Source organism: Chionomys nivalis, chromosome 20 (genome assembly GCF_950005125.1).
Source record: "Chionomys nivalis chromosome 20, mChiNiv1.1, whole genome shotgun sequence".
In the NCBI taxonomy this organism is placed as follows: domain Eukaryota; kingdom Metazoa; phylum Chordata; class Mammalia; order Rodentia; family Cricetidae; genus Chionomys; species Chionomys nivalis.
The window spans coordinates 9,131,683-9,275,861 of NC_080105.1; the positions used below are offsets into that span (position 1 = coordinate 9,131,683).

The following is a 144,179-nucleotide window of genomic DNA, read 5'->3' on the forward strand; positions in this document are numbered from 1 at the left end:
ATGCTGGATAAATGTGCACTCCTTAGGCCCATCTGCAGCTCTATCCTACCCTAATGATAATTGCTTTAATGTTAGTTATTGAACTGTGAACCATGAATCCCTTTAGTCTGCTTTGCTCTTTCCCATGGCTGTTCCTGTATTCTAAAGGCCTTGCAATTCCATTGATTTCTGAAGCAATTTTCAAATCTGATGAGGTTGGCCACTTGGGTTCCTTAAATATGATCTTGAGTGTATAGATCATATAAATTTATTATCGGATTACTAATAGGTTTGTAACCCATTAACACGAGGTGATTTTTATTTTACTTAAAACTTTAGCTTTTTGTAGTGCAAGATACCTCAGTTGGTGGGGGTGCTTTCTGCCAGTCATGGAGACCTAGATGTGAGCCCGTGAAATTCAGGCGGTGGAAGAAGAGAAACGAGCTTCATAAGTTGTTTTTTTGTTCTCCTGTCTTTTGATTGCTATTAGTGACCATGGGACTGGTATGGACACATAAATATACAAACAGAAATAAGAAAAAATAGATGATGATAGATAGATAGATAGATAGATAGATGATAGATAGATAATCAGGCTCTTTTAAACAAGCTTTTATTGTTTTCAGCTATAACTTATTCTATTTTGTTTAATTTAGTTTTATGTATTTATTTTGGGGGGATAAATGGATTTGTTTTCTTAATTGGATTTTCAAGTATTATATCGTGGGTGTATAGAAGTGTAATTGAGTTTTGTACATTTTGTTTCTCAATATTGGTCCTCGTCCTGGTTGCCTTGATGTTAAATTCCTACCATCTGTGCTCATGGGATGCATTTTCAGTTCCTTTGCTTCAAATCACCATTTGGAATTATTTGGAGTCCAAAACACTACTTTGATGCATGAGGAAGGAAAGAGGCAGACATTTTCAAGTACCTCACACGAGCGTCTGTGGGTACCAGTGACCCATGGAGGTGGGCCTTGCAGCTTGATTGCACTTGAAGCTGTGGTCTATTTGATTTTATAAAGGAAAGTGACTTTCATTCTATGGGAAGGTTTTCAGGTAGACTCAGTCTCATGGATTAGTACAAGGAGATGAGCCCAAAGCTGAGTTGGGCTTTGGCCTGGCAGTCAGTGATGCACTTGATGGTCTGCCCTAGTGGTACAGCACTGAGAGCACGGAACAAGCCTTTGAATCTCACAAGAGTGTGCACAGAGCAAGGATACATCTCAGAGGACTGAACAAGGTTGATACAAGTTATAATTTTGTGAGTGATATGGAATTTATTTAGTAATTTTTTTAAAAAATAAAATATAAGATAAAACAAAACCCATCAGATGAAGGTCAATCAAGGCAGTGTTGTCAAGGATTCTCCAGCTTAGGTTTTGGCAGAAAGGTGGCAGGCAAGATTTAAAATTTGAAAAGTTTTTGTTTTAGATTTATTTGTTTCGAATTCCTTTTATTTTAATTTTTTTATGTTGACAAGAAGGAATAAAATCATCTTTATTGAGAGATTATATGTAGAAAATGAAATTATCAGCAAAAACCATTCTAAACTAATAAATGGTGATAAGCAAGACTGCAGGACAAAAGTTAATACTTTAAGACTAAGTTGCTTCCCTATACACTGGCACTTAAAAAGTAGAACTTGTAATTGAAAAATGCGTATTACTATTAATATTAGCAGCTACTAAAAATGAAATATTTGAGTATAATTCTACTATACACACACACACACAGGACAGTGATGGCAAAAATCATTGAAGCAAATTCAATAATCTGATCAGCTAAGACCATGAGGCCATCAGAAATGTAAACTGTTGGAAGAATGGAAATTTGAATGCCTCCAGATGGATAGTGGATTTAAACAAACATTTTCTGCTTTTCATAATGATTACTTAAGATAAGTCAGTGGTTTTAAAATACTGAAAGTTGTATTAGAGTCTAAAGTTAGCACTTTGAGTTGTTAACTCTCAGACACCTTGTAATAAAATATATTTTATTATGTGACAATGTTAAATGACTTTCTGATAATGTTTACTAATTTTTTTAGCAAGCTTTGGATAACAGGCTTGTTGTTCTGGTGAAGAAAATCGACACCTCCCCTAGGCAGCACAGTGGAGTTGACCCTGTTGGTGGGGATGACATTCAACAAGCCCTGAGAAGACGAGTGTGGGAGAACTGGCCTTCCTACCTGTCCGTCATGCTGTGGCATGGCTGGGGGAGAGATGCCCCCTTGCCTCTTCCCACCTGCAGCAGATGGGAGACCTGATGTGGGCAGAGAGTGGGGAGACGGTCCTGCCCCTCCCTGGCTGTGACACTTAGACGAGCAGGCCCTGAACCTTGCCAGGGAAGCACAACAGAGCTGGCCCTGCTGGTGTCTGGGCGTGGAGGAGCCGGTCCTGAGGGCATGAATGCAGAACTAGCCTTGTTCCTTGCTGCCTGTGGCATTGGGTGAGCTAGTTTGGATGAAACCTGGTGGTGAGAAAGAGGGAGAGCTAGTGGGTTGACCAATCCAGTTACCACTCAGGCCCAGAACCAGGTGTATGAGTTGGCTCACCCCAACATCCACCCAACCTGTGAACTTCCGGGACATATGTAGGGGCTGTTCCTGCAGATACAAAACTGTAGGATATTCATGGCACAGAGCACCAACAAACTATCTAAGAGGAGTCCCAATGAGGGCTAGTATTGATAATGTATCAGAAACCAGAGACCTTGAGCCAGACCAAAGACTCGTTGCAATGAACACTTGCAAGTAAAGATGCCTGGAATAAAGGGTAGACTCACTGGGTCACACTGCAGCTTCCATGATGACATTTTTTTCCTTTTAAGTTCTATTTTATTTTATTTGTGGGGGAGGTTCCCAGGGCAGAGCTCTAATATGAAGGAATGGGGAGATAAGTGGGAGAGGGAAGCATGTTGTGAAATCCACAAAGAATCAATGAAAAGTTAAGAAAAGAAAAGAAAATTGACACCGCCAAAAATAATGAACCTTAATTTTCCTCCTTCTGTCCCTCCAGTTGTTTCTCTTTGACAGTCAGATTGTCCTTCCTTTCTCTGGAGAGTCGGGGGTCTGCGGTGAGAACTCTGTGGAGCTGGGATGTTGGCTGTTGAGCCCATGGCCCTCTGTCTCATCATCTGTCTGTGCCATTTCCTAATCTCTTTACAGCAAGATTCCTGCTCCCAGGTTTAGCAATAATGCACAGGGAAGAGCAGCTTGTGCTAGAGGAAGGGTCAGTTCACATCTGTGTGACAGTCACAAGGAGGGTCTGTCTTCTTCATGTGACAGCAAACCCACAGTCACAAGGAGTGAGAGGCTGTCTTCTTCATGTGACAGCCAACTCGTAATCACCAGCAGCCAGGGTCTGTCTTCTTCTCTCAAAAGAGGGTCCAGTTCACAGCCTCACACAACTTCAAACCCATAGTCACATGGACCAAGGGCCTGTCTTACACCTTCCAGGACTTCTTTTCTCCTTCAAGATTGCCCAAGACGAGAATCTTTACTCTAGTTTTGAAAATTACCTTTAGAAGATAGTGTGGTGGTTTGAATTAGAATGGCCCCCATAGGCTCCTATGTTTGAATGCTTGTCTTCATTTGGTGGAACTGTTTGGAAAAGATTAGAATGTGTAGCCTTGCTGGAGGAGGTGTGTTACTGGGAGTGGGCTTTGGGGTTTCAAAAGCCCATACTATTCCCAGCTCTAATCTCCTCTCCATCTCTGCCTTGGGCTTGAGGATCAGACATAAGCTCTCAGCTATTGCTCAAGCACTGTTTGCCTGTCTGTTGCCGTGTTCCCTGCCATGACGGTGATGGACTCTAACCATGGAAACCTGTGACCTACCAAATTAAATATTTTCTTTTATAAATTGACTTGGTCATGGTGTTTTGTCAGAGAAATAAAGTAGTAACTAAGGAAGACAGGAAGTATTTATTTTAAGACATTTGAATCCACAAGTAAAACAAGCTGTGTATTTTATCTCTCCACATGTGCACACATGTGGATGCATGTGTATGTGCGTGTTTCCTTGAAACAAATGACTCCAGAACTGAGTTTCCCAAAACAATATATACTTATAATGATCTCATAGTTCAAGTGCCTCAGACTTGGGGTCTCTTATAAGATGCTATCAAAGTTTGTGACTCGATTGAAAGATATTCCTTGGCTTTGGAAGGACTCAGAAATCCTTTTCCATTTTCAACCATGAGGTTTGAATTCTCAGTGACTGTTGACCAGAGATGTCTGTTTCTTGCCTCTGGGCCTCTTCCACAGAAGCACAGTGTTTCTACCAGAAGCTGGGCTATATAGGAATTAAGAGATGGATGAGAAACAGCAGGATGGAAGCCATGGCTCCCCTATCTAATCTCAGAAGTGACATTCAATCACTTTGCCATGCTTTATTTAAAAGAAATGAATTAAAAGATCCAGCACACATCCAAGGAGAAGAGATTGCACAAGGGCCTGAAAACCAGAGACAGAGAAGTGTGTGTGTGTGTGTGATCACACGCATGTGCGCAGACACACATGCATGCACTCACACCTTCTTCTTTTACTGGAGAGGAACAATGTATCAATTCTTTTATAGAATCTTGCATACTGAGTGGTCTCTTTAGTTTAGAAAAATCTCTTCCTGCTGTTTTTATACATTTTTTACGTTTCTTGGAAGTTATCTGACTCATGTAGCTCTCAGGGTAATTTTGATCAATGCTTTGTATAGCAGAAGCAACCCCAAGTCACTGTGTTTTCCTAAATTCTATTTGTATTTAAATTGAGTGGTTTACTCTCCAATCCCAGCTGAGCCCTGTGTCTATTAACACAGCATATCATGCAAACACTTAGCTGTGTCTCCCAGATTGTCCTACTCAAACAATATCCTCAATGTCCTGATCATCAGTTGATAATCTTGTCTGTAGAAAGGCTCAGAGGGCTAGTGCTGGTCTCTGGGGTAAAGTCTAGGTGTCCAGCTCTGTCCCTGCCTGGGCACAGCAGGGAACTTAACTTTCAGATCTTAGCAGTACACTTAAGCAAAGACTTGCTCTTTCAGCCAGCGCCTGCAGAAGTCTACAGTGCCGCCTGCTGGAAGAAAATTTTATTTCATAATACTTGCAAACTCAAAAAAAAAAAAAAGAAAAGAAAAAGAAAAAAAGAAAGAAAGAAAGAAAGACAATCAGTTTCTTGATTTTTTTCCAATATACTGTCGATAAGTAGAGCCCGGTCTTCTAAGATGAGTTATTCAAAAGGGGGATATGGAATGCAGAGATGGAAATAAAAAAGTAGAAATGAGGAAAAAAGAGATTGGTGTCTGGTAATCACAACTGTGTCCTGTATGTACTGTTTCTAAAGCCAGAGAATAGCCAGGCTGTTGTAAGAACTCCATGAAATAGGAACACCAATATTATATATAAAAACATAAGTTCATTAAGCAAAAACAGCAAAGGCAAAATATCAGAGCCTGTGGGCTTGGCCCACAAGGAATAAATACTGTATTATGTACCAACACCTGGCTGGAAACCAGTGGAAACAGCTCTCAACTCAGTAATCCTTGCTTAAAATAACTGCCAGGAAATTATTTATGCCCACAAATAACTTCATCTGCAGGCAAAATGGAAGGGCTGTGACAGGTTTAGGGGGGCAAAGGCACAGCTTCAAGGAGCGAAGAACGCAGGTGTTTTCCATTGGGAGAATCTGAATGTCGAAACAAACTAGAAACCTTACACAAATCATAAACAGAGATCCTAAGAGTTTTAGTCTTCAGATTCGAGGTTCTGAGACCTCAGGCCACTAGGCACCAGCATCAACACAGCAGTGAGAATATTACACTGGTGGTCCTATGTGTAGGTGTAGACATGGGAGTGTTCACCTTGAAGCACCTTTCCAGTCCCTATCTTCTCCATTTCACTTTCAGATGCGAAAAATAAAAATAAATAAATAAAAAAACCAAAGAACTCAAGAACTCTAAGTGGTTACTTGGGGAACTATGAAATCGAAGGACTCACTAACTTTTTATGTTTATAATCTCTGTGTTAGCTTCATTTCAAGCTACTTAACTAACTAATTTAATTTATAGATCTTCTCACTATATAGTCCATGCTGGGCTAGAGTCCACTCAGGAAACTCAACTCTGTAGTCCATGCTTCCTTGCTGGGCTAGAACTCACTTTGTAGCATGCTCCTGTCTCAGCCTCCTTATTGCTAGGGTGACAGCTATGTGCCGTCTTGTCCAGTTCAAATCATTTTCTTAAGTCCAAATTCAAATGTTTATTGCTACCAACATTGAGAACATTAAAAACCTGTGCCTTCATTATATGGAAACCACATTAAGCAAATCACACATTTACTCCCTGATCAGGGGTATAGAGATGTGCCCTCATGGTTAAGGGTCAGGAATGTCAGGGAAAACCCAGATACTAGTCAACTTTGAATTTCAAGTAAATAGTATTTTTAAAAACATGTTTCAACAATGCCCCTCAACCAAAGAATGGATAAAGAAAATGTGGTACATTTATGCAATGGAGTACTACTCAGCAGTAAAAAACACAAAACGATACCTTGAAATTTGCTTGCAAATGGATAGAACTAGAAAAAAAAATCATCCCGAGTGAGGTAACCCAGATCCAGAAGAACAAATATGTTTTGTACTCACTCATAAGTGGACATTAGATGTAAAGCAAAGAATAAAGAGCCTATATCCTGCAACCCCAGAGAAGCTAGGTAACAAGAATCCGAAGAAAGACAGACATGGACGCCCCTGGGAAGAGGGTAGACAAGATCTCCCGATAAAATTGGGAGCATAGAGGGAGGAGGAAATGGAGGGCAAAAGAGGAGGGGGAGGGGAGAAGGATAGGAAGAGAACCTCATCTTGACAGACAGGATGGTCGAGATGTGGATGGACAGAGAGGGAGAACAAGGAAATAGATATCTTGCTTGTGAGAGCCATTATGGGGCTGGTGTAAAACCTGGCACCAAGAAAATTCCCAGGGATCCACAAGGATGACCCCAGCTAAGACCCTAAGCAACAGTGGAGAGGGTGCCTGAACTGGCCTACCCCATTAATCAGATTGATGACTACCTTAATTGCCATTATAGAACCTTCATCCAGCAACTGGTGGAAGCAGATGCAGAGATCCACAGCTAAGCACTGGGATAAGCTTCCAGGGACCAGTCCAAGTGAGGGAAGAGCAATCATATGAGCAAAGGGGTCAAGACCCTGATGGTCTTGACAACTATTAAAACACTTGGGTTAAGTTCGGTATATTAACAAAATACACTGCGATTTCTAAAGCACTTTCTCAGGTCTGTCATTTAATGGGATCCTGGCAACGGCTCTCTGAATAAACTAATGTAGACAGCCACTCTGTAAATAAGCATCCTTTGTGACAGGCTCACCCACAGCCAAGGGTCTCCAGAGGGCAGAGCTAGATCCAGCCACCCGGTCCCATATTCCTGAAGCTCAAGCCGTTTTTCTCTGGATCCCTTCGTTTCCATGATGGTTCTGCAGCAGTGTAACCCAGATCCTTTTACTGTGTTTTTCTTGACTATTGTGTCGTATCTGTGCAAAAGCTAAGGATTGGATTGGCTGAATTTGCCATGCGCCAGTCCTGGACCCAAGTGCAGTCGCTCGGTCCGTCATTCATTCATGCAGGGGCGCATACTGTATCTCCCGACTCTTGCCGCGGTTGAGACCAGCTTGAGCTACGTAATGAAATTCTGCTTAAACATATTTAAAAGGTGAGTTCTGGGGGAGTGAGGGGTGGCTTAGTTGCTTTTTTGTTGTTGTTGTTGTTGTTATGTTTTGCTGAGCAAACACACATCTAATTTTCAGGGAGACAGTGCTTCAGAGAAAACTCTGCCTGAGCCAGAGATCAAGGAATCCCATGGTTCCTCTAGTACAAGAGACGACACTAAAGTACCGCTGTGAAGGGACCCAGAAATGATGCTCAAAGGCCCCGTGATCCCCTGCCTTTCAAAAAGGAGCAGAAATGTCTCAAATCCAGCTGTATCACCAATTCTCCCTCAGCATGGCTGACCGTTCTTGAACATAGGAAACCCAGAGCATACAGGCAGACAGCTTAACGAGTTACAGGGGCTCCTTTCTAGGTAGCTCAGTTGATCTGCGTCTCTTCCAAGCAGGTCTCTGATTTCTTGAGGCTGCTTGTTTTTGCTTCTTCCCGGCGGTCTGATTGACCTCTTGTTTCTTCTGGATATCTTGGCTGGTCTCTACTTCATATGGACTGTTTGGTCCATCTGAGAGCCCCATCTGGGCAGCTCAGCTTCGCTGAGGGTCAGTCTCCGTTTTTGTTCGTTTCTGTCACAAGACACCATTACGAATTCTTATGAAGACTGGAATGTTCATCACATCTTTTGTCTTAATAATGGATGAGCAAACTTAGGTCTTGCAAGAGCGAGGTCATCCAGAAATACATAGAGATCCAGGTCTCCTGCTCCCCACAGCAGTGAACGGTTAACTTTGTCAGAATAAACACAGCACTGAAGGCAACAGGACCTCCCGTGGCTCAATTTTTAAGAGCTCCTGCTGCCCTCCCAGGGAACTTGGGTTCAATTCTCGGCACCTGCATGGCAGCTCACAGCTGTCTGTAACTCCATTTCCTGGCACTCCAACACCATTTCTATTCTCTGTGAGCATCAGGCATGTACATGGTACACAGAAATCCACGCAGACAAAACGTGTAAAATAAAACACTCAGATAGATAAAAAGATGCCCCACAGTCTCCATCATGAACTATGGGACTAGGAATCTACAGCGCTGTCCATCTACTTCCAGGGTGGTGTGTGCCCATCAGTGGTCTGGGAGCAAGTGAGTCAGGACTGGATGCGGGAAAGTAGGAGGCAGGGAAGTACGAAAGGGCAGCACTGAAGCATCGTGAGCTCCTTCCTCATTCGGCCCTGGAGTACCAAAGTATCATCCTCTAACCTTTTCACAGCATGCCCGCAAGAGCAGAGTGCAGCCGAAGAACCGGCCCCATGCAGTTATCACTTTTGCGGACACTCAGTAATACCCTCATCAAGTTCCTCATGTCAAGTGCAGTAGGGCAACCTTGAACTCCCGCTGCCTGGGATGCTGAGGCAGGAGAATTGAATAATTGAAGCCAGCTTGAGCTACACAATGAGATCCGATTTTAAATAATTTAAAGAAAACTCCACTATTGGAATAAGAGTCTACCATATTATCTATCTACTTCTAAGGTGGCATGAGCCAATCAGCACACAGGGGACTCCAGTTACTGGCCTCTCCCATAGAGCATTCGTCTTGTTTCAAGAACCTGTAAACCTCTGTCAGTCAACAACTGTGTTTGGGCTGCGAAGTGCTCAATTGCTCTGTGCGTGGACTGTGACTTGTATGGGATTTGGGGAAGACAGAAGAAAGAGAACAGGAAAATGCCTCCTTGCTGTTTACATCTATGCATTATTTGTGTGTGTATGTGTGTGTGCTTGTGTGTGTGTGTGTGTGTGTATCTGATCCATATAACTCAAAATAGCAGCAGCAACAACTGGAGCAATGATATGTTTCTTAACCACAACTCTGAGTAAAAATACTTTTCTTGAAAGTGGTGCAAGGCCTTAATCCCAGCCCTTGGGAGGCAGAGAAAGATGCATTTATGAGTTCCCGATCAGGCTGATCCACAGAATCAGTTCCAGCACACCCAGGGCTACACGGAGAAACCTTGTCTCAAAAATCTTTGTTATTTTGTTATTGTGCAGACTTAATACATCTAGGAGTTTGCAGGGATGCTAGGTAGCATGCTTTGTTAACCAGTATGACTTTCTGGCAAGAAAGTTGGAGAAATGCACAAAGAATCATAGAAATATTAAAGCCATTTGACCTGTAATTGTAGCTCTGGGAATTTATCCCAAAGAAATAATTGAAAATATAAGGAAGACTCTGTGCTCATAGTTGCTCACTGCAGTGCACACTGAGCCAAGAGCTCGATGGAAACAATTTAAATGCTAACTAATAGAGAATGGTTATGGAAATCATAGAAGAAATATTATACAAATATTAAAATTACCACATAGAAAATGATGGGAGAATAATGTTACGGAGTAAAGTACATGAGTTCTATTGTTACAACTATTAAAGTGCTTAGAAGCAAATGTTTTAAAATTCTACTTTATGAACTAGGATAATGGATGACTTCCCCCCCCCCCGCCCCATGCCTTCTTGAAAGTCTGCAATTCTCAGGTTAGAAAAGAAAAAAAAGAAAAAGGCCATAACTGAGCTGGATTTCACTGTTGAACCGGAAGCTCCTTTTCTTAATAACAGACATGGAGCAAAGAAAGATTCTAGGTTCATTTTAGAAATCAAACATGTAACAGCAAACATTGCCACTAAAAACAGCCACTGTTGAGCAGGGCAGGTCACACTGCCCCTTGTGTGAAGTCAAGCCACCCGCCTACACTCCAGCCCCTGGGTTGTATCATTGGAGGGCAGGATCCTGAGTGTTCATGACATCATGGGACTGGACTGCCTGAGAAGGAATAGTGAAGAAGAATAAATGAGATGAAGACAGCATTTTCAATCATTAATACAGCATCTCTGATGGGAGAGGGTTAGTATTTCTAGAAGCTCTCTTGGCTCCCTCTGAAACAAGATTTTACCTACATAAAGAAAACACCCATATTATACCAACAATAAGAATCTACCCTATGTCCTGCACTGTCAAAGGCTTTCTTGGACAGGGCAGGTTGTTTAAAATCAAACATGGTGCTCTCTTGGGATCAAACAAATATCAGGGGAGATTTGAGGAGAATGGGGATAAGGCAGCAGTATTATGAAGAGCATTGATGCTAAACTCACCTCAAATGGAAGAAAATGTGGTTTATTCTGGGTCAAATGCCAGTGACTATGGTCAGACATGAGTCGTCTCTGATAGCCATTGTACACGTGGATACATAGATTTTATTAGTTACAGAGCAAAGGAAGTCATGAATGAAAGCATGTGTTGAGTACGCTGTTGACACCCCAGGTCAGAGGGTCACAGCAAAGCGCAGAAGCCACCGCTGTCATTTTCAAATATTGCCTGATGTCTTCCTAGGAAGCAGCTAGAAACAGTCCAAGACAATCTGACACTGCCTGCACAACAATCCACCTCACTACAATCTCTAAGGCTTTTGTTGTTGTTTTGTTTTTCAAGACAGGGTTTCTCCGTGTTTCCCTAACTGTCCTGGAACTATCTCTTGTAGACCATGCTGGCCTCAAACTTACAGAGATCCACCTGCCTCTGCATCTGGAGTGCTGGAATTAAAGGTGTGCCCTGCCACCGCCCCCCACCCCATCACTAAATTTTAATCAGTCCTTCAGCCTGGAACAAGTCTTAATGCAGGCACAGCTTGTTTTCCTGGGAAATAAAACAAGAGAAATCAAGAGATTTCAACCAAGAAATGAAGCAGATAGAGGGGAAGAAACGGTGAGGAGGGAGAAGGAGCTGCCGGCCTGGGAGGGACACCAAAGTACAAAACAGCCATCTGAAGAAGGCTGGCTGCATCACAACAGAGAAGCAACCTGAAGAAGGCGGGCTGCCTCTCTAACAGAACATGCAAGTCCAAACCACAGCACTGCATAATGGAGTTGGATTTCTCTGCATAGGCCTGCTTTCTCTTTGGGGTACAGAAAACCCCATTTTCAATATGTGCACACACCTGTCTTGTGCATTCTGATTTGTTTGAGAAATTTTAATAAAGTCTCTTTGCATAGCCCAGTCCTCAGTTTGTCATTTCTTTGGAAGCCTGTATGAGTGTGGCTGTCTCACAGTCTTCTGATGCTGAACTCTGCAGCCGCCCCACCCACTGTACGACACCAACCTCTGCTCAGTGTGCAGCTCTATTGTGAGGTAGCTGAATCCGGCTTAGTCCCCAATGGTTTACAATGCTAGGATGGGGACATTGCTGAATTTCTTTGTGGGATATTGCTGACTTTTTGGTAGAACGTGTTGGAGAACATGTGGGAATTTCTAAATCAATAATCAATAGTTGTTCATGATCAAATGAATGTGAGCCATTTTTTAGATAACACAAATTAAAATGATGCATGATGGGATTTCTGCTGTCAACATGCGGAGAATGAGCATCTCCGGGACTGACCAGACCATTTTCGTAAGAACCAGCTTTAAATAACCAGCAGATGCTGTGACCTTCAGGCTGCATAATACAAGCCATCCATGTGTAAGTGTCTGCAAGCCTTACCCGACCCCATCCTGCTCCCATGGACTGCTCTCTGGTCTCTGCTCCAGTCTTCCCTCTGTTCCATCCACTCTGGTCACCTCCATGAAATGTAGTATATTGTCAGGCATGTGTCCATCTACAGAATTCCGCAGTCTGAATTTCTCCTCTCCATCCACATGGCTTACTCACTCACTTCCTTTAGCCTCCCCCCCCATGTCATGTCCTGGTGCACAGTGGTGGACGATGGACCTCCTCTACCACCCTCCCCATCTGTATTTCTGACTTGCTTCCAAGGGCTACTCTTTGCTTAATTTTTTTTTTAAACCAAACAATCCTTTAATAAAATTAGCCCATTGAAACTCCCCACTACCTAAGGGATAGCTGCAAAATTCCAGTTCAGAAACCAAGAGAGGCTCAGTCCATACAGGGTTTCATTGACATGTGCTGGTATCTAGGTGTTCGGGTCGTGAGGTGAGTCGCCGGGGAGAAAAGGGAATGGCTAGGCCCGGCTGCCAGTCTCCTGCGGCAGGAACACAGGTCTTCTGTCCATAGGCCTGTAAGCGTCTCCCAGTCCCGTTCCAGGAAGCATCCTGGAGAAAATCGGTTCCTATTCGTGATTTTGTCCCAGCCACACCACACACCGGCCTATGAATGAAGATGGAGGAGAATGGTCAGAGGCCAGCAAGGGGGACAGAGGACCAAGCAGCATGATCCATTTCTCTTCACCAAAGCCCGGTAACCAAGTCACTTCCGAAGGTCCAGGCGAGGGCTAAGCACCAAGCTGAAGAGACGCCTCGGCTGCAGCTGCGGAGAGACTCACCTTCAGGCCCATTTCGGCTGTCCGCCACAGCAAAAGGCCGAGACTTCTGGAAGGTGTCGCAGCCTCTCCGCGCCGCCCATCGAAGACCGAGACGAGACCGGCGAAGCTCCGGGGTGGGCAGGCGCCGTGGCGCCAGTGTCCTCCGTGGTTGACCCAGAGGCCGTGCAGGGAAGGGGAGGCAGAAAACGCGCGAGGGCAGAGAAAGGGGGTAGGACGGGGACGCGGCGGCCCGGCCCTCAGTGGCTCAGCTCTTTCTGTGAGGGAGGTGGTGGCCCTGAAAAGGGCCTTTGTGGAGGTGTGGGGAGGGCTGGGCGGCCACGGCGCGGGCTCCCTCAGTACTCCTGGGAGGCCTGGGTGGCCTTCTTGCCGCCCGCCGGCGCCTTGGGGCCCACGGTGGCGCTGGTCTTCTTGGGCAGCAGCACGGCCTGGATGTTGGGCAGGACGCCGCCCTGCGCGATCGTCACGCCGCCCAGCAGCTTGCTGAGCTCCTCGTCGTTGCGGATGGCCAGCTGCAGGTGGCGCGGGATGATGCGCGTCTTCTTGTTGTCGCGGGCCGCGTTGCCCGCCAGCTCCAGGATCTCGGAGGTGAGGTACTCCAGCACGGCCGGCTGCGCCCACGCGCTCGGCATAGTGGCCTTTCCGCAGCAGCCGGTGCACACGGCCTACCGGGAACTGCAGGCCGGCGCGCGACGAGCGGGACTTGGCCTTGGCGCGGGCCTTGCCTCCGGTCTTGCCGCGTCCCGACATCGTGTTCTAGGTAGAAGGGCAGAGCGTGAAGCCAATGAAGTCAAACACCACCAACCGCCGCAGTCAACTGTCCTTTGCTTAATTTTTGAATGCAATATAGACTCATTTCTAGCAGGATTTACCAACCTGTATTTTTTATCGCTGTGCCCACCTCCACTAGGATATAGACTCTCTGAGGGCCGGACATCGTGTCTGGTTTGCCGCTGTCACATCCCAAAAGCCTGGAGCAATGCCTGGTCCGTGACAGATATTCTAGTTTGTTTTTCTCTTGCCGTGATAAAACGCAGAGCAAAATCAACTCTGAGGAGGAAGGACTTACTTGACTTAGTGGCCACTGCTCACCGCGAAGGGAAGCCAAGGCAAGGACTCAAAGCAGAAACCACGGAGGAACACTACTTTCATTCTCTTGATTTCCCTGACTGCTCAGGTCCTTTTCTTCTGCAGCCCGGGCCCACCTGCTCAGGGATTGTAGCACGCATAGTAGAATAGACCCTCCCACATCCTTTAGCAACCAAGGAAATGCTCCACAGATGTACCCACATGGCCAATCTGATGGAGGTAGTTCCTCAACTGAGATTCTGTCTTCCCAGTTATGTCTAGGTTTTTGTCAAGTCGACAAACACTAATTAGTGCAACAGGTCTTCTCAACGGTTGTCAAGAGATGAACAAATGGTCTTCCATATTCGCTGCACTGTCCTAGATGTTTCAAGGAAATCATGGCAATGAAGAGTGTGTGCTGCTATTTCCTCAGAATTGTAACATTCACTCTAGGAGAAGGAGGAAAGCTCAAGAGACTTGGAAAGACACTGCGGGAAAAACCCAGAAAGTTGCAAGACTTACAAAGCCCCTGCCCCGACGGGGTTGAGGAATATAAAAGCAGAGAACAGGGTCGGCTGAGGAGATTCTTCATCAGAGCGGACTACAAGTTAGACAGGGAGCTCAGAGATGCAGCTCCATCACCATGGTGGGGTGGGCTTCTCCGTGCTCCCGCTGCCTTTGAGTCACCCATATTCCTCTAACTAATTGGGTAGACTCAACTTCACCAATCTAGACTGGGTGGAACCGTTTCTCTGGTCTGTCATTGGTGCCCCATTTGGGGTGAATAAATATTTGGTCACACCTCTCCAGGAACAGTCATATAATAAACAGTCACAGGTCCATGAGGCAGATAGGAGTGAAAACTGTTTGTTCTCAAGGCCATGACTATGTTTCCGAATCCTTACTAGGGTAAGACCAATTAGATGCACTCCAAGGCTTTCTTGGAAAATTGGCCTACATCAAGCGTTATGGGTTTTGGTCTTGCAAGCTCAGAACTTCTTTTTGAAGTTGCCAGTTTATTGATTTACATGGCAGAGTAAAATACTCCATGAAGAAATAAGCCTAGCAGATGCTGAGTGGGTCGTGTGTGTGTGTGTGTGTGTGTGTGTGTGCATGTGTGTGTAAGCTGACACATCTGGGAAGTCAAACCTTGGATATGAGCCTTAGACACCTATATTTGCATCAACTCTGTCTTACTCAAAGCTCCCGCAACACTTGACCAGTCGGATCTTCCTCTGCCCTAGACACCGGCTGGGCAGATAAAGCTGATTCTTTGTCTTTGTCCTTCTTTCCTTTCTCCAGCATGGTCTTATCTGCTCTTGCCCCAAAGCATGGTTTATAGCCCACATGCCAGTTTCACTGCAGCTGACCGATGTTCTAGCAGGAGATTTTCCGGACAGTGTGGTGGTTTGAATGAGAATGTGCTGTGAAATATTATTTTAAGAAGTGTTACATCCCTTTATGCTGTGGAGTATTTTTAATGATGCAAATATATGCTGTATTCTTTTATGTTGCATGTGTTTAACTCTGTAAATCTGTGTTACTTTGTCTGCCTAAAACATCAGATTGATCTACTAAAGAGCTGAATGTCCAATAGCTAGGCAGGAGAGGAAAGTAGGAAGGACTGGTGGGCAGAGAGAATAAATAAGGAGAAATCTAGAGAAGAGAGAGAAAAAGGGGAGAAGAGGGGGAGAAGAGGACACCAGGGGCCAGCCATGGAGTAACAAGGTAAGAAGGATATATAAGAAAGGTAAAAAGCCCAGAGGCAAAATGTGTCTCAAGAGAAACAGTATAATTTAAGTTAGAAAGCTACACGTGATTTTGCCCTGCCTCTTCCTGTCAGCTACTTGCTGACTCAGTCACCTGATCCCAGGTTAAGTTTCTTTAATCAAACGAATGTAGCACATTTTTGCATTGTTAGCAAAGGCAGCAGGAAAAAAAAATCTAACACACCTTTAAACAGTTAAAATAATATTCCATAATAAGAATGCCCCCCATAGGTTCATATATTTGAATATCTGGCTCCTATTTTGTGAAACTGTTTAGAAAGAATTAAAAGGTGTGGCCATCTGGAAGAGGCATGTCACTGGGGAGGGCAGAGAGGTTTCAGACAATTCCTGCTTTTCTCCATGCTCTCTCTCTGACCTTGTGGTTGTGGATCAAGATAAGAACTCTGTTCCTTCACTCCACCATCATGAACTTTAAGCATCTGAGACCATAAGTCAAATCAAATGCTTTCTTTAATATGGTCATGGTCATCACAGTAATAGTAAAGTAACTAAAGTAGATAAGAATGTCTGGCTGTTTCTCCAAGCCTCCTCCCTCAGAGCTATCGGTTTGCCAGTGGCTAATTTTCTCTGCAGACCACCTCCTTTCAGGTCCCATGTTGTGTGTCCTCACTCTATAGCTAGGCTTCCCACAGTGTGACATCCCTGGAAGCTTCATTGCATCCTGCCTATTTTCTTAGCTCTGTAGCACCTTTGGAAACAGTCTCCACTAAGCTCTTTTTAGTTATGTGTGTCATCTGATTTCTACTAGGATGCAAACTAATATAAATATCACAGTCAAAGTTTGGCTTGAGGGCTCTCTCCTCTCTGTGTGTAATGACACAGCCAAGTCATCTAGTCATTACGTTGCAATCACTGCTACCCAGTCAGCCTTTCATAGCGATGGAAAGGTCTTGGATTTCCAATCCGGTAGCTGTCAGTTCCATTGTGCTAGTAAGCTCATGAAATATGATTAGAAAGATGGAAATTAAATTTTAGTTTATTTCAATTAACTTAAGTTTAAATAGTTACATAGCCATCCCATTGAATGACACACATCTAGCCACTTATGTGTTCTGGGTTTGGTAGTTATGGCTCACTTTAGAATACATGTCTGGGTCTCACCTCTTATCTCTAACTTTCAAAGTGTAGCCATGAGAGAAGCGAGGAATGAAACTGTGGACTTCCGGGAGTCATTGCTTGAGAGTGTTACATGGGAGATTTTCCCCCTGGAATTCCTATTTCTATTGGGGTGGGGGGTAGACACAGAAATTCCCTCTTCATCCCTCTCCTCAGGTTGCCTCACAAGTCTACATCTGTGACAAATATCTCACCTCTTGTCCAGCTTACCCCAATGCTCTTTAATCTCCAAACTAAACTTGGGCTATCTGTGCAAAATAGTTGTGCTTTCTCAAACAGGACTTCCTCGCTTTGAACTTTTTATTTTAATTACTTTTTTTTGCAAATAAAGTGTTCTGATCATCCTTTCCCTTCTCCCAGTGTATCCCAGATCCTCCCATCTCCCTACCTGTTTAACATTTGTACATATTCTTCCTACCCTCTGGAACCAGTTGTGCCTTTAAATTTCCATTCAATATTTCTTGCCTGTAGGAAGCCTTTCTCTCAAAGTCATTCAGCTTTAATTGTAGCATTAAAAATATCAATTTTACCTGCTTACATAAATACTCTTGTGAATGGTACTATTTTAAGTAAAATTTGATGTAAAATTGAAGTTTTCTGGCATGGCACCCAGCCCTCTGCTGTTTGCCTTCTATGGAACCCAATGCATTTGGGCTCCACTTACACTCACAGCACAGGGCGGGTGCAGGGTTATGTTTATGAGACCCAACTTACAAGGTCTCAGGGACTATCGTGGGTGTGAGCCTTGTCCTAACCTTATAAATATCCCCATCCCACTTCTGACTTCTCGCTTTCTTTTTGAAAGCTACAAACCTCCAGTTTCCTTCTAGTGCATTCCTCCTTTTGAATCGCTAGCTAATGTCAGTCTCAGTGGCTGCTTTTCAAATGAAGACATACTCCACGCTGTGCATTTGAAGCTAGGGGGTCTCCAGCTGGTGTGCTCAGAGTAGCTTTCTTTAGGCAGTTGATGCCGTGTCTGTTCTTTCCTCCACTCGTAATATCTGTGTTTCTCTCCTTGCCTGTGTCCACATATTCTTGTGTTTACTTTCTGTGGAGAATGCTATCCTCATCGGGAAACCGCTCTGCATGTCCCATCCACCCTTGGTCTTCAGGATCTTTCTGCAGCTCTGAATGTTCATTCCACCCTTCGTTAGGATCTCTCTTCCAATCTGCATGCCCATCTCACCCTTCATCTTCAGGATCTCTCTTCCGATCTGCATGCCCATCCCACTCTTCATCTTCAGGATCTCTCTTCCCATCTGCATGCCCATCCCACCCTTCATCTTCAGGATCTCTCTGCAGCTCTGCATGTCCATCCACACTTTGTCAGGATCTCTCTTCCGATCTGCATGCCCATCCCACTCTTCATCTTTAGGGTCTCTCTTCTGCTCTGTATGTCCCATCCACCCTTTGTTTTCATTGCTTTTGCATCATTCTGTCCCAATTGCTTGACATGAAAAATTTAGGGTAAAAAATTATTTTGGCTTACTGTTTCAGAGGGTTCAGCCCATGATTGGTTGGCTCTGTGCATTTGGGGGGACCATTGTGAAGGTGGGGGTGAACTGCTGAGGCTCCACTCTTTGGGAAGTGGGAAAAGATGAATGCTGATGCACAACCAGCTTTCTCTACAGTCCACTTTCATTCTGTCTGCACCCCAGTCCACAGGAGGGTACCACCAGCATTCAGGATGAGCCTTTCTCCCATAATTAACATTCTCTGATCAGGACACTCATAATGTGCTTCACCATTTGCCTCAGTGAGTCTAAATCTAGCTAAGTTGAGAAAGAAGATCAGCCCTAGGACTTTTGATCTTGTTCTCTTCTCAGCTGCCCATCTCTGGTTAGTCAATACTAACTGCTGATGTCTGTATGAGTTTTACCATACACAAACTGAAGGAGTGAAACTTATGCGCTGCTTCAACACTGGAAAGTGATGTAAGAAAACTCAGCCTACCGTGGGTGGCACCATTTCACGGGCTGAACCCTGAATGGTATAAATGCAGAGAAAGTCAGTTGAGTAGTAAAAAAAAAAAAAAATCTATGCATCTCTTTCTTCTTGGCTGTGGATATGAGTTCCTGCCTCAACTTCCCCATAATGATGGGCTATAACCTGGAATTTTAGCCGTGGAAGCCATTTTTCCCTAAGTTAATTTCGATGAGAGTATTTCATCACTACGACAGGACTGAAGCTAGCACAAATAGAAACCTTGAGTTTTCATTTTAATTCCTACTTTGAGAAAAGTTAGAACGTTGGCTCATGGGGTTTTCTACCTTTTGTAAATGATGTTATTTAGGGTTTGATGCAGTTTTCAGACGACCCTGAAAAGTAAGAACTTCATTGTAATCACAAAGATTTAATTTAATGTAATTTTACCTTATAAACAGAAACTTTCTTTTCCTTGGAGAATAGGGTTTTCTTTTTCATTCAAAGTAATGAAGTTTTTTCACCACCTCACACCTGAATTTTAGCACCCAGTGAGAATTTACTCTCTGTACAGTTTTCATCCACTTTAGCAAGCATATTGATTGGGCTTTGCTGTGCATATGTCTTTAAGTATCTTAAAATACTGACGTCAACACAAGATTTAAACATGTAAAGTAAATTATTTACCTTTCTGTTGCTGTGTTAAAACACCACGACCAAGGCAACTTCTACTTTGGTTGTGGTTGGTACTCAGAGTCCATGACGCAAGGGAGGTATGGCAGCGAGTGACAGGCATAATGGCCAGAGCAGGAAGCTGAGAGATCACATTGTTAGCCAAAACCATGAAGCAGAACAGACTGGTAAAATGGCAGGGCTATGAGCTCTCAAAGCTAGCTCCCAGTGATGAACCTCCTCCAGCAAGCCTGCATCATCTCCCTGAACAGCACAACCCACTGGAAACCAAGTGTTCAAAGACCTGAGCCTATGAGGGACATTCTCATGTAAATTTCCCCATGAAGCAATCAAACAACAGATCAAAGCAGAATAGATTTCCATCAAGAAGGTCAAGAGATGGGAGATTATCCTAGAGATATGTTTCTGATGTTCTGAGAATGGTGCTCCTCGCATAAACTCTACACTGTCTGTATTCAACAACACGGATTACAAAGTAATCTTAATGTAAGCAACACCACATTCAGCATGTTTTAAAAATCAACATACTTCATTAATTAGATAGCTAAGTATTTAAATAAAAGAATATTTATCGGGAAGCATTTCATAAGCTCTGGAATAACAGCATTGTCAAAGCAGTTACAAAAAGACAAGGACACCTAAAACCTTCATTCCTGTTTGATGGAAGTGGAAAATCCAGTTAGACAGCTTGCCTTCCAGACCTGCACCCTAGCTGAGAAGGAGTCAGCTACAGCCAGATTCTCAAACCAGGAGTGATTCATTGCTCAGTGAGAGACAAGCCAGCAGTGCAGATGGGAGATTCTGTGGATGCCAAGCATACCTCAGCTCTGCAACTGGCTCATTACAAATTCTAGGGAATGTGAAATGAGGCCTAGATGGCTTCCAATCAGTTTTCACGCCAATAAGGCAGAACGTGAAAGGTGCAAACTTGTGGCCCAATGACCTGTATTGGTGGTGTCTGTGTGATCTCAAGCAAAGGACTTCCCGGCCGGCCTGTTTCCTTATCCAAAATACAAATATGGCAAAAGATTATATGATTTTTAAGCCAGAATAAGTTCCTAAGACCCTAAGACTCTGGTACATAGAAAAGAATCACTGTAAATTGATTTCTCAAACAACTCCTAGAATTGTTTACTTTTTTTTAAGAGCTGAGGACCAAACTTGGGGCCTTTGCTTGTTAGACATGTGCTCTACCTCTGAGCTACCACAAGTCCTCGAACCCTGAATTATTTCTTAAAGGATACATGAGTCCACACAAAGCAGTAGTCTTCAGATGAACACACCCAGTTGTCTCAAGGAGCCAGAGAAAAGAATGGCCAAGGAACAACACAGTGTAGTACACCCACTGTGTGATTATTTCAGCCTGCATGTAAACCTATGTTCTTCTGTCTGTTCAGGTAAGCAGAATCAACCAAGTCTCAGCCTAAACAACCTCCAGGAGAGAAGTGATCAACTGTGGTCAACAGTCCTTGTTTGTAAAGTTTACAGTGGCCAGAGAGAAAGAAAAAAACCCAGAGACATGCTTCTCGAAGATGAGGAGATAAACTGACTGCGAAACAATATCGTGGCTCATGGATCCTTTGACCTCCTGTGAATTCCCAGACAACCACATGGGGCAGTCGGTGGAGGACTGTCTTTTGAACTTTGGCTGAATGTTTTTCCTAAATCTCGCTGTCTTCTGTGCTAGAATCCTGTGAAAAAAACCACTAAACATCTTTGCTGGGTCATATGGGGAAATCTACTTGTTGCGTAAAAACCAGAGAGCACAATCTTACAAGCCATAGCTTTTTCCCGACTCTCTGCTGAGCACTGTGTTTACAGAATAGCACCTTGCTGGTTTTACACTGCAGAGATGGGTTCTGAGAACCCGCCACTGGGATATTCCCATAGTTCAGCTCCTCACAGGGCCCACGCATCTCTCCCACCTACAGAAGTGCTGGAGGACAAGCTGCAAGTGCACAGTGAATTTGGGAAGACCATCCAGATGTTGGCATCCTATCTGCAAAACCTCCTATAACCCTGAAGCCTCATGGATCAACGCTGTATAATGGAAGTGTGGCTGACCTCACTTGATTTGACCTTCAGCAGATAGCAGAGTAGTTTCACAGTTCAGCAAGAGAAACACCAGTGGCACCTTAGGCTTAAGTGAGGTGCCTACAAAACATGCTGTCACTGTGTCTTAGTCTGTTATTTTGATAAAATAACATGAAAGCTGAAAAGATGATTCAAAAACTGATTACCATAAAAGCTTGAGGAACTGGGTTCAATTCACAGAACCCATGTTGAAAAGAAAAAAAAAGTGTAGTTGGTGCACATGTAATCCCAGTGCTTGGGATGTGAAGTAGGCAAATCCCAGGAGCTCACTGGTCAGCCAGGCTACCTTAATCAGGGAGCATCAGGTCAATACAAAAACAAGGAAAATGGAACCGGAAGAACAAAATCTGAGGCTAGGCTGCTGAGACAGTTCTGTGGGTGAAGGTACTTGCTGCAAAGCCTGGTGACCTGAATTTGATTCCAAGACCCAAATGGTAGAAAGAATGGATTCTACCAAGGTGCCCTCTAACTTCAACACATGCTTTGTAGTGTGCACACACACAAACACGCGCACGCACACACACACACACAGGATACATACATAATAAATAAATAAATAAATAAATAAATAAATAAATAAATAAATGGATAAAAATATAACAGCTAAGGACAGCCTTTTGCCTCCTTACACACACACACACACACACACACACACACACACACATACACACACACATGTCCTGACAGGCACTCACACATAGGATGGGTACCCTGTGAAGTAATGAAGTTTATTTGGCTCTCTCCTCTGGTAGCCGGAAGGATCCTAGAAGTTAGCGTTGGCTCCTGGTGATATGATGGCTGTGATCCAGGGCTGTGTCTCAGCATAGCAGAGGAACAGAAAGGGGATAGGTACACGCAGGGAGGGCTCAGTGTATAGAATGACTTCCCTCTGTTACACCTCAGTTTCAAGAGAACCACTTCAGAGAGGCCTGAGCCATCAAAGACAGTGTCAGCCCATCACGGAGGGTGGAGCCCTCAGGACCTAGTTGCCTGTTGCTCTACTTCTTAAAGCTGCAGGTGCCTCAGTATTGCTGCACTGGGAATGCAGCTCCCATCACACAGAATTGTAGGGCAACGAAGTACATCTAAACCAGAGCAATGGCTAAATACGACTGGCCTGATCTGTGATTTCAGGTTAACTTTAAGGAAGGAAAAACAAAAAGTTAAATGATTATAGAAACACTCCTAGCCCTACTGATACAACCAGAATTTCAAGTCTTTCTCGGTCCACACTAAAATGTTAAGCTGCGAGGTGCCTGAAAAAGAAACAGACTGACTCTTGAAAAAATCTTGCTATAGACTAGGAGAACTGGGCTGTTGGCATTTTGAGATTTACCCAGTTTATTATAAGCATACACAGACTGTTGAAATTGAGGAAATTATTTGGATGTTTTTCTATTTTTCAGGCTTTGAGGAACTGTAGAATTTGGGACTTTTGGATCATTTCCTTACAAGTCTTTCATTGTATAAATAAGGAAACTCGAGTAGAAATGGGTTATTTTTAGTCTATGACTTTATGCAGCAAGACGAAATGATGACTTGCTATAGAGCCATGACCACACCATAGCTTTACAACCGGGAGAATCCTTGGGTGTCTTTCCTGTGTACAAATATACAGACATGGTTTGAGTGTGGATTGCGTCTCATAAGGCTCCCGTCTTTGAAACTCTTGATCCCCAGCACGGGTGGCTATTCTGGAAGGCTATGAAGACTTCAGGAAGTGAGGTCTCACTGAAGGAAGTGAGTTCCTGTCTGTAACGATCTGAAAAAGTCTCCAGGTAGCCTCACTCTTTCTTTTGTTGAAATGGATAAATAATTTAGCCTGGCAAGAACTAAATAAACAAGCAAACAAATAAATAAAATAGTTAACTAATTAATTTTGGCTTGCTACTGCATATTAGCTTTTCCTAATCATATATGACTCAAATGATTAGTTCTGGGGACATACCTAATCTAACTCAAAGAGTTCTTGACATGGTGCCCACACTAACACTTCCTATTAACTCCACGAAACGTGGATTCTCTTTCTTGATAGAGGACTCATTTCTCAGTTATCACTCACTCAATAATCTAAAACCAATATAGAAAAGGAGAAGCGATAGGCTCAAAATATATTATGTGGAAAAAATTAATGAATTTAAAAATGGACTATCAAAAAGTGCTCTGTTTTAAAAATATCCCGAGTTCACTCTGTGCCTGTTTGTGTGTGGGTGTGGGACCAGGGCACACTCCTGAAGAAAATTTACTCTCTCCCCTCTGAGAGCTGTCAGTTGTCAACAGCTTCTCAGCTAAGAGGGAGACCTCGTAACCACTGGCCCCATCACGGCCGAGATACTTGTGACTGACTTGATCTTCTGTTGGTCCCGTGCAAGCAGTCGCAGCCTTGTCTTCTCTTGGCCTTTATTTTGGCCCAAGCTGTTATCATATTGTTCAATCTTTCAACTGTGAGACATCTCTCAAAAAACTGCTTCCAGGGTCCCATTTCCAAAACCACAGGTGTATGGTAGCTAATGACTTACTTGTTTCTTCCAGAAGTGCAATTGTGAAAAGTTCTTTTGTACTCTAGTGGGAAAAGAATTCCAGTCCGGACGCCGGAAAGGGGCTGTCTCTGTGATGGCTGTCATCACACAGAGACACTCTTGGGGGAGGAGAGGTAGCAGTGTTCCCTAGCCGAGATGAGTGCAGTGTTGCAGCACTTGGCAATAGGGAAGTGCATTCTGACAGTGTAAACAAGAGAGCATAGAGCTCAGATAGCGGCAGCCATGTCTCAGCCACGTCTCAGGCAAGGAAGGACCAAAGTTCTGCAGGCTTCTACTCAGTTTAACAAAAGAGCAGGAACTGGAGTTACATTGTGACATGGGATGTTTGTATTAATTACTTTTCTTATTGCTAAGATAAGAAATGTAACAGAAACACATTTAAGAGGGAAGGATTTGCTTTGGCTCACACTTTAAGGAAATATAATCTATCATTGCAGGAAAGGCATAATAGTAAGAACAGCTCTTGGTGGAATAAGAGGTAGCAGGTGACAGCCCAGCCATGTTCATGAAGCAGAGGGTGAAGCAGGGCCAGTACCAGCATCCAGAAAGTCTACTCCCCTACCCAGAGAGCCACTTCTCCAGTGAGGCTCCACCCCGTAAAGATTCCACAGGCCCCAGTACAGCATCATCCAGTGGGAACTAAGTGTTTTAAACACGAGAGTCCATGGGGGAACATTTCGCATCCAAACCATTATAATGCAGTAAAAGAGAACCAGCCTTTCTCTCAGTCAGGACTGATAGATACAGGTATGACTCTGACTGAGAGTGTTCATGCTTAGAGATACAGCTCATAGACTGAAAAAGAACCTGCCGATCCTTCATGTCTCAATAATGGCCAATTTCATGCATGTAGTTTATAGCTAACATTTATATCCAAAAGATTTCTCTTTCTGCACTATAACACATTCTTCATCTATATTATGCTGCTGTTTACAAAGCCATTCAGCCTCCTTGAGATGGCATTAATTAGCTCTTACTAGCCAAGAAATCATTTTTGGCATCTTTATAACTAACATTCTTTACACATGTCATATTTTCTTCTGATTTCACCTTTAAAAACAAACAAAAATTTTGATACACAGTGAAACCGTCTTGAAAAACAAACAAAAAAACCCAACAAAAACAAACAGCACCATTTAAAAATAACACAAATGAAACAAAAACAAAAGTCTTTGTACCCTATGACATTTGTTCTGAGAATTCAGATTCCGTAAATGAAAGCATTTGCCCCTGGGACCCACATGTTTGTCTAAGTAGAGAGTTAAAATGTCAGCATTAATTAATTAAGCAAATAACTTTCTGTAATTTCTGGCCCGATGTTCAGGAATCCTGTTGGTATTTTGTTTAGTGGTAGAGAGGAATGGAACATGAGTGTCCTTGAGACTCTCACTTAGTCAACTGACTTCTGGTGACGTAGGTGGTGGCCTTTAGATCTTTGAAGAAGATCATAAAATAGTCCTTCAACTAAATGTTAGACCATGCAAAGACAGAACATGCAGGACTCTGCTCCCTAATCTTTTTAAGGTGTTTGTTTGGGGTTGCAGGCACTGGAGAGTCTTTATCGCTTTTCACACCCAAGGAAAGCACACTTTCTAGGCGGTATTGTCAGCCCCATTTCCCCTTCCCACCTGCCCCTGAACAACTGATACTTGCACCACCCGGCAGCTCCAATTTCAAAGATTACAACACATTGGATATTTGCCTTCCCCTTGGCAGCCCTTTCTTCTTTTGCTTTTCAACCTTGGACTTGTTCTGATTACACAGTGAAGCCCCTAGGCTTTGTTACAGTTGCTTTTAGTTGTAGTCAAAAGGTAGTCTTTCTTTTCTCTAACAGCTTCTGATGCTGACAGCAAAGCTCTGTAAGCAGCTTTCTTGCCAGAAGAAATGGGTTCTGGGGGGTCTTACAAATCTAGTGACAGAGCTCTGAGGGAGGAGGACAATGAGGTCAGCATCTGACCTGATTCCAGGCTTGGAAATGACGAGCTGCTGCTTTATTGGTCAGTCAGATATTAACAATGTGTCTTCTGTTAGATACGTCACCAGACAGGAAGTCCTTCAAAGCCTACACAAGAACTAAACACTACTTTATAGGAAGGAGAAAAAGACCAAGAAAGGATTTTGTTTTTTTTTTGTTTTGTTTTGTTTTGTTTTCAAGCCGGAATTAAGTAGTTAAGAATCAAAGGGGGTTAGGAGGCAGAGGCAGGTGAATCTCTGTGAGTTCGAGACCAGCCTGGTCTACAAGAGCTAGTTCCAGGACAGGCTCCAAAGCCACAGAGAAACCCTGTCTAGAAAAAAAAAAGAATCAAAGGGGGCATTAGCTAGTATTATTTATTAGGTTGTGTGTGTGTGTGTGGGGGGGTAACAATACAGAAAAGAAAAAGGAAAGAACATTCTAGGCAAAAGAAATGGTGTGTATAAAGAGAAGACAAACTATCACAGAAGTACAAAGATCAAATAAGTTACTGTTTTTGAGCCAAAACTGTGAATGTGAAATGGTGTAGGAGCTAGTAAATGAAAGGGGCAGTAGCTTCTCTTGGGAATATAGGCTTTATTCAGTTTCTTAGCGATGGACTTGGGACAACACACACTCACACACAGTTTGATTATTCTCAGACAGAATCTCATTGCTTACCCCAAACTAGTCTCCAACTTTGAAACCTCTTGCCTTGATTTCCTGGGTGCTAGGATTACACATGTGTACCTGGCCACGATGGGTTCTGAGATGCCATGATACTGTTGACTTGATATTACTAATGTACTTATTTGTACAAAAGAAGAAGATGAAAGTGAAGGAGCAAAGATAAAAATAAGAGAGAGCAGTTAGGAGACAAAGGAATAAAAATTCAAAACGCAGTACTGAGACCCTGAACCAAAGCATCAAAGTTGAAGGAAGAATTAAAAAAAAAAATACTGGAGCTATTAGCTAAAATAGACACAAGCTGAGTGGACAAAGACTTCTTAAAATCAGCATGGATGAGAAGGATAACAGGACAAGGAGCAGTGAATATAACACAGGAATGAGCTGCTGTAAACAACCACAGGGCTAGAAGACAAAAAGACAACACAGACTGCATTGACCTCATCCTCAGGTCTACTTAGGCATGTCTGATAATTCAGAGAGTGTTATTGTAATGATCTGTCCTGTCTCTTTAAAGACAAGCCATTCCAACTCCCTCCCCCATCTGCCTAGGCAAGCTGATTTTCAGTTTCTAGCCAGAGTCTTTCCTTTTTCATCTCCCTCTCAGAGAGGCAGCTCCTGTCTCTCCCTTCTCTCTCTCTCTCTCTCTCTCTCTCTCTCTCTCTCTCTCTCTCTTTCTTCTTCTCCCCTTCCCTTCCATAACCCACTAAACAAATATCCAACCTCACTCTGCATGGTGTGCCTATCCATGTCTCTGTTTCTTGCCTGCTACATGACTTCCTGCCTGCGACCAGCTTCCTTCAGAGACCTGTGGCATGGTCTCATTTCCTGCTGCCCGCTACAGCCAATAGGAAACCTGCAACATTTTTATTTAATCCATTACACGCAACCTAGGCTAAGGGTAATGAGATAAAGAAGAAAATGGTAAGAATCCTTGTTGGTCTTCATTTGGTGGAAAGTAATTGCCACAGCAGACTTGATCCTGAATTTCTGATGCCCTTACTTTGCCTAGGGTATTTCTAGAACTGAAAGTACAACTCTGGGAGACTCTTTCAGATTGTAAACCTTGATTTGTTCAGTTTACTTCACTTAGTTATCTTCCTATGATCAATATTGTTATGGTTTAAGTAAAAATGCTGCAGATCCCCAAGTGGCTGCAGTGGGTCTCGGGCCATGAGACCACAATGCAGGTCCCTGAGCAGTGACAGGCAGCCAGTCCCAAGTAGGGATGGCACAGTTCCTGGAGTGGCTACAACAGGCCACGAGTCCCAGGCAGGGAGGTGCACAGTGGGTGAGAGACCTTGATGGGGCAGCCAATCTGGGAGAGACAGACAGATGTGCATGAAGGTGGCTGGTCCCAGGCAGGGAGACATGCAACAGGTGAGAGATAGAGACATGGATAGGAACACCATGCAGAGTGAGGTTGGATGTTTATTTAGTGGGTTATGGAGGGGAAGGGAGAAGGGAGAAGAACAGAGAGAGGAGCAGAGAGAGAGAAAAAAAAATGGGAGTGGGGGTGGGAGGAGAGGAGCCATAGCAGCAGCTACCTCTCTGGAGAGAGACAGAAAAAGGAGGGACTCAGAATGGAAGTTGAAGATTAGCTTGCCTCTGAGAAGGGAGAGGGAGTGGGCATAGCTTATTTCTTAAAGGGACAAGACAGATCATTACAAATGTTATCTTAAAGCATGCCCTCAATATAAAATGCAAGGGCTAAAGACAAACATAGCATAGGAAAATAAGGTGGAATATCTTCCATACATTCTGAATTGTTTTAGATGAGATTGTTGACTCTCTTTACAAGCTCCTCCTTTCTCTGCATCTCCTCACTATGTACTTGTCCACAGATAAAAATGTGGGTTGTGATGACAAGGACAATAGCATGGACAGTGATGATGATGGTGACTGTGGTGATTTGAATGAAAATACCCCCATCAACCCACAGGGAGTGGCACTACAACACGTGTGTCTTGTTAGAGAAGTGTGTCACTGGTGGTGGCTTTGAGTTTCAGATGCTCAAGCCAGGCCCAGTGTCACCTTTCTTCCAGCTGCCTGACCATCAGAGGTAGAACTCTCAACTACCTCACTAGTACTGTCTGCCTGTAGGCCACCATGTTTCCTGCCATGATGATAATAGACTAAACCTCTGAACTGTAAGCCAGCACCAATGAAATGTTTTCCTTTATAAGAGTTGTTGTGGTCATGGTGTCTCTTCAAAGTGGTAGAAACCCTAAGACAGTGATGAAACTCAGAGCAAACTCTAGGTGACAAGTGTCTGGCTTTCTTGAGTTACAGAATGAATAGGTAAGAAATCTCCTTGAGTTTTATTTCAACTGTTAGTCCAACACAAATCTTATAAACAAAACAGAGACTAAATGACTGACTTAGTGACCTATTATCCTAATGCCGAAACTACTTCCTTGTTTAAGTCAGATGGCCCAGGCTAAGAATGTTAATGTGGATTTCAGAGATGCCTAAGTTATTTGCACATAGGGCTAACATGCCAGAAGATTCTGAATCATTGAAAACAACAACACTCAGTATCCTGGAATTCTGCATTCTATTTTTTATTAAATTATGCCATTAGATTTAATGAAAATTAAAATCTCTTTAAAATAAAGATATTTTGAGGTGGCTGGGGAAATAGATTAGACTGTAAAGTGCTTGCCATGAAAGCATAGGGAAGTAAGTACACCCAGGTAAAAGCCAGACTTGGTGATCTGTATCTGTAACCCCAATTACCAGGAAGAGGAAGAAGTGAAGATCGATGGAGCTTATTGGCCAGAGTCTCACCAATTAGTGAGCACCAGGTTCAAGGACAAATCTTGTGTCAAAACGTAAGTTGGAGAGTAATGAGGAGGACATGCAGCACCAGCTCTGTAAAAACATAATGTAAGTGCAGAAGCACACAAGTGCACTACACCACACTTACACAACCAGAAGAATTACACATCTGATGTTTAATTGTAGATGTTGGGGATCAAACTCAAGTCCTCATTCTTGTACAGCAACGATGGTTCCCCATCGAGATGTCTCCTCAGCCCTGAAAAATAAAATTTTCTAAAACCCTAGAGCCTTAAAATGTAATGTCTTTCAGCATCACACACAACAGTAGACACCTTTGTGAAGGACAACACCAGACACCTCCATCACAGACAACAGCAGACACCTCTATCACAGACAACACCAGACACCTCCTTGACTTGGCTTTATAAGTTCCAACTATTCTCTAGCTAATAATATGTAGGACAAAAGGAACTTAAAGGATATAAAAATTATAAAGTAACTGCATTAACCACTGAGATTTACCTTATATAATAAACGTGACAAACATTAATTGGTGTTCAGGGCAAATTTCCTTTCAGAACACACTCTATTGGGAGTCTAGTGAGCAGGGTGGGTTATTCCTAGACTCTAAGGTAAAATCAAACAGGTCCATCATATAGCCAAACTGAAGGCCAAGAACTGCTGAGTCTGGAATGTTTGCTGTTGGTCTCCTAGTGTAACAGCCTCTGCAATGTTTGAGTTCTTTGAAACATCTGAACCTGGGATTTTCTCGGATTTACAAGGCTGCTTCATGATTGGGCTGTTGATATGACTGAGCAAGATGACAATGAAGTCAATACTGATTCACAAACTCCGCAGCAGATTTGAGCCAGGTCATCCAGCTTGGTATGAATCTGCGGAAGGAAATGATTTTACAAACCAACAAAGTCAGAATGTCATGCAGTGAAAAGGAGAAATTCTTACAGCTGGTCACTGGCCACTTCTTGCATTGTGCCTTCAATGGCTCCTTGAGGTCCAATAGTTGGAAACTAAGGTAGTTGTAGAATGCTGTTCTAATGTGTTAACTCAGGACATGAGCTGAAAGCTTGTCTGCAGGCTTTTTCCTACTGACTCTCTTTCCAATTTGTAACTCTCATTGAAGCCCACACTTCCATGCGTCTTCCACATGTGTGTTTGCCTCTCCATTCCCGCTGTCTTAATTCACACTCACATCGCTACTGACGTTGCAAGCTCATCCTGCCTTCAGCTTCACTCTGTGCCCATACACTGGCATATTAACTGACCCAAAACTCAGCACTCTCTGCTTACCGTCATCAAAGGTTGATTTAAAAAGCACAACACAACAAACAAGATCTTATCTTGGGTCTTCCATTCTTGGTTCATGGCAGTCTAGTCCCAAAGTCTCCACATCTGCCCTAACCCTATTGCACTTGAACATAAATTCTCTAGAGAACTGTCTTTCTTACTTCAAGCCTTGCGTTTAGAATTTTTTTTGCTGCTGGGCAGTGGTGGCGCATGCTTCTAATCTCAGCACTTGGGAGGAGGAGGCAGCACTGTGAGTTCGAGGCCTTCCTGGTCTACCAAGTGAGTTCCAGGACAGCCAGAGCTACACAGAGAAACCCTGTCTCAGAAAACAAACAAACTAACTAAAAAGAAAGTCTTTTTGCCTTCCTTCCTATTTCTGCCCCAATCAGTCACATTCTTTCTCAAGAACAATCTGAAATATTCCCTGTAATACACACAGCTTTGACACTGTAGCCTATGCAGCATGCACACGTCCTGCTTCTTATTAAAAATCATTGTAATGATTTTCACTTGTGACACTTCCTCCTTTTGAGTCATCTAGCCATGGTCATCATGGACTGACTCACTATTCCCACCCAAAGATAAAGGCAGGCACTATGTTCATTTCCCTTTTACTTTATCAATGGAAGCTGCACACCCATAGGTTGTATGTTAAGTAGGAGGAGAAAACTGGAAATAGTGATCTCAGTTTTGTCTGGGTTTTTTTTTCTGTCCTACTAGTAAAAACATGTAAGTTAAAAAAAAAAGAACTATATTTCTTAAGAAGAAGTAGGAGGCATTAGATAAAACAGAACTGCAATCAATACTGTTGTTGGATCACGAGAGAGTAAGGGAAGTTCTCAGATCAGACCCACACTGGGAGCAGCACCAGAGGCGGCTGCCTTCTCTGCCGAGTTAAACGCTGGAACTCACCTTCTCTCCATGTGCCCTCCGATGGTCATGAGAAGGGTAGAAAACAAACACAATGCGCAAACGGTGTAATTTACAATCAGCTGGGGAGCCCTGAAGAGTGAAACTGTTGAATAACAGCTTAGGAGGCTATATAATTAAAATCATAACACTAACCATAGAAAGGACAACTGTTCGATGCTGGTGTTCTACAAAGGCTGTATTTCAAAACAGTATTTTTACTCAAAATTGTGTCACTCACATCATGCAGATAAAAGATTTTTGTCATGCTTGGGATGGATGGCAATATGAAAAGTTGTTAAACGTCCAAATACATAAAACACTCTACACCCAAATTTACCAGACTCAAAGACTCTGCAGCTTCATGAACTCATATGCAGTTAGACTTGACAGTCAATAAATACATTTATTTTATTTATTCATAATTTTTATAATAAAGTATAATTTAAAAACCAGCAGAAAGTAAAACAGGAAGTGTGAAACTGCGGTGAGCTGCTGGTCTGCTTTTCAGGGGTCCCTCGCTATTCCCACACAATGCACCCCATTTCAGCACATTAAAGCTGCAGAAACATTCCTTCGTTTAAGAGAATTCCACAAAGAGTTTTGATAATCTTTACAGGTCCAAGGATTTAATCTTTAGAAGTTGAGCCTGCCTAGCCCATCCCAGGAGGCAGAGTTTCTCTAGGACTAGGCCGAGTTAGAATAATTAATTAAATCAACAAACACGACTAACAGCTTTGCAAATGACTAGCTTGAAGTTAGACTCTGGTGACACAAACCTCCGAGACCAACCCCTGCCCCCGTCTGAGTGTTTGTATTGCTGTGGCCTGAACGCAGGGCCTTGTGTACACTAGGCAAACACTCGCTACTGAACTATGTACCCAGCCAACATTACTTTGAGACAGGCACTCACGGTGTAGCCCAGGCTGGCCTCCAGATGCCATCATCTTGTTTCCAACACCACAGTGCTTAAACTGCAGGTGTACACATCCTGTCTTGTATCCCCTCTTCTTGGAATGTTTTCCTCGGAAGGAATGATGGAGTTTTGTGGACAGTGTTGGGCATGGGAATGAGCCTGAATAGGTGTTAGAAGTCTTGAGACCTGTCATGATCCGAATTATTGTACTAACCCAGGCAAATTCTTGAGTTCCTCTGTACATGTTCTCTTATCAATTAAAAGCAAAAGTCCAAACTTCAAAGTACATTGAAATCTCCTCCACCCTCTTTAACCTTCTGTTTCTCATCGTCTTCTCCTCTCTTCTGCTTTCCTCATAGTTCTTCTCTTGTTTAGAGTTGGCCTTGGGAAATGCTTGGGATTGATAGATTGCTTTGCTTGTTTATCATACCGAGAAGCCACGGCCAGGGCCTTGTCTTTTTCCAGAAAGAGCTCCAAAGCTTGCTGTCTGACCCGCAGGTCTGCATTTGGGGGCCTAGATAGAGTTCAGCCTACACACCATCAGCCATCCCGGAAGCTCAGGATGTGATTCCCAACGGCCTTATCAAGAGATGAGGTAGAACTGGGCATGGTGGTACAAGCCTTTAATATCATAGCACTCTGAGAATGAGGTAAGAAGATGATGAGTTTGAGTGCACCCTAGGCTACACTGGGCCATTCTGTCTCAAAGGAAGTGGAGGAAGGAAAAGGGGGACAGAGCATGTGCAGGGATGCTCTGTGTGAAAGTGAGATGGGAGGGTGTTAGTCTTCAGTCCACCCCTGGGTTTAATGAAGGAATGAACAGTCTAAAGAGTGACAACTTTGTTAAAGCCGGGCACTAGGGAGCCCAAATTTTGCCATTTGTGTACAAGCTACCAACCAACTTCATGGCATTTAATCTCTTTTTTCCTTTGTATTTCTTCCCACCTGTAAAAGAAGTCTAGACAATGTCTAGATTCTTCCCAGCCCTGAAGCTTATAAAACATCTCCTCTATGAATATCTCAGCAAGGCATGGGAGGTGTTTTTCCTTATTTAGGGTTGAGAAGTTTGACTGCATAAATTCTATATGGGGATAGATTCCTTTCTCCCAAGGGCTCAAGGGTCTATATTTCTCTCTTTCTGGAACATGATCTGACATTTACTGGTTAGGTCCTCTTACCAGAAGCCTATGTGTGTGGCGTGAACATGCCCTTGTCATTGAAATACCAACATGCCAGTAAAACTCAACTCTGGTGCAGCCTTAACTAAACAATGATTCTTACCACAGAGGCCATAGGCGGCTCTCTCTACTTGAACACACATTCAAAGTCAGGTACAAATCGTCTTTGCTCATAGGCAGAGTTTGCAGGCAGAAATGAGAGCAAATGAATATCATTTAAAGAAATGGTTGGTTGGGAACCCCTGATGTCCTGGAAGACAGATTGTCAGATACCTTGAGGAGGAAGTGAGGACATGGAGCTGTGGCCTCAGGAAATGCTGTCCTCAGTTACAGAAACAGAGGGAACATTGAAGTTTCATCACCAGAAAGTAAAAGAAGATCAGCACGTACACAAGCGGGTGTCTGTGAAGAGCCAGACACTGAATTCAGGTGTCATTTGATTCCTACCTTCCTCCATGTTAGGCCGGATGGAGGGGCATCTATCCCAGATGGAGCTGAGAAAAGTATCTGAAGACCAGAACCAAGAAGATGACCAAGATAGAGAAGGTTGTTACTATTTAATTTAAAATACTTAAAACTCCTTATTGTTGCTGTGTTTGTGTACATATGTGTATGTATGACTGGGGTGCCCTTGAGGCACAGTGTGCCTGTGGGGGGTCAGAAGACAGCATTGCAGAACCAGTTCTCTGGGTTTGGGGGATCAGTCTCAGGTCGCCATGCTTGTGTGGTAAGTGCCTTTACCCACAGATCCATCTTCTGGTTCTGAATTTTACTGGTTCTCAGCCTTGGCCAGACTGGAGTTTTCATGGATAATCTGAGAAAATCATGATGTCTGTGTTTGAAGCAGCCAAATAAATGGGGTGCAGGGTAACGGGGTGCAAAGAGATAAGTTTTAAGAAAGATATCACTGAGTTGTTTAAAACATTGCTTAATAATCACTTTTAAGTATTCATTTGCATAAATACCAGCACAAAACTAGTAGAAATTCATGTGATCTTTGCAAAGACTGCATGTCAGGGATTGGTTATATTGGTTATATATGGCTAAGTGTTTCTGACTCTGGGAGATGATTGACGTTCAACTCAGCGGGAGCTGGAAAGTCCCAGGGGTGAGGCAGGAGACTAGGATGATTTGTTTCTGCCCTCCCTTGCAGCTTTGGGTTGTACAAAAGCAGTGGCTACCAGAGGAAGCTTCTGACCCACGTGAGTTATTGTCTAATTCCAGGCCATAGCCTCAGCTCGGCAGTTCTGGGTCATGGGCCATTTCCATGGCGTTACAGAAACACAAGGCCCCATGTGTGGATCCGGACGAATGAGACCGGGTGTTTGAGAAGACAAGCGTGTGAAGGAAGCTCACGGAAAAGGAAGCAGACAACTGACTTCATAAACAGATGAAAAGCCAACAGTTGATCTTGCTCTTTATGACCGTGAGGGAGAGCCCCGCCCCTAGTCATGAAGGACCTAAAATAAATCATGTATAGTAAGGGTTAGAAATGGCTTGATGGTAGGAACTCTAACTTTTCTTACAGAGGATTTGGGTTTGATTCTTACCACCCACTTGGCAGTCCACATCCGTTCATAACTCCAGCGGATCCCAAGCCCCTCTCTGACACACGTGGTGCAAAAAAAAATTTGCACACAAGCACAACACTCACATACAGAACTCTAAAAAGTCTTTATATACTTAATAAATTAAATTAAATGTATATGGTCTTACTAGCTAAATCACTTTTAAAATGTCCGATAAAATGCTCTAAAAGAGGCAATGTAAAAGGTTTCAAGATCCAACTGTTTTGCTTCCCATAGAGAAAGGCCAAAAGCAAGACCCTTCCAAGGTGTGTGGACTCCAGATGCTTAAGGAGCTAAGGCCGGCAGAAAATGCAATAGACTCAGTGAAAGCAGAAGAAAAGCCTCCCTTAGGAAGGAACCCTGGAAGGTGGAGCTTCTCCCTGACTGGCCTGCCTGGCCCCACCCCTCCTGCCCATCTCCCAGCACAGGCTCTCTCACCTTCTCCTCCTGCCTTGATTATCCACGGGGTCTATACCGGGCGTGATCAAGCGCTCCACTGTAGACAAGTCACCCGGAGCGGCCGCCCTTTGGAGCTGTTCCTCAGGTATATACGGGATGAAGGATTTAGGACATGGCTGGATTTTGTCCTCAAGGCACCCAGAGCCCAGGCAGAAGGCCCTCATGCGGGCATACCAGTGCCTGCCCTGAAGGTTTTTGTGTCTGCGCATCATGATCAGTGTCTTCCTGAATGGTTCAGACCCAGGGCCGCCAAGGCCCTCCCTACCCTCCCTATCCCCCTCCCTTTGCCACCCACTTCCCTCCAAACCCCACACTGAAACTTAGAAACGCAAACAAGTTATCGCAACCACGCCACAGGAGCGTCCTGCCAGGGCAGATCCGTGGTTCAGTTTGAATGGAATCCCTGTCTCCTAGCGACGAGGATGCATGCATGCTAACGAGTGCAGACACTCACAACGGAATGGAATGCACGTGTCTGGCTCAGACTCCAGAAAGAGGAACCTGGCCTGCCTTGCACAGCTCACCTGCAAACCCCTGCCAATTGCAGCTCTGACACTGACCTACCTGTCTGACCTGCAAAGACCAAACACTGACTGGAACTGTGTGTTGGTTCAGATCCTTCTCGGCCCTGCTGTGCTCATTCATGCGAGATTCCCTCTCCTCAGGCCCTGTGCCTGGAACCTGTGAGAGGTCCTGATGGATGGACCCATTATTCAGACCACTTGTTTTCTATTCTTGGAATCTTTTTAGCATTTTGTAGCATTTTGTAGGAATTGCTCCCCAGAACGTGTTTTTGCTCTTTGTAATCTTTTCTAGTGCTTAGTTAAAAATTCCTTTTCCTCATCTCTTGGCTGTATCCACAGTTTTTAAAATTCTGCAAGCACAGACCACATAGGAAGACTGTGACACTTCTGCCCTAAGATTCTCCCTTAATGTTTTCTTTCTTTGGGGATGATATTTAGAATGATGCTTCAAAATTAAATAGTGTCTAAAAGTGACTTATGAGAGAGTACATATGGTATTTGTCTTTCTGGGTCTAGGTTACCTCATTCAGTATAAAGAAAACCACCGTACAATTCACAATCCCAGAGAACCGAGACAAAAATGAGGACCCTAAGAGAGACATGCGTGAATCTAATCTACATGGGAAGTAGAAAAAGACAAGATCTCCTGAGTAAATTGGGAACATGGGGATCATGTGTGAGGTTTGAAGGGGTGGGGAGAGGCAGGAAGGAGAGTAGAGAAAAACGTATAGCACAAAAAAATCAATAAGAACTAGACAGTGTACAGAAACACAATTGATATATCTGCCTTGATTTCGTATCCTACAGCACTGCTGAATAAGGTTCTTAAGAGCAGGTTCAAAGTCCAATCTCCCAGATCCTCTGCAGGGGTGGCCCAAAGTGGAAGAGAGGGAAATGATCCTGTTGTCTTGGAGTTTACTAAGCACAACTCCTGGAAACTGCAGCTCTTAGCTGTAGTCCGGAAGGCACAGAGCTGATGGAGAGGATTGTCCTCTGAGAGTTTTGGCTCACATTGTGAGTTCTAAGGACTCAGCATTACATGAAATGTTTGTTGAGCACAAAAACACCCAGGTGGTGGTTTCAGCATTTATTCACAAATGAATTACTTCAAAAGCATCTTGAAAAGTTGAAAACTGTGGTGGCTTCTGAGAGTACTGAAGTAGATACTTAGAGGCAGGGACAAATTCATTATCTACCAAACCAACCTTTTGGGAGAGAATATCAGTCTCAAAGAAATGCCAGCGAACTGTTGTGACAGAGACAAGGTTGGGTTGCTCTAGTGTCATGGAGGACGATTGAAACAAGAATTCTAGCCTCGTGAACATGAACTAGGAAACCATCAGTCACTGCAACCATCAGAACAAAGCATGTGGAAGGTCCACCATGCACCGTCTCCCTGTGTGTATTTGTATATGGACATGGGGTTGCTGCTGTTTTAATCAGGGCTAAACTCTCCCCATGTCTTCAACATAGGAAAAACTGTAAGGAAAGCAGGTATCAATCATAACTCATGAAACACATATTTCATCTTTCAGAAATTTTCTATGCAGTATACATTAGAAAGTCAGAATGAGAACTCAGAATATTTAGCAAATGGGTTTTTACATGAATGTTAGAATGATTTCATCTTTCACAGTGAGGCAGTATCTTAAAAGAGCCAACACTGACAGCTAAGAGTCTGTACAGGGCATTGCAGTAAAAAGTGGATGGGTGTGTACAATAGGTGAGAACTGGATGGGTGTGCACTGCAGGTGAGATGTGGATAGGTGTGCACTGCAGGTGAGATGTGGATAGAAGTGTGCTGATGGTGAGATGTGAACAGGTGTACATTGCAGGTGAGATGTGAACAGGTATGCACTGCAGGCGAGATGTGGACTGGTGTGCACTGCAGATGAGAGATGGACGGGTGTGCATTGCAGGTGAGATGTGTATAGGAGTGCATTGCAGGTGAGATGTGTACAGGTGTGCACTGCAGGTGAGATGTGAACAGATGTACATTGCAGGTGAGATTTGAACAGGTATGCACTGCAGGTGAGATGTGGACTGGTGTGCACTGCAGATGAGATATGGACGGGTGTGCACTGCAGGTGAGATGTGTATAGGTGAGCATTGCAGGTGAGATGTGTACAGGTGTGCACTGCAGGTGAGATGTGGACTGGTGTGCACTGCAGATGAGAAGTGGACTGGTGTGGACTGCAGGTGAGATGTGGACTGGTGTGCACTGCAGGTGAGAAGTGGACAGGTGTGCACTGCAGGTGAGATGTGGACAGGTGTGCACTGCAGGTGAGATGTGGACTGGTGTGCACTGCAGATGGGATGTGGACAGGTGTGCATTGTAGGTGAGATGTGGATGGGTGTGTACTGCAGGTGAGATGTGGACAGGTGTGCACTGCAGGTGAGATATGGATGGGTGTGCATTGCAGGTGAGATGCGGACGGGTGTGCAAGTGAGATATGGACTGGTGTGCACTACAGGTGAGATGATGACAGGTGTGCACTGCAGGTGAGATATAGACTGGTGTGCACTGAAGGTGAGATATGGATGGGTGTGCACTGCAGGTGAGAAGTGGACAGGTCTGCACTGCAGGTGAGATGTGGATGGTTGTGCACTGCAGGTGAGATGTGGACAGGTGTGCACTGCAGGTGAAATATGGATGATTGTGCACTGCAGGTGAGATGCGGATGGGTGTGCACTGCAGGTGAGATATGGATGGGTGTGCATTGCAGGTGAGATGCGGACGGGTGTGCAAGTGAGATATGGACTGGTGTGCACTACAGGTGAGATGATGACAGGTGTGCACTGCAGGTGAGATATAGACTGGTGTGCACTGAAGGTGAGATATGGATGGGTGTGCACTGCAGGTGAGATGCTGACAGGTGTGCACTGCAGGTGAGATATGGATGGGTGTGCATTGCAGGTGAGATGCGGACGGGTGTGCAAGTGAGATATGGACAGGTGTGCACTACAGTTGAGATGTGGACAGGTGTGCACTGCAGGTGAGATGTAGACTGGTGTGCACTGCAGGTGAGATATGGATGGGTCTGCACTACAGATGAGAAGTGGATAGGTGTGCACTGCAGGTGAGAAGTGGACAGGTGTGCACTGCAGGTGAGATGTGGAAGGGTGTGCACTGCAGATGAGATGGGGATGGGTGTGCACTTCCTGGGTTCCCATCTAAGTAACCCAAGAAAAGTAAGATGTTGCTTTATATCAAAATAGCTATTAGTCAGATCAATAGTAAATTACAGCTCTATTCTTTCTTAATTAGATTATTAATATATCTGGAATACAGACTTAACGAACTTCAAATCTGGAACTACATGGTCTGAAAAGACTTGAGCTTATTTAATTTTGGCCCTAGGTATATGCGGTGCATCTGTAAAAAATAGAGAAAAATCTTTTGTCTCCCATCTGATGTGTGTCCTCTGTCATTGCAAATGGCACTTGCTATAGAATAGACTTTTTCAATTTTATAACAATGCAACATATTTTGTATGTAAATATCATAAAGTAAAATGCCACTAATGTGTGTTGTGTCACTAAAGTGATATATTACCATTCACTTTCATTTTTTATTTTATTCTTAATTATCAATCAACACCTTCCTACATTTTGCCCAAGCAGACTGTATCTTTACACTCAGTCACCTCTCTCCTTAATCATCTCCTAGGTTAAGGTGTCTATATTGGGCCACAATATTTTATGCTAGACTCACCCAATATTTTCTGAATAATTAATCCTCTTTCCTTCAGTGTTCCTAGGGACAAAACACAGAGATTTTTGAGCCTTCTAGATATTTGCTCTCTCCCTATTAGTTGTATCTCTAATACCATTTTTAATTTTTTTTAATTAGCATGGGATGTGATGATATATTGTTTACATTCTACAAAAGTGATTTTCAGAGCAATATGTAACAGCAAGAAGATGGTTGAGAAAATCATAACTTTCTGTTGTACACTGATGTAATATGTGCTGCGGGGCTGCGTCTCCGGCACCCAGCCGCCCACATGGCTAGCTTATGCCCCGAAATAATTACACGGAAACTGTATTCTTTTAAACACTGCCTGGCCCATTAGTTCCAGCCTCTTATTGGCTAGCTCTTTCATAGTGATCTAACCCATTTCTAATATTCTGTGTAGTACCATGAGCTGGCTTACCAGGAAAGATCTTAACCTGTGTCTGTCTGGAGTGGGAGAATCATGGCGACTCCCTGACTCGGCTTCTTTCTCCCAGCATTCTGTTCTGTTTACTCCGCCTACCTAAGGGCTGGCCTATAAATGGGCCTAGGCAGTTTCTTTATTATTTAACCAATGACCTTCCTCCATCAGTACACAGAACTTACCCAACCATCCTGGTCCACTGAATCCCAGTAGGTTCTGTAACAATGGAAACAACACTCTCGAGAGTTCACACTGTAAACAGCTCTCATCATAGTGTCTTTCATACAGACCTTGCCACTGACAAGCAGACAAGGCAAAGAATACCCTGGAGTCTAGATGAAACCAAATGAGAATATGGCATTTAGAATGACTTAAAAACTTAGACTTTTCTCAACAGTGAGACATGTTTGCTTCAGGCAGCAACAATTAGTTCAGAAAGGTTGATAGGCATTGAAGAAACTTCTTATGGAATTTGCCTTCAATGTGGCAAGGCTAGCTATTTGGGCAAGAAACTGCTCTTACCTGTACTGTTTGATGGTAGCTGTATGAACTGGACATGCAGGAGCCCCATACAAATAATTGCTGAACTTTACAAAAGATTAGATAGTTCTTCAGGGTTCCTGCTTCACAAAAGAAACAGCCAGACATTCTGCAGGACGCAGAAGAAAGCAACAGATGAACTTTATTAGTACAAGGCAGAACATATCTTCAAATTTCCTGATTCACTGAAAAGTTCACCAGATATTATGGGCCTGTAGGTTGACAATGGATGCCCCAATGTTACAAAAAACTTTGGAAGACTGTTCAGGGAGCAATATGTCTCTGTCATTTTTAGAATGTTGGAAGTTGCTTACAATGCACTTCCTGTTTACTTAGGTAATATTATATCTTTCTAGGATCTTTGATAGAGTTGAAGACTGATAATTATAGTCATAGTTTTCCTTAGTTATAATAAAAGATAAATTAGATATAAAACTTTAGATCACAAAAATAAAACAGATGATAGAATGTTTTCTTTAATTTTGCCAAATACAAATAAATTAAATATTGTAACTGTAATTCTTGATTGAGACCTGTTTTGTTATTTGCAGTTTTACAATATTAAAGTTAAAAACTTCTTTTTTAATTTAGACTGAAAAGGGAGATGATGTGGGACTCCACTCTTTATACTGTGAATACGTTTTGTTGCCATTGGTTAAGAGAGAAGCTTCTTTTGGCCAACGCCTTAACAGAATACAGCCAGGCTGGAAGACAAATAAAAAGAAAGTAGGCAGCATCAAGGAGATTCCATGTAGTTACCAGAAAAAAAAAACAGACAATGGAACATTAATGGCTCTAACAACAACAACAACACCCACACCACCACTACCACCTTTACTACCAGTACCACCTCCATCACCACCTTCACCTTCACTACCACCTCAACCATCAGCACCTCAACCATCAGCACCTCAACCACCTCCACCACCAACTCATGACCACATCCACCTTTACCACCACCATCACCACCACCTCCATCACCACCTTCACCACCTCCACCAATTTCACCACCAACTAACGACCAACACAACCTTTACCACCACTACAACCACAACTACCATCACCTCCAGCACTATCTCTACCATCACGACCACCACCACCCTGACCACCAACATCTCCACTACCACCTCACCAACAACAACTACACCACTTCCACCTTCAAAACCTCCACCAACAACTCCATCCCCTCCACCACCAATTCTACCACCACCTCCACCACCACCACTATACTCACAACCACCATCACCTTTACCAACACAAATACCACGACTACCACCACTTCCAGAAACATCACCACCAACACAACCAACACCTCCATGACCACCACATCATTTCTACCAACATCTCTACCAACACCTCACTACCACCAACAACAACTACACCACTTCCACCTTCAAAACATCCACCACCAACTCTACCACCTTCACCACACCCTCTACCACCACCTCCAACACCACAACCAACACCAGCACAAAAGCAATAACAATAACAAAATAACTATTGCTGACACTGTCAGTTTATTCCAGTAAATACCACAATCTGTCAGTCACTACACAGTAGGGATCAGAGTCATTGTCACAGATGTTTATTTTCTGCTATAAATTTTGATAAAATTTTCTTTTTACATTTTATTGATTCAAGAAAATATTAGCATTGGGATTTTGGTGGGGATTTTATTGACTCTGTAGATTATTTTTGGTAGGATTGTCATTTTTTACTATATTGATCCTACCTATCCAAGAGCATGAAAGAGCTTTCCATTTTCTGATAGCCTCTTCATCTTCTTTCTTCAAAGTCTTAAAGTTCTTGTCAAACAGGTCTTTCACTTCTTTGCTTAGTGTTACCCCAGGATATTTTATGTTATTTGTGTTTACTATGAATGGAGATGTGTCTCTGATTTGTTTCTCAGCTTCTTTATCATTTGTATATAGGAGGGCTACTGATTTTTTTATTAGATTTTGTATCAAGCTACATTACTAAAGGTATTTATCAGCTATAGGAAGTCCCTGATAGGGTTTTTGGCATCATTTATAAATACTATCATATCATCTGCAAATAGCAAAAGATTAAGACAGCCTACTGAATGGGAAAAGATCTTCACCAACCCCACATTGGAAAGAGGACTGATACACAAAATATATAAAGAACTCAAGAAATTAAATGTCAAAGTTCTAAATAATCCAATTAAAAATGTGGAACAGACCTAAACAGAAAACTCCGAACAGAAGAATCTCAAATAGCCGAAAGACACTTAAGGAAATGTTCAGCATCCTAAGCCATCAGGAAAATGCAAATCAAAAGCACTTCAAGATACCATCTTACACCATTCAGAATGACTAAGATCAAAAAACACCAATTATAGCTTATGCTGGAGAGGATGCAGAACAAGGGGAACACTCCTCCATTGGTATTGGGAATGCAAACTCGTACAACCACTTTAGAAATAATATGGCATTTTCTCAGAAAACTAGGAATCAATCTACCTCAAGACCCAGCAATACCACTCTTGAGCATATATATATATATATATATATATATATATATATATTCTCAAAGGATGATTAATCATACTATAAGGACATTGGTTCAAATATGTGCATGGTGGCATTATTTGTAATAGCCAGAATCTAGAAATAATTCAGATTGCCCCTCGAATGAATAATGGATAAAGAAAATGTGGTATATTTACTCAATGGAATACTACTTAGCAGTAAAAAACAATGAGATCTTGAAATTTGCATGCAAATGATTGAAACTAGAAAAAAACATCCAGAGTGAAGTAACCCAGACCCAGAAAGATGAGCATGGTATGTACTCACTCATAAGTGAACACTAGATCTAAAGCAAAGGATAATGAGCCTATAGTCCACTACCCCAGAGAACATAAATAACAAGGTGAACCTTAAGAAAAACATATGTAGGCTCCCTGCAGGGGCTCTACCCCCCCATACTGCCTCTCTCTTCTTGTCCCACCCAGCTTGCATCCGGAACCCTTCTTCCTTCTGTCCCCTTTCATCTTTGGGCACATAACACCATCCAGCTCAGTCTGTCTGGCGCTGGGGGCAAATCCTCAGGGCAAGTAGGCAGGCGAGACCTCCTTTGTTTCACTGGCCTGCCTGCACCAACCAAGGTAGGCGCTTTGTTTACGAACTACCCAATCTGCACGGAGATCTGATCTCGGCACCAGGAGAGACAGCAGAGGGTGAGTTTGTGACCAGTGGCGGTGGAAGCAGCCCTGGACAGGGAACTCTGAAGTTCCTCATCCCCCTCCCTATACTCCCTGGGCTCCCTGCAGGGGCTCTATACCCCGCATACTGCCTCTCTCTTCTTGTCCCACCCAGCTTGCATCCGGAACCCTTCCTCCTTCTGCCCCCTTTCCTCTTTGGGCACATAACACCATCCAGCTCAGTCTGTCTGGCGCTGGGGGCAAATCCTCAGGGCAAGTAGGCAGAGGAGACTTCCTTTGTTTCACTGGCCTGCCTGCAACAATCAAGGAGAGACATCACTAGAGCACCAGGAGAGCTTTCACTGCAGAGAGCCATCACTGGGAAGGTACATCAGTAGGCAAGGAGACCTGATCCGGTAAAAGAAGATCCATAGGGGAGCATTCGGAGAAAGAGATGGGCAGGCGCCAATGCAAGAATTCACCTAACAATCTGAAAAACTATATGAAACCACCAGAACCCAGCGACCTCACAACAGGAGGACATGAACACCTTAATCACGAAGAAGTAGATAAAATTGACTTTATGAAAGTGATTGACGCCCTTAAACAACATGTAAAAAATACCCTTATAGAAATGGATGAGAAGTATAACAGAAAGTTTGAAGAATTGAGTAAATCAGTGAATGATACCCTAGGAAACCAAGGAAAAACAATCAAACAGATAATGGAAACAGTTCAAGACTTAAAAACTGAAATGGAGGCAAAGAAGAAAACACAAACAGAAGGCCAGCTGGACAGGGAAAATCTAGGTAAACGAATAGAGACTACAGAAACAAGCATAACCAACAGAATACAAGAGATAGAAGAAAGAATCTCAGATCCTGAAGATACCATAGAGAAAATAAACACGCTGATCAAAGAAAACAGCAAGGCCAACAAATTCTCATCACAAAACAATCAGGAAATATGGGACACAATAAAAAGACCAAACCTAAGAATAATAGGAATAGTAGAAGGAGAAGAAGCGCAGCTCAACGGTCCAGAAAATATATTTAATAAAATTATAGAAGAAAACTTTCCCAACCTAAAGAAAGATATACCTATGAAGGTTCAAGAAGCATACAGAACACCGAATAGGCTGGATCAAAAAAAAACATCCTCTCGCCATATAATAATCAAAACACAAAGCATACAGAATAAAGAAAGAATACTAAGAGCAGCAAAGGAAAAAGGCCAAGTTACTTATAAAGGTAAACCTATCAGACTTACACCTGACTTCTCTATGGAAACCATGAAAGCCAGAAGGTCCTGGATAGATGTACTGCAGAAACTAAGAGACCATGGATGCAAGCCCAGACTACTATACCCAGCCAAGCTTTCGTTCACTATAAATGGAGAAAACAAAATTTTCCAGGATAAAAAAAAATTTAAACAATACGTAGCCACAAATCCAGCCTTACAGAAAGTAATAGAAGGAAAATCACTAACCAAGGAGTCCAACAATGACCACAATATCTCAGACAACTAGAGACCCTTCACCAGCGCAACACAAAGAAGGGGAACACACAAAATTTACAACTTAAAAAATGACCGGAGTTAACAATCACTGGTCATTAATATCACTTAATGTCAATGGACTCAACTCTCCTATAAAAAGGCACAGACTAAGAGATTGGATACGAAAACAGGATCCAACATTCTGCTGTTTACAAGAAACACACCTCAACCACAAAGACAGGCACCTACTCAGAGTAAAGGGTTGGGATAAGGCTTATCAAGTAAATGGACCTAAGAAACAAGCAGGGGTGGCCATACTAATTTCTAACAATGTTGACTTCAAACTTAAATCAATCAGGAGAGATGGAGAGGGACATTTTCTACTCATAACAGGAACAATTCATCAGGATGAAGTCTCAATCCTGAATATCTATGCCCCTAATATAAAAGCACACACGTACGTAAAAGAAACATTGTTAAAACTCAAGGCAGCCATCAAACCGCACACATTAATAGTAGGAGACTTTAATACTCCTCTCTCACCAATGGACAGGTCAATTAGACAGAAACCTAACAGAGAAATAAGAGAATTAATGGAGGTAATGAATCAAATGGACTTAACAGACATCTATAGAATATTCCACCCAAATAGGAAAGAATATACCTTCTTCTCTGCAGCTCATGGAACCTTCTCAAAAATCGACCACATACTCGGTAACAAAGCAAACATCCACAGTTACAAAAAAATATTAATAACCACCTGTAACTTATCAGATCACCGTGGAATAAAGCTAGAATTCAGCAACAATGCTACCCCCAGAAATCCTACAAACTCATGGAAACTGAATAGTCAACTACTGAACCATACCTGGATTAAGGAAGAAATAAAGAAAGAAATTAAAGTCTTCCTTGAAGACAATGAAAATAAAGAAACAACATACTCAAACGTATGGGACACTATGAAAGCAGTTCTGAGAGGAAAGTTCATAGCACTAACTGCCCACTTAAAGAAAACAGAGAAAGCACACATTGGAGACTTAACAGCCCACCTGAAAGCTCTAGAAAAAAAAGAAGCAGATTCACCTAGAAGGGGTAGAAGACTGGAAATAATCAAACTGAGGGCTGAAATCAACAAAATAGAAACACAGAAAACAATTGAAAGAATCAATGAATCAAAAAGCTGGTTCCTGGAGAAAATCAACAAGATTGATAAACCCCTATCCAAACTAATCAAACGGCAAAGAGAAAATTTGCAAATTAATAAGATCAGAAATGAAAAGGGGGACATAACCACAGACACAGAGGAAATTCAGAGAATCATTGGCTCTTACTACAAAAGCCTGTATGCCACAAAACTGGAAAATGTAAAAGAAATGGACGCTTTTTTAGATAAGCACCATATACCAAAGTTAAACCAGGACCAGGTGAACAACCTAAATAGACATGTTAGTCATGAAGAATTAGAAGCTGTTATCAAAAACCTCCCTTCCAAAAAAAGTCCAGGACCAGATGGTTTCAATGCGGAATTCTACCAGAACTTCCAAGAAGACCTAATACCTATTCTCCTTAATGTATTTTACAATATAGAAACAGAAGAGTCATTGCCAAATTCCTTTTATGAAGCTACAGTAACTCTGATACCAAAACCACACAAAGACCCAACCAAGAAAGAGAATTACAGGCCAATCTCACTCATGAACATCGACGCAAAAATCCTCAACAAAATTCTGGCAAACCGAATCCAAGAACACATTAGAAAAATTATCCATTATGATCAAGTAGGCTTCATACCAGAGATGCAGGGCTGGTTTAACATTCGCAAATCTATCAATGTAATCCATCATATAAATAAACTGAAAGAAAAAAACCATATGATCGTTTCATTAGATGCTGAAAAAGCATTTGACAAAATTCAACATCCCTTTATGATAAAAGTCTTGGAGAGATTAGGGATACAAGGGTCATACCTAAATATAATTAAAGCTATATACAGCAAGCCGACAGCTAATATCAAATTAAATGGAGAGAAACTTAAAGCCATCCCACTAAAATCAGGAACACGCCAAGGCTGTCCACTCTCTCCATACCTCTTCAATATAGTTCTCGAAGTTTTAGCAATAGCAATAAGACAACATAAGGGGATAAAGGGGATTCAAATTGGAAAGGAAGAAGTTAAACTTGCATTATTTGCAGATGAAATGATAGTGTACATGAGCGACCCCAAAAACTCCTCTAAAGAACTCCTACAGCTGATAAACACCTTTAGTAATGTGGCAGGATACAAGATCAACTCCAAAAAATCAGTCGCCCTCTTATACACAAAGGATATGGAAGCAGAGAGGGAAATAAGAGAATCATCACCTTTCACGATAGCCACAAACAGCATAAAATATCTTGGGGTAACTCTAACCAAGGAAGTGAAAGATCTATTTGACAAAAACTTTAAGGCATTGAAGAAAGAAATTGAAGAGGATACCAGAAAATGGAAGGATCTCCCTTGCTCTTGGATTGGGAGAATCAACATAGTAAAAATGGCAATTCTACCAAGGGCAATTTATAGATTCAATGCAATCCCCATTAAAATCCCATCAAAATTCTTCACAGATCTTGAAAGGACAATAATCAACTTTATATGGAGAAACAAAAAACCCAGGATAGCCAAAACAATCTTATACAATAAAGGAACTTCTGGAGGCATTACCATCCCTGACTTCAAACTCTATTACAGAGCTACAGTAATGAAAACAGCGTGGTACTGGCATAAAAACAGAGAAGTCGACCAATGGAATCGTATAGAAGACCCGGATTTTAACCCACAAACCTATGAACAACTGATTTTCGATAAAGGAGCTAAAAGTATACAATGGAAGAAAGAAAGCATCTTCAACAAATGGTGCCGGCACATTTGGATGTCAACCTGTAGAAGAATGAAAATAGACCCATATCTCTCACCATGCACAAAACTCAAGTCCAAATGGATCAAAGACCTCAATATCAATCTGAACACACTGAACCTGATAGAAGAGAAAATGGGAAGTACCCTACAACATATGGACACAGGAGATCGCTTCCTATGTATAACCCCAGCAGCACAGACATTAAGGGCAACATTGAATAAATGGGACCTCCTGAAACTGAGAAGCTTCTGTAAAACAAAGGACACTGTCATTAAGACAAAAAGGCAGCCTACTGACTGGGAGAAGATCTTCACCAACCCCTCAACAGACAAAGGTCTGATCTCCAAAATATAAAAAGAACTCAAGAAACTAGACTTTAAAATGCTAATTAACCCAATTAAAAAATGGGGCACTGAACTGAACAGAGAATTCTCATCAGAAGAAGTTAAAATGGCCAAAAGATACTTAAGGTCATGCTCAACCTCCTTAGCAATCAGAGAAATGCAAATCAAAACAACTTTGAGATATCATCTTAAACCTGTCAGAATGGCTAAAATCAAAAACACCAAGGATAGCCTTTGCTGGAGAGGTTGTGGAGAAAGGGGTACCCTCATCCATTGCTGGTGGGACTGCAAACTTGTGCAACCACTTTGGAAATCAGTGTGGCGGTTTCTCAGAAAAATTGGGATCAACCTACCCCTGGACCCAGCAATACCACTCTTGGGAATATACCCAAGAGATGCCCTATCATATGACAAAAGCATTTGTCCAACTATGTTCATAGCAGCATTATTTGTAATAGCCAGAACCTGGAAGCAACCTAGATGCCCTTCAATGGAAGAATGGATGAAGAAAGTGTGGAATATATACACATTAGAGTACTACTCTGCGGTAAAAAACAATGACTTCTCAAATTTTGCATGCAAATGGATGGAAATAGAATATACGATCCTGAGTGAGGTAACTCAGACCCAAAAAGAAGAACATGCGATGTACTCACTCATAATTGGTTTCTAGCCATGGATAGGGGCCACTGAGTCTATAATTTGTGATCCTAAAGAAGCTAAACAAGAGGGTAAACCCAAGGAAAAACATATAGATATCCTCCCAGCTATGGGAAATAGACATGACTGATGGGCAAAAAATGGGAATCTTGGGGGGTGGGGTGGGATGGGGATGAGGGGAGATGGGGAGAGAAAAGTGTGAAGGAGAGGATGAGGGGAACTGGGGGAATCGGGGTGATTGGGGATAAAGGAAGGTTCGATAGGGGAGCAGGGAAACTCATACCTTAGGTAAGGGAGCCACCTAAGGGTTGGCAAGAGACTTGAACTTGGAATGGCTACCAGAAGCCCGGGGCAATGTCCCCAGTTAGTTCATTGGGGCACCTGAGGATAGGGAACCTGAAATGAACCTATCCTATAATCATACTGATGAATATCTTGCATATCGCCATAGAACCTTCATCTAGCGATGGATGGAGATAGAGCCAGAGACCCACACTGGAGCACCGGACTGAGCTCCCAAGGTTATAATGAGGAGCAGAAGGAGAGAGAACATGAACAAGGAAGTCAGGACCATGAGGGGTGCACCCAACCACTGAGACAGTGGGGCCGATCTATTGGGAGCTCACCAAGGCCAGCTGGACTGCTACTGAAAAAACATGGGATAAAACCGGACTCTCTGAATGTGGCGGACAATGAGAGCTGACGAGAGGCCAAGGAGAATGGCACAGGAACTTTCATCTGGCGATAGATCGAGAGAGAGACAGAGACCCAAATTGGAGCAACGGTCTGAGCTCTTAAGGTCCAAATGAGGAGCAGAAGGAGGGAGAACATGAGCAAGGAAATCAGGACCACGAGGCGTGCACCCACCCACTGTGACAGTGGAACTGATCTATTGGGAGCTCTCCAAGGCCAGCTGGACTGGGACTGAATAAGCATGAGTTGAAACTGGACTCTCTGAACATGGCGGACAATGAAGGCTGATGAGAAGCCAAGGACAATGGCACTAGGTTTCGATCCTAATACATGAACTGGCTTTGTGGGAGCTTAGCCTGTTTGGATGCTCACCTTCCTGGGCCTGGATGGAAGTGGGAGGACCTTGGTCTTCCTGTAGGGCAGGGAATTTGGACTGCTCTTCAGTATCGAGAGGGAGGGGGAATGGACTGGGGGGAGGAGAAGAGGAGTGGGGATGGGGTTGGGGAGTGGGGGGAGGGGGCAATGTATGGGAGGAGGGGGAGGGAAATGGGAAACCTGGAGCAGTTGGAAATTTTAATTAAAAAAGAATTAAAAAAAAAGAAAAACATATGTAGATACCCCTGGGAAGGGAAATAGACAAGATCTCCTGAGAAAATTGGGATCATGGGGTTGAATGGAAATGAGAGGGTAGAATGGGAGAAGGATGGGAGAAGGAAGGAGCAGGAGAACTTGAGGGAAAGGGATGATCTAGATGGAGGAAGAACAGAGACAGAGAGCAAGGAAAGAGATATCTTGATTGAGGGAGCCATTATGGGGCTAGCAAGAAACCTGACACCAGAGAAATTCCTAGTAATCCACAAGGATGACCCTAGCTAAGACCCTAAGCAACAGTGGCAAGGGGGCCTCAACAAGTCCTGCCCTGTAGTCAGATTGATGACTATCTTAAAAGTCATCATACAAACTTTATTCAGCAACTGATGGAAGCAGAGTCAGAGATCCATAGTGGAATACTGGTCTGAGCTCCCAAAGTCTAGTTGAAGAGTGGGAGGAGAGAGAATATGAGCTGATGTGGGATTTCCCTCAATATGCTGTGAATATGTTCTATTACCATTGGCTAATAAAGAAACTTCTTTGGCCTATGGAAGGGAAGAATAAATCCAGGCAGGAAGTCCAAGAAGAGATAGAGCAAGAAAGAAGTTGGAGTCACACAGATGTCATTTAGCTGCCAAAGGAGAAAGATGCCAGAAACTTACTGGTAGGCCACAGCCTCGTTGGGATACAAAGATTAATAGAAATGGGTTAATTTAAGATGTAAGAGGTAGCTAGGAAAAATCTTAAGTCATCGGCCAAATAGTGTTGTAATTAATATAATTTTTGTGTGATTATTTGGATCTGCGAGGCTGGGATAACAATACACAGTCTCCAATTACAGAGACCAATCTTTCATGATCATTGATGCAAAAATACTCATTAAAATACAGGCAGCCAGAATCAAAGAACCCATCAAAATATTATGCTCCATGATAAAGTTGGCTTCATCCCATAGATACTGAGATGGTTCAACATATGAAAATCTGCCAATGCAATAAACCATACAAAAAACTTAAGAAAAAACATATTATCATCTCATTAGATGTTGAAAATGCCTTTGACAAAATATGAGATCCCTTCATGATAAAGGTATAGGAGAGATCAGGGATACAAGGCATGTATCTAAACATAATAAAAGCAATATCCACCAAGCAGATCTAACATCACACTAAATAGAGAGAAACTCAAAGTTATTCCCCTAACATCAGGAAAAAGACAAGGCTATCCACTATAATACTATTTAATATAGTACTGAAAGGTCTAGCTGGAGCAATAAGACAACAAATGATCTAAGAGATATGAACTGGAAAATAAGAAGTCAAACCTTTGCTATTTGCAGATGATATGATAGTATACATAGGTGGCCTCAAAAATTCAACCAGGTAACTCCTACAGCTGATAAACACCTTCAGTAATGTGGCAGGATACAAGATCAACTCAAAAAATCAGTAGCCTTCCAATATACAAATGATAAATGGGCTGAGAAAGAAATCAGAAAAGCATCACCATTTATAATAGCTGAAGATAACATAAAATATCTTGGTGTAACACTAACAAAAGAAGTAAAAGATCTGTATGACAAGAACTTCAAGTGTTTGAAGAAATAAATTGAAGAATATATCAGAAAATAGAAAGATCTTCCATGCTCTTAGATAGAAAGGATCAACATAACAAAAATGAAAGTCCTGCCAAAAGCAATCACTGATTCAATGCAATCCCTATCAAAATCCCATCATAACTATTATCAGACCTTGAAAGAGCAACACTCAACTTCATATGGGAAAAAATTAAACAGGATAACCAAAAAAAAAAACTATACAATAAAGGAACATCATGACATCAAGCCCTATTAAAGAGCTACAGTAGCGAAAACAGCTTGGTATTGGCATAAAAACAGACAGGTCTATCAATGGAATCAGTTAAAAACCTGATAATAATCCACACAGCTATTAACACCTAATTTTTGAAAAAGAAGCCAAAATTATACGATGGAAAAAGAAAGCATTTTCAATAAATGGTGATGCCATAACTGGATATAAGCATGTAGAAGAATTCAAATTTATCCATATTTAAAGCCATGCACAAAATTCAAATGCAAATGGATCAAAGACTTCAACATGAATCCAATCATACCAAATCTCTTAGTAGAAAAAGTGGGAAGTAGTCTTGAATACATGGGCACAGGAGACCACTATCTAAATATAATACTAGTAGCACAGACACTGAGAGTAACAATAAATAAATGGGACCTGCAGAAACTGATAAGCTTCTGTAAAGCAAATGACACATTCTCACAGATTGAGTCCATTTTCCCAGAGAATATTATTAGTAACTTTCAAATTGCTCATAAAACTGCATGTTTCCACTTAAAAGTCCATCAGACTACCTAATAGCTAATCCACCATTACAGCAAGTTTAGCATTTGTTGTGATAAATGTGCTAATACTTGAAAGAGGGGGGTTAGGAAATTCTGTGTAGAATTGCACACTTACTGGCCATGCCATCTTCAGCAACCAATTATCCTTCCTTTCTTTACTTGTCAGTTCTGAGTACAAGCTAAGGCAAGGAAAGAATCACTTGTTTTACACAGCTTCAAACCATGTATTTCCAGAGCCATTGGAAGCTTCATCTCTTTTCATGAGAAAAATATTCTAGATTTATCACAAATTATTTATGAGCAGAATTCCTGGTGAGATATGTTCCCTTGAGTCATCTTTTATCTCTCTATAGGAATCTGGTACCCCAGCAATATAAAAAGCTAAATTCGTGATGACCTGAGACCAACTGGAAGCCTCTAGCCCTTGCATGAAGGTGTGGTCCTTCAATCAACAGGGGAAGTTACATCATTTGGAACCCATATTTAACATCTAAACAAATAGTTGTTTGGCAATGGCCTGGGATCATCTGATACATTGACTCTGACTGTCTTCCCTCCATCTAATAATGAGCAAAGAGCTATTCCACATGCCATATTCAGTGTCTGAATCACCTGGCTTTAAACACATGCTCCATCTTTGAGTAGCTAGGATGGTAGGCAACTCTTACATTATTCTCCTTCTACAACCCATACCCAAGCTTCCACAGCACAAAGACACTATGTATGTCTATTTCTCTGAGTATTATTTTCCCTGGTGTCTATGTGACAGGCCAACTTAAAATGATGTGTCTACAAAGATAACTCCCAAAGCCATCCAAGTTCTCTTCCCCACCTTCTCCCCTACATTCATTTTCCTTTCTATTGCCCTTCATCTTTATTAGTTTTAAGCCCAGCCATGCTTATTATTTTTAAAAATGTGTTGCCTACAAATAATGGAAATTATTGCAGAAACAGGATGATAATTTATGAATAGCAAGAGTTTTGAGGTTCACATACTGAATTGTGCTTACTGGCCTTATGATGCTTCCTTATCTAATAGATGCAGGGATAATTTTCAAAGAATGCAAAGAAGTAGGGAAAAAATCAAACCATTCTTTGAATACAACTCTGCTTTATAAGTGGTTTTTTTAACCAGCAAACAGAAACCTAGACTGATGAGTTTGTGGGTCTGGGTACCTCTGCCTAGGTACATTTGCTAAATCTCTTCCTTCATCATTAAAATGTGGCTGGGTCCTACAGTGGCTTATCTGAAGTAATTTGGAAAGGGTAATGCGAGTACAGTGGATTCTGTGGCTCTTCATCTGGTTGCTCCAACTCTTCCTTCAGGGACCAAGTATTGTTTCCTTCAGATAATGGAGTGTGGGTGTCTGACAGCCGTGGATTGCAATCTCTCGAGAAATTGCTCCTCACCAAAGAGGTTCATTAGACTCAAAGTTATGCTCATTTCTGAAAGTTGTTTCTACCCATTGACAAGTTCATTATAGACTCCAAAGGCCCTGTTACTCAATTCTGTCTTTCTCTTCATGGCTGCCCTAACACTAGAAGTGCCCTCTGGTGTCAGCGGAGGTCTTTGTGACATCTTCATACACAGTTCAAATTCCAAACAAGTGTTGAAACTGATTGTGGCCCAACAAGCTTCATCCCCTTCCCCACCCATTACCATATACACAAAGGCTCCATCTCAGGGTCGGTGTATGCAGCAATCTCACTTGGGACTGTGAGCAAATCCTTTTCCCTTCTTTGAAAACAGCAGAAATGCAGTGGTTGAGTTTTGGGCTATAGCTTGTATTCTTAGAAATGGATTTTTGGAGTCTATTCTTTTTGGAGGGATACTTTGCTCAGCCTAAATATAGTGTGGGGAGGGCCTTGGTTCTGCCTCAAAATGATGTGTCAGACTTTGTTGACTCCCCATGGAATGCCTTACCCTCTTTGAGGGATGGATGGAGGTGGGAGGAGAGAAGGTAGGGAGAGTAGGGAGAGAGGGGAGAGAGTGGGAACTGGGTTAGGTGTGTAAATGAGAAAAGAACAGTTTTAAAAATTAATCAATCAATTAATTAAAGAAATTAGAAATAGGAAACTTATACCATGGTTCAATAATTATTTTATAAAACATGCTAAAGTATTGTAAAACTCTTTCAGTGAAATGAAATGTAGTGTAAAGGTCAATTTTTATGTATATTGTAATAGTAAAAAGTATGTAATACAAAAATGTGTAATATAAACCATGTTTTTAAGTAAATATTTTCAAGGAAGCCTTCACTTCTCTAGAAAAAAATAAAATCTCAACAACGGAAAAGAGGTAAGTCTATAAAAATTAGTAAAAAACTAAGCAAAACTGCAAAGAGTACAGGAAGAGTTTTACTAACAAGAGGCTTTCACAAGTCTTAGTGAGAAATGTAAGTTGAAAAGCCAGAATAAAGTGTCACTGTGTGTTTGTAACCGCCCCGGTTGGATATGGTGAAGCTCACCTGCAATCCCCATACTCCAGATGTGGAAGCAGGAGGATCAGGAGTTCAAGAACATCCTCGACTACACAGTATGTATAAGGCCAGCTTCCATGACACAACACCCAGTTTCAAAAAACTGAAAGCAAAATAAAAACTTCAGAAATAGTGAGAAACAAATTTTAATGCAAAATAAACACCATTACTTAGAAAAGATAGCTATCCTTAAACTAACCTAAGTTTTTATATTCTTTCTTCTGTTTGATACAACTTTTTTCACTTGTGGTTTTCCTTCAGTAACTTTCATTGTTTTTTTCTTTTCCTTGTCCTTTTTTTTCCTGCCTTCTTTATTTTTTTTATGCCCAGTGTATAAAACCAACCCCTGCCCCAACCCTTTAGTCCCCACTGAAACAAGTTAACAAAGTTCTTGCTTGCAGGCTGCCTCTTCCGTTGAACTTTTCATTTTATTTTGTAAAGCTCCTTCTTGCCTAAATCTTTTAGCATTATTAAAAACAAAAACCAGAGAATGCTTAAACTAAAATTGCCTTTGAAAAGACAATAGTAAATTGGAACATATTCTTTTATGTTCCTCACTTATGCCCTCTCAAATTAAAGAGTGAACTGTCTCTCCAGTAAATAACAGTATTTCGGAGTCACTCCATGCTTGGCAATAAGGGAGGCCCTGGATCCTGGTAAGTAGCAACAGCTGATGTAGCCCCGACAGAATAACAGAGGGTCTTATTGACTGTCTCTGGCTTTGAACCTTCTAAGTAGACACTGTTTTCTGTTGACTTACCCTGGAGTTTTAAGCCGGAGACAGTGCCGAACATAGTGTCAACTGGTCCTGGTGCCAGAAAGATCAGAGGCCCTGCAATATTTACAGTTCCCCTTCTTGGGTTTCCAGAAATGAAATGGCCAGACTGAATGGAGAAAATCAAGGCCCAGCTGGCTAAAACCACAACTGGCAGCCAAATACTTGGGCAGGTTCCAAGAGCTGGTGTTTAAAGAGGCCAATTTACAGAGAAAATTCCAACTACCAGAGCGACGGCTGCCACAGTAGCTTCAGCATGAAGCTGTAAAACCTTCCTTGGTTCAAACAATTTTCATTTCCAAAGTTTGTAAGCTTACTGATTTCTTCAGAAACATTCTTATCTTAAGAGTAAATCCCTTAAAAATAGCCTGTTCTTCACAGACATAATAGTAGTAAATTTGTTTTATATACTTGGTAAATGTTGGATTACTAAGGATGAGGGCTATCGTCTTATTTTTGTTTAAGTCCATTTAGAAGAATGACCTGTTTTTAAAAGTTTCTCAATTTTTAAAGGATCCACAGAGAAACAAGAAAGACTTAAGAATTTAAGTGAAGTAGTAGGATAAAGAGTTTTGCCAACTAAAACTAATTTGGGAGGTTCCTAATACATCTTGAAGCCAACTGTAAAAAAAAATTGATTTCCTCTTTTTTTTTCTCTTTTTTTTCCTTTTTTTAAATTCTTTTTTACTTAAAATTTCCAACTGCTCCCCGTTTCCCATTTCCCTCCCCCTCCTCCCACATATTGCCCCCTCCCCCCGCTCCCCTCCCCCTATCCCCACTCCACTTCTCCTCCCCCTAGTCCACTCCCCCTCCCTCTCGATACTGAAGAGCAGTCCAAATTCCCTGCTCTACATGAAGACCAAGGTCCTCCCACTTCTATCTCGGTCCAGGAAGGTGAGCATCCAAACAGGCTACGCTCCCACAAAGCCAGTTCATGTATTAGGATCGAAACCTAGTGCCATTGTCCTTGGCTTCTCATCAGCCTTCATTGTCCGCCTTGTTCAGAGAGTCCAGTTTCAACCCATGCTTATTCAGTCCCAGTCCAGCTGGCCTTGGAGAGCTCCCAATAGATCAGTTCCACTGTCACAGTGGGTGGGTGCACCCCTCGTGGTCCTGATTTCCTTGCTCATGTTCTCCCTCCTTCTGCTCCTCATTTGGACCTTAAGAGCTCAGATGGTTGATCCAAATTGGGTCTCTGTCTCTCTCTCGATCCATCGCCAGATGAAAGTTCCTGTGCCATTCTCCTTGGCCTCTCGTCAGCTCTCATTGTCCACCACATTCAGAGAGTCCGGTTTTATCCCATGTTTTTTTCAATAGTAGTCCAGCTGGCCTTGGTGAGCTCCCAATAGATCAGCCCCCCTGTCTCAGTGGTTGGGTGCACCCCTCATGGTCCTGACTTCCTTGTTCATGTTCTCTCTCCTTCTGCTCCTCATTATAACCTTGGGAGCTCAGTCCGGTGCTCCAGTGTGGGTCTCTGGCTCTATCTCCATCCATCGCTAGATGAAGGTTCAATGGCGATATGCAAGATATTCATCAGTATGATTATAGGATAGGTTCATTTCAGGTTCCCTATCCTCAGGTGCCCCAATGAACTAACTGGGGACATTGCCCTGGGCTTCTGGTAGCCATTCCAGGTTCAAGTCTCTTGCCAACCCTTAGGTGGCTCCCTTAACTAAGGTATGAGTTTCCCTGCTCCCCCATCCAACCTTCCTTTACCCCCAATCACCCTGATTCCCCCAGTTCCCCTCATCCTCTCCTTCACACTTTTCTCTCCCCATCTCCCCTCATCCCCATCCCACCCCACCCCCCAAGATTCCCATTTTTTTGCCCATCAATCTTGTCTATTTCCCATAGCTTGGAGGATATCTATATGTTTTTCCTTGGGTTTACCCTCTTGTTTAGCTTCTTTAGGATCACAAATTATAGACTCAGTGGCCCCTATCCATGGCTAGAAACCAATTATGAGTGAGTACATCCCATGAGCTTCTTTTTGGGTCTGGGTTACCTCACTCAGGATCGTATTTTCTATTTCCATCCATTTGCATGCAAAATTCGAGAAGTCATTGTTTTTTACCGCAGAGTAGTACTCTAATGTATATATATTCCACACTTTCTTCATCCATTCTTCTATTGAAGGGCATCTAGGTTGCTTCCAGGTTCTGGCTATTACAAATAATGCTGCTATGAACATAGTTGGACAAATGTTTTTGTCATATGCTAGGGCATCTCTTGGGTATATTCCCAAGAGTGGTATTGCTGGGTCCAGGGGTAGGTTGATCCCAATTTTTCTGAGAAACAGCCACACTGATTTCCAAAGTGGTTGCACAAGTTTGCAGTCCCACCAGCAATGGATGAGGGTACCCCTTTCTCCACAACCTCTCCAGCAAAGGCTATCCTTGGTGTTTTTGATTTTAGCCATTCTGACAGGTGTAAGATGATATCTCAAAGTTGTTTTGATTTGCATTTCTCTGATCGCTAAGGAGGTTGAGCATGACCTTAAGTATCTTTTGGCCATTTTAACTTCTTCTGATGAGAATTCTCTGTTCAGTTCAGTGCCCCATTTTTTAATTGGGTTAATTATCCTTTTAAAGTCTAGTTTCTTGAGTTCTTTATATATTTTGGAGATCAGACCTTTGTCTGTAGCGGGGTTGGTGAAGATCTTCTCCCAGTCAGTAGGCTGCCTTTTTGTCTTAATGACAGTGTCCTTTGCTTTACAGAAGCTTCTCAGTTTCAGGAGGTCCCATTTATTCAATGTTGCCCTTAATGTCTGTGCTGCTGGGGTTATACATAGGAAGCGATCTCCTGTGCCCATATGTTGTAGGGTACTTCCCATTTTCTCTTCTATCAGGTTCAGTGTGTTCAGATTGATATTGAGGTCTTTGATCCATTTGGACTTGAGTTTTGTGCATGGTGAGAGATATGGGTCTATTTTCATTCTTCTACAGGTTGACATCCAAATGTGCCGGCACCATTTGTTGAAGATGCTTTCTTTCTTCCATTGTATACTTTTAGCTCCTTTATCGAAAATTAGTTGTTCATAGGTTTGTGGGTTAAAATCCGGGTCTTCTATACGACTCCATTGGTCGACTGCTCTGTTTTTATGCCAGTACCACGCTGTTTTCATTACTGTAGCTCTGTAATAGAGTTTGAAGTCAGGGATGGTAATGCCTCCAGAAGTTCCTTTATTATATAAGATTGTTTTGGCTATCCTGGGTTTTTTTGTTTCTCCATATAAAGTTGATTATTGTCCTTTCAAGATCTGTGAAGAATTTTGATGGGATTTTAATGGGGATTGCATTGAATCTATAAATTGCCCTTGGTAGAATTGCCATTTTTACTATGTTGATCCTCCCAATCCAAGAGCAAGGGAGATCCTTCCATTTTCTGGTATCCTCTTCAATTTCTTTCTTCAATGCCTTAAAGTTTTTGTCAAATAGATCTTTCACTTCCTTGGTTAGAGTTACCCCAAGATATTTTATGCTGTTTGTGGCTATCGTGAAAGGTGATGATTCTCTTATTTCCCTCTCTGCTTCCATATCCTTTGTGTATAAGAGGGCGACTGATTTTTTGGAGTTGATCTTGTATCCTGCCACATTACTAACGGCGTTTATCAGCTGTAGGAGTTCTTTGGTGGAGTTTTTGGGGTCGCTCATGTACACTATCATATCATCTGCAAATAATGCAAGTTTAACTTCTTCCTTTCCAATTTGAATCCCCTTTATCCCCTTATGTTGTCTTATTGCTATTGCTAAAACTTCGAGAACTATATTGAAGAGGTATGGAGAGAGTGGACAGCCTTGGCGTGTTCCTGATTTTAGTGGGATGGCTTTAAGTTTCTCTCCATTTAATTTGATATTAGCTGTCGGCTTGCTGTATATAGCTTTAATTAAATTTAGGTATGACTCTTGTATCCCTAATCTCTCCAAGACTTTTATCATAAAGGGATGTTGAATTTTGTCAAATGCTTTTTCAGCATCTAATGAAACGATCATATGGTTTTTTCTTTCAGTTTATTTATATGATGGATTACATTGATAGATTTGCGTATGTTAAACTAGCCCTGCATCTCTGGTATGAAGCCTACTTGATCATAATGGATAATTTTTCTAATGTGTTCTTGGATTCGGTTTGCCAGAATTTTGTTGAGGATTTTTGCATCGATGTTCATGAGTGAGATTGGCCTGTAATTTTCTTTCTTGGTTGGGTCTTTGTGTGGTTTTGGTATCAGAGTTACTGTAGCTTCATAAAAGGAATTTGGCAATGACTCTTCTGTTTCTATATTGTGAAATACCTTAAGGAGTATAGGTATTAGGTCTTCTTGGAAGTTCTGGTAGAATTCCGCATTGAAACCATCTGGTCCTGGACTTTTTTTGGAAGGGAGGTTTTTGATAACTGCTTCTAATTCTTCACAACTAACAGGTCTATTTAGGTTGTTCACCTGGTCCTGGTTTAACTTTGGTATATGGTATTTATCTAAAAAAGTGTCCATTTCTTTTACATTTTCCAGTTTTGTGGCATACAGGCTTTTGTAGTAAGATCTAATGATTCTCTGAATTTCCTCTGTGTCTGTCGTTATGTCTCCCTTTTCATTTCTGATCTTATTAATTTGCAAATTTTCTCTCTGCCGTTTGATTAGTTTGGATAGGGGTTTATCAATCTTGTTGATTTTCTCCAGGAACCAGCTTTTTGATTTATTGATTCTTTCAATTGTTTTCTGTGTCTCTATTTTGTTGATTTCAGCCCTCAGTTTGATTATTTCCAGTCTTCTACCCCTTCTAGGTGAGTCTGCTTCTTTTTTTTCTAGAGCTTTCAGGTGGGCTGTTAAGTCTCCAATGTGTGCTTTCTCTGTTTTCTTTAAGTGGGCAGTTAGTGCTATGAACTTTCCTCTCAGGACTGCTTTCATAGTGTCCCATACGTTTGAGTATGTTGTTTCTTTATTTTCATTGTCTTCAAGGAAGACTTTAATTTCTTTCTTTATTTCTTCCTTAATCCAGGTATGGTTCAGTAGTTGACTATTCAGTTTCCATGAGTTTGTAGGCTTTCTGGGGGTAGCATTGTTGCTGAATTCTAGCTTTAATCCATGGTGATCTGATAAGATACAGGTGGTTATTAATATTTTTTTGTAACTGTGAATGTTTGCTTTGTTACCGAGTATGTGGTCGATTTTTGAGAAGGTTCCATGAGCTGCAGAGAAGAAGGTATATTCTTTCCTATTTGGGTGGAATATTCTATAGATGTCTGTTAAGTCCATTTGATTCATTACCTCCATTAATTCTCTTATTTCTCTGTTAGGTTTCTGTCTAATTGACCTGTCCATTGGTGAGAGAGGAGTATTAAAGTCTCCTACTATTAATGTGTGCGGTTTGATGGCTGCCTTGAGTTTTAACAATGTTTCTTTTACGTACATGGGTGCTTTTATATTAGGGGCATAGATATTCAGGATTGAGATTTCATCCTGATGAATTGTTCCTGTTATGAGTAGAAAATGTCCCTCTCCATCTCTTCTGATTGATTTAAGTTTGAAGTCAACTTTGTTAGAAATTAGTATGGCCACACCTGCTTGTTTCCTAGGTCCATTTACTTGATAAGCCTTATCCCAGTCCTTTACTCTGAGTAGGTGCCTGTCTTTGTGGTTGAGGTGTGTTTCTTGTAAACAGCAGAATGTTGGATCTTGTTTTCGTATCCAATCTCTTAGTCTGTGCCTTTTTATAGGTGAGTTGAGTCCATTGACATTAAGTGATATTAATGACCAGTGGTTGTTAACTCCGGTCATTTTTTTTTAGTAGTAGATTTTGTGTGTTTCCCTTCTTTGAGATGTGCTGGTAAAGGGTCTCTTGATGTCTGAGTTACTGTGGTCATTGTTGGACTCCTTGATTAGTGATTTGCCTTCTATTACTTTCTGTAAGGCTGGATTTGTGGCTACGTATTGTTTAAATTTTTTTTATCCTGGAAAATTTTGTTTTCTCCATTTATAGTGAACGAAAGCTTGGCTGGGTATAGTAGTCTGGGCTTGCATCCATGGTCTCTTAGTTTCTGCAGTACATCTATCCAGGACCTTCTGGCTTTCATGGTTTCCATAGAGAAGTCAGGTGTAAGTCTGATAGGTTTACCTTTATAAGTAACTTGGCCTTTTTCCTTTGCTGCTCTTAGTATTCTTTCTTTATTCTGTATGCTTTGTGTTTTGATTATTATATGGCGAGAGGATTTTTTTTTTGATCCAGCCTATTCGGTGTTCTGTATGCTTCTTGAACCTTCATAGGTATATCTTTCTTTAGGTTGGGAAAGTTTTCTTCTATAATTTTATTAAATATATTTTCTGGACCGTTGAGCTGCGCTTCTTCTCCTTCTACTATTCCTATTATTCTTAGGTTTGGTCTTTTTATTGTGTCCCATATTTCCTGAATGTTTTGTGTTGAGAATTTGTTGGCCTTGCTGTTTTCTTTGATCAGCGTGTTTATTTTCTCTATGGTATCTTCAGAATCTGAGATTCTTTCTTCTATCTCTTGTATTCTGTTGGTTATGCTTGTTTCTGTAGTCTCTATTCGTTTACCTAGATTTTCCCTGTCCAGCTGGCCTTCTGTTTGTGTTTTCTTCTTTGCCTCCATTTCAGTTTTTAAGTCTTGAACTGTTTCCATTATCTGTTTGATTGTTTTTCCTTGGTTTCCTAGGGTATCATTCACTGATTTACTCAATTCTTCAAACTTTCTGTTATACTTCTCATCCATTTCTATGAGGGCATTTTTTACATGCTCTTTAAGGGCATCAATCACTTTCATAAAGTCAATTTTATCTACTTCTTCATGATTAAGGTGTTCATGTCCTCCTGTTGTGAGGTCGCTGGGTTCTGGTGGTTTCATATAGTTTTTCAGATTGTTGGGTGAATTCTTGTATTGGCACCTGCCCATCTCTTTCTCCGAATGCTCCCCTATGGATCTTCTTTTACCGGGTCAGGTCTCCTTGCCTACTCATGTACTTTCCCAGTGATGGCACCCTGCAGTGATAGCTCTCCTGGTGCTCCAGTGATGTCTCTCCTGGTACCAATATCAGATCTCCGTGCCCAAAGACGGCTCTCCTGGTACCCAGAGTAGCTCTCCCACTGATGGCTCTCCTGGTGCCAAGATCAGATCTCCATGCAGGTTGGGTCGTTCGTAAACAAAGGCCTTACCTTGCTTGGTGCAGGCAGGCCAGTGAACCAAAGGAAGTCTCGCCTGCCTACTTGCCCTGAGGATTTGCCCCCAGCGCCAGACAGACTGAGCTGGATGGTGTTATGTGCCCAAAGAGGAAAGGGGGCAGAAGGAAGAAGGGTTCTGGATGCAAACTGGGTGGGACAAGAAGAGAGAAGCAGTATGCAGGGTGTAGAGCCCCTGCAGGGAACCCAGGGAGTATAGGGTGGGGGATGAGGAACTTCAAAGTTCCCTGTCCAGGGCTGCTTCCGCCGCCGCCAGTCAGGTCACAAACTCACCCTGCTGCTGTCTCTCCTGGTGCCTAGATCAGATCTCCGTGCAGGTTGGGTAGTTTGTAAACAAAGGCCTTACCTTGCTTGATGCAGGCAGGCTGGAGAGACAAAGGAAGTCTCGCCTGCCTACTTGCCCTGAGGATTTGCCCCCAGCGCCAGACAGACTGAGCTGGATGGTGTTATGTGCCCAAAGAGGAAAGGGGGCAGAAGGAAGAAGGGTTCTGGATGCAAGCTGGGTGGGACAAGAAGAGAGAGGCAGTATGCAGGGTGTAGAGCCCCTGCAGGGAGCCCAGGGAGTCTGATTTCCTCTTATACATAAAATATAACTCCAGCTTTGGTAGTTTAGGAAGTACTCATTTGTCTTCCTGGGGGATGGGAAGATGGAAGAGTCACGATGAAACACTAGAACTTTAGTAAATATGCTAATGACTCCTTCCTCCCACCCCTTTTACTAGGCTTCAATAAGGGCAACCACCCTGAGAGAGGCCATTACTTAACCCTGGGCTCTCTGATGGGTGCCAAGTCAGAAATACAGCCATATCCAGGTGACTGCTGTACACATTATAGGACCATCTTTTTTTCACAGGCCAGGAGCAAAGAGGTTTGAGAGCGATTTAGCAAAGCTTCTTTCTTTCATATGCACACATGCACATGTAAGTGACTGAGGGAAAGAGAGGACATTCAGAGAAAGAAGCAAGGGGTCCCACCAGGTAGTACCCCCAACCACTGTTCTTTGACTATAATTCCGGAAACAGATAAAGGCAGTAACTAGAAGACATTACCTCAATATAGGGCACGATCTTGCAGGAGAAATTTTCCAAAAGCCACTTCTTGGTCAGCTCATGGAAGATGACCAGGGGTAGGCAGAAGAAGATGATGAGAAAGTCCCAGAAGGCCAAGTTTGCTAAGAGAGAATTGGAGATGCTCCTCATGTAGTAATTGTGGCACACAATGCACATCACCGCCAAGTTACCAATGATACCAGTCCCAAAGATTACCACAGATAAGCACATGACTGCATAGGCGCCATAGGACTCCTGGGTCAGGGGGTAGAAAGGGTTCTTCAGTCTCATGCGCCTGCTTGTGCTGTTCCACGTCGCGGACCCCCTTGGTCAGGGATTCAGTCATCTACAGACCCGTTTTGTGGCAGTGCCCTGCGTGGGGGAGTAATGGTCCTCCCTTCGTGCCCCTCTGGAGGCTTTCGGTGGGAACCCTGGAGTTGTCCAGTTCTCTGTGGCCAGTAAAAAAAGATCTCTGGGTTTAGGCTCCATTTTCACACCCTTCTCCTGGCTGCTCCGAGGAATGCCAGCGCCCCTGGGACTCATCTCTTCCCCCTCCGAAGTCTGTAGGAAGAGTTGGAGGTCCGTAGGGTCCCTTCTCCCCAAATTTCCCAATGGCTCTTTACCCTGCGCACCTTTCCACCTCCAGGCAGCAGGTGGCTTGGTTGGACGACCCAAGAGCCCAGCAGCTGCGGCACCTGCAGCCTCTTCATTCACACCTGTCTTGCTGTCTCGGACCGGTGGGAGGTCCCAAGAGGTCGCCCCTCTCACTTCTGCTTCCAGTTTCTCCCTGGGCATACAAACTTGCAGAATGTCTCTCGCAGAATTTCCTCGTTCCCGGGCATCCCTGCTGTGGCGTTGGAGCAGTGGGGGACAATTGCCCCCGAGACAAGTTCCATTCCTGGCCTCAGAGACAAAGCTCAGGGCAGCAGAGACAGAAACCTTCATCAGCAGGAGAAGCAGCAGCCGCGATGTATGGGAGAAAGGCGTGCCTCGGGCCGGCATGGCTCGCCGGGGGCGCACCTAGTAGCCCAGCTCTTACTTAGCACCGACACCTGCTGCCAAACTTGGTGCAGAGAGTTAGACACATGTCACATACTCGCCGCTGGGTAGTGGAGAGGAGCTGAAGACTACTGGGAAAGCAGGGAACAGAACCCGGGGGGTGGGGGTGACACAACACACCCCCTACAGTCTTTCCACGTTTGGCGTCCTGTGCATTTCGCAGTCAAATGTAACCCAAGCTCTGATCACCGGAAGGTTCAGAGGGAAAATAGCAGATCCAACCAGACTGACCTTGAAAAGTTGCAAACACCACCCTATTGTTTCCTAATGTTGCGACTGGACTGGGCACAGCCTGGAGGAAGCCCCGCGTTCCTCCCTGCCTTTGGGTGGTGGCTGCCTTCTTGGTAACAGTTGCTTTGCTATTTACATCCTTTTGGTACAACTTTATCCAGTCGCTAGTCGAGGTCTCTTGAGAGAAAGGAAAACAAGTCCCCTCCACCAGGGGACTGGCTGTCACAATCCCACTCCCAGCTGGCAGGGAACCCGTTGCAAACAGCCAATGCTCCTGGTCAGAGGAAACTCTTGTCTGGTTTAACTCACGCCACTTTCGAGGCTTCTGTTGCCAAGGAGAAGCCAGATTCGAAACCCGCGGCTGCTGTCAAAGTTGCTGTTCCTTCAGCTCAAAGTTGACAAGTATAGTGCCCAGGCGGAGTAGGCATGGGGTGGAGGGAGAGGGAGGAGAGGGCGCTGCTGGTTTGTGCACAGTGCTGTGGGTGTAGGAGCTATTCACTGCCACCACCATCACAGTCCCGGCGCGGAGAGCATGGTGCCTGGAACCGCCGCAGGCGGGTGGAGCGGTGCGTGGTCGCCAGGGGAGGTGGCTCAGCCTCTCCCAGCCGCTCAGCCACTGCGCACGCTTCGCTCCAGGCCTCCTCCCAGTCGTCCTCCTTCTAACAGAGCTTCTGGTTTGTGGAGAGAAGGGATCCCCTGGTGGTTTTACCACACACTAAACCCACACATGTTTCATTCAAGCCATTCACAGCGGCTTTTACTCGGAAGCTATGAGCAACCAGGGAACAACGGCGGCGGCGCCGCGGAGCCTGCGTGGCTAGAAGCAAGGATATGAACTCCACGTCTATATCCCTAGATATTCCAACCAGCCCGACCTAACCGTCCACCACCCAGGAGAGGGGAGGATCTCAGGACCGGGGGTGCGGGTGGGGATCCCTGGAGAACGTAGAAAGGGCGAGACTCTTCGACCTGCAACAATTGGTATCAGCTGATGCGCATGCTCAGGCCTCAGACTACCCCAGGGAATAGCGACACATTCACAGTCTTAGATTCCCTGGAGCAGCGGCAGAAGAGAAACAGAGTTCACAGGTTTCATTCAGTCCATGAGAGAGAGGGGTGTAACGTGAGCAGTCTCCAGGCGACCCACTGCCTTTAACATTGACTTTGAAAGCATCCTGCCTGGAGGTGGGAGTGAGGGCAGTTCACCAGAGCATAAGGAAAGCAGCATCCTTGATGTGCTCAGAACTCAGAACTGACAGCAGAGGGAGACCGAACCCCAGCAAGTTGCCCATGCCTTTCAAACCCTGTATAGCCATCATGGTATAGCTAATAAAACAGACAAATGCCCGCCCAATTGAGGGGTAAAAAAGAAGGAAGGAATAACATATTGTAAAATGGAGACAAACGCAACAACAGAATTATCTAAGAATACAAGAGAAAATATGATAATTGTGATAAAGAGCCACAAACTGTATCCTAAGCACTTCGATTTGTGAATATGTGTTTACACGGCAAGGCGGACTCTACGATGAGCTTCAACTAAATATCTGGAGACAGGAAGAGCGTCATAGTTTATAAAGTGGTGTATTACAACACAAGGACCCAAGAAGAGAAAGGTCACATGGGTGGGGAGAGCTGAGAAGATGAAACCAAGACATAAGGCTTCAAGATGAGAACTGGGATAAGGGACACAAATGTGCTCATGCTAATTCATACCTCCAGCTTCCAGAATCCATTTTTCCATTGACCCTGATAAACTTGCATGCATTTTTCAGAGCAGTGATACCACACTAATGAACAAATCAATCTGAAAATGTAACAACAGGATTAATTTTACAGAAAAAAAAACTCCACAAAATAGCTCAAGGAATAAAAATTGAAGAAACAGTAAGCCATCACATTCAAGAGACCAAATCAGTTATCAATGTGTACTCATAAGAAAGTGCTGGGCCTTCATATAGTCTTGGGACTAAATGTACATTTGTGCAAAATGTTTGAAATGTACTGAGTTCTCTTTAAAAGCCACAGTGACATTATAATTAGTCAACATCAATCAGTGAAAAATAAATTCCAAATTAGGACCTATAAGATCCACATTCATGTGTACATTCCTCAATTCATTTATATAAGTTAATTGTCCCAAATTAGTTAAATAGTTAGCAAAATATTCTGGGTAGGTTCATTAGAGCAGATCAGTGAACAAATTAAAGTTATCTTCTCACTGAAGTTGACTTCTTTTGGTAGAGACCTAGTAAACAGATAAATACCGTGCATTGTGTTTTATGTTAGATGGTGTGCTATAGAGAAAGGAAGACTAAGACTAAAGAAATAGAGTTGTAGCTAGAGAAGGGTCCCATTCGGTGGATACATAGGATCTGGGTGTCCCTTCCTAGATGACAAGACTGTTAAAAGTAGCATAAGTGATCACAAGATGTTCAATTACCAAAGGTAACAGTAAACAGAGAAATATGCACAAACTTATACAGGAATTTGTTGAGTACTAGCATAACAAATGATGGGGATCTTTGAAGAAGTCAGCAAATGGTCTCAGGAAAAGTTGACAGGCTTATTTTCTTTCCTCGTGCTACCTATGAAACCCACATCAGATTAAAGACCTAGATACAAACATTAAGTATTTAAGGCTTAGAGAAGGATAGTTAAGACATCGTCATCACCGGATCACAGTAAGAACAGCTTTGTTAAACTTGATAGAATAAAAGAAAATGACAACAAATATGACTACAGTAGGGTTTTCCCATTTCTGAGTTAGTAAGGCCATGATCTCTACTTCCACAGGTTGGAACTGCAATGTGTTTGGGAGTATTACGCGGTCCTCATATTGTGCACCAGGTAAAGAAAAACCTAGCTTTAGTTGGTCTTAATGGTCAGAAGCGCTTCTATGTTACAAGATCACAGCCGCCATGAGAAATTTGATATAAATTCTATGTGAGGACATTTCCAGAACAGTTTAGGTCAGGCGGAAAGATGACCCTGAACATAGGCAGTACCATTTCATGGTTTGCAGTTATAGACTGGATAAAAAGGAAGAACCCAGCTGAGAACCAACATTCCTTTTTCTCTGTGAAAAAGATGTGCCTGAGACCTCACTCCCTGCCACAATAAACTGCCTCTCCTTTAAACTGTGAGCCAAGATAGACTCCAACTCTGTTCCATGCCCCTAAAGAGACTGCCAAAGGACGTTCTTACATGTCCTAGAGCCAACAGAAGGGTGTAATATGTAATTTTTGAAATTTTCCCTGGGACTAAGAGGAGCAAGTATTGCAACATGGTCCAGGAATGCTGTGACATTGTTGTCTACCTTTCTGTATTTTCCTTAAAAGATGACATCCTATGAAGTGCTTCATAATCTTATTCTTGTGTTGATGCTCAGACAGGAAGACTGAGCCAGCAGCCTCAAAAAGCAAAAGTGATAAGGGAAAAAAAAACTGAAAAAGAGATGGTCAAGAGACAGAGGCCCATACTGGAGCACCGGACTGAGCTCCCAAGGTCCTAACAAGGAGCAGAAGGAGGGAGAACATGAGCAAGGAAGGCAGGACCACAAGGGGTGCACGCACCCAGAGATAGTGGGTCTGATCTAATGGGAGCTCACCAAGGCCAGCTGGACTGTGACTGAAAAAGCATGGGATAAAACCGGACTCTCTGAACATGGCGGACAATGAGAGCTGATGAGAGGCCAAGGAAAATGGCATGGGGTTTTGATCCTACTTCATGTTCTGGCTTTGTGGGAGCCTAGACAGTTTGGATGTTCACCTTCCTAGACCTGGATGGAGTGGGGAGGACCTTGGACTTTCCACAGGGCATGGAACCCTGACTGCTCTTGGGGCTGGAGAGGGAGGAGAAGAGGAGTGGGGGGAGGGGGAGAGGGGCGGGAGGAGGGGTAGGGAAATGGGAGGCGGGGAGGAGGTGGAAAATTTTTTTCAATAAAAAAAAAGAGATGGTCAAGAAGTAAAATATGGAATTTCACGAAAGGTAAGTCCCAAAGGACAAGCAAAATGGAGAAAGCGCTCAACATGAGCTTGTTCAATAACTGCAAATAGAAATACAAATAAAAACATGCTTCTTTTAAACTGTAAATAAATAAATAAAAAAGGAAGACAATTTCATTTGAGAGTCTGGAAAGAAAATGAGAACTCACGGGCTGCTGTTGAAGGAGAAAGTAATTTGTCAATATCTTAAAATATTGAAGGTTTATATCCTATGAATTCAAAACACAAGGTCAAGAATAGAAACTTGCGGAGCTCTTGTGTGTCTTACAACGATTCCTCCCACTTATTTCTATGAGCAACAACAACAGCCAGAATTCCAAGAAAATAATGTAAATGACCACCAAGATAGGAATGGACATTTTCATTAGAGTGTATGCAATGAAAACAAACTAAACGTGCATGTCATATCAACCTGACAGAATGAATATAAGAGAAAAGGATCAGGATTCGGTGGGTTTGCTATACTGTGCCAGCATTTGGGTTATGCATATTATAAGATGTAGATAGAAAGGACATATCTTTGTTTTGATCATTAGTCTCTTCAGAAGTAGGTGAATGGTGATGGGATGTGAAGAACCTTCTATTGTAATTAAAGTATATTTTTAAGAATTCCAAAACAATATCTAGGTTAATTGTAGACTAGGAAAAAAAGTGCCAGAATAAAGTCTGTGGTACTATTTTCCCTCTCACTCTCAAATTACCATGTAAACAATTTTTCTGTTCTTCTTCCTCTGGATAAGATTAAGTGTGTCACTACCTTCCATATTATTCATAAAGGAATAGAGGCTGAACATATAGGGAGAAAACCCCTTTATGTCCTTCCTAGAAGCTCCAGCTGGCATCATTAAAGTGGTGGAAGACAGTTCCCAAGTAGACAGTTATGAGTCGGTGGCTTATGCAAACACCAGAGGGATGCTTGTGTGAATCTGCACACCTCCTCCCTTTCCCCAAGCATCCCCTCCTCCACCTCAACAATGATGCCTTCCTGTTTGGATGGATGCCATGTCCTAGCTCCTTCAGTTTCACAGTGACCATGAAAAAAGCCATGGGGAGCTCTATTGGAGCCAGGCACAATATCAATTTTTTTAGAAAAATGTAGTTTTTTTCCTAAAACACAAGGATACAAATAGTTGCTATCAGATTTGCTCACACAATTTATTATATTAATAAATTAAGTGGATATGAAATTAAGGCTGATATAAAATATAAAAATTCAATGGCACTGTTAATCCAGATATTTGTAATTCTTAGCAGAATTTAAACACCATTAAGAATATATAAGCCTTAATGGGCAATGTGTATGATAAACAAAAGTTTGAAGCAATAGGTTTATTTTCTATGAAAGTTTAGAAGACATTGAAAAAAGAAGTAAAACAAACACCTTTCAAATGAATTCTCAAGGTTTCTCACGGTTGTTGCTATAATTTTAAAAATAGGAAGAGTCATAGCTCATCTATTTCTGAAGTTTCTACATTAAAAGTCAATATCAGAAAAGAAGTTAGCTATTCAGTGTCTGAATTAGAGCAGAGGTCATTTATCTCTACATAAAGGACTAGCTTTGGTTATGGGTATTTTTCCTGTCAGCATTCCACAAGCTTTGTATTACATAGTATTGAGCTTTATAAAAATGAATACATGCAAATTATTACATGTCTCAGTATTTCTATGAAATCTATTATGCTCCGTTTAGTGTCTGATTTGCCAAATAAAACATATTAAAGTAAATTACTACTTCAAATTTTAAGATACATCATTGAACAGAAAATAATTTATGCAGTGGTCAAATACCTTTTCCCTTTATGCTTCAAATAATTAATAAAACTCTATACTCACAAGAGGACTTTTAACATGCTGCCAATAGATCATTATCTGAGAATCAACTGTCCTATTTTGATTTTGACATTTATTACGGAAAATTCTCTTTGTCCTTAGTTATCAATTATTACTTCGCAAAGCTTCATTCACATACCTATTATTCTATTATTATCTTTCACGTATGAAATATTATTTAGAATTAATAGAAAAATATTTTTGTCAGAGATATAACATCAATATAATTATATCTTTATTTTAAAGATCAAGATTATTTATATTTGGAGGCATCCCGAGGCACACACGATTCTATCTCAAAAGGAAAACAAATAAAATATTATTTATTTATTTATTTTTTATTTTTTATTTTTTATTGTTTATTTATTTATTAAAGATTTCTGCCTTCTCCCCGCCACCACCTCCCATTTCCCTCCCCCTCCCCCAACAAGTCCCCCTCCCTCATCATCCCTAAGAGTAATCCGGGTTCCCTGCCCTGTGGGAAGTCCAAGGACCACCCACCTCCATCCAGGTCTAGTAAGGTGAGCATCCAAACTGCCTAGGCTCCCACCAAGCCAGTTTAGATGCTGAAAAAGCATTCGACAAAAATTCAACACCCCTTTATGATGAAGGTCTTGGAGAGATTAGGGAAAAAAGGATCATACCTAAATATAATAAAAGCTATTTACAGCAAGCCGACAGCCAACATTAAATTAAAAGGAGAAAAACTCAAAGACATCCCACTAAAATCAGGAACACGACAAGGATGTCCACTCTCTCCATACCTCTTCAATATAGTGCTTGAAGTTTTAGCAATAGCGTTAAGACAACATAAGGGGATCAAGGGGATTCGTATTGGAAAGGAAGAAATAAAATATTTTTAAATAAAAATTATACTTTATGGCATAAAAACAATTAGTTCTTGGACTACATAAAATATGTTTGCCCCATAATACTACACTGTGCAAAAAGCCAAAATGCAAAAAGAAGCAAAACTGAAGATGAATTAACATGTACATGACCAAATATTTCCAACTTTTTTATGGATGCAAATGCTTAGGAGATATGGCCTCTTTTCTCTTTGAAAATCCAAAGAGAAACAGATAATTTGATACTTACGCAGCCTTGAACCAATCATCATCTAAACAGGAGCCCAGAGCATCTTAGGCTTCAGTTTGTCAGGGTTGCACAAGTGACAGATTGTCTCTAGCAATTACACTGCTTTAGTTTTAGTCCTTATGTTCTACAACATCATTGTAGATAGAATTTTGCAAGAATTATCCAGAAGAATTGCAATATTAAATACATTTTGCTTCTTTCTCTTTCTATGTGGGTTCAAGTGCAGGTTCTGTCAGTAAGATTGTTCTTAAGACTTTTCAAAAACAAATCATTGTATTCTTCTGTTGCTCTGGCTCTGTCAAGCATTTTGCTTGAGTGAGTTGATATTATACAAATTCAAAGGTAGCACAAGCCACACTGCAGAAGCAGGAGTCATTGAGGAAAACAACAAAGACGTGGCTAGTTTGAATCTTCAGCAATGTGACTGGAATACAACCTTTATATAATAAGCTGGTGGGGACGGGCATTCATTTGTAGATGGAAAGGCTAAGAGTGAGCTAAGTTGGCACAGAACTGAACCGTGATTACAGCAGTGACTTGAGTCTCTTGGCAACCTATTCAGTTTTAGCGATGGTAAATAAATCAATGAACACATCTAAGCCTTGCACCTCGACTCTTCTAGCAATTGTTTTCTTGATTCATAGTTGAAATATAAATGGTACAAGCATGAGGCTTGCTTGTGAGCATTGTAAAACTCTATTCTAAAGGGAGATCAACAAAAGGAAAAGGTGCTCAGCATAACCCTCCTGATTCGCTTTCAAGTTTGTTAGGCTTTAGTCCGGAATATGTTCTCTGCTGGAGCTGAGAGTCAAAAGAGGGCCAATCATGGTAAGTGCTCATGTGGGTAGATCTGCTTTATATTACATTTTAATCCACTCAAGATATGGAGAGGGAACAACTGGGTAGTATTACAACAGCAAATTGACTTATCATAGAAATCTTGAATATTAAATTCAAAATTTTCAAGTTTGGACAAATGGGATCAAATTAAGATGACTATTTGCATTGCAGATACATAGGACAACTCTTTTTATTTTCAGGTTTCTCTGCACAGGCTTTTAAACTGGTTCTTGAGGTCTTTTTGTCATGTGTGTCCCTTCAGGAACTCAGCAGCCTTCCTGAGAAGCTGTTTATATAGAAAAGAAAGGGCCTTTTCCTCCCGTGTCAGACCACACACCCGTGACTTAGATTAATGACCCTGAGACATTCTATTCTTTAAAGACGTAACTGTGGTGATTTCAGGGTATCCAGAGGGTGGCCAGCTGGGTAGTGAGTGTAGAGCACTTTCCTCTCCTAGATTTCAAAGTGCTTTTTAGTTCAATGGGAGAGAGAGGGAGGGGGGCAGGAAAATGGAGAGGGAGAGGGAGAGAGAGAGAGGTTATCTACCATAAAACATCCACCAATATTAGATTTCATAACGGAATTTTATTTGAGAAATAAATTTAAATGTAAAAGAAAATAAAAAGTAGTAAGATAGTATATCTCATTCATTTCTAAGATAAAAAATACTGAGAGTCAAGTCTATGGGGTTACCTTCTTAATTATTTATAATGCCAGCCTAACAAAAAGAAAGGAAGGGAGGGAGGGAGAGAAGAAGGGAAGGAAGAAGGGATGGAGAAAAAAACACTAAAAAGCCACCAAGGTGTTGAGAATAAAGTTGTCTAAAGTTGTACAGACTTCCTGCTGAAGGTGCTTGAATGCAGATATTGAAGTGGAAGGAGGAGGAAGCCATGTAATTTCATTTACAGTCCTCTCCTTTTACAAATTATATTATTTTTAAAATCTGTTAATGACATTGGTGGAAAAGGATTGATCCAGAAAAGACTGGGAGAAGAAAAGATGGAGCATATGGAACCACAAACTTTTAATTAGCATCATTAGATAGAAAGGGAATTTCTATCCCTTAAGAAATGCTAACATTTTAATTTCAGTACAGTTGGTAATTAGGACAATGTTGTTTAGTCTAGAAGCTCAGTTGGGCTAAATCTGATGACCTTTACACTTACATGAATCTTTTTATTCAACAATACTTACTTTCCACCTCGGTACAGTGTGGTATTGTGCAATATACGCATCAGTGAGTGGTGAACATAGCCATCCCAGCCAGAATCCTCCATGATCTCCTGAAATACAGAACTCATAAAGCATGGGCACTTCCTTAGGAGATATAATTTGAGAAATTAGCTGCAGACTAGAACAAGGGATGCTGAGAAGACAATAAAATGATCTTGCAAAGAATGGAGGCCAGCACATAGAGACGCCCATGAAAGAGAGAATTTTAAGCTGAGGTTTCTAAGGTTTCTAAGGATGGGAGGAAGAAAAGAGAGCACGCAATTGTTTCAACAAATGACAGGATAAAGCTAACGAAGTAGCAAGAGTGCGGTGAGGCTCAGGATAGAGGAAGAGGTGGCAGAGAGTCTTTTAGGAGTGAACTCACAAGTGTTAATATTTAACCAGGAGCAGGGGCTCACAGGCTGTCCTATGGAGTTCTTTGCAGCAGTAGAACACAACAGGCTGTAAAGAAATATTTGGGCTCAAACCAGCCTTTCTCTCTACTTTCTGATACAGCTTTGTTCTTTCTTCCTGAATTCTGGTTTGCTTTGTACACCAAGCATGTGATAACATATACCTGCCAACACTTCTTATTTAAGCTTTGAAAAAGCCAGTCATAAAAGAAAAAAGAATGGCCTAATTATTTAGTTAGGGGCTCAACATTGTCACATGACCATCCCTGGACTTTTCGTGTATAGTCAGAAATGTGCAAGGCTAAACTGCATCGGCTTGTATGGGTTCCATCACAGCTGTGCTATGCAGAGAAGCACATTCACAGACAGAGCAATTGTGAGGCTTTTCCCGGGAGGAGGAGGTCTGAGCCTCCCCTTCATAAGGAGGACATTTGGGGTCCAGCCCCAAGAGCCTCCTCAGTCTTCAAACTGGACACTAGAGCAAGCAAAAGGAACTTAGGGTATTCTGAGGACAAATAAATTCTCTCACATCATGCTGTTCCTAACGAGTTAATTTACTCTTCTGCTTCTATTCTAATTTTCCTGTCTTAATTATAATTCTTCCCAGCTTCTATTCCTCTAGCCTGCAAACTCTCTTTTCCCATGTGGGGCTTGAAGCAATGATAATAATTACAAGAGGTACTTCTCACTGGTCGAAAGGATATTACTAGGGTAAGCGATAAGGAGCTTAGCCATTTACCATAGCAACACAAGGGTTCAAGTTTACAGGAGTAAGACTGATGAGACTGGGAGGGAGGGGGCACAGTGTCCAGTGACAAACTTTGAGACATAAGTCTATTTCAGTAGGCTTGGCAAATGAAGACTGGGAATGCTTTTTCATAGGGTGCGTTGCATAGTAACCTATGTTAGACACCTGCGACTTTGACCTTGTGCATAGCTGTGAACTTTTAAAGTGTGATGCATTTATAAAAAGCCTTTGGTCTAGTTTGTACTTACTCTAAAGTAAAAGTGAGACAAGCTGATTTTGTGCCATTAGTCTAACCAAAAGGGAGCAAATCAGGCTTTTGATTGTCTATAGTCCTTGTGGGACAATAGATCTAGTTACAAACCATGTCCTAGTATATTTTCTATACCAAAATTATACACATAAATGAAAAGACATCTTCCTGGCCACACACGGATATAGGTGCCCATAAGCTTGAGATACAATCATGAAATTACATAAACACAACACAGTAAGTTACACACTACAGTGCAGATATTGGAGAGACACCAAGCTTTTTTTTTTTTTTTACTTTTTATTGTTTATTTATTTATTAAAGATTTCTGCCTTCTCCTGGCCACCACCTCCCATTTCCCTCCCCCTCCCCCATCAAGTTCCCCTCCCTCATCATCCCTGAGAGTAATCCAGGTTCCCTGCCCTGTGGGAAGTCCAAGGACCACCCACCTCCATCCAGGTCTAGTAAGGTGAGCATCCAAACTGCCTAGGCTCCCACAAAGCCAGTACGTGCAGTAGGATCAAAAACCCATTGCCATTGTTCTTGAGTTCTCAGTAGTCCTCATTGTCCATTATGTTCAGCAAGTCCGGTTTTATCCCATGCTTTTTCAGACCCAGGCCAGCTGGCCTTGGTGAGTTCCTTATAGAACATCCCCATAGTCTCAGTGTGTGGGTGCACCCCTCGCGGTTCTGAGTTCCTTGCTCGTGCTCTGTCTCCTGCTCTTGATTTGGACCTTGAGATTTCAGTCCGGTGCTCCAATGTGGGTCTTTGTCTCTGTCTCCTTTCATCGCCTAAATGTTTTTCTTTGGGTTCACCTTCTTAATTAGCTTCTCTAGGACCACGCATAATAGGCTCAAGGTCGCCTATTCATGGCTAGAAACCAAATATGAGTGAGTACATCCCATGTTCCTCTTTTTGGGTCTGGCTCACCTCACTCAGGATAGTGTTTTCTATTTCCGTCCATTTGCCTGCAAAATTCAGGAAGTCATTTTTTTTTACTGCTGAGTAGTACTCTAATATGTATATATTCCATACTTTCTTCATCCATTCTTCCATTGAAGGGCATCTAGGTTGTTTCCAGGTTCTGGCTATTACAAACAATGCTGCTATGAACATAGTTGAGCTTATACTTTTGTTGTATGATAGGGCATTTCTTGGGTATATTCCCAAGAGTGGTATTGCTGGGTCCAGGGGTAGGTGGATCCCGAAATTCCTGAGAAACCGCCACACTGTTTTCCAAAGTGGTTGCACAAGTTTGCATTCCCACCAGCAATGGATGAGTGTACCCCTTTCTCCACAACCTCTCCAGCAAAGGCTATCATTGTTTTTTATTTTAGCCAGTCTGACAGATGTAAGATGGTATCTTAAAGTTGTCTTGATTTGTATTTCCCTGATCACTAGGGAAGTTGAGCATGACCTTAAATGTCTTTTGGCCATTCGAACTTCTTCTGTTGAGAATTCTCTGTTCAGCTCAGTGCCCCATTTTTTAATTGGGTTGATTAGCCCTTTACGGTCTACTTTCTTGAGTTCTCTATATATTTTGGAGATCAGACCTTTGTCTGTTGCGGGGTTGGTGAAGATCTTCTCCCAGTCAGTGGGTTGCCTTTTTGTCTTAGTGACAGTGTCCTTTGCTTAACACTATCCTGAGTGAGGTGAGCCAGACCCAAAAAGAGGAACATGGGATGTACTCACTCATATTTGGTTTCTAGCCATGAATAGGCGACCTTGAGCCTATTATGCGTGGTCCTAGAGAAGCTAATTAAGAAGGTGAACCCAAAGAAAAACATTTAGGCGATGAAAGGAGACAGAGACAAAGACCCACATTGGAGCACCGGACTGAAATCTCAAGGTCCAAATCAAGAGCAGGAGACAGAGCACAAGCAAGGAACTCAGGACCGCGAGGGGTACACCCACACACTGAGACAATGGGGATGTTCTATCAGGAACTCACCAAGGCCAGCTGGCCTGGGTCTGAAAAAGCATGGGATAAAACCGGACTTGCTGAACATAATGGACAATGAGGACTACTGAGAACTAAAGAACAATGGCAATAGGTTTTTGATCCTACTGCACGTACTGGCTTTGTGGGAGCCTAGGCAGTTTGGATGCTCACCTTACTAGACCTGGATGGAGGTGGGTGGTCCTTGGACTTCCCATAGGGCGAGGAACCCAGATTACCCTTAGGGATGATAGGGAGGGGGACTTGATGGGGGAGGGGGAGGGAAATGGGAGGTGGTGGCGGGGAGAAGGCAGAAATCTTTTATAAATAAATAAACAATAAAAAAAATCATTATTCATTTAGATCTGCTCAGACACAACACGATTACAGGCAGGAATCCAATAAGGTAGATAAATGCAAATTTTATTCATAATCTGAAAATGCAATTTAGGTGAATGTGTTTGCTTATACTTATTTGAAGCTAGCTAATGTAGTGTTTTGAAAAATTTAAATTAACAGTAGGTGTCCATAACTTATAGTTAAGAGTGATTAATGTGCAAAACAACATTTTAAAAACCTAATAACAAGTCTCTCACCTTCTATCAGAATTAGGCATTCACTTGAAAGAGGGAGAATGTCATCATTTTTCACAAAATGAACAGCGACCTGACGTCCTCCTTGGCCTTTGGTGGACCAGACTTTTGAGTCATACAGTCACGTATCCTGCAGCTTGGTATTTAGAGCTTTACTTGAAGCATCTTGTAAAATTTTATCCAAACTGTCCTCATATGGAACTTCTTGCCTAAAACCATTAGTAATGAAGTATCAGAAAACAATAGATGGATATGCTCAAAATTCCAATTTAATAAAGTACTAAAGTTAAAAAAACAAAAACAAAAACCCTTAGGGGTTGCTCGATGATTAAAAGCACTTGCTATTCTCGCATATACCCAAGTTTATTTCCCAGCACCCACTTGGAGCTACACAACCACCCATGATTCCTGTCTGAATCCTGTGGGCATCGGGCATACACATGGTGCACAGACACACATGCAGGTACAACACTAAAACCCACAAAATAAGTGAATACAGAACAAAATTAAAACACTATTTTACATAAAGACTAAATCAGCTAAGCTTTCTTAAACTCAGAAGACAATCCACTTCACAGATTTAACGGATTTTACTCAATAGGTATTTGACATTTTATGGCTTGGTAAATCCTAACCATAAACAGACTTAGACTGCATCGGTGTTGGCAAACACCTGCCATGGAGCATGTGTAGAAGTCAGAGGACAATTTCCTACAACGTGGGCACTCAAGTCATCAGGCTTGGCAGCAGATATAGTTACCTGCTGTCCTAGGCCCAGGACTGGTTTAGAGTCCAAGCTTAGTCGTTCCCAGTACCAATCTGCTGTCTTATACCATCAGCTCTATCTTCATCCCAGTTAATTCCACTGCCACAGGGAGCCTACTTTAAAACAGTGTTAACTTCACTTATTGTTAATAATAAGTCATATAAGTCACATGAGTTTTCATAGAGTAGAAATGGCATGGCTTGGAATCAAAAGGTTTAAGTCCTTGTCCCGATTCTGTCCCCAGCTGTGTGTAACTTCAGGCTGTCTTACATTCTCTAAGATGTTTTCGTTCAAGATCATATGGGTAAAAAACAGACTCCTTGAGTTTTATGAAATGGGATTTAAGGATTGAATTTCTCTGAAAACATAATAATCTCAGATTTTGTAAGGTAAACCACACATACATTATTATGTGGACATTGTGCAAGTGTGTTTTTACAAGACAGTGCACTAGAGTTTCAGCTTCATAAATGCCCAGTGTGCATGTTCATGCAGTAACTGTATTTCCCAAAATATCATTTTCTATGTTTCAAGGAAAGATGGTACATTATATTGAAAGGACTAATAGGAGATAAAGTTTATGATCTAAACATGTTTTGAGATGAATACTGTTAAGTTCCAAACCTGGGACAAATGGCTGAGGTGCCCATTTAACATCAAAGCTAGACCTGGCAGCCAGGTTCTCCCAGCATCCCTCAGTCCCTACCTGTTACATACCCTGCCCTCTAGCCCTCTACCCTGAACTCTCCAGCCCAGTGCTGCCCTTCCCTGGAGGCTCTTCAGTATTTAATCTAGACATTTTGCTCACTTTCCCTTTTTAAACCTTTAAACTGCAAGCAGCAGCAGCTGATGTCCTCCCCTCTGCCTTCACCTCCCCATGACTCACAGGGCTCAGTCTGGTCATCCCATGAGGGACTCTGCCAGATATCTCTTCCTCTGTGCTCTCCCATATACCTGTAGTAAACATTCTCCTCCACAGTACCTAGAGCAGTCATGTCCTTTCCTTTTTAGTTCTTTTTTTTCATTCAAATATGTATTAATAAGATTATAAAAGGGGGCTGGAGAGATGGCTCAGAGGTTAAGAGCATTGCCTCCTCTTCCAAAGGTCCTGAGTTCAATTCCCAGCAACCACATGGTGGCTCACAACCATCTGTAGAGGGGTCTGGTGCCCTCTTCTGGCCTGCAGGCATATAAACAGACAGAATATTGTATACATAATAAATAAATAAATATTTTTTAAAAAGATTATAAAAGGTCTCATAATTTTACGTATTCACATAATAACTGTTTAGAATGAAGACACCACACTTAACTATATTACCATTATTAAACATAACAGAAAATTTTCAGTTGTGTGTATTCAACCTATGAAAATTTGAATTTCAAGCCTGAAAATAACAACTATTTCAAGTCAGCAATGGTGGCACACACCCTTAATCCTAGCACTTGGGAGACAGAGGCAGGTGGATCTCTGTGAGTTTGAGGCCAGCCTGGTCTACAAGAGCTAGTTTCAGGGTGGACTTCAAAGCTACAGAGAAACCATGTCTCAAAAAACTAAAAAGAAAAGAAAAAAAAAGAATGACTCAAAAGGATTTTCTTTGTAGAAATTAGTACTTTCCCTTCAAATCGTCAGCATTTTTAAAAATACTACAAATCAAATCATGATGTGCTCATTTTAATACTTAAACCCCTTCTCTCTGTCTCTCTCTGTCTCTTTGTCTCTCTCTGTCTCCGTCTCTCTGTCTCTCTCTCTGTTTCTCTCTCTCTCACACACACACAGGCATACATATATACAAACAACAAACAATATGGCATGATTTTTTTTTTAAATTTTGGGAAATACTTACAATGAATGACATTTAGGACAAAAAAGTTTAACAGACTGGAAAAGTCTTCTGGGCATATATGATCTCAGTTTTGCATGGATTCGATATTGTTGAGGAGCTTTTTGCTTCAAAATGGCACAAATTGGTGTTTTCATTAAATACTGGTGATCTGTAAGTACTGTAAAGAATTTTTACATTCAATCAGAATAAATAACGTATGGGCGTCTTAGCTGTGCTTGGCTAAGCAAAGACGTATTATAAAATCAGTCTCAGCTACAGTTACTAAATATGCACCTAAGGCCCACAGACAGTGCCAGGCACAGAACAGACCCCCGCAGACTACAGAATAGCTGTGGGCCACTGTAGCACGTGGAATCTGATTAAACACTGCATGGTTACATCTTTATACCATTAAATACTATGTTTTATGTATTTTTATATGGAACTAATAGAAATTTCTAGTAACTTCTAATTTATGCAAAACAGGAAGGTTTATTTCAACAAGAAAATAAATGTTAACCTTTGCAAAATGTGAAACAGTTCACTGCCCACCTTGGAGACAACTCGCTAGGCAACAGCTTACATTCCAATTTATAGTTCATCAAACAAATGCTAACAAAACACATTCACTAAAAATTATCTGCCACACAGGCTCTTGTCCTGGGTATCTCAAATTCAAGAATTTATTGAACTTTCCTTCATTTAAGAGTTAGAATGTGAGAACGGAACTGGTCAGTAGGGGAACCCAATTATCACAGACGTGCTCAGTGTGCGAAAGAAAAGGAATTCATTTTCTAAGTAGGAAAGGGAAGTAGGAGAGGGGGAAGGAGGTGTGGGAGAAAGGAAGCAATCAGAGTTACAACAGAAGAACAGCACAAGGAAATGCCTGCGACATATAAAACTGGAAGGCTGGGGATCAGGGACTGAGTTTACACTAAACAGCTCTTCCTCGGCCCCTTAGACACTGTTCTAAGTAACACTCTCCTACTTAGGAAACAGAACTGATGCACAAGCCCTACAACCCCCGAACAATCAGGAACATTACTTCTATACATAGATTAAATCCAACAAAACCCTCAAGGAATATATTTTTCTCATGTGGCGAATGGCTAAGCTTTGTAGTGAGACACTTGTTCTGTGTAGCCCTGATCAATTTAAAATAAAATGAAATACTGCTGCATTTCACATTGAGGTAATGTTTTAAAATAATTAAACTTTGTATTACTTTCAGATTTAAAGCAAAATTGTGAGAACATAAAGCCATCCTGAATATGCTGTTAAGATCCAACAATTGTAACACACTCTTCTCATGATCTACACTTTACAATTTTGTTACTGAATTATTGGCAACAGCTTCCAGAAATTATGGAATTCTCCTGTTTTCTCCTAACAATTACGTCACGAGAACAATTTGTCTCGTTGACAGAGCTGCAGTGTCTGTTTCAAAGACAATACAATTTTAACACTGCTATTTGCTTATCAGATTTTTAAGTTTTCTCTCCCACTGTCTTTATGTTTCTGCTCTAATCCTAACACTGCAGAATACTTGTCCCTCATGTGTTCACATTCCATCTTTAAGTGATCCCCAGTCTGTCTGTGTTTACTTCATGCCACTGACTTGAGAAGGAGACAATTAGTTTGCTGAGTAGCATCATTTTAGATCGGGGTGGTATTTCCTCACACTCAGATTCTAGCCATGAGCTTGTGGCACAGAGATTACATACGTGACACTGGTTCTCAATGCATCCTATGAAGTGGTCTGAGAGAGGACACTGCCCTCCAGGAGAGGGAAACCATGCAGTTGAGTAAAGAATGTCCAGCATAGCCGGGCGGTGGTGGCGCACGCCTTTAATCCCAGCACTCGGGAGGCAGAGGCAAGCAGATCTCTGTGAGTTCGAGACCAGCCTGGTCTACAGAGCTAGTTCCAGGACAGGCTCCAAACCCACAGAGAAACCCTGTATCGAAAAACCAAAAAAAAAAAAAAAAAAAAAAAAAGGAAATCACCACACTGACATCCAAAGAGCCTGTACCAGCTTGCATTCCCACCAGCAATGCAGAAGTGTTCCCTTTTCCCCACAACCTCTCCAGCATGAGCTGTCATCTGTGTTTTGGATCTTGACCATTCTTACAGGCGTGAGATGGAATCTCAGAGTTGTTTTGATTTGCATTTCTCTGATGACTAAGGATGTTGAACATTTCCTTAAGTGTCTTTCAGCCATTTTAGATTCCTCTGTTGAGAGTTCTCTGTTTAGGTCTTTACTCCATTTTTTAAAATGGATTATGTGTTCTTTTGGTGTCCAATTTCTTGAGTTCTTTGTATATTTTGGAGAACAGACCTCTGTCTGATGTGGGGTTAGTGAAGATCTTTTCCCATTCTGTAGGCTGTCGTTTTGTCTTATTGGCCGTGTCCTTTGCTTTACAGAAGCTTTTCAGTTTCAGGAGGTCCCATTTATTAATTGTTTCTCTCCGTGTCTGTGCTGCTGGGGTCCTATTTAGGAAGTGGTCTCCTGTGCCAGTGCATTCGAGTGTACTTCCCACTTTCTCTTCTACAAGGTTCAGTGTGGCTGGCTTTATGTTGAGGTCTTTGATCCATTTAGACTGGAGTTTTGTGCATGGTGATAGATATGGATCTATTTTCATTCTTCTACATGTTGATATTCAGTTATGCCAGTACCACTTGTTAAATATGCTTTCTTTTTTTCCATTTGATATGTTTTTTTTCCTTGTCAAAAATCAGGTGTTCGAAGATGTGTGGATTGATATCCGGGTCTTCTATTTGGTTCCATTGATCCTCCTGTCTGTTTTTATGCCAATACCAGGCAGTTTTCAGTACTGTAGCTCTGTAGTAGAGTTTGAAGCCAGGTATTGTGATGCCTCCAGAAGTTCTTTTATTGTACAAGATTGTTTTGGCTATCCTGGGATTTTTGCTTTTCCATATGAAGTTGAGTACTGTTCTTTCGAGGTCTGTGAAGAATTTTGCTGGGATTTTGATGGGCATTGCATTGAATCTGTCTTGGCCTCACTCATGAGGGAGCCGTTCTGCAATGAGATTCCCACGCAGCAAGGGGCTCATAGCTCAGCTTCTGGCTTTAGTAACCAGTTGCTTTCAAAAACTCTTAACGCAGGACCCTGGCTTCCGCTATCCCCTCTCCATCCAAGCACCCGGGAGCCATGGAGGTGGCTGAGGCCAACAGCCCCACTGAGGAGGAGGAAGAAGAGGAGGAGGAGGAAGGGGAGGAGCCGACACCCGAGCCCAGGCCTCATACTCGCTCCAACCCTGAGGGGGCCGAGGACCGGGCTCTGGGAGCCCAGACCAACGTGGGCAGCCGCAGTGAGGGCGAGGGTGAGGCGGCCAGTGCAGATGATGGAGCAGCCAGTGTCCCAGGAGCCGGGCCCAAGCCCTGGCAGGTACCAGCACCAGCACCTGAGGTCCAGATTCGAACACCACGGGTCAACTGTCCAGAGAAGGTGGTATGTCTTGGTCGGAGATGAAGGGATGGGGTCCTCAGACAGGCCACTCCTGCCTTGTGAGAGTCTCTAAATTGCTGCCTTATTTTCCTGTGGGTTCCAGGAGCACCACACACTTGGTGATCTAAACATATTTTTATGTGTGGCACCTGGACCTCCACATGTGTCCCCAGCCCCTCCCTGGGGGTCCTAAGCAGGAGCTCCATCCCTGAGCCACACCCCCAGCCCCTCACTGGGAGATTCTAGGCGGGGGCTCCACCCTGAGCCACGCCCACAGCCCTTCACTAGGGGACTCCAGGCAGGGGCTCCACCCCTGAGCCACGCCCCCATCCCCTCATTGGGAGATTCTAGGCAGGGGCTCCACCCTGAGCCACGCCCCCATCCCCTCACTGGGGATTCTAGGCAGGGGCTCCACCCTGAGCCACGCCCCCAGCCTCTCTTGAGCACTATGTCTGGGTCCCACCCTAGCTGTCTTAGCTCTGTCTGGTTTCATCCTATACTCTGTCTTCTGTTTGTGTTTCAGATCATCTGTTTGGATCTTTCAGAGGAGATGTCTGTGCCAAAGCTGGAGTCCTTTCATGGGTACGTGGCACTGGGCTTGAATATGGGCAGCTCAGAATGCATAGGGACCTTGTTACCCAGTAGGATCTAGGTGTCCATGACACAGTTTCAGGGCTTGTGGCCTTCTAGGCTTCTGTCCATATGTGTGACACTCTTAGGAGCCTAGTGATCCTGGCGTGTGTGTGTGGTGGGGGCTCAGGTTGATGGGGCAGGCCACTGTCAGGTGAGTTCTGTGTGCCCCTGGCAGGTGTAGTAGGTGTCACATCTGGAGAGGCCTCAGGGCTCTGTATGGGATAAGAAAAAGACCACAGGAGCTGGTGGCACAGCCCTGCCATCTCAGCACTGGGAGGTGGAGATGGAGGAATCAGGAGGTTTGGGCAGTCAGTAATTTGGGTGCCAGTTTGGGTTCCACAGCAGACTTGAGGCTAGCCTGCACTCTATGGTGAGTTTGAGGCTAGCCTGCACTCTATGGTGAGTTAGAGGCTAACTTGGTATATTAGTCTGGGTGCTCTAGAAGAACAAAGCTGATGAATGAATGTGTATACACACGCAATTATATATATAGATAAATACATTTATAAAGGCGATTATTAGAGTGACTCAGGCTGTGGCCCAGCTACTCCAACAATGGCAGTCTGCTAAGGGCAAAGTTGTTCAGTGCATGAGGCTGGGTGTCTCAGCTGGTCTCCGGTATATGCTGCAGTCCTGAAGAAGCAGGCTCTAATGACAGTGAAGGAATGGACTTGCTAGTGAGAGCCAGAGCAAGCAGGCAAAGCCAAGTGTTCCTTCGTCCCTGTCATTTACATAGGCTGCCAGCAGCAGAGGGCGTGGTGCAGGTTGAAGGTGGCCCTTTCCACTTCGGAAGCTGTGTATGAGAAGTGGGAGATCTGTATTAGAAGCAGGTCTTCCCACTTCAAATGATTTAATTAAGAAAAGAGTGCCTCAGCCGGGCAGCGGTGGTGCACGCCTACAATCCCAGCACCTGGGAGGCAGAAGCAGGTGAATTTCTGAGATATCAAGGCCAGCCTGGTCTACAGAGTGAGTTCCACCTGTGTCTGCCTCTTGAATGCTGGGCTTAAAGGTGTGTGCCACCACCTCACATCAAATTTATCAATATATTTTTGAGACTTTCTCATGTAGCCCAGCTTAGCATTGAATTCACCGTGTAGCTAAGGATGGCGTTCAGCTCCTGATTCACCTGCTTCCACCTCCTGAGCGCTGGGATGACAGTGTGCTGGAGAGGAACCCTCAGCCACATGGCTGCTGAGCTGCTACAGGCACTTCACCCACTGAGCTGCAGGCACTGCACCTGAATCCCAGCCCCAGCAAAGCTCAGGGGTTTTGCTCAGTGAAATCACAAATAGAATGAATATTCCATGTATGATATTATAGAAATTACATACAAGACCCAACATGCAGCCAGGTGTTGGGGTGCAGGAGAGTCAACCTAGCACTTAGAAGCTGAGGCAGGAGGATTCCTAGTTAGAGGCCAGCCTTACCAACAAATATCTAGACTCTGTTTCAAAACCACAAAATGAACCCCTTCCCTCAAAAAAAGCATTGACAGAAAGCTGGCTGTTAATCCACAGTGATCCAGACCCACAGCCACCGAAAACCCAGGCCGCCCAGAGTGGTGGAGGGGTGGGTGTCAGCGAGCCTGACTCCAGGGGACATCCACTGCAGCAGGGCTGGCATTCAGTTACCTAGAAAGTCACAACCCTGTCATTCACCTGGTGGCTCCCCCAGAATTGAGGATGCAGTAGATGTGGCAGGAGAGGGGAGCCCTGGAGGGTCTGCAGGGGGTTAAGGCTACCACCCACTTTATGATGATTGAAAGGCAGCGGGCTTAGAGAGGTGCTGTGCTGGTGGGAATATACGTCTACCCCAGGGGTCACACTGCCTACCCCAGGGGTCACACAGTCTACCCCAGGGGTCACACAGCTACCCCAGGGGTCACACAGCTACCCCAGGGGTCACACTGCCTACTCCAGGGGTCACACAGCTACCCCAGGGGTCACACTGCCTACCCCAGGGGTAACACAGCCTACGTAGGGGTCACACAGCTACCCCAGGGGTCACACAGCTACCCCAGGGGTCACACTGCCTACCCCAGGGGTCACACAGCTACCCCAGGGGTCACACAGATACCCCAGGGGTCACACAGCTACCCCAGGGGTCACACTGCCTACTCCAGGGGTCACACAGCTACCCCAGGGGTCACAGTGCCTGGCCCCAGAGGTTCCCGTCATCTCCCAGGATCCAGGTCAGAAAAGGCCCCTGCCTCCGAGCTGGCACCTCGTCCTTACCGTTTCTTCAGATCTAGAAGGTCTCTTCAGTCTCATGTGAGTGGTCACCCAGAGTGGGGATGCCTTGGTTCCTTCCCCAGACAGGTGCAGACAGAGTTGAGGCTGCCCAGTGTGTGTGTGTGTGTGTGTGTTTGTGTGTGTATGTCGAGGGGGTGGGCAGCCTGGGACAAGATCCTGTGTCCAGCGGTGGGGCTTGAATTTATTAAGGCTTTTAAAGAAGTCATACGGGTTTCATTATGTATTTATTTTGTGTGCAAGCACATGTTCCACGGTAGCTGTGTGGGTCGGGGGAACTTGTGAGAATCCTTCTCTGCTTCCTCGCGTGGCCCTGACTGCAGGTGCCTCTAGCCCCGGCGCTGTCTCTCTGGCCCTGGCTTTAACATGCAGGACTGCTAGGATCGTGGCTGTGGGATTCAGCTGTGATAGGTGGGGTTCCGGCCACGGCTTGTAGGCGGCTGAGGACCCAGCTGTCCCCCTTCTACCTCTGTAGCCAGCAGAAGACTGAGCTGCCAGTCACAGAGAATGTGCAAACCATCCCGCCCCCCTACGTTGTGCGCACCATCCTGGTCTACAGCCGCCCTCCCTGCCAGCCCCAGTTCTCCATGACTGAGCCCATGAAGGTAAGCCTGGAGGGAAGGGAGGGCAGTGGTTAGACACCAAAGGGGACCTCCCGGGACCACAGGCTGGAGTGCACCCCATCCTGGTCTCATTCACTGCAGAAGATGCTCCAGTGTCCCTACTTCTTCTTCGACATCGTCTGCATCCACAATGGCACCGAGGAGAAGGAAGACAAGAGGAGGTGGAAGGTGAGAGAGACATCACAGTGGAGTCTGACTTGGACCTGCCCCGGCAGTCATTTAACAGCTGCTCCCTACATTCCACTTTGAGTTGGTGGTGACTGACTTGGGAGGCTGTGGCCTTAGCAGCCAGCCACACCATTACTCGCACCTCCTCCCGACTCTACCCTGCTGCACTGTCTGCCCGCAGCGCCCTCCCCTCCCAACTTCTCCAGGCCTTACCTTTCTTATGCTCGGACTTGCCCTGTGAGCGGGTCGCTAATACCTGTGAGTTTCAGTTTACAGACTGCAAGGTGGGGTAGGTAAGGCGCCTGCAGGCAAGCACGAGGACTCGCACTCAGTCCCGGGACCAGCATGGTGGAAGCACTGACTCCCAGGGGTTATATCCCGACCTCTATATGCCTGCACATTCTCACACATGTACCCACACACCCATGCACACCTGTGCGTGAGGCACCTGAAAGGCTGAGGCAGGGGTTGTGACATGATAGGGATGTTGTGTGACAAGACATTTCCTGGACAGACACAGCACTCACCCCTGAGAGGAGCCCACGGCACACCAAAGTACAATGGACACCACGACGTCCAGCTTGATGAACCAGTGAATTTACTGGGGTTGCTTACAGGAATAGGGTGAGCGGTCACCTACAGGAGCATAAATGACAGCTACATCACCAAAGCCCACACAGCAGGACTGACAACTCACAGACTGGGAGCCTGGAGCACACTGCACAGCCTGCAGGCTGGAGAGTGTCCCGTCCACATAACTCTGGTCTAAACCTCTCCAGGCCACTGAGGAGCTCCTTACCCCAGCAGGGAGGGCCTAGTGAATCTGCTCAGTTTCAGGGACTTCCTGAAGCTGTTTGGAGTTGTTTGCCTTCCTGCCTAAGGAGCTTCCCTGCAGGGTAGAATGTTTATCTCAGAAAACTCTGAACTACAGAGTGAGGCCTTGTTTTAGGGACTAGGAAATGCGGGTGGCAGGTGCTGCTGTGGGCCCTCCCACGCCTTCCCCTCTGGTTTGGATCAGAGTCTCTTGTTGCCAAGGCAGCCGCCTTGCAAGGGAGAGCACTGGGATGCAGGTCATGTCCTGCTGCGTTCAGCTGTCCACCTAACTGTGTGTGTGTGTGTGGGGGAGCACTTACCTGGCAGATACTTTACTCACCAAGACCCCTCTCACCAGCACTTTGGGCTTCTAGGGTGCCCAGGTCCTGGCTGCTTGGTGGGTGCCAGCCAATGTTTGCTGACTGCATTAGTAGTTTCTGGCCTGACCAACTCCTCTTCACCCCTCAGGACCCACTCTAGATGCCCCTTCTTCTAGGACGGCCTCCAGGGGCAGGGAGGGCCTCTGAGGGCTAATGCCAACCCTGAACAGCCTCTCCTTGGCCCCCGCAGGATGTATTCTCCTTCATGGGCAGCCTGGACACCAAGGGCACCAGCTACAAGTATGAGGTGGCACTGGCTGGGCCGGCCCTCGAGCTACACAATTGCATGGCCAAGCTGCTGGCCCATCCACTTCAGACGCCTTGCCAGACCCATGCGAGCTATAGCCTGCTGGAGGATGAGGAGGCTGGTGAGGGCGAAGCCACTGTGTGACCCGTGGCATTTCTGCACCGTTCAGGAGCCCGGTGCACCCACACCCACTCCTACTGTGTCTGCTGTAAATTCTTCCTGGGACCAGTTTGTCACCAGAATAAAAATCTGAGGCTTCTGAGCCTGCCTTCTGGTCATTTTAGGTTCACCGAAACAGAAAACAGGAGCTGAACTGAACAGTCTGGCATGGCTTCTGGCTCGGCCGGATCCATCTCGGTGTCCTGATGCCATTATGACTTGGGCTGTTCTCACCCTCTGACTGGTGTTAACTGCACTTTGCAACCTCCTCTTCACCCTACAGAACCCACCCCAGACGTCCTTTCCTCCAGAGACAGGGGTCATCTTTTGCATGCAAGACCGGCGTGGCCCCCACAGGAAGGTCCTCCTGGACACCCAAGGGTCCCAGCTCCAAGTGGGAAGCGGGTTGGGGTGACATCTATTACCCCACCACCCCAACAGTTCTGCAGTACTGTTTGGACCTGTGTGGCCTCACCATGAGCGATCACCACCCAGGGGTCTAGGATGGGGACATTTGGTGGGCGCCCCAGAAGAGGAAGGCAAACCTGGAGTCCCGCCTTCCCAGGTCAGGCCACAGAGGTTCATCCACTCCACCTTCTCAGTTGATAGAAACCAAAATGGCAGTGGGTGGGAGTCGGGCTCACTTTGATGTGGGAGACAGAGGCGGGAGGATGGCCAGTTTTAGGTCAGCAGGGGCCACATCGAGAAGCCTTGATTCAAAAGGATTATGAACAGAAATAGACCGGACCTGGTGATGATTCAGCCGTTCAGAGCACTGGTTGTGCGTGCAGAGAACCTGGGTTCGATTTCCACGGTTGGGCTCACAGCTTATGTTCCGGGCTTTCCGATGCTGCTTCTGGTCTCCATGGACACCAGGCACACATGGTACACAGACAGGCATGCAGGCAAAACACCCACACATTTAATTTTAAAAAGTAGGTCAGCTTGATTAAATGTTTTCTGGCCTCTTCATTTATTTGCCACTTAGTGTTGAGTCCTGTCTTCCATTTGCAAATAAGGAAAATGCAGCTCTTTAGAAAATTTTATTTAATTAATTTGTGTGCGCGCGCACGTACGCTTGTGCAGGCTCACAGCCAAGGCACACATGTGTATGTTAGTCTGTTCTCTTTCCAATGTCTGCGTCCTGTGGTTGGGATCAAACTCAGGTCCTGAAGCTTGGCAGCAAGCACCCTTATCCGCTGAGCTATCTCCAGGCCCTGGCGAAGACCTTCCTCACAAAGCGAAGGTGACAGCCAGCTCCGCTGGATTGAAAGTGCACGACGCTGTTCCTCAGGAGGCTGATCCCAGCACTTGCAGACTGAGGCAGAAGGATGGCCCTGAGTTCCTGGACAGCTTGGGCTAAGTCTAGGATACCCAGTAGTTTGTTTTGTTAAAGGCAAAGAGAGGTTCTGCTCTTTATCCCAAGCTCCCCTGGAATTCGCGGTAATCTTCCTGGCTCAGCTTTCCAAATCCAGGAATGGGACCCCAGCTGAGCGCACCGCCCTGCTCTCCAGTCCCTGCGGTTTGCTGGTCCAGGACACACCCTGTCTCCATCAGCGGCTCGGGGCGACGCAGGTCCAACCAGGGCTTTCCCAGAGGCAGGGCTGGAGAGCCGGGACTAGGGCTGCGCATGCGCAGAGGTCCCGCGCGAATTTGAATCCGAGGGCCGTGACACCTCTGGGACATGGCCAATGCTGCCGGGCAACTGTTGGTCGCACTGCGCGAGGAAGATCCGCGGTGAGCGCGGGACGCTGGTCCGACTTTGCCTTCTGCTCCCCGGGCGGCCAAAGGGCTGATGTCCGCTGTCACCGTCCCCCCAGGGCTGTGGAGGAGCTGCTGCACCTTGGGGCGGACCCCAGCCTGGTGCTGGAGGATGGCGTGGCGGCGGTGCACCTGGCGGCCCGAGCTCGCCGTCCGCGCGCCCTGCATTGCCTCCGGATCCTGCTGCGCCGGGGCGCCGACCCCAATGCTCGGTGAGGCGCCCTCCGGGTCACCGTGGTGCGGTGGGTGTGACTTGGGGACCCGGCGGCGCTGGGCATCAGGCTCCCGGGTCCCAGGCGTCTGGTCTAGGAGGTATCTGCTCCCGAGGTCGGGACGAGGTCATTCTGGCACTCTGGAGGGTGAGGCAGGAGGATGACCGTGAGTTAGAGTATCAACTTTCCCCTCACCCCCATTGGTAGTGGGCACAGGGGGCTGAGGCAGAGGGAGCAAAGAGTTCAAGGCCGGGAAAAGGAAACTCCTCCTCTTTCCCGGGGTCCCAGGTCCACTGAGGCGCTGACACCCGTGCACGTGGCCGCCGTGTGGGGCTGTCATGGCGCCCTGGAGCTGCTGCTGAGCCGAGGGGGCGACCCGACGCTGCGAGACCAGGTCAGGATCCCATGCAGCGCGCGCGGGGCGGGGTGGGGGGTGGAGAAGGGCGGGCCGTGGGCGCCCCCTGCTGAGCTGACCGTGCCTGTGCAGGACGGGCTGAGGCCACTGGACTGGGCTCTGCAGCAGGGACACCATGACTGCGCACGCCTGCTGAGGGAGCTGGACACGCCCACCCGGACACCGAAGGAGACCCTGGAGCCAGCTGGTGAGCAGAGCTCAGGGGGTGCAAAGAACCTGTCACCGCGCTGCCTCACTTCTGGGGGTCAGTTCCATCTGCCCATTTGCCATCTGTCAATCACTATCCATCATCTCTCAATCATCTTATCACCTAACTTTTATCTGTCATCTATCTTGTCTATATCATCTGTTTATATGTTTATCTGTCTGCTTAGTTGTCATCTATCTATATATTTATATATGTTTATCTATATTTAGAGAAGTTACCTGTAGCCCTGGCTGGCCTTGAATCCACCATGGGTCGAGGACGTGTCTTTGTGAGGTCTCCTGGCATCTTTATACCTCCGTGTTTGTCACCGGTCTCAGAGCAGCTCATGCACAGAGCTGAGCTGGCAGCTGCTCGTGAGGTGGCGGTGGAGCCCGGGAGTCCCGAGGCCACTGGGAGTGAGGACTGCAGCAGCGATGCCTCCTTTGTCACTGCATCGGAGGACTCTCTGCAGCCCCAGCGCCCTGCGGGGACACTGGGGCCCGCAGCCAGCCTGTGGCAGTCTGGTGGGGCTGAGGCAGCTGGGCATGGGGTACTGAGCTGCCAGCTGCAGGCCCTGACGTTGACCACAGGGGCCACCAATGTCCCATCCCTGCCAGGTGACGGGGACTCTGGGGCCTTGCATCCACACGGCTCAGTGCCCCCCATGTCCGACCTGCAGCTGCTTCAGGCCTTGCGGGCACTGGGCCACAGTCCTGGCCCTGTCACCCCTTTCACCCGTGGACACTACTTGCGGCGGCTGCAGGAAGCCCAGGCTAGCCCGGGTGAGCTGGGAGTCCCATGGCGGTGTGGAATCCCGAGACCTGCCTGTTAGCCCCACCGTCCTCACCGGCGGTCCTTCTCAGCTCTGGCTCGGTTTCCCCTTCCCAGCTGTTCCAGGGCACAGCCCAGAACTGGCGGAGGTGCTGAGAACAGGCCACGTTCCCGACTGCCAGGCGGATGAGGCCGCCCTGGCTCAGCACTTTCAAGGGCCGGATCCCACGAAGAGGTGGCAGGGAGGCGTCACCAAGTCCAGCTTTACATATCTTCTTCTTGACCCCAGGTATGATGGGGACGGTAAAGCTGGGGCTTGGGATTAGAGGGATCTTGGCTCCACAGGGTCCGCCCTGACAGAGGTGGGGAAGGGTTGGATTGTTCCTTGCTGGTGGCTTCTGCCTCCGTGAGGGGTGGGAGGGTGGGGCACACGACTGTGAGCACGAGGCCTGGGTTGTTCCAGGGAGATTCTGTACACACCCCCCCCACACACACACACAAGTTGGTGGGGATTTATTTATTTTTGATTTGCTGTGTGTCCCTAGGGAAGGGACTAGCCTTCTCTGTTAATCCAGTCAATTCCGGCTGTGAGTACCCATTTCATGGCTTATAAAATAGGGGCCCCTGGATGTGGGTTCAAAAGGGCCCACAGCTCTGGGGACAGTGGTGATCTTCTCTCTCTGAGACGTCCTTCCTCCCCCACCACCCTTTTTTGACACGTTTTATTTTTTGTGCGTGTGTCTGTATGTGCACATGTGGAGGTCTAAAGGTAACTTCTGGGAACTGATTTTTCTCCTCCATCGTGTGGGTCATCAGGGTTGGCAGCGTCAGGGTTGGCAGCTGGCTCCTTCACCGTCTGCACCACTCTGTTCCTAGGCAGACGCAGGGACTGCCTGCCCGAGCCTCCTCCCTCACACTGTCCGAGTGTCTGCAATGTTTCGTGGGAGCCATCTTCTACGTGGGCAAGGGGACCCGTGCCCGGCCGGATGCCCACCTCTGGGAAGCCCTCGGCTACCGTGAACGCCCAGGGAAAAATGTGAGGACAAGGGGCAGGAGTGGTCAGGCCTGCCAGTCTTCAGACAGTCGGAGGGCAGAAGGCTTAGGACCCGACTCCTGATTCCACCCCCTAGGCCTGTCCCAAGGTACGCCGGATCTTAGACATCTGGGCCAGCGGCCGAGGTGTCCTTTCCCTACACTGCTTCCAGCACACGGTGGCCATGGAGGCGTACACGCGGGAGGCCTGCCTGTTGGACGCCCTAGGTAAGGGTCGGGCTTTTAGGGCTGAGGTCTCAGGGAAAGTGAGCTCTGAATTCCCTCACTGTTCATGTTCATTCCCATGGTGGGTAGTTACTGAGCGCCACCTGCATACCTAGAACACGCCTGTCGAAATATAGTCTGTGCCGCTTGTTGTGGAGGAGGGGTGGGTGGAGGCCACGCCATGACTTTGCCTCTGATCTGTCCAGGTATCCAGACACTGACCAACCAGAAACAGGGCCACTACTATGGAGAGGCTGCCTACTGGCCACCCACGAAGTGGCGGCGCTTGGGGGTGTATCTGCTGCACCGCGCTCTGCTAGTTTTCCTGGCTGAGGGGGAAGGAGAGCTGAGGCCGCAGGACATCCAGGCCCGAGGCTGAGTGCTGAGGACATGATCGTGAAGCATGAGCCATGGGGTCCCCAGCTGGGTCCCCAGCTCTGGCTTTAGAGGCTTGGTGTGTGTATGTGTGCTGAAGTGTGTGAGTGATGCTGCGTCTGGGTGCTCCTGGATAGGTGGTGAGCTCCCATTGTGTGTGCGGGGCAAACCAGCCGAGGGGCAGAAGGGCCTCTAGAACGTTCTACTTTCAGGCCAGACGTGTTAGTGGTGGCCTACCACCACAACCTCGGGAGGATGGGGCAGGAGGATTGCTAGTTGGAGATCAGCCTGGAGACTGGAAACTGGCATACATTTGTGTTCGGTTAGAGGCCTCTGAGTGTGTTTAGTGGCGACAATCCTTCCCCTGTGGGTGTCCACCCTCCAGGGCCCAAATATGCTCTTGGGAGAGCATCGAGGGTCAAGCAAGGCTGCAGAGCTCAGACTGACTGGGAGCAGAGTGTGTGTGCATGTGCGTGTGTGTGTGTGCTCGTGTGTGAGTGTGTGTGTGTGTGCACGTGCGAGTACGCCTATAGTGTTCCTAGGAATGCCTTACCCCTCCGCAGTCCTGTGCTGTGTCTAGCCCCTTGCCCTCTAAGCATCCAGGCAGCCTGAGGTTGTGGCCTGCCTCTCCGGTCCTCACCATTCTCCATCACCAAGTGGCTGCCTTCCTCCAAGAGCTTCAGGAAAGCCCACAGCAGGATCTGCAGGCACATGGGGAAGTCCCTCCTGCTGTCTACCCTTCAGCCCCACCCAGATGGATCTCCCGGATGGCCCGCCACCCTGCTGGAACCTCACCAGGTATTCATTCACTCGGTTAACACCCATTAAACGCCTACAGTATGCCTGAGGTAGGACTTCTCAACCTTGGCTCTGTGGACCACTTGAGGTTGCATCTCTGCTGTGGGACATCGCGTGTGTGTTGTAGGGTGCTGGGCGTCCCCCCTCTCAGGATACAAGGGAAACTCTGCCCTCTTCCACCAGAAGGTTGCCCACCTGTCTTGGGTTACACCACCTGGAAGCGCCACTGAGGAAGATCAGTCCTCCAGATCGCCCAGCTGACAGCCCTGCCCAGGCAGAGACCACGCCCACCATAAGTCACACCCACTTAAAGCAAGCCATAGCAAGGCTTGTAGCCTAGGAACCATACTCACCTGGAAGCTGTGGAACTGCGGCCGCCCCCTTCACTTGGACATAGATTGAGGCATCTGAGGGCCATGCCTCCCGGTGCCACGCCCCCAGATTCTCCATGCAGCTGGCTGCTGCTTCGAAATGGCGGCCTTCTGTTTCACTCAGTTGCTACTTGATGGCTGGTTGTGGCCAGGAAACCAGGTTCCCAGCTCAAATACTTTTTTTGTTTGTTTTTCTTTTGCTTTTTTTGAGACAGGATTTCCCTGTGTTGTCGTGGCTGTTCTGGAACCCACTCTGTAGACCAGACTGGCCTCAAACTCACAGAGATCCGCCTGCCTCTGCCTCTGGAGTGCTGTTATTAAAGGCGTGCGCCACTGCCTGGCTCCAGCACAAATTCTTTTCGATTATTTTTATTTCATGTGCACTGTGTTTTTATCTTCATGTATGTCATATGAGGGTGTCAGAGTCCCTGGAACTGGAGTTATTGTTATGAACTGCCATGTGGGTGCTGGGAATTGAACCCTGGTCCTCTGGAAGAGCACCTCAATGCTCTTAACCGCTGAGTCATCTTTCCAGCCCCAGCACAAATTCTTTTTTTTTTTTTTTTTTTTTTTTGAATTTCGAGACAGGGTTTCTCTGTAGCTTTCTGGTTCCTGTCCTGGAACTAGCTCTTCTAGATCCGCCTGCCTCTGTTCCTGAGTGCTGGGATTAAAGGCGTGCGCCACTACCGCCCAGCACCAGCACAAATTCTTAATGTCACCGTGGAGCTGGCAAAAGGAGAATCAGTCGGTAGCAAGGGTTTAGAGCCACAAGGGCCTGAGATGTCTGGGTGCTGGCCTAGCCTGCAGGAGGCTTTGGAGGTGTAGGGGATGGGGCGGGGGAAGAGGGAAGGAAAGAGGAATATTGTGATAGGTGTGTGCCTGGCCAGCCTGAGTTGCACGTGGAAATCGGTCTCAGTATAATATAACACTGACTTTGTGGTTTAGTGTCCTTAGACAAGGGTCTGGACATTTCTGCTCATTGCCTTCCTTAGAAAATGTTTTGGGGCCGGTCGGTGGTGGCGCACGCCTTTAATCCCAGCACTCGGGAGGCAGAGGTAGGCGGATCTCTGTGAGTTCGAGACCAGCCTGGTCTACAAGAGCTAGTTCCAGGACAGGCTCCAAAACCACAGAGAAACCCTGTCTCGAAAAACAAAAAACAAAAACAAAAAACGAAAATGTTTTGGATACTTTGAGCTAGCAGAGCAGGATTGTAGAATCCTGCCAGGAGGTCAGGAGTTCAAAGCCATTTCAATATGCAGTGTGTTTACAGTCACCTTCAGGTTGCTCACAGAGCACAGCCGCTGCACTGTCTCCATGCTGGGAGTGCGGGCCCAGCCTGTCATGTTGCTGTCTCATGCAGCCTGCGGTGCTGTCTCCCTCTCCTGCCTCATTGTTTCACCTGCATTTGGGGACAGTCCCCAGGGGACCTTGTCCTTTTGTGTCTGGAGCTTCCTGTGAGGTCAGAGCTACCCTGGCCAGGAGTTTAGATGCCCGGCAGAAGGAGCACACTTTGAGTGGTGGCTGATTGGCCTGGGGTGCCAGGATCTGGGGTGCAGCTGCTGCAGTGCCCTGTTTGTCTTCCTGGATGGGGGCAGTGGCAGCTGCAACCTCAGGACTGAGGATGTGCCCTGCAGCAGTGTCTGACAGCCCCAGTTCTCACTTTAGTGTGTGTGTGAGTGTGTGTGTATGTTCTGACAGCCCCAGCTCTCACTTCAGTGTATGTGTGTGTGTGTATGTGTTCTATCTGACAGCCCCAGCTCTCAATTCAGCATGTGTGTGTGTGTGCTTGTGTGTGTGTATATGTTCTATCTGACAACCAACTCTCATTTCAGAGAGTGTGTGTGCATGTGTGTCTGTATGCTTGTGTGTGTGTGTTCTGACAGCTCCAGCTCTCACTTCAGTGTATGTGTGTGTGTGTGCTTGTGTTCTATCTGACAGCCCCAGCTCTCACTTCAGAGTGTGTGTGTGTGCTTGTGTGTGTGTTGTCTGACAGCCCCAACTCTCATTTCAGAGTGTTTGTGTGTTTTTGTGTGTGTGTTGTCCGACAGCCCCAACTCTCATTTCAGAGTGTGTGTGTGTGCTTGTGTGTGTGTGTGTTGTCTGACAGCCTCAGCTCTCACCTTAGAGTGTGTGTATGCACACGCATGTGTTCGCATTCTACATCTCCCTCTCCAGGGGTGGGTAAACTTTGATCCTTTCTGCTGGACAGGTGGTGAGCACCCCAGGTGGGTGGAAATGAGCGTGTGTGGAACAGAAGTTACTCTAGAACGTTCCACTGCATCTCCAGGCCTGTCATCCTTGGGGACAAGCAGAGAGGAAGTATCTTGGCTTACCTGCTGCTGGGGAGAAGCACGCTGAGGGGAAGGCTGTGATGCTGCTGTTGGAGGTTCCAGCCTGGCTGCACCTTGCTGCCACCATGGACAGAGAAGATGCACGGTCCATGCTGCAGGCTAGCTGATCCTGGGCTAGTTCTCTTCACTTTTACACAGTTCAGGCCCCTGCCCATTGTGGAAGCTCTTATTTTTGGATTGTATTTTATTTTAAATATTTACTTATTTATTTATTATGTATACAATATTCTGTCTGTGTGTATGCCTGCAGGCCAGAAGAGGGCACCAGACCCCATTACAGATGGTTGTGAGCCACCATGTGGTTGCTGGGAATTGAACTCAGGACCTTTGGAAGAGGAGGCAATGCTCTTAACCTCTGAGCCATCTCTCCAATCCCCTGGATTTTATTTTTTAGAAAAAAGAAATTGCTTGCTGCTAGTGCAACTCAGGTGATAGACAGCGAGTGCTGCGCCTTCTCCCAAGGACGGCGCAGGGAGGTGCTTAGCTTAAGTCTGCTCTGTTGAGCTAAGAGGTGGTAGTGCACACCTTCAGTCCCAGGCCTTGGGGATCAGAAGTAGAGAGATCTCTGAGTTCGAGGACCAACCAGGGCTACAGAGTGAAACCCTTTCTTGAAAAACCAAACAGGAAAGAATTCTGTTCTGAGGGCTTAGGGGTGGCTCTGAGGTTAAGACCACTGGCTGCTCTTGCAGAGGACCTGGCTTTGGTCCTCAGCACCCTCATGGTGGCTCACAGACATCTGTAACTCCAGCTCCAGGGGACCTGACACTCTCTTCTGACCTTCACAAGCAACTGCAATCATGTACACATAATACATTTAAAAATAAAAGTTGCTGAGCTCGATGGCTGTCTCAGGGGTTTATTGCTGTGAAGAGACACAATGACCACAGAGACTTTTTTCTTTAATTTTTTTTAAAAAAGTATGTTTTCTCATCTTACATACCAATTCCAGTTCCCACTCCCTCCCCTCCTCCTGCTCCCTCCACCTTCCCCTGTACCCCACCCCATCCACTCCTCAGAAAGTGTAAGGCTTCTCATAGGAAGTCACCAAAGTCTAGCACATTGCTTTGAGGCAGGACCAAGACCCTCCCCACTATATCTAGGTTGAGCAAGGTATCCATCAAAGAGAATGGGATCCCAAAAGACAGTTCAAGCACTAGGGATAAATCCTGGTCTCACTGTTGGTGGCCCTGCAGTCTGCCCCAGCCGTACACCTCACCCACATGCAGAGGCCTAGTTTGGATCTATGCTGGTTACCCTGCTGTCAGACCAGAGGCAGTGAGCTCCCATTAGCTCAAGTAGCTGTTTAATTGGGCATCCCCATCATGGTCTTGACCCATTTGCTCCTATTATTTCTCCTTCCTCTCTTTGACTGGACTCTATGAGCTCAGCCCAGTGCTCCGCTGTAGATCTCTGAATCTGTGTCCATCAGTTGCTGGATGAAAGTCCATCTGACTATAGGGCAAGGCAATTTCAGGTATCTCCACAGTTGCTTAGGGTCTTAACTGGGTTTATTCTCGTGGATTCCTGGGAATTTCTAGTTGCCTTTCAAGTTGTTGGGGGAATTCTTGCATTGGCGCCTGCCCATCTTTTCCTTCAAATGGAGCCAGGAGAGGCCTGCCATTTCACTAAGGCTACCAACCCAGAGCAGTGAGTCCCTGACTAGAGGGCAGGCCTCAAGGTCTCCGCCAGGGAAAGCGGGCCCCTGCTGCTGGGGCTGCAGTCTCTGCTGTGATCTGCTGGACCTGCTCTGCCTGTGCCCTACTTCCATTAGTCCCTGGCTCATTGGGGCATCCAGGAGTTCCTGTGTAGGTGCCAAGAAGTTTCATCAGGACGGGTGAGTGTGTACTATCCTGGGGCGGACGGTCCCGGTAGAGAGCACAAACGCCCCTACACTAAGGCTACCCAACCAGAGCAGCGGGCAGGCCTCAGCAACCCCCGAAAGGGAGCGCAGGCACCTCCAGCTTGTACTGCAGTGTCGCCTGTGTTCTACTGGACCCCGCCCGACCCCTTGCATTCGGCCTTCTTTACGCGGGTCATTGGAATACCACGCATCCATGTTTTGGTGTTGAGGAGTTCACCTGGAAGGGAACGGTTCCTGCCCCTACACTGAGGAGATACACCTAGAGAGTTAGTCACAGCAAAGACTGGTCCAAGACATCAGGCCTCTCCTGGCTCCATTTGAAGGAAAAGATGGGCAGGCGCCAATGCAAGAATTCCCCCAACAACTTGAAAGGCAACGTGACATCACCAGGATCCAGGAATCCCGAAATGAGAAGTCTAAACCCTAATACAGAAGAATTAGAAGAATTCGACTCAAAAGTGAATTTTATGAAAATAATAGAGGACCTTAAACAGGAAGTGAAAAACTGCCACAACCAATTAGAGATTACAAACAAAAAGGTAGAGGAAATGAATAAATATCTCAAAGATACCCAAGAAAACCAAGAGAAACAAGAAAAAGTAATCAAACAGGTAAGGGAAACGGTTCAAGACTTGAAGAACGAAGTGGAAGTAATAAAGAAAACACAAACCGAGGGAAGGATGGAGATGGAAAATTTGAATAAACGAACAGGAACTACAGAGACAAGTACCACCAACAGATTACAAGAGATAGAAGAAAGAATCTCAGACACTGAAGATACCATAGAGAAAATAAACACTCTCATCAAAGAAAACAGCATAACCAACAAATTCTCATCACAAAACATTCAGGAAATCTGGGACACAATAAAAAGACCAAACCTAAGAATAATAGGGATAGAAGAAGGAGAAGAAGTACAGCTCAATGGTCCAGAAAATATATTTAATAAAATTATAGAAGAAAACTTTCCCAACCTTAAGAAAGATATTCCTTTGAAGGTCCAAGAAGCATACAGAACACCAAATCGACTGGATCAAAAAAAAACATCTCCTCGTCATATAATAATCAAAACACAAAACATACAGAATAAAGAAAGAATATTAAGAGCTGCAAAGGAAAAAGGTCAAGTTACCTATAAAGGTAAACCTATCAGACTTACACCTGATTTCTCTATGGAAACCATGAAAGCCAGAAGGTCCTGGATAGATATACTGCAGAAACTACGAGACCATGGATGCAAGCCCAGACTACTATACCCAGCCAAGCTTTCGTTCACTATAAATGGAGAAAACAAAGTTTTCCAGGATAAAAACAAATTTAAACAATACGTAGCCACAAATCCAGCCCTTCAGAAAGTAATTGAAGGAAAATCACAAACCAAGGAGTCCAACAATGCCCACAATAACTCAGACATCTAAAGACCCTTCACCAGCACAACTTGAAGAAGGGAAACACACAAACTCTACTACCAAAGAAAAGAAAGAAAGAAAGGAAAAATGACCGGAGTTAACAACCACTGGTCATTAATATCACTTAATATCAATGGACTCAACTCACCTATAAAGAGGCACAGGCTAAGAGATTGGATACGAAAACAGGATCCAACATTCTGCTGCTTACAAGAAACACACCTCAACCACAAAGACAGACATCTACTCAGAGTAAAGGGCTGGGAAAAGGTTTATCAAGCAAACGGACCTAAGAAACAAGCAGGTGTGGCCATACTAATTTCTAAGAAAGTTGACTTCAAACTAAAATCAATCAAAAGAGATGGAGATGGACATTTTTTACTCATAACAGGAACAATTCACCAGGATGAAATCTCAATCCTGAATATATATGCCCCTAATATAAAAGCACCCACTTATGTAAAAGAAACGTTACTAAAACTCAAGGCAGTCATCAAACCACACACACTAATAGTAGGAGATTTCAACACTCCTCTCTCACCAATGGACAGGTCAATCAAACAGAAACCTAACAGAGAAATAAGAGGATTAAGGGAGGTAATGAATCAAATGGACTTAACAGACATCTATAGAACATTCCACCCAAATAGGAAAGAATATACCTTCTTTTCTGCAGCTCATGGAACCTTCTCGAAAATAGACCACATACTCGGTAACAAAGCAAACTTACACAGTTACAAAAAAATATCGGTAACCACCTGTGTCTTATCAGATCACCATGGATTAAAGTTAGAATTCAACAACAATGCTATCCCCAGAAAGCCTATGAACTCATGGAAACTGGACAGTCAACTACTGAACCTCACCTGGATCAAGGAAGAAATAAAGAAAGAAATTAAAGTCTTTCTTGAATTCAATGAAAACGAAGACTCAACATACTCAAACCTATGGGACACTATGAAAGCAGTGCTAAGAGGAAAATTCATAGCATTAAGTGCCCACTTAAAGAAAACGGAGAAAGCACACATTGGAGACTTAATAGCCCACCTGAAAGCTTTAGAAAAAAAAGAAGCAGACTCACCTAGGAGAAGTAGAAGACTGGAAATAATCAAATTGAGGGCTGAAATCAACAAAATAGAAACACAGAAAACAATCCAAAGAATCAATGAAACAAAAAGCTGGTTCATGGAGAAAATCAATAAGATTGATAAACCCCTATCCAAACTAATCAAACGGCGGAGAGAGAATACGCAAATTAACAAAATCAGAAACGAAAAGGGAGACATAACCACAGACTCAGAGGAAATTCAGAGAATCATTAGATCTTAGTACAAAAATCTGTATGCCACAAAATTGGAAAATGTTATAGAAATGGACACTTTTTTAGATAAGTACCATATACCAAAGTTAAACCAGGACCAGGTGAACAATCTAAATAGACCTGTTAGTCGCGAAGAATTAGAAGTTGTTATAAAAAACCTCCCCACCAAAAAAAGCCCAGGTCCAGATGGCTTCAATGCAGAATTCTACCAGAACTTCCAAGAAGACCTAATACCTATACTCCTTAATGTATTTCACAATATTGAAACAGAGAAGTCATTGCCAAATTCCTTTTATGAAGCTGAAGTTACTCTGATACCAAAACCACACAAAGACACAACCAAGAAAGAGAACTACAGGCCAATCTCACTCATGAACATCGACGCAAAAATACTCAATAAAATACTGGCAAACCGAATCCAAGAACACATCAGAAAAATTATCCATTATGATCAAGTAGGCTTCATCCCAGAGATGCAGGGCTGGTTCAACATACGAAAATCTATCAATGTAATCCACCATATAAATAAACTGAAAGAAAAAAACCATATGATCATTTCATTAGATGCGGAAAAAGCATTTGACAAAATTCAACATCCCTTTATGATAAAGGTCTTAGAGAGATTAGGAATACAAGGGTCGTTCCTAACTATAATAAAAGCTATTTATAGCAAGCCGTCAGCTAACATCAAATTAAATGGAGAGAAACTCAAAGCTATACCACTAAAATCAGGAACACGACAAGGTTGTCCACTCTCTCCATACCTCTTTAATATAGTGCTTGAAATTCTAGCAATAGCAATAAGACAACATAAGGGGATCAAAGGGATTCAAATCGGAAAGGAAGAAGTTAAACTTTCATTATTTGCAGATGATATGATAGTGTACATAAGCGACCCCAAAAACTCCAGCAAAGAACTCCTTCAGCTGATAAACACCTTTAGTAGCGTTGCAGGATACAAGATCAATTCCAAAAAATCAGTTGCCCTCCTATACACAAAGGATAAGGAAGCAGAGATGGAAATCAGAGAAGCATCACCCTTCACGATAGCCACAAATAGCATAAAATATCTTGGGGTAACTCTAACCAAGGAAGTAAAGGATCTATTTGACAAGAACTTTAAGTCAATGAAGAAAGAAATTGAGGAGGATACCAGAAAATGGAAGGATCTCCCTTGCTCTTGGATAGGGAGGATCAACATAGTAAAAATGGCAATTCTACCAAGGGCAATTTATAGATTCAATGCAATCCCCATCAAAATCCCATCAAAATTCTTCACAGATCTTGAGAGGACAATAATCAACTTTATATGGAGAAACAAAAAACCCAGGATAGCCAAAACAATCTTATATAATAAAGGATCGTCTGGAGGCATTACCATCCCTGACCTCAAACTCTATTACAGAGCCTCAGTATTGAAAACAGTTTGGTATTGGCATAAAAACAGAGAAGTCGACCAATGGAACCGAGTAGAAGACCCTGATTTTAACCCACAAACTTATGAACACCTAATTTTTGATAAAGGAGCTAAAAGTATTCAATGGAAAAAAGAGAGCATCTTCAACAAATGGTGCTGGCAGAACTGGTTGTCAACGTGTAGAAGAATGAAAATAGATCCATATCTATCACCATGCACAAAACTCAAGTCCAAATGGATTAAAGACCTCAATATTAGTCTGAACACACTGAACCTGATAGAAGAAAAAGTTGGAAGTACTCTACAACATATGGGTACAGGAGATCACTTCCTACGTTTATCCCCAGCAGCACAGACATTAAGGGCAACATTGAATAAATGGGACCTCCTGAAACTGAGTAGCTTCTGTAAAGCAAAGGACACTGTCACTAAGACAAAAAGGCAACCCACTGACTGGGAGAAGATCTTCACCAACCCTGCAACAGACAAAGGTCTGATCACCAAAATATATAAAGAACTCAAGAAACTAAACTTTAAAATGCTAATGAACCCAATAAAAAATGGGGCACTGATCTGAACAGAGAATTTTCAACAGAAGAAATTCAAATGGCCAAAAGACACCTAAGGTCATGCTCAACCTCCTTAGCGATAAGGGAAATGCAAATTAAAACAACTTTGAGATACCATCTTACACCTGTCAGAATGGCTAAAATCAAGAACACCAATGATAGCCTTTGCTGGAGAGGTTGTGGAGAAAGAGGCACACTCATTCATTGCTGGTGGGAATGCAAACTTGTGCAACCACTTTGGAAATCAGTGTGGCGATTTCTCAGGAAATTTGGGATCAACCTACCCCAAGATCCAGTAATACCACTATTGGGAATATACCCAAGAGATGCCACATCAAATGACAAAAGTATCTGTTCAACTATGTTCATAGCAGCATTGTTTGTAATAGCCAAAACCTGGAAACAACCTAGATGCCCTTCAATGGAGGAATGGATGAAGAAAGTGTGGAATATATACATATTAGAGTACTACTCAGCGGTAAAAAACAATGACTTCTCGAATTTTGCGTGGAAATGGATGGAAATAGAAAACACTATCCTGAGTGAGGTATCCCAGACTCAAAAAGAGGAACATGGGATGTACTCACTCATAATCGGTTTCTAGCCATAAAATAAAAGACATTAAGCATATAATGTGTGATCCTATAGAAGCTAAATAAGAAAGTGAACCCAAAGAAAATCATATAGTCATCCGCATGGAGAGGGGGAAGTAGACAAGATTCCAGGGCAAAAACTGGGAACTTGCGGGTGAGGTGGCATGGGGCAAAGGGGAAATGGGATGAGAAATATGAGAAGGGGAGGATGGGAGGAGCTCGGAGGATTGGGATGGTTGGGATATAGGAAGGATGGATACGGGAGCAGCGAAGTATATATATTATCTAAGGGAGCCATCTTAGGGTTGGCAAGAGACTTGACTCTTGAGGGGTTCGCAGGTGTCCAGGAATATGTCCCCAGCTGGTACCTTGGGCAACTAAGGAGAGGGAACCTGAAATGACCCTATCCTATACTGATGAATATCTTGCATATCACCTTAGAACCTTCATCTGGCGATGGATCGAGGTAGAGACAGAGTCTCAATTTGGAGCAACGGTCTGAGCTCTTAAGGTCCAAATGAGGAGCAGAAGGAGGGAGAACATGAGCAAAAAATCAGGACCACAAGGGATGCACCCACCCACTGTGACAGTGGAACTGATTTATTGGGAGCCCACCAAGGCCAGCTGGTCTGGGACTGAATAAGCATGGGTTGATTCCGGACTCTCTGAGCATGGCGGTCAATGAAGACTGATGAGAAGCCAAGGACAATGGCACTAGGTTTCGATCCTAATACATGAACTGGCTTTGTGGGAGCTTAGCCTGTTTGGACGCTCACCTTTCTGGACGTAGATAGAAGGACCTTGGTCTTCCCGCAGGGCAGGGAATTTGGACTGCTCTTCAGTATCGAGAGGGAGGGGGAATGGAGTGGGGGGAGGAGAAGAGGAGTGGGGATAGGGGGAGGGAAGTGGGGGGAGGGCAATATTTGGGAGGAGGGGAGGGAAATGGGAAATGGGGAGCAGGTGGAAATTTTAATTAAAAAAGAATAAAAATAAATAAGTAAAAAAAAAGGTTCACATGTTTACAGATAGAACTGGGGAAACTAGGAATGTTAATCACACAAAATTGTCAATCCAATGAATATTTGTATACTCTGTTTTCTATTCTGACAGGTGGGCTGGTAGTGGATAATAGCCAACACATATTTTCCTTGTGTTATCTGTGGCCAGGCCATACTAAACTCCCAGAAGCAACAGTGGACATACTTAATATTCAAAGTGTCAAAATACAGTCAAAATGGTTCATACTGATTCATGCCTTGGGAAACTGTGAGAGAGTCTCAGGAAGAAAAAAAAGAGGTATTTTAGCTCAAGTTTTGTTTTTTTTTGTTTTGTGGCATGTTCTTGTATGTCACTTTTCTGTTTCTTGCAACAAATGCTTGTATTCAATTCATAAGACATTATTATTGTCTTGAACATAGCTATAGAACCCAATCTGGTTAAAGGATGGGCTGAATGTTGTCCTCGCTGTATCTACAATCTTGAGACAACCCAGGGTCAAATTCTAAAAGATTTAGTCATGTTTCTTTTACAAATATGGGTTCTCTTGTATTTGGGACATAGGTATTTAGGACTGAGATTTCACCTTGATGAATTGGTCCTGTTATGAGAATAAAATGTCCTCCTCCATCTCTTCTGATTGGTATTAGTTTGAAATCTATTTTGTTAGATATTGGTGGAGGTATATCAGCTTGTTTCTTAGGTGCACTTGATTGGAAAATCTTTTCCCAAACCTTTACACTGAGGTAATGTCTGTCTTTGATGTTGAAGTGTGTTTCTTGTATACAGAAGTATGGATCTTGCTTTCATATGCATTCTCTTAGCCTGGGTCTTTGCACGGGTGAATTGAGTCCACTGATATTAAGAGATATTAATGAAGAGTGTCTGAAATTACTGTTATTTTTCTTTTCTTTTTCTTTTTCTTTTTTTTAAAAACAACTTTGAGATACCATCTTACACCTGTCAGAATGGTTAAAATCAAAAACACCAATGATAGCCTTTGCTGGAGAGGTTGTGGAGAAAGGGGCACACTCATTCATTGCAGGTGGGAATGCAAACTTGTGCAACCACTTTGGAAATCAGTGTGGCGATTTCTCAGGAAATTTGGGATCAACCTACCCCAAGATCCAGTAATACCACTATTGGGAATATACCCAAGAGATGCCCCATCAAATGACAAAAGTATCTGTTCAACTATGTTCATAGCATCATTGTTTGTAATAGCCAAAACCTGGAAACAACCTAGATGCCCTTCAATGGAGGAATGGATGAAGAAAGTGTGGAATATATACATATTAGAGTACTACTCAGCAGTAAAAAACAATGACTTCTCGAATTTTGCGTGGAAATGGATGGAAATAGAAAACACTATCCTGAGTGAGATATCCCAGACCCAAAAAGAGGAACATGGGATGTACTCACTCATAATCGGTTTCTAGCCATAAATAAAGGACATTGAGCATATAATTTGTGATCCTAGAGAAGCTAAATAAGAAAGTGAACCCAAAGAAAATCGTATAGTCATCCGCCTGGAGAGGGGAAGTAGACAAGATTGCCAGGCAAAAACTGTTATTTTTCTATAGTAGTGCTTGTGTGTTTCCCTTGTTTGGGGTTTGCTCGTATGTGGTTATCTGTTGCCTGTGTTTTTATAGGTCGTTAGCTTCCTTGGATGGAGTTTTCCTTCCAGTTTTACATGGAGGGCTGGATTTGTGGATCGGTATTGTTGAAATCTGGTTTTGTCATAGAATATCTTGTTTTCTCCACCAATGTTCATTTAAATCTTTGTGGGGTAGTGTAGTAGTAGCCTGGGCTTGCATCCATGGTCACTTAGTGTCTGCATCACATCTGTCCCGAATCTTCTGCCTTTCAGAGTTTCCATTGAGAAATCAGGTGTAACTATGATAGGTCTCACTTTTTATGTTACTTGGCCTCTTTTCTCAGTAGCTCTTAATTTTCTTTATTCTCTATGTTTTGAATTTTGATTATTATATGGCAAGGGGACTTATTTTTTGGTCCAGTCTACTTGATGTTCTTTAAGGTTCTTTTTCCTTCATAGAAATATCCTTCTTTACTTTTCCTCTATGATTTTATTGAATATATTTTCTGTGCCTTTGAGTTTGAGTTCTTCTCCTTCTATCTATTATGCTTAAGTTTGGTCTTTTCATGGTGTCCCAGATTTCATGAATGTTTGGGGTTAGGATTTTATTGGATTTAACAATCTCTTTGACCAATGAATCTATTTCCGCCATAGTATCTTCCACACCTGAGACTCTCTCTTCCATCTCTTGTACTCTGTTGGTTAGGCTCCCAACTGTAGTTCCCATTTGTTTACCCAGGTTTTCCATATACAGAATTCCCACTGTTTGTGTTTCCTTTATTGTCTCTATTTCAGTTTTCAAGTCTTGAGCTGTTTGAACTGTTTGTTTCAGCTGTTTGATTCTTCTTTTCTTTGTTTCCCTGGGATACTTTAAGAGATTTATTGATTTCTTCCATTTTTGTTTGTCTTTTCCTCCATTTCTTTAAGAGAAATTTTCATTTCCTCTTTAAACACCTCTATCATCCCTCATAAATTTATATTTTAAAATTATTTTCTTCTGCTTCTTCTGGGTTAGGGTGATCAAGTCTTCCTGGCATATGACCACAGGGTTCTATGTTGCTTTTTCCCTTGTTGAATGAATTCTTGCATTGGGATCTACTCATCTTTTCTTCTAATTGGTGCTATCAGTGTCTTTGCCTGTTGGTCCAATCCTAATAGTTGCTGTTTACATCTTTTTAAATTGTTCTAGGTCTGTTCTGTACTGTTGCTATTTTTGTCTCGGGGAATTGCTGAGATTTCTCTTGGCCTGCTCACTTGGTCCAACCTCTTGGTTCACTCTCTTGGTCCATTCTGTGCAGCTGCAGTTTGTGTTTCAGAGTTTCTCTCTTGGTCCTCTCTGTGTAATTGCAGCCTGTGATCCAGAGTTCCTTTTAGGTTGTGGGGTGGAGGGGAGGATAGGAATTTGGAGGGGGGTGGAGTGGGACTCATAGCTTACAGGGCCTTATCGGTAGTATGGGGGTGTTGGAGTAGCCAACCTGCAGGGAGCTTGCCTGCTGACTGGCTAGAGAGCTGAGCAGTTGGGGAAAAGACCCGGGCTTTTGCCCTAGTAGGGAGGGCCTATATTAGGGGGCCCCACTGTTGGGGTGATCACTCACATCTTGGTCCTCTCTATGTAGTTGCAGCCTGTGTTTCAGAGTTCCTCAGAGTTTGTGGGTAATAGCAGACTTTTTCCTGTTCAGGTTGTCAATGGACAACTGTTTTGGGTTCACCAAAGGCTGATTTGATAATCATACATTTACTCTACATTATTATTATCTTGAGTATACCTGCACAAATAAAGACAGGCAAAGCTCCAGCATATATCTTTAAGAAAATGAAGCAGGTTTTTGCTAATTATATAAAGTATATTACAGGTATATCACATAATCCAGGTAAGGCAGTTATAGAAAGATCAAATCAATCTATAAAGGATATATTAAACAAAGAGAAAGAGATAATAAAGATCCCCAGAAATAAATTACACAATGTTTTATTAACCTTGACTTTTCTTAGCTAATCAGAAAGGAACAATCACTGCAGAGAGAAATTTGATAATAATAATAATAAAAACTTCTGAATTAAATGACCTGGTGTGTTTCAAGGATATGTTGACCTCAGAATGATGGTACCTCTTCCACACTGGGACCAAACACAATCAGTTCTGTGGAAAGAAACAACTTTATTCTAGCTGTGTGCGACCTTGACTTGGGTAAAGTCCCTGTCACATACAAGTAACTGTGTGATTTTGAAAATGTGACTATCTGGTGGTCAATTTTATTTTCTCTACTTTGCAATAAATCTGCAATATCCTGTCACCTCACAGCCACAGTCAAGTGGGTTTTCTGTGTCAGGTAAGATATTGTGAGGCTAGGTCAGGCGAGAAGAGGTGAGAAGAGCCAAGGTGAGACAGAACAAAAACTGTAGGATGGTAGGTGTGCAGCTCTGACCACAAGGCCCTCCCTCTGTCCCTCAAGAGCAGACAGACCGTGGAGACCTGATCACTGCACTTGTCCTGTGCTGAGCTGCAAGTCTGTGGCGTGTAGAACCCAGTGTTCAGATGCTCCACAATGTTTATCCTGCTAGAGACACCTCAGACCTTTCCCACCAAAGTCACATCCCACCAGAAAGTGACAACCACCAAATAGAGCCACAGCCAATACATCCAATCATAAATGGTGTGTGAGGTTTTAGTCTGCCTCTGATGCATTCTGGTCCAATGAGCATCCAGTCAGAGACTCTTAACCACTCAGACTTGACCTTGTTCTTCCTGTCTGTGATACTGAGCAGGTTCAGGCTAGGAAGTGCTAAGGAACTGCTGAGGCCTTGTGGAGGAAGAGGCCGGTGGAGTTCCACAAGGTGAGAGCAGCCACAGATTAGCGAGGCCGGGCTCAGCATCTGTCTGGGGTGGGCCCCACATGTGGAAGACCCCAATCTCCTCACAATCGGGGCCTTAGCCCAGCTCCAGTGAGGGCTGGGGCAGTCTTCTCAGAGCCTACTGATTCCTCACAGCCCAAGTTCTCGTGAGGCTTAGATGCCTGCTGTGAAGAGTCAGGATGACAGGATGCCATTCTGAAAGGACAGCATTATTACATTAGTATTTCATCCAAGTTTTAAATTCATAAGCCTAGCTTTGTCCATATTTCCTTACTTCATCTTAGCACCTGTGGGATCTGCAATGCCCACTTTCTCATTGCCTACTTGAGTAACTTTAATAGTCTTTCATTTTTCTTTGCTAGTGTGCCTAGAGATTTATCAGTGTTATTTAGATATGTATCTTTCTCTTGCTTCTTGTCATGTTTATTTTCAATTTATTAAGTTTAAAAAATTGATTAATGGCTTCTTATTCACTTTCCTTTTAGTATTTATATAAAAATTTATGTCACAAATTGTAAATCTACTTTATCCAAGCCCTTGGGAGACATGAGTTTTAGAACAGTGTGGGCTACACAGGGAGTTCTGGATACCATGGGCCATGTTATGGCATGAGATCTTATTGTGGGAGATACAAACAAAATCCGAATGTATTCACTTTCATATAAAATCATTTAATTTTTATTTTTCTAATTATTGTTTAACTTTATTCCATAAAGTTTATTTGTGTGCACCTGCTCGTTTCCCTGTTGTACTCCCTCCATCTAAAATATTTGCCCTCACAGTTCTGCAAAATTTTTCATTCTTTCCTATTTTTTCTAGATTCCATTTATGAAAGAAGATATGTGTTATTTGTATTTTGGAGAGTTGTCTATGTCTTTGACTTGTTATAGATGATTGGAACAACTTTCTTGAGAATTACGTAATTTTTTTCTATAATTTTATTTGTTGATTATCTTGCATGATTTATGCATATAATGTTTTCTTTATCCATGCATATATTGGTGTTTATCTAATCTTATTCCCTGAATCATTTGTTATAGGAAGTGCAATGATAAGAATTACACTCAAACTCACACACACACACACACACACATATGTGATTCAGTATAATGAACTCCCCTGGAAAGTATGCACATCCAGGAGTGATACAGCTGGTACGTCTATGTTAAATTTTCAGCCACAGCTATTATTATAGCATCCACAGTAACTAAGATATTTTATTTTACAATGATCATAGCATATGTGTTCTTTTTTCCTCACTTCCTATGCAGCATTTAGAAAAATTTAGATTTGGTAAAAAATGTAATCATTAAAGAGACACTCAGAGCTGAAATTATGGGCACTCCAAATATTATTATACGTTGTGAGAAATGGGTCTTGGGACTCAAGAAAATGACAACACAATCTAGAGTATTTGTGTCAGGCTGTAAGTCCTGTTGAAATTTATTCTTATGCAGATTGTTACCACGGTCAGAATTTGACCTTGTATTACTACATGCTTGGGTATCTCAAAGTGGTCCACTTGGTAAGCAGCATGTACTTGTGTGTAACTAGGGTAACTTTACACACATATTTGTATTCCATATGTTTGTTGGCATTTGAGACACTGTCTCAGATATGCCGATTATGAGAAATTGTTTTCAGCATGTAGAAAATGAAACTCTGCTCTTGAACTTCTACCATACACAAACTGCACCAAATGTGTCATGGATGTCAAAATGAGACGTGATTCCCTAAAAATGCCAAAGAATACAGTAGAGAAAATCTTCCAAGTTTTAAGCATAGGAAAGGGTTTTCTGAGTAGGACTCTTGTCTATTCAGTAAATGAGACAAAAACAATCAACAAATAGGATCATATGAAATTAAAACTTTTTATTTTGGTATAATAAAATATCATTTAAATGGGGATTACACAATATGAGAAAATCACTGGTGCAATGGTGACTTGAGAGTTATTGTGTATTTAACTTTCTGCTGATCTGGTGAGGCCTGCACTCTAGGTAGGAATTAGTACCTGGCACTGCGTCCATGGTCAAAAGAGCATGGCTGGATGAGGCATAGAGTCCTTTAAGATGACGTTAATGTTGTTACTTTGTGTGACAAGAGTAACTGCTTCGTAAATATTTCTGATTCTATGGATAGACGTCTTCAGCTGTCAGGCTTGGTCAGAGGCTCTTATTTATGGAGTGCATAGCAGCAAATGCACAACCTCATAATTTCAAAATGTTGAAATGTCCATGAATGTTCATTCTTAATTGGGACCTGTAGACCAACCATTCCCCTAGACAGGGGAAACGTCATGGAAATGGGTCTGAATGTCCTGCCTGAGAGTGAGGAGGACTGCTGTGACATGCTGTCTTAAGGCATGACCCAGCCACTGCTCACTCACATGAGCTGTAATCACCTGCAGCTTCAGGTGACCATGTTCAGAACTGACCGTTAACCTATCTGTCCTGAACCGGACAGCTGGAGGAGACAGCCTGCTGGTGGAAGGAAAAGCCTCCTAAGCTTTTGTCTTAGTACAGAAAATAAAAAGGAAACTTGAAGACAGCCATTTGTTTTACTTATCAGTTCCCCCTTTCTTTATCTGACATCCAGGGAAGACTGTGTAATTCCTATTTCCTCAAATTAATGAGTTTCTTGAGATTAATACAGGAGTATAGGTACGGGATTACTTACAGGAATATGAATAACAAATGTGTGGTATCACAAAGGCTCCCATTAGAATGGGGGACTCAGGAAAACTAGAACCATGAACATGTCTGCATGACTTGTTTGCAACTGACTGAGACGGAGGTTCTCATTTCTTCAGTTCTAACTTAAAACCTATGTAAGCTTGGGAGCAGAAGGGCCTTATTATTCTTTTAAGTTCCAGCTTTCCCAGCCATAATTTAAATGCTGAGTCTTATGAACTTCCTAACTCTTTCCTTAGAACTTTCTGAGACTTAAGGAAATACTTCCACCCAGGGAAGAGCACACCTGTTGTAATCCCATATCAAATAATGAGTCCAGAAAGCTTACATTTAGGACTGTAAAACTACATGTATACATGTATATGCACGTAACAACAATGAAGGAAAAGAGAGGCCATACATGAGAAACAGCAAGGGAGAGTGTAGGGAGGTTTTGCAAAGATTAAAGAGAAGAGGAAATAATGTAATTATAATCTCAAAAATAACAGAAAATATTTATGTCAAAAAGGAAGTTTTTACATAATATTTCATCCTTTCCTTAAAATATTAGTTGGTTCCACAAGATCACAGTCTACCATGGAGCTCTGCAAAGGCACTAAAGCTGCACACCAGTGCTGAAGTTCCTGGTGAAGCAAACTTTATTGTTCACCTCCTCTGTAAGCACAGCTCCAGCATGGTGAGTGACTCGGCCATAAAGCACTGCTTCTCTCGTACATAGTTTTTTCAGCAAAACCTATCATTCACCATCTCCAGTCTGTGATATTTGTGAGAGCTGTGTTTGTGATAACCAAACATCCTAGTGCTTCCTTTGAGCCAGTCCCTCAGAAACGATTTCATGAATATTTCATTAGATTATGTATCCTTTTTGTCATGAAGGTTTTTTTTTTATCTTTCTAAATTTTTATTTTATAGCAATTGTCATAGTTAGAGATGTAAATAACACATTTAAAAACCTCCCCAGGGCCAAAGGATGCCAGAGTATTTACAAAGACATGGGGTAGGGGAGGCAAGACAGGAGCGTGAGGCTCAAGGGCTTGGGTTCAACCCAGGCCCTGCCCCAGACTTGGACAGATGCCAACCACCAGCACTGTGTTGTGGGCTCAGGGAGCATCACACAGCCTGGGGCCCTCTACTCACAGGATCTGGTGGGAGACCTCTAGCTAACTGAAGGCCCCACTTCCTATCCAGGAAGCTCCCCTACACCCCACAAGCCAGTTCAAGGGGCCCCTGGGAAGCACCAAAGGACAGGGGCAGTGTGAGGGACACACAGGCTGGGACAGGTGTCAATGGATGATCTGGCCTGCCCTGGGGTGAGACAGAGACACACACATACGTGTGCGTACATGAACAAACCATACCTTCACAGAAAAACTGCAAAGGGGGAGGTTTCTCCTGTGGGTTTTGTCTTCTAAGTCTCCATGTCTACGATGTTATTTTTTTGCTATTATTATTATTATTTTGTTTCTTCAACAGTGACAAACTGAGGTAAACATCTGTAACCAACACCTTTCCTAAGGGGCAAAGGGTCCCAACCCAACAGACAGAGACAGTACCAGTGGTGGCAGCAAGAGCGGAGCCTGACCCAGCCTGAGTCCGGTTCAAGGTCAGGCTGGTTGCTGCCTCTGAAGGATAGGGCTGGGCTACATACCTAATGTCTCTTCTGAGGACTACCAGATACTACAAGGGAGAGGCCTCCCACACAGGATCTCAACAGAGAGAGGGTGCACATGGGACGCGGGATGTCTACTGTGGAATCTCGCTGCCTTGTTATTGCAGATCAGGGTGGAGAGGCCTAAGGCAAGAGGAGAAGTAGCAGCTGGGAAGGAGGGCCTGGTGGCCCCAAGTGGGCCAGGGCAGTGATGGGGGCCTTCTGAGATTCGGCTCTCGGCAGGAGGAGGGGTTTGCTACTTACCTGGCATGTGGGTCCTGTGTCCACTAGGGAAGTGGTGGCACCCCAGGAAAGTGGGACCAGGCCCTGGAGCAACCACAGTTTGTAAACTGGACTCAGGCAGGGCAGGGAGACCTATAGCCCTTTGTGGTGGGAGCAAGGGGTTATGTAGAGAGGTGGGGGCTCCAGGCTGAGGGGTGGTTGGTGCCCCTTGCAGCTAGCCAGCCAGCCCCACTATGGAACCTCTTAGAATGACCCAGAACTTTTGGAGGGACCCTAAGAGAGGCAACCCAGGCTGGCCAGTTGGGTGGTGCCAGGCGGAAGGCACAGCCTCCCTGTGCTGAGGTTATTACAGGGGTTCCTTAAGCCTCCACATTGAGTAGGAGTCCCAAAGGAGAGCAGGGGCAAGGTGAAATCCTGTTTTGCTGCCGAAGAACCTGAGCCAACAGCAGGTGTCTCCTGGGATTCCCTGAGGAGTGTGGTAAAACACAGGCCTGGCTCTTGGCAGCTGCCTGGTGAGGTGTCCGGACCCTCAAAGTCACCAGACACACATCACACTCACTCTGACTTCAACGACTTCCTGTCCCATCCACGGATGCGCTCCTCCCCTGCAAGGGTACTGCCCTAGAACCGTGAGGCTCACACACGTGATTGACAAACCCCAGGAATAACTAGCGCAACTGTTTCCCTGCTTGCTGAGTGCCCAGGGAAGGAGCAGCTGGGCTGTGAATGCACCCCCTTACCCTAGAGACACAGGAGTGCCAAGCCTCCCGTTCTCCTGCCATCTGTTCCCCTATACCCTCAGGAGGGGTACCTACTGGAACTCAGTTCCCAATGGCCTCGTGGCTGCGGTAATGGCTCTCCCTTCTGGGATCTAAGTACCCATCAGCAGGAAGAGGTGAGGGGGCATCTCTAATATTCGGGTCTGTTCCTGCACACAACTTTTGCTACCTTTAGGGGGCTTGGCCTCTCCCTCTGACCTCCTGGGCACCACTGTTGTCAACCCAGTGCCTGTTCCCAGCCAGTTTCTAAGGGTCTCGTGCTCATCTCTGCCCAACACCAAAGGCCCCTTTCTGGGCCCAGGTTTGGATGGAAGATTGTAGGGTGATCTGCCAAGGGGTGTGAAGCGCCAGAAGTGTCCAGGTTCCAGAGCTCAGTCTGGCCCACAAGCTCCCAGCCTTTGTCAGGGGCCTCGGCTCCTCTGGGCTGAGGCTGGCCACACACATGGTCATCCGCTAACTATGTCACCAGCCCACCACCGACCCGGGTGTCTGGGTCTCCTAGTCTACTCCCTCCCACCGCGCTGTGGCTGCTCCCTGTCCCCAGTAAGGGTTGGAGCATACGCGGCTTCCCCGCAGCGACTGCGCTGCTCCTAGCAGCTCAGACGCAGATTTCCATGGCCGTGGCCAGCACCACCTGCCCTTTGCTCTTGTCTGCACGGCCATCGGTCCTGCCCGAGGGAGCGGACAGAGCCAGACCAGCCTCAGGCACGGGCACGGGCACCGGAACGGGCACCACGCTGGGCGGCGAGGACCGTGAACCGCTGCCACTCTCGGTGAGCACGGTGCGCTTGAGCGGTGCAGGAGCCTCGAGGCGCAGGGGCCCGGGCAGGCGGTCCCCAGGAGGTTTGCGTGCACGGTGCGAAGGCCACCGCCGAAGCTCAGATGTGAGCTCGTGTTTGAGGAAGCGGAAGACCTCCTTGGCCGGCCCGCGACGCTCGGGCTCCAGAGCCAGCAGCCGCTGGAACATGCGCAGTGCAGGCTCGGTGAAGCGGCGCCACTGCGAAGGCAGCCCCGGCAGGAGGCCCCGCTGCCAGCGCACGAACTCCTCGAAGAAGGCATTGGCGCCCGACGCAGCCTCCCACGGGAAGTTGCCGGTGAGCACACAGAAGATAAGCACTCCGAACGCCCACACATCCACGCCTGTGTCCACCGCGAAGCCATCGGCACGGCCCGCCTGGCACACCTCGGGCGCTGTGTAGGGTATAGTGCCGCTCCCACGCTTCACACGGCAGCCCACGCGCCGCGTCATGCCGAAGTCCGCCAGCTTCACACGGCGGCACTCACAGTCACACAGCAGCACGTTCTCGGGTTTGATGTCGCGGTGCACTAGCTGTCTGCTGTGCATGAAGTCCAGCGCCAGCCCCAGCTGCTGCACACAGCGCTTCACCGTGTCCTCGGGGAGGCCCACCTGGGGAGGGACGATGTCAAACAGGTCTCCAGCAGGCGCGCACTCCTGGGCAAAGACATAGCATTCCTCAGTCTCGAAGACCACGTCGAAGACCTTGATGATGAAGGGGCTGGATGACAGGCTGTTGGTGATGCTCACTTCACGCAGGAAATTCTTCAGCTTTGTCTTGCTCTTATTCACAAATTTCAGCGCCATTTTGGTGCCTGTGCCCTTGTAAGCCACCAGGTCAACCTTCCCGTAGGTCCCTTTACCCAGCTCCCGGACAAGCTCGTAGTGCTTGGTAACATCGCTGGCAGTCAGTGTGCGCAGTGTCAGTGCTTGCATGTCTTCTGTGAGGAGGGGCACACCTGCACCTGGTACAGGGGCGGCCCCCGGCCCGCAGCAAGGCAGGGAGTGGAGCGGTTCAGGCTCTGGGCAGCCCATGCTCATCTTCTCCCTGGGCTGGGGCCGCGGGGACGCCGCGGCAGGTGGTCTGGGCGCCCTGTAGGTCTTCCTCAGCCTGGCCCGAGATGGGCTCAGGGCACCACCACCACCATAAGACGGGACGCGGAGGGCGTCGCTAGGGGCTCGGTTGCCCAGGTCCCGGGGCTTTGGGGTGCCCGCGGCTTCTCGTTAGCAAGAGGGTCTGCTCTCGCTGTCCTAGGTTTGGGGGATCCTGTGTACCAGAGCAGCAGGGAGGGCTACCGCCCCGAAGCTGGGTCGCTCTCTGTCTTCAGGTGTGTGGTTGCAGCAAGCAGATCTTAGGGGGCCCCGGGTTGGAGCGGTCGCCGCGCGCTGGGTCCCGGTAACCGCGTGCGGGGCTGGAGGTCACGGCTCAGCCGCTGGGGGGCTCGGGCGCCGCCGCTGCAAGCAGCCCGGCCCTGCGGGCCCCTGCCCCGGCCTGGCGCGGGCTGAGGCTGCGGCTCCTGCTTCGCCTCCCGCTCCACCCGGTGTTCGGGCTCCAGCGCCGGCGCCCGCCCGGGCTGCGCTCCATCGCGGCCTCCTGTCATGAAGGTTTAAGTAAGTATATGACCTTCCTTCCAACTTTTATAGAAGTCAGATTGATCCCACATGTTCTCATAGCCTACAATGTCATGTGTCAAGCTCTGACAGGATGTTTCATTGATATTTTGAAAGTCTTTTGTACTTCAAGCAGTTGAGAGACAGATTACTCCCTGACCAAGACAGTCTCTTTGCAGGCCATGTTAAGGTTCAAAAGCAAGTTCTAGCATGTGTTTTCCTTTTCTCTGTATAAAAAGTTGGACCTAAGTGGCATCTTCTATCACCTGCATTCCAAACAGAGAGTTACATAAGTGGCATATTCTATCACCCTTATTCTAAAGAGAGAATTGCATTCTAATTATATACAAGTGTAGTGAATTTTGTCCTATGGAATTTTAATGGATACTGCAGTTTCACATATGATCTTGATTCTTCCATAAACCTTCTGATTTATGATAAGTCTATTTTCTGGCTTTGTTCACATCTTTCCATTTCCATTTAGAAAACTCTACAGATTTTATCTCTTTACAAAATGTATTTAGTCAGAAAAAGGTTTTTGAACTTCGTGTCAGAGAAGCAATAAAAACTGAATATATCAACTCTTTGAATTCATTATTTCTATATTACATTTGTCATATAAAGAAACAAGCTAAGATAATGTGTTTGTAAAGTTGTTTGATGTTGGTATTTTGTTTTCAGTACAACTTACATTTTTTTTTATCCAAGACCCTTTCCACAATATTTCTAGTGTCACAGAGTCAGAGACTTAAGGAATGCTAAATTTAAGCAAGTGATGGAGAAGATATGAATTACCAATCTTTTGGGTGGGAAAATATGGAGAATAAAACCCGGATGGATGGATGGATGGATGGATATATGGATGGATGGATGGATGGATGGATGGAGATAGACAATATGTGAGGAAAGCCTCTATTTGTTAATGCTTTAATGATTGTCATTCCATGTCATCATGGAAGTATAGGAAGTAGTACAATGGGTATCCTACTTTGAGAAATCAAACCCACACTGTATATGATATTTTTAAAGGGTGGTAATGTTTATTTTATCACAATTTCAGAGGTTATAATTCATAGTCATGCAGGAGAAGAGATGGGTAGGATATGGTTAATGACAACATATATCCATTCAAGTATGTTCCCTACGATGTTTCCTCCAACTAGATACATCACCTACTTTCTTTTTTATTTTTTATTAAATTTATTTTTAGAACAATCTTTTCTTATTTTACAATAATATCCCAGTTCCCACTCCCTCACCTCTTCCTGCTCTCCCCACCTTCCTTTCACCCCAGCCTCCATAAACTTCTCAGAAAGTGTAAGGCTTCCCAAGTGGAGACAAAAAGTCTGACACATCAGTTTGAGGCAGGATTGAGGCCCATTCCACTATATCTAGGCTGAGCAAGGTATCCTGCCAAAATGAATTGTCTCCAAAATGCCAATTCAAGTACTAGGAATAATCACAATAATAATGTAAATCTCTCTGATAATCTGTAAGAGAGGAACTGGGGAAAACTCAAAATCATGTCCCATATATCAGGCTGATCAGCTTTCAAACAACAAATGAAATCATGGTTATCTGGAATATCAAGATGGAGATGTAGGCTCAGTTCAGTTTCCAGTGGTCTTTTGTTACATTCAGTTTCTGGTTGTGTGTTTTAGAAATTATCATATAAGAAATTATCTCAAACCTTTTCAAGTATACAAAGCAACAGTCAGATTATGATATAGTACTGCCTTGATTATTTTAATTATAGCTCATAAATGTGGGAACATAATCAGTCAAATTAAAAACATTAATAGTTTCTTCAGATTTCTTGTCAACACTTATTTGTATTTTAATGTCAAATTTGATTACCTCTGAAATGCTGGTATTAGAAAGCTTGAAATAAAACAGTAAAGGACTACTATACTCATGAACTCCAAAATCAAGGCAGTCAACAATAAGGCACGGAAGAGAAAGGCACTCACAGGCCCCCACGCATTACTGAGAAACTGGTGACAGTTGATGGTTTTTTGAGGAGGAAATGTCAGTTTAATTTAGGGTGTGAATACCAGGTGGTTTGAGCAAACTTAGTAATGGCTCTTACACATGAGCATATGGGCATGCAGTGTCACCCTAGGTAGGTTATTTAAAACAAAAACAGGCATGGGGTTAGGAATGTTGGAATTAAGAGAGTGCATCAGGAACCATTGAAAAGGAATAAAGGCAAATATGAACAAAGTCACTGTATACATGTATTAAATTCTCAAAGAATTTCAAAACTGTCTATGTAAAAGGTCACAGCTCAATAACATTAAAATCTGATGTAAAGTTTTATCTTTTGGAAGAAAAGTATGAGAAAGTCACTGTCAGTGCAACTTAGATTTTTTGATAATGGACTAGAAGCATTTTTTTTTCTGCAGACCCAGATAAGGGGCCTGGCCTAGTTGATTCACTTGTGCTTTGAATTGTCTTCTTTTTTCCTTTTTTAGGATGAATTACATAATACCTGTGATTCTTTTTTAGCATTTCCACAAATGTTTTCATTATCTTCAGGGAAAGGTCATCTTAAGTGGCATTTAATTTTCTATCATCCAGTGAATAAATATTTGACTGTGAAAGTAGCCTAGAACCTGACTGAAACACAAACAATTGGGAAGCCATGTGATTCAGTTACTTAATTTTATTTTGATTTTTCGGGACAAGTTTTCTTTGTGTAGTTTTGGAGCCTATCCTGGAACTCACTCTGTAGAACAGGCTGGCTTGAAATCGGTTACTTAATTTTAAAACTGATTATTGTTTTTTTTATTCCCTGTGGACTCTGTAATTATTTTTGGATATTTCCTGTCTTAGAGTTTTAAAGTTTTTATTTCTGTGAAGAGACACCATAACCACAGCAACTCTAATGAAGGAAAACATTTAATAGGGCGTGACTCACAGGTTCAGAGGTTTATAGTCTATTATCATCACTGCAGGACAATGAGGCATACAGGTAGATACGGTACTTTAGAAGGATCTGAAAGTGGAGAAGGAGCTACATCTTGATCCCACAGGGAAGAAAACGTGCTCTGAAACACTAGGCATGGCTTGAGTATACAACACCACCAAGTTCTCCCACACACATCCCCCAACAAGGACACACTTACTCCAACAAGGGCACACCCTTAATAATATAAGATCCATATGAGCTTATAGGGTCAAAAGCATCCAATTAACAAACCTCCAAGATACCCTTAGAAGAGAGAATAAGCAGCTTTATGGTGTCTCTAATAGGAGAGGTTTGTGAAGATGAGAGCACTTTTTTTTTTTTTACAGAAAAGCATAATCATTTGGCTGACAAATAGAAGTTTTAGAAGAAACACAGTGAATGCAGAGGAAAAACTACTTTCTCATTTCATCCATCTTAGGTTCCTGTTGGGGACTCCACAACATAACAGAACTTAAGAAGAGAAAAGCACGAAGACTTACCTAGCACAATCTTTCACAACTCCAGAGCCTTCCTGAGGAAGGGAATCCTTCAACAGTGCTTAGACCTGAGATTTTTTTACCAAGTTGATGAAAAGTGGAACATTATAGAGCATGGTAAAAAATAAAATCAGCATGAGTCAAGCAGGGGAATACAAATAGAGCTTTTGCTCATGTCCTCCGTGTGTGCCTTCATCAGTCTTCAGATATGAAGCTGCTCTTTCCTCTATGGAGGGATATGTGGTGCTTCTGACATGTTTCAGGAAATTGTCATAAAGTCCTTTCTAGGTTGTATGAGCATCAGAGGAAGACCAGAGGCCGTCCTCATATTCATTCTTGTGCTCAAAATGTTGTCTGATCACCATGTTTTCAGGTAGCATATTCTGAAATCCTCCAAATATGAAATGAAGACAAAAGTCTGGGTATAATTTCTGAGTTACATTCGTGTGTGATCCTGAAATGCAGCATTTAGAGCAATTATGAATTTAAACATTAACCTCAGTATATTCTGTTCTGTGTACATCATTTTGAATCTTTTTTTTCAATTATCCTTGTTTAAAGAATATCTGGAGACTTAAATATATAAGTACATTCAAATAACTGGAATAGTTTAGACAAAGTCTTTGAGACTTTGCTATTAATAAGGTTAACTTCTGAAGTACCTTGGAAATTTTATTTTGGCACTTGTAATAGCATTATATTTAGATGTGTCTGAAGACTACTATAAGTGGTTAAATGCTAAAACCTGGACTGTCTACAGGAACATGCACAGCATGAATAGCCAGTAGATTTACAACAGAAAAAGACACAGGGAACACCAGACAGATTATCAGAGACACAAAGCCAAGAAGGAGCATGCCATTTCCTTAACTCACCCTAGAATCTTCCTTGGAGTTTTTCCATATTCAGTGGTGGTGTCCATTCTGAACTCACTTATCGACATAGCAGTGTGGCTTCACTTTGCCTTTACCCATATATTACTCTGTTCAAGAAGTTTCTTCAAGCTAGAAAGATAACAGCTCTTCAATCAAGAATTCTTACACCTAGGGTGAGCTTTAATTAAGAACAGTAGTCATTTGAAGCAAATGTCTGAATAATCATTCACTTCCTAAGTGCTTGAGGCTCTGCCATTTTAGTATTAGAGGAACTTCAGGTCCCCAGCAGCACCGTGATCAAAGAGTCCATGCAGAAGAGTCTCTGTGAGGAACAGAACATCCTCCTGGCCATAACTACTTCCTGAATGTACTGAACAGACTGCCTAATAGTCCTTAACACAACCAAACAGAAGAATATAAAATATATTTCTCTTCTGCCTAGTAGGATAGAAAACCTTATCCAAACTTAGGTTAATCTACAGGAATCCCTGGGATATTTATGGAAACGAAGGATTACTTCCCTGTAACTCTGAATTGGGAAATGGAATCCAGATCATAGCACATATGAAAATAAAAGGATTAGCTAGGTTAAGTTCATAGTACCGAAATTCTTTCCTATGAATATAGCTTCTCCTCCTGGTGTGAGAAGTCCTTCTCTCTGTGTGTTGCTTTTATTGGTTAATGAATAAAGAAGCCGTTTTGGCCTGTGATAAGACAGAATAAAGCTAGGCAGGCAGAACTAAACTGAATGCTGGTGGAAAGAAGGCTGAGACAGGAAGAAACCATGCGGTCCAACTGGAGACAGACACCAGACATGTCCATACTCGTAAGCCACCGTCACGTGGCCATATACAAATGAATAGAGATGGGTTAATTTAAGATATAAGAATAAGCCAGAAATACACTTAAGCTATTGGCCAAACAGTATTACAAATAATATAGTTTCTGAGTGATTATTTTGTGGTCTGGGCAGCCAGGACTGAACAAGCAGCCTCCAACAACATCCTCCATCTATTAAAAACACATAGAAAGCCATATCATGCATAATGATTCATGCCTTAAATTCCAGAACTCAGTAGGTATAGACATGTAGATCTGAGAATTCAAAGTCAACCTAGTCAACATAGTGAAATTTAGGATAGTTTGGCTATCGAGTGAGATTCTGTCTCATTGACAAAACAAAAACAATAAAAATGAAGTTACCCCAAAAGGTGGAGCAGGGATGGTGATTCACACTTGTAACCCAACATGAAGGATGCAGCAGCATTTGGATATTTTTAAGCCAGCACAGTCTACATGATGAGTTCCAGGAGAGCCAGGAATACATATGGAGAACCTGTCTTAAACATCATCAAGAACAAGAATGTTAGCAGAAAATGCATAACACATGAACCAACACATTAGAATAGTACATGAGTGTGTCAGGAAGAATATAATACCCAGGACATTTAAAAACTCTCTTCACTTTCATTTTACATGTGTGGGTGATTTGCCTGAATGCTTGTCTCTGCAGTACCTGTTTGCACTGCCCAAAGAGGTCACAAGAGGGCATAATATCTTCTGCAACTGGAGTCACAGAGGGCTGGGAGCCACCTTCTGGCTGAGTGGACTGCAACCTGGATGCTCTCCAAGAGCAATCATACAGTGAAAATTTTACTAAAATATCTGAGTAATGTGTTCCAGTGATGCATCATTTGTACTCTGAATTATGCCTTGCAGAAAATTCCATGGTCAGTAGTTGCTCTGTACTGTCAGCAAAGGTTATCATTTCTAATGGGAGCATCATTCATTAACCACCTGATAAATGAACATTTATACTTTTGCATAAGCACTCCAAGTATTTCTGGTTCCTAACTATGTGGAAAGATGCTCAAGTATATGTAACATCATTTATACAAGGCTGACATTTTTATTTGAAATATTGTGGTAATTTAGCTTTATATGCATATTTTTATTTTAAATTCTTCTCTGAGATAATTCTATTTCTGGAAGTATGTCTTAAGTTCAGCCCAAGTTAAGGGCTGCAAGCATCAAGCATGAAGCATTTGCAGACGTAATGGTAAATATGCACAGAACCCTTAAGGACCCTGTTTTACTGGTAGGATGTCTGTATGTGAGATCTCTGAAAGCTTTTTAGAAAATAGAGGTGCAGGTAACATAAAGACCTGTTGTTTTGAGGGCATATCACTCAAAAATTTTAAAATAAAGTGAATGAATGATGAATGATGTAATAGCCAATTCTTCATGATTTAGCCAAACTCTCACTGGTGTGGACTATGGAAAAAAGGAAACTTTAAGCAATAGAAAACACAAGTTGCATTTACTAAGGAATGCAGAATTAGAACAAGACTCTGTTGGAGCCAGAGATAGCAGAAGTTATTATGTTTTGGGTACATGAGTTTTCTTTGGTAGGCAAAGGTCTTAGCAAAGATAATACGTGTACTTACCTCACAATATTAAGGGCTTTATGAGGCCATGGAACAGATCCTGGTTCCTTCCAGCCTGATTTGGGTGTCCTGAGATGATATCAGAGATGATGACGTGCTTAGTCTGGGGAACACGTTCTGGCCCTGCAAGGTGCTAGAGTGAACCATTGATAACCTTGGCATCTCCAAGCATGGGAGTGTTTGTGAACTCCGTCAATTTTCTTTTGGCTTCTTGAGGTGAGACTTGAGGGTTATGAAGCCAAGCTGTATCCTGTGCAGCTGTGAATAGGCTTAAGGAAGCTGTCCCCTAGATTTCTGAAGAATGGAAAGGAAAGAAGAAAAACTAGCTGACAGCAAGACTCCCTTTCCTGTAGAGGGATGGTTTAGGGTTGTCATCCAGAGATTGAGAATCTCAAGGCTGCATTTTGAGATTCAGGTAGGTAAAGTCTTATCTCTCTGTTCATTTCATGAGCACCTTCCAGATTCCATGGGTGGGTCGAGAGAAAGTATTGTGGGTCATAGGTGCAGTCACCTGTCAACTGACTCTCAGGTCATTTGCAAGAGAGTGGAGCCTCTTTGTGTGGGAGACTGGGTGAGATTAGAAGCAGGCACATGCAGAATGGTTGTGTGCATATTTGGCTGTGGTGGATAAGTATATCTCACAATTAATTATTGAAAGGCCAAGCTGTTTGAAGTATCAAGGGTGCCACTGGGTCCAGGCCTCTTTCTTAGTTGCTGGAATTTGCTGGTGATCCTTTATACCTTGTTTTCTAGATCTTGTCGCATCTCAGATTAATTTGCAAATCATATTCCCTCTGTATGTCACTTCTCACTTTTGCCTCTTTACCATAGCAACACTCTGTATGTTCATAAAACATTTTCAATCCAGTATTGCCAAATGTTTGGTTCTCAACTTGTTGGGCTCTACAAGACCCTATTTAGAAAAAAATATGCTAATCACATTTACCTGCTTAGGGCTTCAGTATCTGAAATGGCACAGATCACCTGACAGATCTCATCAGCCCTAGGTTCTAAGGAACATGCTTCTGTTGAGAAAGTCCAGAGATCTGGAGAAAATGCATTCCAGCCTAACGATGGGCTGGATCCTCTTTACAAGAACTGTCAGAAATAGAAAATTGAGGTTAGGCTATAACAAAACTCTTTGATTCAATAACCCCAAGCCTCTCCGAATGCCTGTCCTTCTCACGATCTCCTAATGGGTGTTGTACCCAAAGCCATTAACAAGCACATATACCATAACAGCTGGCTCTAGGCCAAGGAATTTGCCTTTTGTTTGCTGATAGAAGCACCATAGCAGTGATCGACATCATGTTCTATCCCATGATTGTGTGCCTCTTCTATCTGTATGCGTGTGCATGTGCATGAGTGTTTCCAACTTAGGGTGCCTCTACACAGCCCCGACAGACCTCTGACTTGTCACTGCTCTTGCCTCAGTGTATTGATTCAAGGTTTGGACCATCATATTCTTTCTAGGACTGTTTTTTCTAAATATCTCAGGGATCATCTGGCCTCATGTGACTCCAGCCAGACATATCAAGAGTGAAGCACATCTTCACTCACAAACTTATAGCCTGAGTGAGCTCTGCTGATTCTCCAGGGGAAATTTTTTATTACTACCTGTATAAGAGCTTCCTTTTTGACCCCAGAGAGGCTCCTGATATGGCACCTTGGTTTCAGGTCATTTTGGAGTAAGGAAATGAGCCAGAGGTAATGGCTGTACCATGGACAGCAGCAGACCCCTCCCTGCACATTCTATTGTATCCTGGAGAGCCCTGGTATTCTCTGTGATGGAATCAGTGTTGTGGCAACACCAACTGCCTGTGGGGCATCTGTTCACTGCCTACAGGTTTTGGACGTAGCCATGTTGGCAAGACTGAGCAGGCTCCTTGGGAGACAGAAGGGAGAGCAAAACGAGACTAGAGGGAGTCAGAAGGAAGCTGGCCTTCAACCTCAGTGTCGCACATCAAGACATAAATGGTTCTGGGGAAAACGCAGTGAGTCCTGGGGAGGGAGTAGGGAGTTTCTTGATGGTGGAAGGCTTCATCTTGGTTTTCATAGTGAGTCACAGGATCTTAGAGCTTCGTGGAGGTAATGAATCTATCCTTTCTCTGTTACTAAAGAGTAGATCTGGAGTTTAGGGTTTCTGATGGTTAGATTGGCAGAGAGCCAGTAATGGTCAACCCTGCAGCTGCTGTGCTGGGGTCCATCTGCTTTGACTCAGAGTGGGAAGGAAGGAGAGGGATGAAAGAGGTTTCAGTTACAGCACTGTACTTCAGCACACTGGATTTCTTTTGGTTGTGGGTCACTAATAACAGAGAGAGTACAGTCCCCTGGCCAAAGCTTGAGGATCTCACATTTTACCTCAGAGCCACTTGCAGGGTAGGAACCATTGAGTATTGCTGCATGTCAGTGACCCCTAGGGTTTCTGAGTTCCTCTCAATAGCCAGTCAACTTTAACTAGACTTTAACTTTAACTTGAGTGCAGGAATGAGCCATCACTCTCCCTGCAAGTGTCTGTTCTTGGTGAGTGAAGGCTCACCTGTGGATGCCCTGTCCTCAGGTGTCTCCAGCCTGTCCTGTCACTAGGTTATCTCACCTTTGCTAATGTCATGATGGATGGAATGTATTTCGCTGAAGTTTGGGGAAAATCTTCATCATGACCCATGTGACTTATCTTTGGTCTGATGAGACACCCACAATCTCCATCACCCCCACACATTGTAACAGTCCTGTGGATATTTCCTGAGATACTTATTCACTTCATGAAACTGAACTTCCTTCCGCATCAACATGAGCTAATTTCTTAGTATCTTTCACTTTCCATCTTTTTGATTAGGAGGGGAAGAGCCATTCCTTGGGAATGTTTAGAAAATGAGTCTTGACCTCCATTCATGATGAAGTATTAAATTAGAATTAATTAGAGTCTAACTATCAGAGAGCTGCTGACGAGCTTCCCCTGTGTCTCAGGGAAGGCACCTGAAAAAGTCAGCTTGGCTTTTGGTGAACTGGGGAAGAGATGGTTATGAGATAAGTGACTGCAGTTGGCAGTGACTCTAACAGTCCATTCTCTGAACATTCTGCTGTATCCTAAAGATTCATTGGCATCTTTTCTGAAATTAACAATGTTGTGTCCTTGGGGCCCTCATTATGTGCATATAGGGTTCACTTGAAGACACAATGGCAAGATTGAGCACACTGGTTGACAGAGAGATCTGACTTTCGAAGGAGGAGGTTGGGGGTTGAGTTGGACCTTACAGAAATGGGATTTAATAGCTGAGATCTTTGGAAGAGATGGTTTTATGCTGTTTCTCTGGTAACTAAAGTGCAGACCCATTGTCAAGGATTGCTGCTAGTTAGTTTGGCAGAGATCCAGGAATTGTCAAGGTTACAGCTGCTGTTCTGTGAGTTCCTTAATTTTATTTTGAGAGGCAAAGACCAGCAGGAGTCACAGACTAATGAGGTGTGAGAGTAGGGTGTTGCACAACTCATCATCAGTGGATTCTTTAGGTTCTGTGAGTATCTCATGGGAAATTCCCCATCTGTGCACCAGGGTCTCAGACATTCAGTTACTTCTATTCCTGGCCACAGGTGAAGAGGGATTCATTGTGCTATGCACTAGAGACTCCAGGAATTTTCTGCAGCACATCAGAAATGAGTTGATATTTCCAAAGCAGCATGGCTGGGTGACATATGCCTTCCAGCCAGCAGGGCAGCAGTAGGGGCTGATGCACATAGCTAGCCACAGTGAGTGGATACAGAGGCATGGCTTATGGGCTCCCAGTTTGAGGACAGTTGTCCTGATCCTAGGGGTCTTTACTGTGCTCCTGCATTCACTCTTCCTCGGCCTCTTCTTCAAACTCAACATGATCTCTCCTGGTCCTGTGCCATACTACTGCATAAATTCACTAATATTTATCAACTTGCAGGGAGTACTCGAAAAACATCAAACCCAAACTCTGTTACTGGGCAGGAGCAGCAGATGAAAAAGGTGGCTACACTGACCCTGCAGCTTCAGATGATGACCCAAGAAAGGAATGAACTTCGTGGAATCCTGGCTAATTATACCAACAAGGATTTGAACAACAGGTAGCCATTTTGTTTAGTTCCCTGGTAACTGTCTTGACCCTACTGAGTCAACCCCAGCATTCCTCAGGTCATTGGAGACTGCATCTGCAGAGTGTTCTGCCCAAACTAAATATCCTGAGAGCATCTAAGAGGCATAGCTGAAACCTGGGAAGGAGTGATATCAGGATACAGGCTGTGTGATTCCTCCAAATAAAAAATTTGGACTGCTCTTCAGTATCGAGAGGGAGGGGGAATGGTGTGGGGGGTGGAGAAGAGGAGTGGGGATAGGGAGAGGGGAGTGGGGGGAGGGGGCAATATTTGGGAGGAGGGGAGGGAAATGGGAAACGGGGAGCAGGTGGAAATATTAATTAAAAAAGAATAAAAAAAAAGAAAAAAACAGAATACAAAAAAAAAAGCAGAGCCTTGGCCTGGATCAGTCTGGAATGAGGCAATAGTTTGTGAGCTCTCAGCACACATTTCATGAGGCCTTGACAGGTGTTGGTGTGTGGACAATACTAGGTGCTGTGAGTTTATGGTGAGTCTTTTTGCTTAACCAGCAAGTACTTGAGTACTGGCTGCTCATGGGAGCAGCTGCACGGGCCTGGTTGTCTTGATGCATCTCAGTGTATGATTTGAAGTCTGAACTTCATCACTGCTCTTCTCTAGTCTGGTTTCTTATATTCTGAGACAATTCTGCCTGCCAACATTTATTTGGCATCCTCCGTGTACGTGTGTGTGTGTGTCCTGGCAGCTGGGGGTCTGTGGCATGTGGTTCTTTCTGTGCCACAGTTTCCAGGTGATCCCACTAAGTTCCCTTAAGGTCAGGGAACTCCACTATGACCAGTGATGGGGCTCCTGGCCTGTGTGCTCACCTTGGAAGTCCATTGGAATCCACTGGAGACTTATAAATCTGTCCTTAAGTCGGTTCTCCTCCCTGGAAATACTGATTTTGTGCTTTAGAAATCCATGTAGCAATAGAAACCTGGGATCAAAAATCCCCGTTCTGAAGACAGGAACAACATTATCATAGATTTCTGGTGGGATCAGACTTGTGACACAGGCTCCTGAGGACTTAACTGTTCTATTCCCCCAGGCCCATTGATGGAACTCATGCAGCTCTGGATCACTCCCTTTGCATCCCTGACTGCTGGTCTGGGGCCAGGTCAGCAAGTTTAAACAGCACCAGGTTGTCCTAGTTGATAGCTATCAGAATGTGACATTGACTGTGCTGGGGTGTTTAAGGCACAGCCTGAAATCATAGGGTCATTAAGTCCAGAATTCACGGGGTTCTTTGCTCTGGGGCTATGCCCTAATACAGGCTAAATTTTGAGTTGGAGATGGTGAATATGGAGCATAAGAAAGTGATGTTGGAGCTACAGAAATTCCCCATGGAGTTGAGAGAAGCCTTGTACAAGTGCAAGTTGCTGACTGAGGAAACTGTTTCTTACAGGTGAGTAACTGACTTCACTGGGACTCTGTTCCTTGGGAGTGACTGCTTTTGCCATGTTTTTGTCTTTGAACCAAAGTGAGGACTTTCCTTTTGGCCTGTCTCCCTATAAAAAGCAGTTTGTGTTATGCTCTTGACTTGGACCTACTGGACTAGTTTTGCTAAGACTGAAGTATCTGTGAGTCCATCAGAACATTGTCCTGCCAGCCTCAGGAGCCTCTAGATTAAAAATCTATTTGTACCATGATAAGGGTGTCAGGCATTTGTGGGTCTTGGGGGCTCTTGTAGGGGTCTACAGAGGTGATCCCATTCTTCCCATAGATAGAATATATTTCAATTGGGTCTGCTGTCCTCCCTCACTGAATATTTGTCTTCTACTTCTCAACCTGCTGATGCTTTCCCAATACCATGGACAGTTAAGTACATGTGGTAGGAGGCAAACCCTGCTCTCAGAAGTACATTCCTTTTATTGTAACAGTTTTCAGAAGTACTCTGAGTCTTTCTGTAATTTGGCCATTCTCTGACATTTGACAGCCACTAGGTTATCCTGGCATGTTGACTGTGTGGGCTCTGGTATAGGGCTGTCTGGGGACATGGGACTTTGCATGGATGATGTGGGAGATGGAGGCTAGGTAGGGCTCATGGTATTTTTATGATGGTTCAGCATCCTCCACAAGCAGCTCCTGAGTGAGCGAACTCAGTTGAAGAAAAAAGTGAGCATGTTGAAAGAGGAGAACCGAAAGCTATGGAGGGAGCAGATTTCACTGCAAGAGTCCTGTGAGAAGGTGAAGAATCACTATGAAGAGACCGATGAGAAGATCTGTGAGCTATGTGCTGAGGCAGAGGAGGTAGGCTGCAGCAATGTGGGCAGGCTGCCCACCATCTGTAATAAACACACACACACACACACACGATCCACTTTTCCAGTAGCTCACTAACATCCCATCCAATTGTTGATTTCTGTGATTATTCCAAGACTTTCTAAGGATTTGGCATCTTGTGAGATCAATGGCTGGAAACAGCTTTAAAGGAGGAAATCCCCATGTAAATGTCAAAGGAGTGGTTCTTGTTTATATTTTTTATCTTCTTTCATGTTTCATCAGTTCAACCTCCTTCCCTCCTCCCAGTCATACACCCCCTGCTCCCCAGACCCAAGGTCCACTCCTCCTTAATTTCCCTTCAGAAAATAGCAGTTCTCCCATGGTTATTTGATCTAATTATTAAAATAGCATTAAACCCTGGGCTTTGCTCATGTTTGTTACACATTCTAACAATGAGATACATCACCAGATCCTTTTAAAGTCTTGAGATATGATCACACTACATTCCAAAGATTAGCTTTGAACACACAGTGTAGTTCAAATGAGACTTTAATGTTCAGTCCTTCTGTCTCAGTCTCTGAGTAGCTAGGATTAAGGGTTTGCATCACAAGCTCAAACCTAGTCTAAATACTTAAATTAAAATTGATGCTTCAACCAAATGTCCAAGGTCAGTAGATTATATGTTTGTGTTTTTAAGACATAGGTGCTAAATTATAGTCATCTCAAAAGCATCGGTGTAAATATAATTTAAGATGCTTCATCATTAGTAGACAGGTAGCTTTAAGACGAATAATATAAAGGTAGCTTTCATTCATTTAACCATTCAAGAGTCTATGTTGGGAGTCCCATAAATGCCAGGAAGTAAGCTATACCTGGAGAAAACAGATGTCTGTCCTGAAGGAACTGATGAAGTTATTACCTTTAATTCATCTCTTACATTATAGCTGGTTTCTGCTCAGTGCAACCCTCCAGCTCTCATTGTGTTTGAGACCTCTAGTAACAGAGGCTTTTCCTGCAGGAGGCAGAATCCAACCCTTACTATTGATCTGTCCATAAATTTTACTCTTCACAGAAAAGGCAATTTTTCCTCCTTCCCACTAGCCATGGCCTATATCAATCCCAGGTATAAGTGAAAAATATTATATGCCATCAAATCATAGGGATTCCTGCTCCTCGTTAATATTTTAGAGGAAGAAAATTTTAAGCTCTCCTTTGGGTAGAGATTACATAGTTAATAACTCTGTTTTAAAGTGTTGTAACTCTTCAACGATTCACATTTTTTTTATTGAGTGAACATTTCTTTTTATTGAAAATAAATCATTCTCACATGCAATAGATACCAACCATAGTTTTCTCTACCTGCACTTCTCTCAGCTCCTATAAACCTACCTTTTCCCAGATCTGCTGCCCTTTGGTTTCTTTTCAGAAAAGAACAGGCAAGCATGACAAAAAAAGAAAAAGGCCCCCCATACAGAGGCTGGACCAAGCTTTCCAATAGGAGGAAAGGCATCCCAAGAGTGGACAAAAGAGTCAGAGACACACCACGCACACTCCCACTATTAAGAGTCCCACTGAAACACCAACATATATGCAGAGAACATGGTGCAGACCCATAAAGGCCCCATACATAACTCTGTGAGCCTTTGTGAACCCTGTTTACTTGATTCAGTGGGCCATGTTCTCCTAGTGTCCTCCAGCCCATCACACCCGCTGACTCCTAAAATCCCCCCTCCCAATTCTTCTGAAACTTTTCCTGAGCTCCAATGGGTAGGACTGATAGAAAGTTCCAATTTAGATATTCACTTCCACACAACTGCTGCTAGAGAAAAGCTCTCTGATGAGGACCAGCAAGGCACCAATCTATGAGTATAGCAGAACATCGATAGGATATTAGTAGTCAGTTCATTGGTTTTTTTTGTTTTTTTTTTTTAGTTATGTTTGCTTCTGTACTATGTCTCTGGGCTATTTGGTCTCCAGATTTTAGCCATCCAGGGATTGTAGGGCATGGACTGCCTCACCTTGCATGAGTCTCAAGTTAAGCCAGACATTGTATGGCCACTCTTTCAAGTTCTGAACCAACAGTGCCCCAGCATAACTTTCAGGGAGGACAGACTGTAAGTCAAGGTTTTCATGGATGAGTTGATGTCATGTTTCTCTCTCTGTAACCTGCAGAGTACCTTCCCATGCCAAAGAGACTAGAGCATATGGGTGAAGGCTCCATTCAGGCAACAGCTTGCTCTCTCTAGGTTCAATGATGTGTAGATGTTGTCCACAACAATGGGACCCCACTGTCAGTTTTCAGAGAGCAACACTCTGTCCTCTCGGAGCTGTTTAGGGATCTCCACAGAATCCCCTTCAACCAAATATTCAACTGAATGCAATCCAGTCTCAGCACTGGAAGCCTTTCTTGGCTACAGAAGATGATCAGTTCAGACTCTGTATGTTCCACTTCTAGGAGTCCTCACTAGGATCCCTCACATAGATTACAGGAAGTTTTATCTGTACTAGCTTTCCATAGCAGCCTCTGGGAGCCCCCCAACTCCAACACTCTCTCTCCTCACTCTCTCCCTCCACCCCTCCCCCTACAGGATCTCTTTCAATTCCCTCCCCACTCAACCAAAGTTCACTGGCAAAATCTAATCTATTTTCTCTTCCCAGGGAAATTCTTGTGTTTCCTTCCTCTAGTGACCTTCTCTGTACCTAACTTGTCTGGGTTGTGGAAAGTGGCTTGATTATCAATTACTTAACAACTGATGCCCACTTATAAGTGAACACATATCATAGGCATCTTTATGGATCTCAGTTGTCTCAGTCAGCTTGACTTTTTTCTAGTTCCACCCATTTACTTACAATAGCAATTGGATATCACTTTTCAAACAGCCAAGTAATATTCCCTTCTGTAAACGTACTGCCTGTTCCTTATCCGTTCTTCCATTGAGGGACATGAAGGTTATTTCCACTTTCTGGTTATTATGAATAATGCCAATGTGAAGATATTTGAGCAAGTGTTCTTGTGATAGGATAGAACATCCTTTAGACATATGTCCAAGAATGGTGTACCTAGATTTTGAGGTAAATCAGTTCCCAATTTTCTGAGGAATCGCCATATTGATGCCATCGAGGCTGGGCAGCTGTAGACTCCCACCAGAAATGGAGGAGTGTTTCCTTTGCTACAAATCCACACCACCATGAGCTGTCATTTGTGCCATTGACTTTAGCCATTCTGACAGGTGTAATGTGGAATCTCAAAGGAGTTTTTGGTTCAAATTCCCCTGATCAAAAGGAATGTTGAACATTTCTTTAAGTGTTTCTCAGCTATTTGTGATTCTTCTTTAGAGAATTTTCTGTTTACATCTGTTCCACGTTTCTTAATTGGATGATTTGATTTGTTGGTGTCTAGTCTACTGAATGCTTTATATATTTTGGATATTAGCCCTCTGTCAGATGCGGGATGATGAAAATCATTTCCCATTCTGTCAGCCTCTATTTTCTCCTACTCATGGTGTTCCTTGCCTTACAGAAGCCTTTCGGTTCCCTGAGGTCCTTTATTAATTGTTGATCTTAGTGCCTGCACTGCCAATGTTCTCTTCTGAAACCATCTCCTTTGCTGGCATGTTCTGCCTATTCCCTATATTCCCTCCTATCAGGGTCAATGTGTTTGTTTTTGTGTTGAGGTATTTCATCATGAAAGGGTCAAAGATTTTTTTGGTATCTAGCAAAATGATCATCATATGCTTTTTCTTCAGTTTATACAGTAGATTACATTGACTAATTTTCATATGCTGAACTATCCCTACATCTCTAGGTTAAAGACTGCTTGATCATAATAGATGGTATTTTTGAAATAGTCTTGGGTTTGATTTGCAAGTATTTTATTGAGTACTTTTTCATATATGTCCATGAGGGAAATTGGTCTGTAAGTATCTTTGTTGAGTCTTTCTCTGTTTTGGGTATCTGGTTTGCAGCCTCATAAAACGATTTGGGCACTGTTTCTTCTGTTTTTATTTTGCAAACTAATTTGAGGAGTATTGCCATTAACTCTTCTTTTAAAGTATGGTTGAATTCTGTGCTATAGCCATTTGACTTTGGGTTTTTTTGTGGGGTGGGAGGAGGCTTTTGATGATGGCTTCTATTTCACTAGGGGATGTAGGTCTATTTATTTATCTGATTTTAATTTAACTTTGGTAAGTGGTTCCTATTGAGAAAAATTATTCATTTCTTATAGATATTCCAGTTTGATGAAATGCATGATTTAAAGTATGTCCTTGTAATTCTCTGGATTTCCTCGGTATCTGTTGTTATGTCCCCATACGGTTTCTGATTTTATTAATTTGGATATACTTTGCCCATCTTTATTTAGCTTGGATAAGGGTTTATCTATCTTGTTGATTTTCTCAAAGAACCAATTCTTTCTTTCACTGATTTTTGTACAATTACTTGATTTCTATTTTATTGATTTAGCTGTCAGTTTATTTCTTCTGGTCCAATCCTCTTGGACATATTTCCTTTTGTTCAATAACTTTGAGGTGTTACTATTAAGTATGATATCTTCCCATTTTTTTAACGTAGGCACTTAGTGCTCTTAGCACTACTTTCATTGTGTCCCATAAGTTTGCGTATGTTATGTATTCGTTTTCATTGAATTCTAGAAAGTGTTTAATTTCTTTCTTATTTATTTTTGGTCCACTTTTCATTCAATATAGAGATCTTCAATTTCCATGAACTTATATATGCTTTCCTTTCTTTCGTTGTTGATATTCTCTAATGGTCTGATAGATACAGGGAATTGTTTCAATTTTCTTGTGTCTGTTGAGACTTGCTTTATGTTTAAGTATGTGGTCCGTTTGGGAGAAAATTCTTTCGGATACTGTTGAGAAGGTGCACCCTTTTGTGTTTAGGTGGAATGTTCTGTAAATATCTGTTAGGTTTATTTGATTTAAAACTTCAGTTAATCCAGAGTTTATTAATTTTGTCTGCATGACCTGCACACTGATGACATGCACATTGGTGAGAATGAGGTATTTAAGTTCCCAAATATTAGCATGTGGAAATTAATTATGTGTTTTAAGCTATAGTAATGTTTATCTTAAAATATTACTTAGGGCATAGATGTTAAGAATTGAGGCCGGTCGGTGGTGGCACATGCCTTTAATCCCAGCACTCGGGAGGCAGAGGCAGGCGGATCTCTGTGAGTTCGAGGCCAGTCTGGTCTACAAGAGCTAGTTCCAGGACAGGAACCAAAAGCTACAAAGAAACCCTGTCTCAAAAAATCCAAAAAAAAAAAATTTGAAATGATGGCCAGGTGGTGGTGGTGCAGACTTTTGACCCCAGTTCTTGAGAAACAGAGGGAAGCAGATCTCCGTGTGCTCAAGGCCAGCCTAGTCTACAAGAGCTAGTTCCAGTACAGGCTCCAAAGCTATGGAAAAACCAGTCTCGAAAAATTTTTAAAAAATTGAAATGTCCTCTTTGTGGTGTGTCTTTCCCCATCTCTTTTGATTAATTTTGGTTTGAGGTCAATTTTGTTAGGTATTAAAATAGCTACATCAGTTTGTCATTTAGGTACATTTGATTGGAAGATTTTTTTTCCAATCCTTTACCCAGAGGTAATGTCTATAATTAATGTTGAAGTTTCTTTCTTGTATGTAGCAGAAAAATGGATCCTGTTTCTGTATTCTGAGTATTTTTACTAAGGATATGAAACCAATGATACAGAGAAATATCAAATGATTAATTCTTGTTATTTTGCTGAATGTTTATGTTATTGTACATGTATGTCCAGAAGTGTGCGTTGAGGAGTGTGTATGTGTGTGTGTGTGTGTGTGCATTTGAGTGTTCAACGCTTCACTAAGAACATAATCTTCTAATGAACAGAAACAGGATATATTGGAGGAAAGACAACAATCCCTGCTGAAGCTGAGGGATCTGGTCACCAAACATACAGAATTGGCAGAAAAGCTGCAGAATCCCTTCGCTGTCTCCCAGATGAGGTAGGATCCCAGGCCATGAAGAGGGAGTTATATCAAATAGTTCCCCAGTACCTGAATCTCTGTCCTATTTGGGTTCCTGGCCATTTGCATGGCTTTTCAGTCAAAGCCAGGGAAAGAACATCTGAGAGTATTGGGCTGGCTCAGTCAACAGAAATGTCTGCACAGGAAGCAATATGTGTTATCCGTTAATCTTTCTGAATTGTGTGCATTTCTTCAATTCTGAGTGCTCTCGTGTGTTCTGAGTGCATTGATCCGTCCTATGGTAGTCCCAGACCTAATAGAGGCAGTGTTAATTGTGCAAGACGGTGTCTCCTCCTGCCACTTTATTTTCCTCCAGGAGTATCACCTTTAGAGATAAAATCCTACACTTGGACAGATTAGCATACAGCACCTTCTTATTGATTATGGGTTCTCTGTAGTTTGCATCTGTTTCCTGTAAGAAGGTTTCTCTGGAATTAGAATCACATTTAGAGTTTGACATGTTAAATCCAAGGAAGTTTCTGTGCTGAAGGAGGAAGCCCAGCCTTCACTGCAGTGTTGTGTTTGCTCCCCTAGAGGGCCTCATACAGTTAATTTTTCAGGTTGCTCACAGTTTCCTGGCATCTGTTCAAGGCCTGTGACCCAGACACTGCTATGCTGCTGTTTTATTTTCAAAAGAATGTATCTAAACTAGTGGAGTAATGGTCTGTTTTTCTAGTTCACCACAGTGTGTATTTCTCAGCTCACTTTCTACCAGTTTTAAAGGTGGAGAAAAAAAGAAACTCGGGTGCTGTCTTATCCTTGAAGAAGCAAGGAGTGAATGAGCCCAACTCAAATGTAATGCTGGATTTCCCAGTTGAGTAGAGCTGGTGGGAGCTCAAAAGCTGGCAGGGCAGGTCCCCAATAGACCTGTGTCCCAGCTGTTTTCCTCCCCTAATATGAAAACCTCCAGCATGATCTGGAACAGGCCACAGTCCAGGATGAGAGCCTCCTGCAGACAGACCTGCTGCAGCAGGAGCCCTGAGTGTGCCAGGCCAATGAGCCACCATTGACTCCTGTCCCCTGCAACCTTGGCATTTATGGGATGGGTTTTCTTCCTTGACCTTTGTTTCCCAAGTGTGGACAGTCCCTGGTTTTGTCTAGGCTGTAGTCCAGTGAAGTTTCCTGTGCATCTGATTGCCTTTCCTTCTCTGACAGCTCTGCTTTTGAGAACTGAGGAGGCTGAAGGAAGCTTCACACATTCTCCACTCGAGCAGCAACACCTACTGAGAAGCAGACCCCTCCTTATATCTGTAAACTAACCAGTGAGGAAAATCTCCACCTACTGCAGGGGATCCATCCCCAATCTGATTCATGTTATGTTGGTGCATTATTCCTGGAGAAAGGAAGTCATCAGAAAGAAGCCTGAGATTCAGAGGACCCACCAAGAATTACTCGGAATCCTGACATCAATCAGCAGGTGGACCCTGAGTGGCGCACTGCAGCATGGGGAGGATATGCTGCTGAGCAAGGCTTACTCTGCCAGTTTACTCTCTGTCTTTAGTAAGCCGGCTGAGCCCTCGATATGTGGTGAGGACTCTCACGAGAAAGACTGTACTGATGCCGTGCTGTAGTCTATACACACCACAGGGAAAAGAACAGGATTCCCTCTCCTGTGCAGTGCTGAGGCGGACTCCATGTCACATGAAAGTGTTGCTGAAGATAACGCACTACAGAGACTACAACATCCCTCACCTGTGTTAGGCATTGGATCATCCATAAAGAAAATGTCTGGGGATTCTCCAGTTACACATCCTGGACTGGCATGTCAGTCCTGAGAAAGGGTCTATAGAGGAGGTCTGGTCACCTTTGGTGTCTTTAGGGAGCCAGATGCTCTTGATGGATTTTTTTGGATTTAGAGCTAGAGAATATTTTTAGCTTAATTGGAGCAAGGGTTATGGTTTTGGGTTTGGTTTTCATTTGCTTGGATTTTTTTTCTTTGCTTTGGTTTAAATTTTGTTGTTAATTTTTAAATAATTTATTCTTGTTTTAATAGTTGGCTAAGGCTCTACACTGTATATACTGACTACCCTTTCTAAAGCCCCTATTGAGTATAATGAGAATTTTTTATGAATAAAATCAATTTTCGACTCCTCAGTTTTACAGCCCTTCTTGAGTCAGATGTGGGGTTGCTCTCCTGTGACTCCAGAACTCATGGGCAGAGATGGATTTGTGCATGTTCCAGGAGCCTTGGTTACACAGTGAGTTCGCCTCCAGGCAGGTCTACACAGGTCTACACAGGAGGGTAGTACCTTGGATGTGAATGACATAGCCTACTCAATGCTTTATGACCCTGACTTTATGTTAACAGCCAGATTTAAGAGAATGTAATGAAGAAGGGCTCTGGAAAGAAAAGGACTTCCCGTTCTGCACTACATTAGTTCTATCCCAGTGTCCAATCTCAATTGCCCATTGAGATCGTGGGATAACAAACCAGTGAATGTGGCCTTTGAAATGCATGAGCACAGTGTGCCTACAGCAGAGGGGAACTGCTGAGCTGCAAGTTTGGATTCTGGAGAATCTCCAGAATTCTCCCTCCTAAACCATGTCTGTCACATTGGGAAGCTGTAGAGAAAGGGCCTGCTCCAGCACCGTCATCTACTTACAGTAGAAATATTGGGAACAGAGTCAGAAGGATTCATTCAAAGCTCTGAAATGGTCCTACCCATTGGTTTATGTCTCAAAAACAGTTGATAAAATTCCATAAGGCTGTCTCATATAGGATACTCACAACATCATTTCATCTACTAAATTTAAGAAGTGTGAGTTTAGGGTTTAGAGAGATTGTTTGGTAGTTAAGGGCACTTGGGTTAGGTTCCCAACTCCATAAAGGGGCTCACATCCTTTTGAAACTAAAATTTTAGGGGACCTAATACCTTCTGACGTCAGTACCAAGCATGCATGTAGAGCATATACATGCAGAGAAAACATTCACACAGAGGCATACATGTAAAAGTAAATGTGAGTGTTACAAACAAACTTAATGCTACAAGGCAGACGAGAAACCTCGTCTACTTTTACTATTAAATAATATCTCCAGTTTTTTCTCAGGCTATCTCAGAATTTAGCATACTACATTTACATCAAATACCAAGGTTGCTGATTTTATTTTTTCTAATAAGATCAAATTTCCTCAATACCATAGAGTTAAAGCTTGATTATAAATATCCAACAGTATAAAAAGGTACAAGAAAAGGGAAGGGAATGGTGAAAAATGTATAGCTCAATAAAAACAAGAAAAAAAGAAAAAAAGAGGTACAGTTATCGTAACTGCTTCCTCTTTTTTTAACGTTAGTCAGTTTGTAGACTAGTTTCAATGCTATTTTTCAGTGTGAATTACGATAAAGAGTAGTACAGGTCTGAATCATCAGAACTTTGGTAATGCTGTAGCATTTCAAAATATTTAACTATCGACCAGGAGTCCCTGTGTAGGTGCTGAGAAGTTCCATCTGGACGGGTGAGTGTGTGCTATCCAGGGGCGGACTGTCCCAGTAGAGAGCACAAACGCCCCTCCCCCAGCTCCTGCTGCAGCTCTGCCTGCGCCCTACTTCCCTTGGTCCCTGGCTCATTGGGGCTACCAGGAGTCCCTGTGTAGGTGCTGAGAAGTTCCATCTGGAGGGGTGAGTGTGTGCTATCCTGGGGCGGACTGTCCCGGTAGAGAGCACAAACCCCCCTACACTAAGGCTACCCAACCAGAGCGGTGAGTGCCTGCCTAGCGGGCAGGCCTCAGCAACTCCCAAAAGGGAGCACAGGCACCTCCAGCTTATACTGCAGTGTCGCCAGTGTTCTACTCGACCCCACCCTACCCCCTGCATTTGCCCTTCTTTCCGCGGGTCATTGGAATACCAGGCATCCCTGTTTTGGTGTTGAGGAGTTCATCTGGTAGGGAACGGTTCCTGCCCCTACACTGAGGAGATAAGCCCAGAGAGTTAGTCACAGCAAAGACTGGTCCAAAACACCAGGCCTCTCCTGGCTACATTTGAAGGAAGAGATGGGCAGGCGCCAATGCAAGAATTCCCCCAACAACTTGAAAGGCAACGTGACATCACCAGAATCCAGGAATCCCGAAATAAGAAGTGTACACCCTAATCCAGAAGAATTAGAAGAATTCGACCCAAAAGTGAATTATATGAAAATAATAGAGGACCTTAAACAGGAGGTGAAAAACTGCCATAATCAATTAGAGATTACAAACAAAAAGGTAGAGGAAATGAATAAATCTCTCAAAGATACCCAAGAAAACCTAGAGAAACAAGAAAAAGTACTCAAACAGGTAAGGGGAACGGTTCAAGACTTGAAGAATGAAGTGGAAGTAATAAAGAAAACACAAACCGAGGGAAGGATGGAGATGGAAAATTTGGATAAACGAACAGGAACTACAGAGACAAGTACCACCAACAGATTACAAGAGATAGAAGAAAGAATCTCAGACACTGAAGATACCATAGAGAAAATCAACACTCTGATCAAAGAAAACAGCATAACCAACAAATTCTCAACACAAAATATTTTGTTTGTTTTTTGAGACAGGGTTTCTCTGTAGCTTTGGAGCCTGTCCTGGAACTAGCTCTTGTAGACCAGGCTGGCCTCGAACTCCCAGAGATCCGCCTGCCTCTGCCTCCTGAGTGCTGGGATTAAAGGCGTGCACCACCACCGCCCAGCAACTTACAGAATCTTAAGGAAAACCTAATCAGGAGGAGAAACTCCTATGCATCCCTCAAAACCTCAACTCCAGCGCTTGGGAGGCAGAGGGAGAAGGATCTCTGTGAGTTTGAGGCCAGCCTGGTCTATAGAGTAAGTTCCAGGACAGGCTCAAAAGCTACAGAAAAACCCTGTCTTGGAAAAAACAAACAAACAAACAAACAAAAACCTCCTCAACTCTAATTCTTCATATAAGAAGCCAACTGCCTATTGCTGTGGGATAATGCTTTTGTACACTGTAAAGATCTGTCACTCATATTGGTTTAATAGAACGCTGATTGACCAGTAGCCAGGCAGGAAGTAGAGGCAGGGCAACCAGACTAGGAGAATTCTGGGAAGAGGGAAGGCAGAGAGTCAGTCACCAGCCAGACTCAGAGGAAGCAAGATGAGAATGCCTCACTGATAAAAGGTACCAAGCCACGTGTCTAAACATAGACAGGAATTATGGGTTAATTTAAATTGTAAGAGCTAGTTCATAATTAACTTTAGCTAAAGGCCAAACAGTTTATAATTAATATAAGCCTCCGTGTTTCTTTGGGACTGAATGAATACAGGACCAGGTGGGACAGCCATCCAAGGGAAACCCTGCTTGCCTCTGTTCTCCACTGACATCATCAAGAGTGTGTTGTGACATTGTCAACACCTTCCTACCAGAGTAGCCACCAGGTCCTGCTGGATCTGAGACTTCTCTAGCCGAGGTAGGGCTGTGCCAGGTTGTATTTCCAGAATGGCCTGCACTGTTGCTTCTGCGTGGGGCATAGTGGGCCAGGGTGTGGTGTCAGGGCTGAGTGCCGGGGGTATCTTCACCAGAGCCCAGTGTTCCCGGAGATGCTGGATATAGCCATGGAGCTGAGCAGCCAGTTCCTGTGGTGTAGGCTTGTCCACACTGCTGCCCTCAGGGCTACAGGAGACAGGAGGGATATTGTCCTACATAACTGTCCCCACGGGGCAGTCTTCCAGCAGATAATTTGGCAGCTGCTGGGGCTCAGTCCACAGAGAGCTTGCCCAGCATGCATGTGGCTCCATCCCGGCTCTCAGG

General features: G+C 43.7%; 3 protein-coding genes and 3 pseudogenes across 3 annotated transcripts; 3 read left to right on the top strand and 3 right to left on the bottom strand.

Annotated features, from left to right (window-relative positions):
* Nucleotides 1-13,059: 13,059 nt before the first annotated feature.
* LOC130862823 (histone H2AX-like) lies at nucleotides 13,060-13,723 on the bottom strand (annotated as a pseudogene).
* A 28,831-nt stretch (nucleotides 13,724-42,554) lies between these two features.
* LOC130863158 (prosaposin receptor GPR37-like) lies at nucleotides 42,555-65,898 on the bottom strand (annotated as a pseudogene).
* An 18,938-nt stretch (nucleotides 65,899-84,836) lies between these two features.
* Nucleotides 84,837-90,537, top strand: LOC130862824 (BRISC and BRCA1-A complex member 1-like). Its single transcript, XM_057752640.1, has 5 exons — nucleotides 84,837-85,179; nucleotides 85,700-85,758; nucleotides 88,534-88,663; nucleotides 88,763-88,849; nucleotides 90,233-90,537. The coding sequence occupies exons 1-5, from the start codon at nucleotides 84,880-84,882 to the stop codon at nucleotides 90,431-90,433; spliced, it is 777 nt and encodes a 258-aa protein (XP_057608623.1). The 5' UTR covers nucleotides 84,837-84,879; the 3' UTR covers nucleotides 90,434-90,537.
* Nucleotides 90,538-92,132: 1,595 nt separating this feature from the next.
* Nucleotides 92,133-95,430, top strand: LOC130863159 (ankyrin repeat and LEM domain-containing protein 1-like). Its single transcript, XM_057753059.1, has 9 exons — nucleotides 92,133-92,185; nucleotides 92,269-92,421; nucleotides 92,710-92,815; nucleotides 92,909-93,023; nucleotides 93,254-93,805; nucleotides 93,912-94,083; nucleotides 94,671-94,830; nucleotides 94,925-95,054; nucleotides 95,258-95,430. The coding sequence occupies exons 1-9, from the start codon at nucleotides 92,133-92,135 to the stop codon at nucleotides 95,428-95,430; spliced, it is 1,614 nt and encodes a 537-aa protein (XP_057609042.1).
* A 22,093-nt stretch (nucleotides 95,431-117,523) lies between these two features.
* Nucleotides 117,524-118,773, bottom strand: LOC130862818 (serine/threonine-protein kinase SBK1-like). Its single transcript, XM_057752638.1, has one exon. It carries the CDS (start codon nucleotides 118,760-118,762, stop codon nucleotides 117,524-117,526), a length of 1,239 nt encoding a protein of 412 aa, XP_057608621.1. The 5' UTR covers nucleotides 118,763-118,773.
* Nucleotides 118,774-128,128: 9,355 nt separating this feature from the next.
* The window catches only part of LOC130863160 (BRISC and BRCA1-A complex member 1-like), a 23,365-nt pseudogene continuing 7,314 nt past the window's right edge, over nucleotides 128,129-144,179 (top strand).

Bases quoted from the DNA above. Each gene is read 5' to 3' on its own strand.
- LOC130862824 (XM_057752640.1), top strand. From the start codon at position 84,880: ATGGAGGTGGCTGAGGCCAACAGCCCCACTGAGGAGGAGGAAGAAGAG. The intron at 85,180-85,699 runs GTATGTCTTGGT...TTTGTGTTTCAG, and splicing joins TCAACTGTCCAGAGAAGGTG to ATCATCTGTTTGGATCTTTC. The intron at 88,664-88,762 runs GTAAGCCTGGAG...CATTCACTGCAG, and splicing joins CCATGACTGAGCCCATGAAG to AAGATGCTCCAGTGTCCCTA.
- LOC130863159 (XM_057753059.1), top strand. From the start codon at position 92,133: ATGGCCAATGCTGCCGGGCAACTGTTGGTCGCACTGCGCGAGGAAGAT. The intron at 92,422-92,709 runs GTGAGGCGCCCT...CCGGGGTCCCAG, and splicing joins GGCGCCGACCCCAATGCTCG to GTCCACTGAGGCGCTGACAC. The intron at 95,055-95,257 runs GTAAGGGTCGGG...TGATCTGTCCAG, and splicing joins CTGCCTGTTGGACGCCCTAG to GTATCCAGACACTGACCAAC.
- LOC130862818 (XM_057752638.1), bottom strand. From the start codon at position 118,762: ATGAGCATGGGCTGCCCAGAGCCTGAACCGCTCCACTCCCTGCCTTGC.